Genomic DNA, 128,888 nt, shown 5'->3' on the forward strand with positions numbered 1-128,888 from the left:
GGGGAAGGGATGGGCTTACTGGGGCACAAACCACAACTTGGTTGCGCCTTCGTCCGAAAGCAGTTTAGAAAAATCTCCGTTGAAGGGAGAGGAAGGTCTGGTGCGTATCCAGTCAACTATACTGCCACAAAATTACGATTTCTGAAAGCGCGCAGCTCGGAAGACAACTTTCAATTTGTGGTGCATGTCGACGCTCTGCAACGCATCATTCTGTCGCTGAGGTCGCAAGTGGCGAGCAGAGTTTTGTTTTTCAACATTTGTACCGGATTTGTTTTTGTTTTGGTGTGCGCAATGATGGCCACTTACCAAAACCCAGAGGATGACGCAATGGCCTTGATGGTTCACGACACCAACACGACCAAGGAGAAAGAGCGACCAAAGGAAGAGCCGGTCCAGGACAAAATTTCCGAGAAACCGGACCCGTCCCAGAAGCCACCATACTCCTACGTCGCTCTCATTGCAATGGCTATCCGTGAGAGCACGGAAAAGCGCCTCACTCTGTCCGGTATTTATCAGTACATTATCAGCAAATTCCCCTTTTATGAGAAAAATAAAAAAGGGTGGCAAAACAGCATCAGGCACAACCTGAGTCTCAACGAGTGCTTTATCAAGGTTCCACGGGAGGGTGGCGGAGAGAGGAAAGGGAATTACTGGACCCTCGACCCGGCCTGTGAGGACATGTTCGAGAAGGGGAACTACCGGAGACGTCGCAGGATGAAGCGGCCGTTTAGACCACCGCCGACCCATTTCCAGCCTGGGAAATCCTTGTTCGGAGGTGACGGCTATGGCTACCTGTCCCCTCCCAAGTACCTGCAGTCGAGCTTCATGAACAACTCCTGGTCGCTCGGCCAGCCACCCACTCCGATGTCCTACACGTCCTGTCAGATGGCGAGCGGCAACGTGAGTCCAGTCAACGTGAAAGGGTTGTCAGCCCCCTCCTCTTACAATCCGTACTCCCGGGTGCAGAGCATGGCGCTGCCCAGCATGGTGAACTCTTACAACGGCATGAGCCACCATCACCACCCCGCGCATTCCCACCATCCCCAGCAACTGAGCCCGGCCACCGCAGCACCGCCCCCGGTCTCCTCCGGTAATGGAGCAGGCCTCCAGTTCGCTTGCTCCCGCCAGCCCGCCGAGCTGTCCATGATGCACTGCTCTTATTGGGAACACGAGACCAAACACTCAGCGTTACACACGAGGATTGATATTTAGAGTTTTCCCATAAAAGGGTCTCTATTCAATGAGGCTCTTAAATAATTAAGAGTCGATTCCTGTGATTTCAAAAACAGAACCAAAAGTATTTTGGAGAGATCTTTCTGACGAGCGCTTTGGGCCAAACTGGAGAGATACACGAGAGCTGCTCGTCAAAATGTAAAGTGGAGGTAAAGCAGTCACCGGGACACAAGGTAGCACAACTCTTCAGGGCCATTTCGTGCGTCTGTATTTCACTCGGACTGGTGGCTGTGACTTGATATCGTAGCCAAAGTTGTGTTTACGAGGCACTATTCCTTTTCACAGTGACGGACATTAGCATTTCCATTTGTTTGTTATTGGCATGCGTAATGACTTATTTCACCTTTACGCACGACTCATCCTATGCTATTGCCAACTGAATCGTGAACATGAAATGCCTTAATTAAATCATTACTTTGTAATTAAATCAGGGCTTCTTGGGCCTTCTAGTGACTTATACTGCGCATGGTGAAATGTCCCCTCTTGTCATGGTTGTGATGCCCGACTATAGTGAAAGTCGGGATAGGGTTTCACCAAACTACCAAGAAAATTTGGACTGCAGGGCTAAATGCCTTTTTACACTTATTGATCATATGTATGTATGATATACAGTTTCCAATGTGACACCAGCCAGTGCCAGGTTTGTTTATCTTTTTAATTATTTTTTTATAAACGTGATTAGCTATATTGTCTCATTCATGTTGGGGCCATGTTTAATTTTAATTAGCACTTTTGCTTTTTTTTCTAGGTTTGTGAATTTCTTAATAAACATGTATTTCATTAAGTAATACAGTGGTCATGAAGTAAATCTGTTTTATATTTTAGGATATTTTAACCACTGGTAAACCATCAGCAGTCAGTAAATAACAATGAAGAACATGGTAAAGGCTGAAAGACCACCAAAAATATATTTTTTTTATCTATAGGACGTAAAATAATGCCAACATGCTGCTGTTTTTCCAAAAATAAACAATATCAACGTTCCTTTATAAACTTCACGCAGGCTATCTTAGGTATGGTTTAATGCATCTGAACTGCAGTTCCACTGTGATATGCCTACTGCCCATTTATCCATTTATGCATATTATATGACCACACAGAACCTCGAATATTACCACTACCAAAAATAATGATTAAAATGACAGTAGCATAATCATGTGATGTGCACACGCCTAATGCATTTCTGTGCAGTTCAAAACTATTTTATTACTTAACAAACTCATCGTGCAATTCAAATAATATTTCAGCTTTATTACTTCATGAAACACGATGTGTTCCACTTTGATATGGTTTAATTATTTAGTTGAAAAATGAGAGCCAGTTGCAGCTGAAAAGGCATGGCCGTTTTTTTTAGCTGAAACGCAAGGATGAAAAAATACATATGCAAGTTTTACTGGATTGATCAAAGAAAAGGCCATCACAGATCGTTGATTTGAATATTTTTATAACAGATTATATGATATTACATATCCAATTGTTATATGTTACAGTCTATCATCAGCCATTTCTGTCTTCTACATCAGACCTTTAAATAACCCAAATCAAACCAATACTACTCCTCCTCCTACTGCTAGTATTACTACTACTACTACTAATAATAATAATAACAATAACAATTATAATGATAACAATTTGTTATGCAGCTGAAAGACAATTTGTTGTCGTTTTTAGATTAAAACATATTGTATATCGTCGTTCAAGATCATACAAATTACAAACCGTACCAAAGATAGAATAACCTATTAAGAAATCAAACAAATGCAGGAAGCGTCCTAAATGAAAATCAAAAAAGATAATTGAAAACAGTCTCGTTCGTCCAGTGATAGTAGGATTTGGCACAAGGGGAATCCACTGCTCCCGCTGCTCAATCGTCTGCAGTCTGAAGTGATTTCGTACAGACTAACAGCTCCACTTTATGAGTTATGTTGCTGTGTGACACTGAGGGACTGGATATGTACACACTCTCCTGTGGGCCCCGGTGGACCATCTCGTTCCCCAAGGGACAAGTGAGAGTCCCTAGGAGACACCTTGACGAGTGAAGCGCTTTATACGCTGACTCTCGTCCGGGATTCAAGCTGCTCAGGCCGTAGGCGCTGTACCCAATGTATTGTTTTGACAGCATATCATGGCTAGCGTGAACCTTTGATTGTAATTGTTTTCTAAGTCCATCACCTGACTGTATAGGACTTCTTCAGGTTTAATATTGTAATTCACGACTATTTGGGGTCTGTGCTCATAGCAGGAGCCAGCAGGGATACAAACACGTATCGCCAAGAGCGCCTTAACTTAACGCACTTTCACCTTCCTTCACCCTGCCCTGTGTTTCATTCGTGTCAAACCCAGACACACACACACTTGCGGGTTAATGAAACGGCAGAACATATAAAAGTCAATTAACCTTATCGTGATGATATATAGTGACTAATAACTATCGATCGCTTTTCCACGAGTTTGTTTTATAAGTGCGTGCTACATGTTTGATAATTTAAGTAATTTAAGTCATGATTAGGTCATTAAATGGTTCGATGTGATTAATATATTTATATTTTATTATGTTATATTAGATATTAGATTACATCATAATGCACCGTTTGGACCTGTGGCATTGTATACCGTGTTTCCTGTCTTTTTAAAAATAGCTTCATACATATGCGTCAAATCCACTACAAAATGTGAAAATAAATGCAAGCACAAGGAAGGAAAACTATTAATAAGTGTTTAACAATCTTTCAATAAAAACAAAAGTAAAGCAGAGCAAGTTGGTTGGTTGGGCTATACAATTTTATTTACTGAAAATAACAACAGCATTGTGCATTTAGTCTAAACCGTGTCATTTAACGAAAACATTCCATGTTGTAGTGCGTTGATGATGGACTTCTTTTTTTCTACTAACCACGAGCCTCTGCTTTGAACGCGGTTCCCCTGGTGAAGTCGACCTGCAGGAGCTTCGTGAATGAGGCAGCAGCATGAATCAGTCATGCTCCTTCCTCCCGTGTGCAGGGAGCATCGAAGCAGGGCTGAAATGTAGCTGTGTACATTCTCAGCTTCCTCACATTAATGTTTTGTAAACAATACGGAGATAAGGGCGCGTTTGAAAGGCAAGTGTATTCTAAACACACTTCTAAAAATAACAAATACAAGTGTTTTACAAGAAATTATGTTTCGGCGAGTGTAACCAACCATTACATAAGCGAAATATTACTATGTGAGCACATGCTTTCACGACTAAATTCCATTTAGGAGAATCACGAAGAAAAAGTCTTATTGACAAACATTTATCAGTCAAATATTTCTTCTATTATTGATCAGACAATGAAAACACGCTGTGGACTCGTTATGATTTAATCATTAGCGTTCTTGGTGACAGATCCTGTCTTATTTAGAGTTGAGCATCAGTCGATTTGCTCTTCAGTTTACCTTCCTTGTGTGTCAGCTATACAGCTCACACCGCTCTTCCTCGGGCCGGTTGTGAGCAGGCATGTGGACTGGGAGCACGGCAGGTGTGCGTTTGCTCAGAACGGGTGACAGTTCAGCGGGGCGAGGGGGAACAATGGGCCTGCATACAGGATGTCTCAGCGGCTGAGAGAGATAAGGCCGACCAAACTCCAGGCCTGCACACACACACACACACACACACACACACACACACACACACACAAACACACACACACACACACAACAATTAAGGGGGTTTATTTTAAAGTTGTACGTTGGTAAAAAAAAAAAAAAAAAAAGAAAAGAAAAGAAAAAAGCTTTGCCCAAAGTTTCCAATTTATCTTTACACGCAACCTTCACTGCCAATAAAATGCAATACGAATATATAACACCTTCCCAAAAAGATGATTTCACCTTAAAATCGATTGGAAAATCTGAAAACTGACCCAGGTAGATGATAAGCCTATTTATGTTTCACTGTACCTCTCATGGTGTTCACTATGGAATGAGGCAGTTGACGAATATATGAATAGATGTTATTACTCATTTATTTCTCCCTGAAGTGAAGAGTTGTAGCAATGCGCGCCTTTGTTTTCGTGCGTCTTTTCCGCAGAGCGCGTAGTGAATAAGCATGATTGTATCCTTTGTTGTGCTCTCAGAGATGACAGATATAATCAACAAGACAAATGAGGTCAACTCATTCTGCAGGCAACTTTCTTCTTCTTCTTTGCACCCATACACACACACGCGCGCGCACACGAACCACCAACCACACACCGACTGCTGAGTGTATACCTCCTCGGCTAGTTCCGGGTAGTTAGAGCCTGCATGCACCGCGGGGCACCGGTGATGCGACCCGGCCGGTCAAGTCACACGCAGGTTGCAAGCTTTCCCAAATGTCTGCACACAATTGAATTCCTGACATTCTCTCTGTTTGCGATTGAAAAGCGACGGTTTCCACTCAGAAGCGGCGCGCGTCACCCCAAACCCATTGAAAAGGAGAGTGAGGGTCACCAGTGTTTGGTATACATCTGCTCCAAACAGGAAAATATGCTCAGATTTGATTCGCAGAAAATCCGGCAATTGTTCAAATCAGCATGAGTTTTCTGTCTTTCTCTCTTGTCCCGCACCATAATACTACAAGTCTCATTCTGTGCATTGCAGATCTCTGTGCTATTTCTATTTCCATAAACTGTTTATCTTCTGAACGCATCCTCTGGTGAATCTGCAACTTGTCACGGTGATCTACGTGAAGTTTTCAGTCACAATCCCCTATAGAAACAATAGATTACATGATACAAATAGTCAAAACAATTACAAGACATTACTACATGATGACTTTACGTCGCTACAAGTTTATAAATAGGAAAACTGTGCATTTGTTAACTGGACATCTGACCAAACAGGGGACAGGGGCTCATCAAATGTCCAGAAATACCGCGTCTATAAATATGTATTGACGGATAAAGTGGGCTGTCAACTCTGCAGAGGAAAACCATCACGCACTCACCGGCTCATACCTCCGGTGCTCAAATGTCATATATGCCAGATAACACGTCTTTTAACAAAAAATGTAAGCGACTTCATTTATACACAGTATGCATTTCATACTATGTGTTGCTTGTAATATATTCATCATGCGTTTGTGAAGTTTTAGATGCAATATTGAAGTTGTTGCAGCTGTCTGTAGATTTCTAAATAACCAGAATTCCCTTGATTTTGCCTTTACACCATTCAACGGCTGCTAAATCTCATCAACCTATATGTGTTAAGTATAGGAGAATTAAAGAAGCGACATTCACCCCCCAAAAAGGTCATATCATATACAGTAAGTCATATCTCGTCATTTTACAAAACAGACCAATGTTGCTGATCTTTGGATTTAATTCCCCGCCTTGCAGTGAATAGCGGAACCGGGGAGCTTGTAGAGGGAAATGCGATAGACTGTTTCCGTTCTCTTGATTATGAGCTGTAAATTGCCTTGTCGGGTTTTAAATGGCAGCTCTTTTCCCACAGCGCATTGATAGAGCCTATTTTTAAACCCCTTTCCTTTCTCGGGCCCGGAAAAAACCTCCGCAGGATTGGCAACGCACGGAGCTATTAGGATATCTCTTCTCCTATAACATTCCAATTAATCAAAGATTACATTCAATTCCCCCGGGGGTCATTAAGGACGAGCACCTGTTCTCATACTTTAGGCTTTATAATAAAGTCAAACCTCGTGGTCCGACTTTGGCTAACAAGTAGGGAATGTGTGATAAATAATAATGCTACTACTAATAATAATGATACCACTACTACTAATAATAATGATACCACTACTTCTAATAATAATGATACTCATACTACTAATAATAATGATAATCTCATAGAAATACTTCACCCAACATTAGTAAGAAAAATAATATAATTCTGAGGTGCATGGCAAACAATGAATATTTGGAAATATGAATAAAAATAAATTCCATTTTCTCTCTTCTAGTATCTGTGCAGTGCCTCATTATGGGCGAGAGTGTGAACAAAGACTCCTTGACTCATTCTTCGATGGAATTAAATGCTAATTCAATCTTTTAATAGCCATTACTGTAAATAGCTGGCAGTCACATGTGTATTCAAGTTCATATTCTACTGGTTTGAAATGATAAGCTTTATGAACTCAGTCTCCCTCTATTGGCTAACACACAAAGCAGGAGGTTGGCCCCAGGCCTGACCCTCAGCCCGCCTCTCCACTCAGGCGTCCCAGGTCAGATCTCAGACACTTCAATCCAATGTAACATATTTCTTCCAAGCAATTACATACCTCTTGGCAAGGCCTCACAATTAAACAAATGATTATATTTTGATATCCATAATTATACGCATTCACATGAGGTGCCCTTTCAAGTTAAATATGGTTTTTATTACACGCTTATCATCTGTGATGAGATTATGCACAGTGTGGGTTTGGAGCGAGTTAGGGTACATTTAATCGAATAAGAGGAGAGTAACTCCATAATGGAAGCATGCTGGACCTGGGACTACGCTGTACAAGCTGCTCCCTTTGAGTCCAGCCAATGTTTAGCAAATTTCAGACAATGAGAACATTATGAGGGAAACTCAGCGGAAGTGCTTTTTAACCCCTGCCCGCTACAGGTCATTCACATTGCACACATCTTAACTTTGCTTCAATATCACAGATGATGTGCAACTTTGAATAGAATGTTTTTGTGGCAGAAAAACATCATTTCAGCATACAGCACATATCTATGGGAATTGTGATTGTGATATCAGGGCATTTATCTTCATTTTGGCCAGCTGCGCATGTCAGCAGAACCAGGCGAGTGTCCAAGTCCAACAGTCACTGAATGCCATCATTCAACTTTCATTAAACGCAGTCACATGGGCGACAAATAGTTTTCTGCAGAGATCACACATAAGTTACTCACCCCGTCAGTAAAGTACGCTACTTGTATTTGCTGCCCCCTTGTGGTACACAATTGTAGTGTACACGTACGACGCAGTGGGGTATCAACCAATCCATCTTACCCTTTTTAGTAAAATTAATCTTAATGAGACATATTTTGATTGCGAATGATTTACCACAAAAAGGCAATTTCCACGTTTGAATTGTTTTGATTCTCTGAAGAAAGTGTCACAGTTAGAGTTTCAAATACCACCAATACTTAGTAGTTGACTAGTCTAGAGACTTATGTCCATCCAGCACAAATGCCCAAAACAAAGTAAAATGGCATTGAATTCACATTTCCTTGAACCGCACTTCAATTGTGTGACTTTTATCCTGCCCCGAAAAATAAGAGTTTTAAATGCCAAGTGGTTATTTATAACTTGATGATTTCAGCCTACCTTTTTGCGTCTGGGTCATTGACCAGGCAGAAGTCTTAAAGTTGTTGTGGATTATTTGACTAACTAACACCAAAAGTGTTTTATTGATTAGGTGCAAATATGTGAGTGTAAATATGAGTTTTGATGAGGAATGCAACTTTGAAACACGTATACAGTATATAATAACCCAAAGTAGAATAATTGATAGACATTTTGGCAAAGTTCAGTTGTTTATAATGTTAAGTCTATTTATACATGAAGTGTTTGGTAGATAATGTTAAGACTTTTCCGTTTTGTGTTTGACTCGTAAATTACCTCTAAGTCTGTATAAGGCATGTAAGAGTTCTTAAACCCCCTAAATGTCCCTATGGTAAAAACGCAAATATCTTTTTCATGTACAACACATGTATGCCCTGTTTTTATCGGGTTTAGTATCATATTGTCACAGAGCTGCAGCTGAAAGACAACCGGCTGGCTTACACTGGAACCTCTATAGAGAGGTCATCAATGTGCGGCGTCTTCATCATTATAATGTACTCTCTTTGATCACCAGATGGCAGCAGATCTCCTTATTTACTGACAAATCACGTACTTCATGTCTAATTTATACAATGTGGTGGATTTTGAAGCGTTGCATGGCGGAATATTTGTTTGTGGCCTAGATTTGTTGAAGATCTTAATTAATATGTACTTTTTAATATACGAACATAGGTTATTTATAATTTGATTAAAACATAGATTTTTACAATACCTTATCAACTTACACTACCATACACACGTTTACTTTCAACGTATATGTCATTCTATTCAAAAGTTACGTAATGGTAAAAGATGAGAAGGTTTTCCAAAAAAAATCCAGACTTGGTGCTACATGCATAAGGACAGGTGAGGCAAGCTGGAAGTTCCACCTAGGTAGATTCCAATCAAGCTTGTGATATCGTTTATGAGAGCACGGTTGGATAATATTGTATTTTTTGTTTCCGGGTGAAATCACAGCTGTAAAGTTTTGTGCCAATTGTGTTTGATCCTGAGGAGAAAGCCGGCAAACATATGCCGCACTGCCAACTGCATCAAGTCAGACATGCTTAAGGAAAGCAAGAAGGAACAGGACGGGGTCTTCACAATATGAGCTTCAGTTACAGTGTTTCTCAGTCGCTTTGGTACATTTCTCCAATCACCCTTATCATTTGGAAAACAGTAGGTGCATTTCTCAAAACAATTCCTACAAACAGCACTACACAATGGATTCCCGACAAAAGCTCTCAGATCTAAATATGTCAATAAACTTGTCAGCGCCATCAGAATGACAAGCCACTGTGTCATTGATTACATACAAGATATCAAGATAGTCCTTTCTGATGTAAGCAATGGATAATGTTTAGTGATTGAGGACAAGGTTGTTCTCCTAACATTGGGCTGCAGCCTATGACCAGCCTCGGCCATTGCAAGGTAAGGTAAGGTAATTTATAATAAGGGTCTCAGTGTTTATGTGCTGTGGTATTTCATAATTTCAGTTTATTATCTTGGGGGGGCACTGTTCCGTGCAATTTGTTTTCAAACATATCATCTTAGCATTAGCACCCACCGTTCTGATATCATAAAGGTCAGTTTGCTCATCTCCATAGAATTTCCCTTTTGCATTTGTTTTGGCATGCTGAATATTGTTTCCTGTGACCAACAAACTGATTTCTAATTTGCAAAACAGATTGAGTCCCTGGAGCCCATACAGGAACCACACCGTTTGGCCCTTTGGCACCCCAGCCACAGAGGACAGCATAAAAGTGAATAAAGTGAAACAATGCTTTCACTTTCAACCTTTCCCGCTAGTGCATTTTCCTCTGCTACAAAGTTCTGCACAAAAACACCTGTTAGTTTCACTTTGTCATTGTTCTTATATTCAATTTATGAATGTGATGATTAATTATGATTAAGAAGAACCCCTGAATAAGAATATGACGAGAGGCCATATAGCACTTAAGTCTTTCACAGTAGCCTACATATTTCTCTCACAAATCTCGATTTCAGTGTCGTTTAGAGTGGATTTAGCATTTAATGAATCAGCGTGTGTTTTATTTTGAAGGCAGTGAGCGGAAGTGCCGTTGTTTCCGTTATTTTCTCCGCGACCTGACAGTGCGGGAGACGGAGGGAGGGGAGAGAGCAAAGGGGAGCTTGGCGGAGGAGGAAAAAACGCAGTGGAGAGCTACACCTCGTTGAAACAAACAGGAAGCCAGACCGCCCTCCTGTCCACCTGTGAGGCTTGTCTCTGCTCCGGGATTGACGTCCAGGCTGGAGGTCTCCGGCCGGGCTGAGTTTTGTCCCTATAAACCACTTTCCGGGGAAGGAACAGCTCGCAATATGGTCAACTTTAAACCGCTCGTCCGTTCGGTGCATTCTTCAACAAGCTGAAGCCGGAGAGTGATTAAGGTGAGTTGAACTGCGTCCATTTCTTTTTTTTTTTTGACTCATTCAACCCCGTACACTCAGCACATGACGCCGAATCCAACTCACTTAGGCAGTTTCGTACAGGGAGGAGTGGGACAGAGATTAGAAATGGAAGGAGAAACATAAGAAATCCGCAGTTCTCACTCATTCGTTCTCCGAGAATAAAGCAAGGACGTAGAATAAACTTAACAAGAATTGTTGAAATGAGAATTGCTGTAAGGACCCTTCTGTTCGTAATACCTCTTAAACCGCACAAAAGCAGTGCTGGGAACGATTAGCCGCATTGGGAACAGTTCGCTGGAGTATAAATATGCAGTGTGCCAGAAGACCCCAAAGAGTGGTGACGTGTTTTGCTGTTAAACTAAAATTAGAACTGCAGGATCACCGATGTTTTCTTATTAAGGGGGACGGAGCAAGCGCACGTTACACTGGAGTCATAGCACACTTCTTCTAATTTGGATCGCTATCTGTACGTGTTGTCCTGTACGTGTTGGGGGGAGGTGGGGGTGGGTGGGAGTGTCGGAGAAGAAAACGCGTGTTTCATACGTTTCCCATTTTTTCGCAACAGTTTCATCACAGTTTCGTCCCGGCTTCTGAACTTCAGTACAGGTCTCTATGACTTCTTAGCTCAAATCTATTTAGTTTATGTCATGTGTCAGTCACGTAAACATCCCAAAGCAGCCACACATCCTAATGTTTGTGTGCCACCCCGTAGTGGAAGTGTTGAACATGAACTCTACAATCAGAGAGTGTATACATCCTGATACTTGGGACCTTCACAAACCCATGCCTGGTCGCCACCTATAGGGGAAACTGCTATATGGAAGATTGACCCCATGGGATCATTTGTGACACAAATGTCAGCTGTCCGATTGTTGCTGAGAAATTGACACTGCATGGTCAAGAAAACAGAAACGATACTTTCTGAGGGTTAATATACGGCAGTCAGCTATTTTGACATGACCATATAAACTTTTGAGTCACGTTTGTTTCAGAAGCAGCTGACAAACTGACGTTTAGAAGTTTGGTAGCCCTTTAGCTGTGTCAAAGTGATTCCATACCAGTGTGAGGTGTTTCATAAAATCCTTGTTGTGCATCAGTTTAACCAAGTCTGGCTATAATGTCACCATGAACGTCGGACATTGAGATTTGACAGAGACACCTACATCAGAAATGCCCCTTTAATCTCACCCACCTCTTCCTCTCCCTTCTGCTCTCTCTGTCTCTGTCTTGCTCTGTGAGTAAACTCATTTTGGATCAAAGTATTGCTTCTGCATTGTGTAAAGGTATTTGTAAATGTTTTACATCCTCAAAGCTCTTCTAAATGAACTTCATTCACAATAAGCTAACGGAAACAGCTGATGTTACAACTTGGATCGGGTTCGTCCCTATTATTTATTATAATAGAATTGCTATTATATTAGCTATTAATGCGGGATGTGTTGTGTATGCCTGTGAGTGCCACTGCAGGATTTGTGAATCAGTGCTTGAGTAGTCTAGTCTGAGCTCAAGCAGTGTGCAATACGTCAGTGGAAGTAGAGAGTAAGCCTGTGGCAATGATGTCACAGGGTACACACACAGCGGCAAATACAACTTGGCGCTGACAGCTGTGTGTGTGTGTGTGTGTGTGTGTGTGTGTGTGTGTGTGTGTGTGTGTGTGTGTGTGTGTGTGTGTGTGTGTGTGTGTGTGTGTGTGTGTGTGTGTGTGTGTGTGTGTGTGTGTGTGTGTGTCCCTCCCTCCCTCCCTCCCTCCCTCCCTCCGGAAGGGTGATAATGGAGCAGACGGTGTCATGTCAGACTGTGTGCCTTTTCAGATTTGTTGCTTTATTAGCCTCAAAGCCACATAATCCTGACTAGCAATTAAAACTTAAAAGTAACCTTTTTCATCTGCTAACGTAATCTTCATGTTTACATGCGGTCCATGCAGTAGATGGGAGGAAGGGATGTGTCAGATCGGTCTTGTGTCTGTCTGGGTGCGGCCCCTCTGTGACTTGTTTTTGCTCTATTATTTTGGAATTTACGACAGATTGCTTTACGATGTAAACAAACTATGCCTATAAACAGACACACAAACACACATGAGCCGCTGTCAAGCAGGACTCACTACAGTAGAGACTGTAATAGAGGACACAGCTCTGTAAAAAGCAAAACATGTTTGGGATTAAAACAAAAGTTAAACCAGGAGAAATGCTGATTAAATGGATCAATCACAATAACACAACACTCTTAAAAACGCTTATAAAAGTTACTTAGTGCTGCGTTAAACAGCATAAACAAATAATGTAATTTAATTGGGTGTTCCTCACACTGATTCACTTATTTAAAGGCATCCCACATGTCTGATGTCTGGCATTAGAGCTTTGTACAACAAAGTAAGAGAATGGCCCCGTGTAATCTTCCCATAATTCAGTTTGTTGTTGTACAATCACTTTAGGAGAAGTAGTTGTCCATTCTGGCATTGGAGTCTGGTTTAGTCTTGATTAGGAACTGGCCTTTGCTCTCTCATGCCAGGCGGGGTCTGCTCTCAGGCCCCCTCTGAGGTAAAGTTGGAGAACACTGATAAGGCTTACTGACGTCACTCTACAGACATCAGCCAACAATGCAGCTATTTACTCCAAGCCAGATTTAGTCCCAAAGCAGGCCTCTCCACAGAAAGTGGGTACGACTGAAAGGAGAACTCTAAATAAGTGACAAGCTTCAAAAAAGTTAGCAAAGTTTGACTGAGAGGTGATGTCTGTAACCTGTACTCAAATGTTGAAGAGTTATTTATTTGGGGGTATTCGCTAAGGGAGATAAAAAGGTGGACTGCTACCGGAGAAATGGGCTGTTTCTAGTTCTGTTGAACCAAAAGCAAAGTGAAATGAACAAGAAGGCGTACATCGTACTTGACAAACCCGTGTGTAGTCGCCAATGAAAATACATTTTAATGGAATATCATTTTTCAGAGTGCTCTGATATGAAATCCGACAGTGGAGCACATCAGCATGTAATGCAGAGGAAGGACGAGGCACGTGATCCAGCAAAACCTTATCAATGTCAAATCAAATGAGAAGCTAAAGTCGCACGACAGAATGTCCAAGGTAAACGTAACGCACAAGGGAACGGGAAAAGGAACGTTTGAACATTGTACATCGGCAGTGTTTCTATGTACACTGTGTCAATCAGTCTGTGTACGTGCGTGGGAGCACTGCCTCATGGTTTGTTCACCACTTTTGCGTGTCTCTCATTAATTTCCTGCCCTTTGTCAATACGTATATGACATACGTTTGCAGGCTCTGTGGCGGACCAGTATCAGAGACTGAGCAGTACAGGAGCAGTACAGTAGTACTCGATAAGAAGTGAGTGAGTTGTTGAGCCTATTTATTGGAATCACACATTCACATATGGAACACCTTGCCCATGTTTGCAACCTGGTGTGTTAACTGTATATAATTGTCAGCATTGTTATCAGGTACGTGGTCAGTTATGAGTTCCACCCCTATTTTCTCTCTCTCTCTCTCTCTCTCTCTCTCTCTCTCTCTCTCTCTCTCTCTCTCTCTCTCTCTCCCTCTCTCGTGCTCTCTCGCTGTGTCACTTACACACTTCCTGCTGTTGTACTTTTAAAGTAATCACTCCTCACTACTGAAAGGCTTGCGTAACATCTTTTCAAAGACTGCTGTGAAAGGGAGCTGGTATGTTTTTCCCGAGTGTGAGCACTTTCACATTATGTGTGCCAGCTTGCATGATTTGTCTTTTATACGGCCCACACCGAACTCAAGGTGGAAAGGAAGGATTGCTGTATTTGCTTTTACCGCATGGGTGGATCTGCTTTACATCGCTGCTTATTATAAACGTATACGTGAAGTGGCGATAGCCGAAGCATGCAGTGTGACTCACTCACTATGAAGGCGAGAGCAACATGCTGGAATTCTCCACTTTTGTTGCACAGCAGGCCGGGACCTGCCAAGGAATGCGGGGAAGACTGCAGGAGAGGAGTAGAGGAGAAGTAATGAAGACACAGATAAGGGCGAGGGGAGAGGCAAAATGACATGCAGGACACAGTGTAGTACAAGTAGAAAACGCGAGGTGTTGAATAACATCACCGTATCTAACCTCACTAATTGAGATGCAATCTTCGCAAATACAATCAAGATATACCAAAGCATCCTGCGTATATTGCAAACTTTAAATAGCACAAAGCAACTCGGGGCTTGGCTCTCTCGCCCGCTCACAAATAGTAAGTAAATGTTGCTGCTGGATGAGTGAACGTCCTCTATATTGGTTTGATGTTGCGAAGTAAATGGTCTGTGGTCAGCGGTCAGCAGTGAGCATCCAGTCAGTTAGCAGGTAAATAGCTACACCTGAATCATCTCATTTAATCCACTGTATCAGGCTTGCAGCACTTCTGTCTTACTTACTGTGTTCAGGTGTTTGTTGACGTTGTTAGAGACGTGTTTATGCACCTCTGGTGGTTAGTGTGGGTTTTGATTGCATTCTGTAAGATTGGACTGTTGGAATTGTAAGAGAAAAGATTGCATTTCAGATCTTTTGCTCGAGTCTTGAGGTGTAACAATATGCAGACTGACAAAACATTCTCGTTTTATGATACGGCAACTACATCTTACAATTTCTAATAAATAGTCAAAAGATAAAATGGTGTCTAAGGGGAAATAAGGACTTGTGACTGAGGCTGTCGTGTACACGCACACTTTACTGCCTGTGCTACAATTAAGGCCAAAGTGTTGAGTAAGACGTAGACAGGACGAATGGATTTTCTGTTCTGAATAATCAGCACATGACGCATTGCTTATTCAACTCACAAGAGGAAGTTTACCAGGTGAGGTGGATTTATTAACAAATGTATTGCTTACATGCTTGAACAAGTTGATTTATATTTGCGTAATCCAAGTCTTCCACTTGGATTACACCAGCGGTTCCCAATCCGGGTCCTCGTGTAGGCCTTCACTGCTGTAAACTTGACGCCTGTCGATAAATTTAGTAGTTGTTTTAAAGTCAAATAGACCTTTGCGTGAACCGTGTAGATCCATTTTTGTAGGGGTGGAGTACTACAGCAAGAAATACATGAGTTTCTGTAGCATGTGTGACGTTTCCTTCAGCACAGCAGCCATGCATTTGTTGAGATCATATCTTCAATATCTGCCATGCCAATCGTCCAAAGGCCCATTATTCCAAAACCCCAGTAGTGTGAAAAACATCTTGTTGGGCTGAAAGCCCATAAATGTGTCTAACAAAGGTCCATTGCTCCGAAAATACACACTTTGAGTTGTTGGAGTTCAGTGACGGCTGCTTTAACTGTTTCAAGCCCCTGATTAACTGATATTGTTTTTATCGATGAGCCACCATTACTCTTTCATAGTCTTTCCTTTCCAACGAACTGTGCAATGACTGCGAATATCTGAAAACCCAGCAGCACATTAGTGTTGACATCACATCCCCACTATTGGGGTGATTATGTAAAAACTGTTAAAAAAAAGAAATCTTGCCAGGGAGGAGAGGAGGCCCTGATGTCTGTCTTGGACTTTGTAGCCCTTTTCACTGCTCTTGAGTGAACAGGTCTATATTTTCCCTCTCCCCCTGCTGTGCTCTGATTCGCTAAATCACACGCTTGATTCGGACACAACGAAGGCACACAATGATCAGGATTGGGAACCGACGGAGTGCAGCAACACTGATTTCTGCTGATTTCAATCCGATTATGACGTTCATCTCTTAATCAGGCTTAATCAGTCTCGAATCAAAGTTGGAACACTCCTGTAAAGGCAGTGAATGGTGGCTGATGATGACGCATAAAGAGAACGTGATGAAAAGGACAAGCCCTCCATTCAAATGACAACAAGCATATCAAGTAATAATACATTGAAAACAAAAATGTGAAAACCCAAATGAAGTGGGGCGATCAGGCCACCTGTGCTGATGCTGGGGGGCGGAGGAGGGGCATTAACACCTTCCTCACAACCCCTCTCTCTCTCTCCCTCTCACTGTAACCTGAGAGGGCAAAACCTCTTTTTTCATGTCCCTATGGCAACGCTTCCTCACAGCACTGGCTCCTGTCTGCAACTGCTTATGACATACACTCCAATGTGGGCACACCTTGTGATATCTGATATGCATACAGCCATATGGCTATCCATGCAGATCAGTGACTTAGGTGTGGGTGTGTGTGTCGGGTTAGGGGGGGTTGTATTTTCATGCTGCTGCCTTGTTAACATTCCTCCACTACCTAATGGAGAAGGACTGTTTAATATATTCACACATTTGCACATTTGGATAGGCCAAGGATGAGTCAAGTCATGGAGCTCATCTTGTATGATAATTGAAAACATTTGAAATACTTTTCTCCCAGAAAAGTATATTTTCAAACTGATTTATAAAGGTACAGATGGTGGTGAAATAGTTTATTGTTAATTGGACTTGGCCAGCAAAACATTGTACCTGATAATTGTTTTGATTATCAAGAAAAAATCCCCTTTACAGGCCAATCATCTTTAGTGTGTGAATGAGAGTTTAAAAGGTGGCGTTCATAGCTAAATGTGTGTGATACAGAATGACTGCATGTAAACATTATAGGATACAGCATTGATGGGGTGGGATTCAATTTCCTTGGCCTAAGACGCACCTCTCCACAAAATGTCATGAAGTGATCTTAGTTTTGAGTTATCTGGCAACCCACAATCAAACAGGAGTGGAGTGAAGCCACGCTATCCGATGGTATTGTTGTAAATCCTGAAATAGACAGTTCTTGACAGTGTTGTGGGTTTATCTCGGGTTTTTTCAAGCTCTGCCATGGTTCTGTTTCACCTTCCTCTTGAAAACCTTCTCCTCAACAGCTGATCTCAGCTAACTCCATCCTGTGTTTGTCTCCATTGTAATTACGCAGTGACCGCATCTGTGTTTGTCTTCTGACAGTGACCGGCAGTGCTGTGTCCCTGGCTAAGATGGACCTTTGCTCAGTCAGACGGACTGAAGGTAACTGATTTACAGCATCCTAAGGGCAGTTTTGAGAATACAGACAGACTTCACCCACCCGAGGACAGGCCAGCTGCTATAAATAGAGATCGGAGGAGGCAGATAAAGAATAGGAGAAAGGATAGGTTTAGGCCATGATTAGATAGACACAACACAAAGGGATGGAAGTATCTTGTCCATAACCTAAACCGTCCTCAAATGTGTGTGTTGCTCTGTGTTAGGGGATTGTGCCCTCCTGTATTTGTCTTGTACTTGTCTCTTGGCCCCCAGGGTTGTGTAGGGTGAGAGACAGGGGTGTAAAGTCAGGATGGGGAGCACCCTCTGGACGTTTGTGTTTGTTACAGGATCCCTTGAGCACAAAAACAATTGTTTACAATGGACCACTAGCTGATGGCCTGAATGCTGAATATTCATGAGAATGGTTTGGGGGGCGTTGTGAGGCTGGTGTTGGTGGGTCCCAAATGCCTGACCCGTCATCGGTGGTTAGGAGGGTTTACTTATGGATGTTTCCCAAGGTGAGGGGGAGAGAGAGAGAGAGAGAGAGAAAGACACCATGATGCCCCCAGTCATCCTGCATTCCTCACATTCCTCTCAAAGAGGATGGGTGGAGGAGAGGAAGGGTGTGCAAGTGGAGAGAGAAAGTCATATCAAAGCCAAATTCTCACTGCGGTGTTTATACAATGATAAGAGTGACAACAATTTGGGGGGGGGGTCAGTGAAGATGAGACATTCTTTGTATGTTTCAAGTCAGCCAGTCCTCCCTCGGTCAGAGTGGAGCTACAGAGTGGATCCACTACTTGTGTGTGATAATCTGTGTAAATCTCCACTAGAATGTGCACCGGCCTAATTCCCTTTACGTAAGAAGAAGAAGTTGGCTACACAAAGTACCTGCAGCTAACGTCACTCGCTACTGCTTTGTGCATTGAGCTGCAAAATGTCATGGTAGTACTTCAAGCTTCTAGACTTCACTGGAATTCCTGCAGTGTGTGTGTGTGTGTGTGTGTGTGTGTGTGTGTGTGTGTGTGTGTGTGTGTGTGTGTGTGTGTGTGTGTGTGTGTGTGTGTGTGTGTGTGTGTGTGTGTGTGTGTGTGTGTGTGTGTGTGTGTGTGTGCTACTGCAAGTCATAGGCACTCAGCGCTATCATCGCTTTTTCAGTCAGATCAAAAACTATATTCAAACAATTTCACCATGAAAACTCTCTTTAAAATGTCAAGCAAGCAGATGTTATTGCCCAAGAAGAATTTATATAATGAAGACATACAAGTAATGAATTTAACTTTTCTAAACTCACCGTCAATAATAAGCAGGTTCTTTATTCTTTTTTTTTTACTTTACAGAATAATGACTGATTTCAATATATGACTATATTAAAATCACATACTTACTTAATACCCAGTTTTGAATATCCCTTTTTTATTCTTTTATTTCCCCAAATAAAAGGAAATGTTATGACCTACATTTAGAATTTCTTACCTACTACAGCCAGCTGGTGATGGACAGGAGAACAGCTGGACACCCTTTGTGTTTATTGTATAATACAGCCGTGCTACAAATAAGCACTTGCATCAGTCCTCTTCCTGCTTTAGTTTATTGTTTACTGGATCCCCATTAACTTCCACTAAAGTGGTTGTTAGTCATCCTGGCCAGACAAACAAATAAGTCCACAGGAATCAATAGATACAATGAGATAATTTCTGAATTGGTCAGATTTCCTGCAGTCTCTCCATGCTGTGTGCCGGAAAAGTCATTTGAGAATAGATCACATACTGTATATTTACATTTCTTCAGTGAAATGTTTCCAGTTGGACCCCTAATGCAAAGCATAGACTGAGCTCCAAGGTCCTTCACCTATCTTGTACCAGGTGTTCTTTAGTCACGCTACAGTATATCAAGATTTGAGCTGTGAGGTCAGGCTCCATTAATCTGTGGTTGTGAAACCTAATGCCGTCGTCTCATGTATAAAAAGCTGCCCCCTTTTGAAAATTCTCAGTAAAGCTACAAGTAATCATTTCTCTGATCTAATTTGACTTTTAAATGAAAATCGGCACTGAGCTCCCTCCATGGCTGTCCTGACCCCTGTTGTTTTGAGTCCTCCTATTCAGAGCCGGTGAAGACAAGTTTCAAAACAGTTAAATTCATTCTGCATAGCATGAACCAAATTACATCTCATTCATGGATTTATACGGATAAATTAAGTAGGCAGCAAGGTAGCATTAGCTTTATTCTGATATACTGTATAGGTTCCATTTGTGCGATATAGCATTAATGCACCATTGATATATTAAGATGTTTGAATATAAAAACATGTATGGCCTACTGAAATACATTATGATGGACTTCCTTGAGAGGTACTGGCTCGAAAGCAACTCGGATTATATTGGAACCATTAGTAAAACCACTCCCTTTATTAAGGTCTCCACATTGTGTGAAGGTTGTGTTGGTTAATTTCAACTCTCTCGACCCACCTCAGCTCCAACCGGGATTCAAAAATAATATTTTACACATAATCACACGGAAGACGACAGTACATTACACTCACAGATGCAGAGGGTCATGTGATGCTTTGAGCTGTGTCCAAATAGTTAAATATTGACTGTCCCGTGTCTGAGATTCTATCGTTGTAACCAAAACTCTTCCTGGAATGGGTCATTCCCCTCGTGCTTTTTCTGTAGTTGTGGTGAGGACACATTTTCATAGCCAAATTCTGTGGAAACTCAGTGTCACCTCTTTCGAAGATTTTATATTCCTATCTGAAAGGATATACAGTAAATGTTTCTTTGTTAGTACAAATCTCACATCTCTGACTCACATAACACCCAGGTAAACAAGATGGGAACTCCATTGAAAAGATGTCTGTATCTGTGTGTTATTGCTTATGATTCAGTATTTCCTTTTTATTTATTTGTACCAAACTGCCCTAATTGTATTAGAGTGAGGTAAAGCAATACCACGAAAGAATCCAACACATCAAGCTTCTGCTCATTCAGTTTTGCCGTACAAAACGTACATAAATGGTTTCACTAAGATTTTGAAATATAGAGATTAAAATATGAATAAAATATAAATCAAAATATACAATTTATATTAAAAAAAAATTCAATACTTAGTTTTGCGCACCATTTACTTTATATAATTATGGAGATTATAGTCCATTTAGAAAACTGGGGCCAAACTGGTTCTCGATTTAGCTGATCTAAAAAAATGTGTCATCATGCAAGTGATGCGCAGTGCCATTTAAAAAGGAGCAATCACTTTTGGCAACAATGAGCCAACAAAGAGGCGCATTCCATTTCTATCTACCGATACTTACCTCTTTGCTGCTGGCTGGTGTTTACAGTCACAAGCACTGTGGAAATTTGCATCAGTATGGCATCTGTAGGTATTCGAGCCATGCAAAGTAGGTGGCAGCCCTTTTGCTACTTGGCATTGTACCTGTAACATTTATCGCTATGATAAGTGTTCTGCAGGTTTAGCAACTTGGAAGACTTTCAAAGGTTGTTTGATTCCTGTCAAGGTCTTTAGTGTCTCTGCGAGTGTAACCTTTCATTAGTTGGCGTTCCACCATACTAAAGACAAAGCCTATGTCTTGGGAGGCAGTGGCTCAGTGGGTAGAGCTTCCGGTTTGGGAACCGGAGGGTCGCCGGTTCGAGCCCCTGCGGGGGTGCCCCTGAGCAAGGCACCGAATCCTCAATTGCCCCCCCCTCTGCGAAGGGTGGTAATGTAATGTAAGTCGCTTTGGATAAAAGCGTCTGCCAAATGATCGTAATGTAATGTACTGTAATGTCACATATGTCAATATGTTTTTCTTTATTCCATGGGTGAGCTAATTGAGTTAATAGACTGCAAAGGGAGTCTTTAATAGTTGTAATGTTACACACTTAAATTAGAGATGGACGCCATACACATACATACACAGCTGCAGAGTATTGTATGTGCATATATTGACAAAATATAAGGCTCGCTAACATTTTTCTCTCGAGTGGAAGGAGCATGATTGAGTGTCAGTGTCAGATAAAAAGGAGACTGTGGGAAAATATAGAAAAGAGGATGAGTGAGGCCGGTGGAGGTACAGCAAGGAGATGTCAGAGTGGCTGAGGGGGAGCTGTCCCTTCACTTTGACTTCATTGCACTTCTCTTTTATCTTGACTGATAAAGACTCATGAACAGCGCCGACGCATCAGGTCTCACATATGAAGCGACGATTGTTTACTTTTCTACTCGGTAGACATCTCGACCTCTAACGGTACAAATGTGTCCCTTTGTATTTTTGTCCATTAGATGCGTCGTCCCAGCAGCTATCCTCAGAGCCCCAGCAAGCAGCAGAGGTACAGGAAGTGAGACACTCAAGGAAATAGCAGGTAAAAGTGTGGCAATGATCTTGACCTACTTTACCTGTGTTGCGTGTGTGTGGAGTGCAGGCTTAGTTCTGACAAGCGAGACATCCCAGGAAGGCCTCCCAAATGTTTTACTTCAAGTTATAGATGAAGTTCATACAGCCAGAGTAAACGTTCACTGTAACTCTCCCTACATAGGTTCCATGTATTATTCTTCCCACTAGTCGTCTTTTCATTTTTTGGTGTCACTTCAAGTGCTGGTATGGTCGGAGATCAGCAGGCGCATTCTAGACCAGAGAGCCCTCGAAAGAAAGATAATAAATAAATAATCAATGACCTACTACTTCTCCAGTTTGACAGAAGTGGTAGCCATCACTGGAGTGTATCTGTGTGCACACCACAGCTTGTTCACTAGTTGCCCTTTTCTCTCCCCTTGTCCTTTTTGTCTGCGAACACACACCATACCCTCTCCTGCTCCTTTCTGTCTTAGAGGAACAGTAGGTATAACAGCGAAGGTACTTATACGCTAATTACATACTACATAATCTGGAAGGTTAGTCTCTGATCGACAAATGTATTTCCTCCATTTGTAGTGGCTTGCTAATGGAGACTGGGCAAACATCGTCTCCTTCCTCCTCCTCCTCCCAGAGCCAATGTTTTGACCGAATTCAGTAATACAAGTGCAGGACGATAATCACTTTTCTTCCTGTCAATCATCGACTGTGGCCCAATAACCAGCAATAATTGGTGCAGATGCCTCCCACCTGTGTCCCCCCCCCTTCCCCTCCCCTTCCCTCCCGCCCCCACTCCTACTCGGATGTGGAAAAATAGCCCGATCCAATTATCCATGCTACAGTCTGTCTCCTGTGTGCTGACTCTTACCACAGAAGCTGCCATGATTATGGAAAGAACAGGGAGGGGGGGGGGGGGGTTTAATGCTGTTGCAAGATCTTTGCACACAGCAGCTTCTCAGTACCAAATGAGGAAGGTTTGCACTGACTCCTTATTCCCAGAAATGACCTCTTTATATGTTCTCATTTGTGCGGTTGGTGTTAATTGTGATACGCCGGCTGAGAGGAGGCAGCATGCCATAACAATTTCCCTCACACAATCCTAGGAAGCCCTGCCCATGGCCCATTCTTAAGCAGTGTGTTTGGGTGGCATTATCCTTATGCCACTCTGAACCCAAGTTCATACGGTGGCTTGCTATGATTAGGTCAGCCTGATTTCACAGGGACAATAAGACCTATACAATAGAGTTCACTAAATATAGATGTACAGACGGTTAACTTGTGTACAATAGATACCCACACATTTCCTATTTGCCCAAAAATAGATTTATGAGGGTTTTTTTCTTCTGTGTTAAATGTATTCTTTGCGTGTCACATTGATACATCTGCGCACCCTATTTATAGCTTCTTCAACAAACGGGATGTAGCAAAGCAGACATATGGAGGGATGTGTAAACTGGAAAGGCGAACATCAGCATGTCGTTTAGCAGAGCAACCCCGGTGTTCCTAGCAACCCCGGTCACCTCTAGAACAGGCTTGAGCCGGGTCCGTGTGCGTGTGCGTGTCAGTCGGTGCCGATGTGTGGCCCTTTTGTTTCTGAGGGAGATAAATGGTGATTTGACAAGACGGTGCAGGACCCCTATTTTGTTTGTATGGGAGCCATCCCCGCTTCAGTCAGGGCCGTCCGCTGTTATTTTTGTGTTTTTCTTCCCGTCTTTCTTGGCTTTCCTCTGCCTCACAACAGTCTGCAGCGGCAAACTGTGTGCGACTGGCTGGGATTTTCATTAAATGTATTTTTGAACTTCCCTCTTTTGACTATTTTATTTTTTTGGACATAATCATCCTTTTGACTGCCGCCTCAAAGACCGCTACGTGTTCCCTTACTTGCTGATAGAGCTGATAATGTGCGCAGTATAATATGTCAATGTTGGTAACACCTATTAATAACACAGGGCAAAGATTGTTATGACCTCAATAAAAAGAAAAAAAGACATCCACAATGTGTTGACACGCTGATAATAGTTGTTCATTATTTCCTCCTTCCTTAGTCACTGATTCCAAGTAAAGCTTCCGCTACCCTTTCAAAAGCTGTGGTGTAAGATGGAACAGAGGCTCATTCTCAGGTCATCCTCGCAGAGCCGCCGTCAATACACAACTGTACTCTACATCAAAACAGGAAGAACCACACCGGCAACTTCCTGTCACTGTGCAAAATCCTCTCTGATCATTGGATACTGAAACGAGGAAGGGTAGAGCTCAGAAGCCACAATGTCAATTTGCTCAGTTATTAAGAGAATAATATAGAGGAGAAGCAACACGGAGGAAGCCTGACATATAGACCCAATGCATCAAATCGGCTTTTTCTGAAAATCCTCTTTGGAAGTCTTTGTAAATGAAGACACGGTGCAGATGACAGGTTTGCTCTTAGTGGTCAGGATGTCTGTTTTACTTGCTTATCTCTTGTTGTTATATTTAGAATGGTGTTTCATCTGCAGTGGTTACACTAAATCTGTATGGTGTTTACATGATAGGGTTATGGTTTGAGTGACCCATGCTGACACATGTGTGGCCCTGTGTGAACGTGTGTCCACGGACGCTTCTGAAAGTGTGAGTAAGCCGCATACAGCTACAGGCCGACGTCACACACTGATAAATACAACAAGCATGAGCTGTTTTTGTGGTCGACGGCTGTAGGCTGTGTAAGCCCCGGGACCTTATGACCTTACTGCCCCCTCCATCCCGGGTGTTTTTACTGGACTTCAGTGTGTGTGCTGGTCTTTGTAGCCAAGGCTGGGTGGCTTTGTGTGTGTGTGTTTTTCTGTGTTAGAGAGAAGAAATGAGGTACGGGGGGTGAGGGTTGAAGGAAGCAAGGGCAACACAAGGGCAGTGTTTGTGCAGGGCACGGGACTGTCCTCACTGACACACACACACACACACACACACACACACACACACACACACACACACACACTGCCAAAAACAGAGGCTTATTGTCAACATCCAGCCCGGCTCAACCCACCCACTACAGTCGCACATTGTATCACATTTTGCATTTCCATTTCTCTCACTCTGTTATCTATCTCTCATTATTCACCAGAAGTCACAAACTACTCTTACTTTCTGTTTCCCTCTCTCTCTTCTCACTTTAAAAATATTTTCATCATTGTTTCTCACATTATAAACTTATGTTCATGCTTCAGCTTCATCTCCTCTTCATCATTCCTCTTCAAACTGACTTTCGCATCATCTCGACTCCCTGCTCCCTCGCTGTAATTTCTGAGGGAGTTGTGAAACGTCTGGCACTTTCGGTCACGGAGAGATCCATATTATCACTTCATATTTTTATATCTGCCGTGCATGAAAGTCTGTGTGATTCTCTCTCCTTCTCTTGTGAGTGTGAAGTGAATCAGACTGTGGAATATCACACCATCCACTCCCCCTCAGTGTTTCCCCCACGTAGACACGGGAGGATATAGAAGCGATATGATCACAAAACCCTTCGTCTTCATCAAATGAATATCTATATTATGTCACACTTCCCATGAATTTACTGCTTGTATGCATTTGCAACACAAAATCATGTAATCAATGCAGTATTCTACTATACAGGAATATTCTGTATGTGTTCTGCATCACATTGTTGCTTATATAACTCATTTTCTTCGTCTTGTTATCATCTTAATTGTTGTAAATATGCAATGGTTAATGAATGTTCTCCTAGTGAGTTTTGTTTACGTTGCCTTTTGTATTCTATAGTATGTCAAGTGCCTCTTAACACACATTCACACTAACTCGTCCTGATTCACTCACGTGTTCCCTCCGTTCAATCCCAGCGGGGTTTTTTAAATTTTTTTTACGACACTTTGTTTCCATTAGTGAGCTCAGTAGGATGCTCTAAAAGCATTTTGTTTCCATAGGCGCTGTCCTTCTTCTGCCCTCCTCCCCCTCTCTTTTCCCCGCAAATGAAGAACATCTCTACTTGACCGTCTGACTGGTCAGTCTCAGAAAGGATCTTTTGTCTTTTCTAATTTAGGTTTAATTGTGATGTTCCTCCTCCTCTGGCGTGATGTGAGACAGCATAGCCCTGTCTCACACACCGAGCTCCTCCGACGACCCCATCCTCAGCAGAATGTTCGGGAGGAGTTATCTATGTGCTAATGTCATAAACAATGCCAGTCTGCGTTCTCATAACACGCTGGAGATATGAATCATGATGATGATACTTGATAAGTTTGTGGACTTTAAACACAGCAAACACTGTCCACACATGAGACTGTAAGAACAAAAATAGCAGTTCAAGCTTGTGATTCAGCAACCACCCGCTTTTTATGAATGACTGTGGCAGGGACTTTTGCTCTGTTGCCATTTGTCACTCACTTCCTGTCTGGTGTCATTGCTTCCTCCCGGATCCATGGGCGTGTGCCGCTAGAGATTTTTGGTCTGATGCGAGTGAGTGTTTATCGCGATGTGTTTGTTTACACATGCAACGTGTATATCCACATGCAAACACACACACACTTAGACACATAATTCATTTAAATGACCTCTCTGACATGTATAGAGAGGTTTTGTTTTTAAGAAAGCACAGTCTGAGGAAACTGTCACTTTTAAGCAATACGAAACAACAAAAACCTAAAATCAAATTGTGCAGATTAACATCATGAGAGCAATGTAAAAATGGCAACAGAAGCACCAAGGAAAACAAAAACTAAACGCAATCTTTCCCTCGCCGATGTATTAAAATGAAAAGAAATTGTAGCAGTTAAAGCAGATCTCCTTTCTGTTAACGGTCACATTAGTCATACAAAGACACATCTAGACAGCAACTGAGTCACAGGGTATCAGTTACACCTAAAGCCAGATTTAACACTATAATTACCTTGCGCACAAAGGTACAAACACTGAATCAGAGTTTCTAGATGGAATGCCGTCTTGGTTCAATCATTTCTGTCAGTCTGCGTTTTGCCTGAAGTGGTCTGTGTGCCGTGTTGCTGGTGATCGCTGATGAGGAGAAAGAGTTCATTTAATCAGTGGAAGTGTTGGGATTGAGTCTGACTCAGTCTCGGCTTCTCGTTGTTAAATTTGACAGAATATGTGTAAGCCAGATGCTGTGTTGCATGCTGGCGTCATCATGGAGCTTCTCTGCCTTTGTTGTCATATGTTAGGTATATTAATACAGGTAGGTCCATCATTTCTTTAGAACTGAATATTATAAATAAGAGCATTTGTTTGTACACTATTCAAGATTCTCATTTTGTGTCTTAACTGACAACTAATGCTTGATTGGCCCATAGAGAACCTTGTGTTTTTCATTTTTGTTTCAGCCTCCAACATATCACTTATACAGGCTCACACACCAGTCACTCTGCCTACGAGAAGGTGGGAACGATGACTCAGGCGGTTTGAGTATTGCCTGAGTGTGTGTGTCTGTGTGGTCATTTACACCAGCACAGTGTATCTAGTGGAGGATTGGGGGGGTGGAGGGGGGTGTAGGGAGGGAGGAGGTGTCTTAGATCCTCTTTGTGAACTTTATTTTTACTCCAGTGTGGAAGAAAACATGTCACAGGATTGTTAATCACCATGCGTGACCTCTTATACCCCTACTCACGAGCGCACACACGCACACACACACACAGGCGCGCGCGCGCACACACACACACACACACACACACACACACACACACACACACACACACACACACACACACACACACACACACACACACACACACACACACACACACACACACACACACACACACACACACACACACAGAGGCGCGCACACACCATTTATTTTAGTCCCCTTTTTCTCAATTAGGCACATATACAGACGGGCGGACACACACTCCATTGTCGAGAGTCTGACAGGCCTCTTACTGTCCGACAGAGAGCTTTAGAAACAGAGTGCTGAGTAACACTAGTGTTTAAATAAGGCTTCAATGCATCTGGGCATGAATCTCTTTACAACATGTCACTGTCGTCGGCTCAAAGGCAATACTTCCAATGGCAACCAGTGATGCCTTCATCGTCAAACCCCCTTCATTTCAGCGACGGGGTTGTTTCAGGTATGCGTCTGTGGCTTTGTGGTGCTGTACTGTACATCGCTGTATATTCAGGGCGTGCAAGCAAAGGGTACATTTCAGAAGAGATACAAACAATGACTGTCTTGTTTGTTATTGGTGTTTGGGCCTAATAATGCATTTCCCACATTTATAAACTTATATTCATTCATTTTAGGCATCAATTCTCATTTTATGCTTTGGCTTTCAGTTGTTTTGAAACAGTAATGTAAATGCAAATCTTTTGGGTGAAGCACATGCAATTTGAAACCTATTTTTACGACAAGGTGTAGAAAGGAAGCTACATATTGACGCATCTCTTCATTTGTCCCAATCTCTTCACAAATAGATTGATGACCTCAGGCTCATCTGTTTACTGTCACATGAAACTCTCTGTCTTCTCTCTCTCCCTCTCTGATGTTCCCAAACCGCACGCTCTCCTCTGATCCCTCTGCATGAAACCCAACCTAACAGCAGACCTCTGGCTGTCTGCCACCGTATCCCTGATAACCCTGCTCACCTGTGTGTGTGTGTGTGTGTGTGTGTGTGTGTGTGTGTGTGTGTGTGTGTGTGTGTGTGTGTGTGTGTGTGTGTGTGTGTGTGTGTGTGTGTGTGTGTGTGTGTGTGTGTGTGTGTGTGTGTGTGTGTGTGTGTGTGTGTGTGTGTGAGGGAGTGTGTCACGGCAGGACAAGACGCAGTTTAAGCTCCCGAGCGTTACAAACGGCATTATTGAGACCCGTAATTAGGAGGCGAGTGTTTGTGTGTATGGTATATGTTTGCGCATGCACAGGGACTTGCACTCGTGTTGTGCTTTGATCGCCTAATGTTGTCAATATATCAGGCGGACTTGCTGGGTATCGTATTACTTTTCATGTGTGTAACTGTGCACCACAAGAGGCTTTCCATTGTCTGCCCACTAACTGGTCTGTTGCTTGTTATGCTGTTGTGTTGTTATTCCTATTCCTGTATGTGTGTGTTTGTGTGAGTGACATAATCCATGTTAGTGTCATCGCTCATCGTGTATCCTCATTCCTTTGTAGCGCCGGTGTGTTCGGATCTTGTTTGTAACTCATGCAGTACCTCCTCGGACCTCTAAGAGATGCTGAGTCATCCGGTGCTGAAAAGGCACACACAACACTTACACAGCCGTCTACATTTGCATGGCTGATAATGTTAAGTGGTTGAGATTGTGGCTTCAAATGAGCCACAGATGTAGCTCAGTCTCCAGGCATGTGGAATAACACGAGCCCATCTGAGGGGAGCTCTAGCACTTAACATAGAGGGGAAAGACCATTAGAGTCAATCAGGGCTGTCATCTTTTAATGGCTAGATCGGGCCAAAATGGAGATGGGAACAAGAGTTAATGTACAAGGGCAGTTGAGGACAAGGTAATGAGAAGAAACCAGGTGGAAGTAGGAGCTGTGGGCTGAAACCAGGCTGTGGGCTGTTTGACACCTGCGCTCCTGTCACCGCGCAGCTTAATGGAACTTCCTACAGTTAACAAATCACTGTGCGTGTTTGATTTTCCACCTTCTGCTACCTTTCCTGCCATGTTTGATAGTTACCTTGGCCGTGGCCTCTCTGTTGCGTGGATGCGGAGGGAGGAACGTAGGGTCACATGGACAAGATGTTACGCACCTATTCCACATTTTATATACGCGTGTGAGTAGGAGTGTGTTCTTTACGTGTGTATGTACATGCTTTTGCATGATGTCATGGGGACCAGATTGTCAGATAAGGGGGAGGCAGACCGACCTTTTGTTCTGCTGTTGGTTTAGTGGGCATTCCTCTGAGCACTGGACCTCACCCAAGTTAATGCCACACCACAGGCCTCCCACTGGACACGGCTCAGTGCTGCCACCGCTGGAACACAGTGGCACTGAACATCCACGTCTATCTACTCTTCAAGTCTGTCAATCCTAATGAAACTGGTTATAGAAAGGAGCTTGCATGTGTGTGGTGGCTCCTGAAGAATGCTTGCTTTGGGGTTGCTTGAGTTCAGTGAATGCAAAGAGTATAGATGTTTTTATTCACCTGGTGTTAGTTCTAAACTCTTCTGCTCGCTTATTTCCTCCTCTGTCAGTAGGTTTTAAAGCCTGACTTGTACTTTGCCTTCAGCCCTTACCCCTCCCTAATGACACATGTTCAATCAAAAACGTTTGTCCTGTCTCCCAGGTCCTTATGGTTGAGGTAGCTGCCCCTTGCCATGCCTCCTGCCATGACAGACCTCCTGGATATTTGGGCGGACCACTCGCCCCTGGCCGGCCACGCTCCGGACCAGATCACTGTGGACTTTCTCCTGCCCACGGGTATCTACATCCAGATGGACGTCCCACGAGAGGCCACCATCCAACACATCAAACTGGTGAGTAGCACTGGATGATCGGCAGCAACTAGATATATACAGTTACTAGATCAGTCTAAGAATAATCACCTCATTGAACTACTATATACTAAATCCAAGTAAAATACAACCACCACACCACAGCTGACAGACGTTGCATAATCCTTGTTTTGACAAAGCTGGCTATTAGGACTGGCTGGGTGATTTTGTTTGTGACAGGCTAGCACTTTCAGCACGCAAATAGTTGTATGACATCATGCTTGACTGCAGCGAATGTCGTTGGCAGTCAGTAGAAGTTAATAAGAATATTACTGTCATTCAAAACACTGTGTAACTCACTATCAATATTCTTGTGTTGTTTAAATGTTCAATTAGATTTATTGACGTTGGCTCGGCTGATGTTTAACTCTCTATTTGTTGTTTGACTCGACAAACATGTACAGCACACGGACAAAATTCCAAACGTGTTTTCCCCGGGCAGATAATAATGAGAAATGCCACAAGATGTTGTTCTGAGAATCAAACAAGTTAGTCTGTGTTTGTTTTCTAACCTCTGTCTACCGTCTACTCCAGTCTACTGTTTACTCCAGCGTATCGGCCCTGTAATGTGACTGTGCTGCTCTCTCGCTCAAAGCAATAACAGCCTTTCTTTTTAATGTCAGATTGTTCCTGGAACTAAAGGATTTGAGATTTGCTCCAGTGATCAGGCCACTAAAGTCACATGTAGGTCCTGAGGAAGTACCGCATGTGTACATGGGTACAGAGATGTGTGTTAGCGCATATTTGTGTGCAATCTTTGAATTCATCCCCTGGGGTCAGCAAGGAGCAGTGAGAACTCTGGATTTATAAGTCACCCAAGCAAGAAACAAAGGAATAAGCAGGCAGGGAGAAGATGATTTCAGATTAGTGATGGTAAGTAGGCAAGAAGGGCTGTTAGATCATTTTTTCGACCCAATTCAGGTTGCCCAGCAGCTTAGAAGAGAGACCGTTTCAATGATATCGCAGAATAATAACAGAACAAACCTTTTAAAAATGTACTCTGTGGTTACTTATGGTCTTCTTGACAGTTTTACAAATCTGACTATGAAAATGGAGCACATACCTAGCTGTGTTGAGGCAGGAGGTTTATTCCCATCAAATCATCAAAGTCTCTATGCCATTTAGGTTTGGTGATTGGAGGAAGTGTGATCACTTAGCATAAAAGCTCTTCCTAAAAGCAGTAAATATCTGTTGGAAGGGCAAACGTGTCTTGTTCCAGCACGCTGTAGTCAGTCTATCTCTGTAACCTCAAGGTCCATACACACACACGCAGCCACACACACACACACACACACACACACACACACACACACACACACACACACACACACACACAACCCGCTAACCATTCCTATGACTGTACTAGATACTTAAGACAATTCATGTTTCCCTCCAGCACTCCATGTACTTTTACTGTGAAAAAAGGCCATTCAATGCAAGTTCACGCACAGAAAGTGATTTCATCCCCCTTCCTTTCAGCTCTTATGGAAGCAGGCCCATACGTTTCCGCTCTTTCCCGCCCTGGGCGAGATGGAGAGTCACATGTTCGAGTGTGTCAACCAGGCTGCCGTGCACGAGGAGCTGGAGGACGAAACTCGGCGGTTGTGTGACGTTCGCCCTTTCCTCCCCGTTCTGAAGCTGGTGACGCGCAACTGCGGCCGAGCGGAGCGCCTGTTGGACTCCAAAATTGGCGTGCTCATCGGCAAGGGTGAGGAAGCTTCTCAATTTAATCTATTCCTTCATGTTTTGTATTGTGTCAGTCACAGTGATGTACTGATGTGTCAAAACACGGAAAAACGACCTTTCCATTCATTTGTAGTCGCACCAATGCAAGCTCTCAAACACACATCACTCAGTCTGTGATTGATTCGTTTGCTGTTCCTCTCGGACGTTCCTGATAACGAAGAAAAGCACTTAAAGAGTTGATAAGTGGGACGGTAAATCATCTCCCCCACACACAGGCGCTTAAGCACCATCAGTGTGTACATAGTGCTCTGATTCTACCCGATCAGTCTCGCCATCAGCTCACAGATCCACTCAGCTCAGATATCCTACTTTCATCAGGTCAGCTGTGTGATAGAGAAGCCCGAGGACTGACCGGACACGCTGCATATATCAATTCAATCACCTGTCACTCCAAATTATCTGGAAGGATTTGTTACGATTGAGGAGCGGAGGTGATTGGATCGCCGCTGTAAGAAAAACTCTCCCAGCTGATTGGCCCAGTCAAACTGATCACTGAGACTCTAAATGAGTACATGAAGAATACATTCTGCACCAAAACATTGTGTTAATAACAAATAGAGAGTAATAATCACAGAACTTTGGAAAGTATAGTCAATGCATCAACTGTAAACTTAGTCGTACGTGTAATTAGGTTGTATGTAGTCACACACTGACATACTAAGTCTAGAAACAAAGCAATTACAACGGCCAAAACTAAGTTACACATACATTCAGCTGTTTTTCGTGGTGAGATAGTCATGATCCGTGGAAGACACAGACACAGACACACACACACATACACACACACACACACACACACACCATGTTCAGTGCACGGCAACAAACTGTTACATTCACTTTTACACTTGCACAGTGCAGATAATGCGGCCCAGAGTCCGTCTATGAACGATGAGAGTCAAATGAATGTTAAGTGGCTTTAAATGTCAAAATGTTGACATGCGTTCAGCCATACAGCATCGTGTCCTCCTGACATCTGGCACCAGTGTGAATATTAGAGGCTCTGGTTTAATCCCATAAGAGATTGCCCCTTGTAATCCGTCATACACATTCATCAGTACGAGGTGCTACTGTCTGGCTTCAAGTGTTCCACAGGTGTTTGTGCATTTTACATGAACATTACAGCATGTCCTTCAAATACATGTTACTCTACACTGTGTGCACTTTGTCCTTCCATGTATATATATATTGTGAGAGCTTTTTGAGCTTCTTTAATCATTAAACCATAAGCCATTTGGACACAGGATTTTCTTTTCTATAGAACCCCATCGTACATTGACATTGTAATATTGCAGACAGCGTAGATAACCCTTTTTGTATCAGTTTTGATAACCTCAGACTGTTCTTTCTATAGTTAATTAAAACAATTTATGTTGATGACATCAGATGACTTGAACATACACTACCAGACAAAAGTTTGGACACACCCTCTCATTCTCTTCTCTTCTCTTCTCTTCTCAGTCCAAACTTTTGACTGGTAGTGTACATATCTTTGTTAATTATAATTTAGTTATATTTGGTGCAGAGTGGAGATTTAGTCTCATGGAACACTTTGTATTAGTTGATGATAATGGACATTGCCTCCATGCTACCTATAAGATGGATAGCCTGATGACGTTATGGTTTAATAATGAACTGGTTTTGTGTACTCCTTGGTGCAGAAGTACACAGTTGTACAGTTGTTTTATTCTAATGTTTTGACTTTAATGAGCTGTTATTTCATCCCTCTAGGTCTCCATGAGCTCGATGCTATAAATGACCAGGAGGTTAAGGACTTTCGCAGTAAGATGTTCCGCATCAGTGAGGAGAGGATGCAGCGTGTCCAGATGATGACATGGACCGAATGGCTGCAGGCCTGCTTCTCCCCGCAGCTGGAGGCTGGGGATGGAGCAGCCATCACTGATGGGCTCAATGACCGGCCCATCGACCTGAAGGTCACAATCCACTTCGACCAGTCTCAGGTGAGACTCAGCAGCTCGTTGCTTAAGGTTAAAAGGCTGGAAAGACCATATTGTCTCATCAAACTAACTTCAGTGTTGGTTGACAAGTAAGTCCTTCAAACGTGATTAACTTTAGGGCAGTCACCATGGCAAATCTTATTTACTGAAAGGATTGTTATTTGTTATAACATTTGGCTTGAAATAAATGTGATGTCCACCCCAACAAGTAATGTAACGACAAACACAACAGCAAACTAATGCCTGTAGAATATTATTCATGCATGGTGAATTCATTTCATCAACAGTGTTCTTTACAGCCCCATACAGTAAATGCACACAAAACCACTTTGTTTGAGCAGCAGAATAGCCATGTGACTGCGCTGGTGTGGGCACATGTAGCCAAGCTTCTTTTTTTACCCACAGTTAGCAGCTGCATAATAGTCATGTGATCGAGTCCAAGTAGAATGTCATGTGACACTACTAAGTGGGTCAAAACCATCAGCGAAATGATGCCATCCTGCCAGGCACACACACACACACGCACACACACATATTGGCATGACAGCTCAAGGGACTGAAGCACTGATTTAAATTAATCTCTTTTCAAACTCTCTCTTTGCCCTTCCCATCTGTATTTGTCTGTCTTTTTTCTCCACTTCTGTTCCAGAAATAATGTTATTTAATATTAAAACAGATGGTCACGTCCCGCCAGACCCCCTTGAATATCAGCTTTGATGAACATCACGCATTTGGAACACGCACACGCACACACACGCAAGACAAGCCATCTGTGCCACTGTGCTCAGGTGGACACTGGCAGGAAGTCTTATTTGGGAAGTGGGACACAATAAGGCACATTAAAGACAGGAAGTGTAGTGATGTAGTGTTTAATGTTGTTGTAGGCGACTATAGTTTGGTCTGCACTTCTCTGGGTCGTGTTTTGCAGTCGTCTTAACCTCGGTCTAATTCGCCCCAGTCCTTCATTGAATTAGCATTTTAAATGTAATTTCCAATCCAGTCAGATCCAATTTCATCTTAAAAATCTGGTATGTACGGGTAGAGAGTCGTTTAAGAACTTTCATATCTGTACTTCCACCATGAGTATGTGCAGCAGATTTCCAAGTTATACTAAACATGACTCGGGCCATTTGTTGTTGGTGTTGGGAGATGAGATCCTTCCATTCTAGCTCCATCTCAAATATCAGGTCAGTCAGTACTGTGCTATAAATAGGATGTTACTGTAAGCCTACGAACATATTAGATTGGTTATAGTAATGTGTGCTGGAGTTCAGGCAGTTTGTGTGTTTCAATGCATCTTTTGTGAGCTCATTCAACTCATTCAACCTGAAATTCACACTTGTCCCCTGTGATTATTTGTTTTTGCACCGATTCCTAGCTCTGTGTTGCTCGCACACACAGCTTTTCATTCTATGACTGTAGACACACACTGCTGGACACAGGAACACTTGGCTGCTACGTAGCCAACGGTGTTAACTAACATTTTTATTTCATCTGTTTCTATTTGAGCATTGCATTAATGGACACGCATCGCTCTGTCGCTGCCTCTCCCTCTTCTCTTGCAGGACTCGGCCAGTCTGAAGGTGTCCCCATCCTGCACACCCACTGAGCTCATGGACCAGGCCCTGAGGAAATGGGTGACCACCCACGGGCTTGTGGAGGAGGCGGGGCAGGGGGAATATGTCCTGAGGGTCAGCCAGCGCCTGGAGTTCCTCTGTGGAGACCACCCACTGAGTCAGTACAAGGTCTGTGGCTGCACAACAAACCAGACATTTTACAGTGTAAAGGTACATCAGCTAAGAGTCGTGTACAGCTAATTGATTGAGATGGAGAGGAGAAGTCGTCAATGACCTGTGCTTCACTCTGAGCTAAGGGGTGGGTGTTCATAGACTTGAGGCAAAGCAGCATGTTGGTTGAGAAGCTCTTCCTGACACGTTTGTTTTAATAAAGCTGCTTTTCCACTTTGCATAGCTACAGATGATTTCTTTAAATGTAAAACTATTGTCCCGTTTCTAATTATATCAGCTTCATACTTATACTACAGCAGCTAGGGAAACATTGCTAATGCAGATTGAGTTTCAGTGTTTTTGTTCTGCTTTTTCAAAGTGAAGTTTGAATGAACTGTGGCACTAAAGTTAGCTTCCATATTATTTGGATGAAACCCATGCCCTGTCTCAGGCCTTGTCGGGGCTTGTCATTTCTGTCCTGGAGGCACTGTCACATGCACAATTCTCAAACGCATTTCCATTTCTTCCTTCTAACAGGGAAATTAATTTGCATACTTTCCTGTTAGTTCTTGTCCTCACACTGCAGTGCCCTGTTTGTATCATGAAGCAAGTTCAGCTTTCACATGCAGCACATTTATAACCAAGACATCAAGCTTTTGCTGTCCTAAGAGACATTTTAAAAGTAATGTCACTAATCTAAACCTCCGTTCATGTCCCGTCTTGTGTGCAGTACATCCGTACGTGTACGCAGACTAAAGAGTCGCCACACCTCACCCTGGTGCACACCAGCACCGTCCAGGCCCTGTTTGACAAGGAGATCTCTGCCATCGGAGCTGTCGTTACCCGCAAGTCCTCCAACCCGCCTTTACCTCTCCCCCCCAAGAGAAGGGTTCCCACTGTGAGTCTAAGACGTGCGGATGTTTGAATGAGTGCGTCTGAGTTGTGTTGCGATGTTCAGTCGAAGTGATGTACATTTTTGTTGGCACTCGTTTTTACAAGCTGTTATTAACGTGTTCTTTGTCAAGGTTGCCACATGTGTGTTACCCTCAGATTGTTTGGTGTTGATGCACATGTGACAGTTTTCTCATGTCCCATTTGATATCTAGTGTTAGATCTCTTGTTTCACCCGGTAGTGAAAGCTCCCTACGATTAGATTGATTTCCCCCTCACTGAGCAGGACAGGTGTGGAAAGTTTACCAAGCAAACATACTTGGCAGCTGCAGTGCCACCTGTCTCTCTCTTACGAGGCGGTGCCCTGAGCTCGCCTTCTGACTGAGTCTGCACTGCCCTGACAAAAAAAAGTCTGCCGTCGCCTCACTGTCTGCTGACTTTGCTCGGCGCTCAATCCGCTCCTGCCAACTGACATCACTCTTTAATGTGCAGCCACATTTCAAAGGTCAGGTAGAATTCATTTGTGTTCATTAGCAAGGCTCTAAGAGTTTTCATAGCCTGGCACCGAGCCGATCCACTGACCTGCGGAAATGATACAGGTGTCAATCATCATATGAACTCATTACATTAACCACATGTAATCCTAACAGTGACCTGATCTGCTGTCTTTTCTGTTTGGATGTTTTGACCACCAATACAACCTCACTTCCCCATTTTCTGCTCCACTAGATATTTACGCAGTGGACAGTGTGACACAAGAAGTCACCAAATATTACTGTCGAAACCTACAGTATGTAGGTTAATGGTGTGCATAATAAATCCAGGCACACAATGACAGGACATGTACAAAATCTGGATCTTCACGGTGAGACTGACATGCATATACTGTACTGTACAGATATTGGAAGAGAATGATAGCAGTGAGAGGGAGGATGAGTACACAAAAAGACAGCTTGCTGCGGATAGAGGGTTGAGTGTGCCAGGAAGTTAGATTTATTTCCAGCTAAGGATGCTGTTATTGGATGCCCCTGCTTTGTGTGCCTGACAATCTGACTCATAATCAGCCCAAAAATAAAACGAGCCAAGCCAAGGAGGCTGTGTGTTTTTTCTCTCTCAGATGGAACAGCGCGCTTGTTTCTGCCTTCATTAGCCGAGGTAGACGTAATAATAGCCCTCTTTCAAACAACACATTAAAACACACCCGCACAAACATTTTAACACATCGACATGCTCGTCTACATTCACAGCACCACACAAACACAAACACATCCAAAGCGAGAGGCAGCAGGAAGTGTGCTACTGCAGCCGCCCGTGGCTCTCGGTGTCATGTGATGTGGTGTTTGTCCCCGCTGACTGCTGACAATCGCAAATCCACTTGGCTTGACATCAGAATGACCCGTCTGACCTCACACTTTGTTTGTACGTGGGTGCATCTGTGTATGCGCGAGTGTGCGCAGTGTGAAAGGGTGGGTGTGAAGAGACGGTGTGTCCTAGCAATGCTATGGTCATGCCTACTCACTCATCACATTACTCCTTCATATCTCACTCTTCCCTTTTTCATCCCTTCTGCAGCAAATTCAGACCGGTGTGTGGGACGTTTCTCACCCGTTTAAAATAGTACTGGTAAAAAGCAGCAAGGTGAACGCAGAAGAGACAGCCAAGGTAAATTCTTGCTTTGTCCATGAAGTATCCAATCATGCTCTTTGTCACTGCACATTTAATGTACGTAATGAACCCGCTATCTGCCCACTAGGTCCAGGTAAGGGCGGGTCTCTTCCACGGAACAGAGCTGCTGTGCAAGCCGGCGGTGAGCAGCGAGAGCAGCGGGCGCTCGGATCACACGTGGAAAGACGGCATGTTGGAGTTTGACATCGCCATCTGTGATCTTCCACGTATGACCCGCCTCTGCTTTGCCGTTTACGCCATCATGGATAAGGTCAAGAAGCAGAAATCCACCAAAAATGCTCACCTCAATAAGTACCAGACCATCCGCAAGGCAGGGAAAGTGGTAAGGGACAGGAGACAAGACTATACTTTCTGCACTGGGTCAAATTTAGGCCTAAAATATGGTTAAAGGATTCACAAGTTCATCTGAGTGTACACTGCACTTCCCTTATGTCATTCACTGATATTTCAGTCCTATCCTTTCTCTGTGTGACTCAGCACTACCCTATAGCCTGGGTGAACACCATGGTGTTTGACTACAAAGGCCAGCTGAAGACTGGAGACATCTCCCTGCACTGCTGGTCTTCATTTCCTGGTAAAGACATATACAACACACACACACAAACTCAAACTCGCACCATTGCTTCATGTCACTGCCTAAGGAACTTGTAGAGTGGTTGCTAGTTGAAATACATGACAGTGTGTGCGTATGTGCTGTTTGTCTCGTGCAGATGAACTTGAAGAGATGCTGAATCCCATCGGAACCATCCAGACCAACCCATACACTGAGAACGCTACAGCACTGCACATCAAATTTCCAGAGTACCTGTCACACCCCATAGTCTTTCCCCCCTTTGACAAGGTCAGAGAGCAATGCACCGCTGTAATCTCTTATCCCTATAGGCTTGATGTACTCTGGTCCTGCACACAAAACGTGTCATATACTGCAGACACAACTTCTTCTTCAATAACGCTGCCATGGCTTCTCCAGTCTCAGCCTTTGTCAGCACCTAAGCAGTTGATCGGGGAGCCTTGGCCCTTTTTAAAGACGGAGGATGGATTTGCGGTCACCTTGTGATTAGGATGGAGCTGTGGCTGTTCAGGATGTGCTCAGCATGCTTCCTCTACCTGGCAGTGATGCATCGTTGATAGATTCACTCCTAAAGTTCTCGTGTGCCTTTCAGATACTGGAGAAAGCTGCAGAGATCGCCGGGGCAAGTGACTGCGCACCCATGGTGAGTGGAAACGTGTGTGACGGAGCGTGATTGTGTCGACATATAGTAGTGTAAGAACCTGTTAACATGGACACAAGGTTCATTTTCGAGGAACCACACTTTTGTCACTGTTGCATGGAATTCTAAATTGGACTAATCTGATATATGGATATTTTCTTTGTTTCACCAATCCTCTACTTAAAAGTCACCCATGGGTGTGTCATTACTTTTAGTAAAAGTTTGGCCCATATGTTTTGTTTCTGCAATTTGGGACTCAATTTATATTTAATCATAATTTAAAGCCTTACATCATTCCAAATGTACCTTTTTTTTAATCCAAAAACAAAGTTGGCATTAACAGAATCAATTTTAGTGGATTGTCATTGTGCAAGTGCAGTCAGCCTGGTGATTAGAAACCTGGAGCTATTTTGTTACTCTGCTGCCATCTTGTGGCACTTTCTCTCTATGAAGCTTCATTCGGTCATTTCCTCATTCACCTTCATTATGTCTTCCTCATCTCCATTTGTCATCATCCTTCCCTGCCACCTCAACCTCACCAATCACTGTCTTTCCCATCCTTTCTGTCAGGGCCGTGGTGGGAAGAAGTTCCACATAGAGCTGAAGGAGATAATGGAGCGTGATCCACTCTCTCAGCTGTGTGAGAATGAGAAGGATTTGATCTGGACTCTGCGATACGACTGCATGGAGAATTTTCCACAGTCGCTGCCCAAGCTGCTGCTCTCTGTCAAGTGGAGCAAACATGAGGACATGGCTCAGGTTAGACCGAGTATAAAGCCTTTATGTATTTTAACAGTTTATTTCTATTTATTATCAATTTCCATTTCATTCATTCAAAGTGAAATAAGTAGTTTTTTAGTTTTTGACATTGTTGCGAGCTCTTCAGGTCTTCAAGTCTATTAAATGGTTAAACTTTTAAAAGACAGAGCTGTTCAAATGTTATACTCTCTTTAGATTACAATGTTTCCACTTTTTTGTTGTGTTTTCTCAATTGTAATTGATAATGTAATTCAACATCTATTAAATTCAATGAATACATTATTTTGTCCGTGTGTGTGTGTGTGTGTGTGTGTGTGTGTGTGTGTGTGTATGTGTGTGTGTGTGTGTGTGTGTGTGTGTGTGTGTGTGTGTGTGTGTCTCAGCTCCAGGCTCTGCTCCAGATCTGGCCCAAGCTGAGTCCCAGAGACGCTCTGGAGCTTCTGGACTTCAACTACCCTGACCAGTATGTGAGAGAATATGCTGTACAATGCCTGCGTGACATGAGGTAAGCAAGCGTACCCATAGACATTCATGTAAAACACATAATCATCACAATACATACCGATAATGTCAGTTGATGCCACTAACTCTGATCTGTTTTATTGTGTGTAGTAATTGAAATTTGAATGGAAATGACTTTTTAGAACTTTTTAGGAATGAAAGACCAAAATAAAGAAGTGAAAGACAAAAGAGCCATCCTGAGAAACTCATCTCTCTCCGTCTCTGTTCCACTTGCTCCTTCCTCACCAGTGACGAGGAGCTGTCGCAGTACCTCCTCCAGTTGGTGCAGGTCCTACGCTACGAGCCCTACTATGACTGCGCCCTCACCCTCTTCCTCCTGGAGCGTGCCCAGGGCAACCGCAAAATAGGACACTTTCTCTTCTGGCATCTCCGGTGTGTGCTCTTTGTGTGTGTGTGTGTGTGTGTGTGTGTGTGTGTTTGTGTGTGTAGTTGCACATTAGAAAGGCATTACAAAGAAAGTGAATAGGATACTGTGTTTACAGAATGGGAGGAGTGCACCACTTAACCCAGGGGTAAGCAACCTGGTGCTCCATTACATTCTTAAATTGTGTAAATGTGTAGCTTACACACCAAAATACAGCACGGGAGGTGAATGCACTAAAGAGTCAGACAGTGTTTCTATTCTTAGACAAAAACAAAATAGGTATATTTCAGAAAATGTAAGCCTCACCCTGCAAAGACGGTCAGAGAATTCGAGTGAGCAAACCAAATCGAGTACATCAATTCAGCTGATTTTCTTTCTGACCAGAATGGCCCAAAGTGGCTGTTTGGATAGTAAAGGTTGCTGACCCCTGACCTAAAGTCTTACCAAAGTAAAGTCCACTCAAGTTTCTGGTCTCACCCAACTTTCTCTCTTATGCCTTCTATAGGTCAGAGATGCACATGCCAGCTGTTTCTGTCCAGTTCTCCCTCATCCTGGAGGCGTACTGTCGAGGTAGCATCCCTCATATTGAGGTTCTAAAGAAACAGGTAAGACACACACCGCCTCATCCACACTCTTACTCCAACAAGCAATTTTTCAAACACATATTATTTGGTTATCTTGATTAGCTGTCTGTGTTTCTGCTTCTGGCCTCATTGCATCCACATGCCATCCCAACTTTTACCCTTACTAGTTGCTATTCATGCACCAGAATAGCACCAGTCCATTGTCAGCCCCAGCAGGGCCAGACTGATGGTATTTTTAGTCTGTCACAGCACCAACTGACTTTTTGCCCTCTGCAGTGCTGTTTTCTGACAGTTGCTTCCTCCTATTTCCTCATCAACAGTCATTTTTCTGACCATTTCCTGTTTTGAGAAGCATAAACACAGGGTTGGAATGGCAATGCTGACATCATCTGTTATCTGTAGAGAGAATGAGCTACTCATTTTGTCAGTAAAGGGGAGGCATCATTCCAAGGATTGTGCGGTCAGATAATGGCGAATTGGGAAATCTTTAAACATCACTGGGAATTAGTTAGAATTCTATATTGTATCCAATATAAAATAAGATAAATTATAACTAAACGTTTGAGTCCATTTGTTATCGATTTCAAAATGGTGACAGAATGCTTCTTGAAATGTACTTGTGGCCTAGTTTAATTCCAAAATCCATACCAAAAGAGCATAACACACAGTTCTGTAATTGTTTGTGCATGTATTGCTCTCGTATTACAACTTAGTCCATCTTTTGACCTTTCTAGGTAGAAGCCCTGAGTAAACTCAAGTCTGTGAATGAGCTTATTAAACTGGGAACCATCAAGAACGCTCGCAGTAAGACCAAGGAGGCAATGTTAACCAAGGAGGCCATGATGACGTGTCTGAGACAAAGTGGCTATTCAGAGACGCTGTCAGACCTGCACTCTCCTCTTAACCCCAATGTCCTCCTGTCTGGCATCAAGTAAGGGCTTACGGCTTTATTGGTTACTTGATATAGGAGAGTGTGTAGACATTACTGTTGGAAGTTCATAGAATGTTTGGGTTTATCCATGGGCCTTTGAGGTAGGTTAGCAATACTACATCTCTGTTCTAGATCATCAGACTCGGTGGTCTTTTGTTATGAAGTTTAAACATTACAAGCCTTTGAAGCAAGAGTGTCCAATTTGTAAATTTATTCAGGAGTAGGAGATTTACTTTTGAACTGATGGGGCTCAAGTTTTTCTCCTCTTTTGCTCTTCAGTGTGGAGAAGTGTCGATACATGGACTCTAAAATGAAACCGCTCTGGATCGTCTACAACAACAAGCTGCTGGGAGGAGACAGCCTGGGCATTATCTTCAAGAACGGAGATGGTAGGCGGAAGGAAAGGAGAGGTGGGGGGTTGGTGGGTGGGTTGTGAGGAGGGGGAGAGGGAGATCATCATCACCGCCATCTTTCTCTGTGTGTCTTCCTTTGAATGCTTTTTGAACATGAACATTTTGCAGCTATTGTTGACTTTGGTTTTGATAACATATTTTTTTTTTCCTTTCCTCTGTACATTCCCTCTCTTGCCCCAGATCTAAGGCAAGATATGTTGACGCTTCAGATTTTGAGGTTAATGGATCTGCTCTGGAAGGAGGCTAATCTCGACTTCAGGTGAGTGTTTCATACATGCGTGTGTGCACAGGCAGACAGACAGACAGGCAGACAGACAGAAGTGTCAGGCTTGTTTGTTCCTGCTGCCTGTAGGGGAGAGGAAGCTCTGCTGGAGACACTAACTCACCCCTCGCTAGTTTGACCTCCGAAGTTTCAACACGGCACACGCACACACAAACACTCTCTGCATTACATCCTAACAAGAGCCACACTTTCTCACTTTTACAAACCCTTTTTCTCAGACACTGACATCTGGATTTCGGCAGTGCAGAGCGTTGTTTTGACAGTTGAGCTAAGGACAGTGCATCAGATTACAGGGACAAAGGTTCAGTTTGAACTCAGTGCTGGGGACAGACGATGTAAAAGAACCGTGATGGTTCGTGTCGGCCTGTGTGTTTGTTCTGTGATTTATTGGACTTATATTGTTCACCAAATATCATTCCTTGTCATCAGCTGTCTGTAGGGATTTTTCTACCGAGTGAATATGATAGTTGGACTCAGCGCCCATCACACAGAGAGAGGCTGTGAAAGCATTTGGTCTTCATTAAACCAGGGTTAGCTAAGGTGTCGAGAATAAGATTAGTGGGGTTTTGCGCTCAGTGATTGATCAGTAAGCCACAGATTTTCATCATCCCATCTGTTTTATGAGGAAGATTTGTGCAGATCCTTATTATTCTGGACTGAATTAACATAAAAATACATCATCTTTTGCATGTGTCATGCGTGTCACTTTGTAATCACATTTTGTTTTTTTTAGATATAACTGTACACTGTAAGATCACCCCTTTGCGCTAAGAAAGAGTAGATTGCACATATTTTTCTTCTTCCTTATAGAATACTATATGGCTGATCTTCCAAATAAACTGTTGAACTGTCTATACATGTCAGATTTCATATGATATACAGTATATTCTTATAGTATGCATGAGGGTTATGTTGAGTGGGAGCACGACAACCAGACACAGCTCACTTTTCAAAGTAAATGGGAAAGCTTTTTTCCGCTTAGTTACCCATTCCCCTGAAAAGGTTATCGATTGTATATAATAACATGTGACCAGTTGTGTGCCACAATCTGTTCCAGGATGAATCTGTGCACAGTACCTTCATTGATATCAAATTATTTTCTTCTCTTTACATAACATGCAGAATCGTGCCATATGGTTGCCTAGCAACAGGTGACCGCGCAGGGTTAATTGAGGTGGTGTCGTCGGCCGACACGATCGCAAACATCCAGTTGACCAGCAGCAACGTGGCAGCTGCTGCAGCCTTCAACAAGGACGCCTTGCTCAACTGGCTCAAAGAGAGAAACACGGGGTAAGATGGTGCTCAGTGTTCAGGTGTAGAGAGCATAGTGATTGACTTTGTCTAGTCCAGTGAAAGGTTTCCTAATGGTGTCTGCTTTCTTTTCACAGTGATGCTCTGGATCGGGCCATCGAGGAGTTCACCCTGTCATGTGCAGGCTACTGTGTAGCCACATACGTCCTGGGCATAGGAGACCGCCACAGTGACAACATCATGGTCCGCAGCACTGGACAGGTAAGTCAGACAATAAGTTTAATCAGTTTGATTTATACTGTGGGTAAAGCACAAACGGTTGTGTTATTCCTGTACTGTTAATTATAAGTACTGTTTATGTGCTTATTTATTCACAGTGGATGTTGTTGTTGTGTGTCTGTAACAGTCTTCTATTTAGTTGCTTTGCTTTTGCACAGAGATCATTGCTCATCTCTTGTTTCTCTGTCAGCTCTTCCACATAGACTTTGGCCACATCCTGGGAAACTTTAAGTCCAAGTTTGGCATCAAGAGGGAACGCGTGCCATTCATCCTAACCCACGACTTCATCCACGTCATCCAACAGGGCAAGACGGGATACACCGAAAAATTTGGCAGGTTCGTGCAACATTGTTTCGTCTCGCAAGGAACGAACAATTCGTCACCAGTGAATAGCAGTTAAAGATGATGTTATAAGGCTATTTGGCATAATTTGACTTTAATTCTCATCCTATAATTTTCAGCACCTAATCCCCAATATTGATAATCTGATAGAGTTCAAAGCTGCATGTGTTTCTTAAGGGAGGAGGTTAAAGACGTCTCTGAGCTGTGAGCAAATGGCTCTACATGCGTCTCTGCTGCAGTGTACATTGTGTACGAAACAGATTGGGGGTGGAACAGTTACACAATTCATTTATGACAGGAGGAGGAAATCCCCTGGTGTCTTGTACACGCTGTCATGATGACCTTCATTTCAAACAAGCACAGCCAGAGCCGGCATCTTGCTCGATCCCCTGTGTCATTAGCTCTGTCAATAAATTCTCCTCACTCTCTTTCATCATCACATCGGCGTGTTATGTCAGCATAGCTCAAGCTTGATGAATTTTTTATGAGAAAAGACCAGGCACTGTTGGAAATTAATTCAATTTCAACTGGACACTGTATTTGGTAAATTATCTTATTATTATTATTATTGTGTTTGTGTTTTATTGTCTAGTTTCCGTCAGTACTGTGAGGAGGCCTACCTGATCCTGAGGAAGAACGGCAATCTCTTCATCACACTTTTTGCCCTCATGCTTACTGCTGGACTGCCTGAGCTTACCTCAGTCAAAGATATCCAGTACCTAAAGGTAGCACACACACGCGCACACACACACACACACACACACACACGCGCACGCACACACGCGCGCGCACACACACACACACACACACACACACACACACACACACACACACACACATACAGAATGTCCATGTAAATCAGTATGAAAGAAAACAAATGATATGCAGTGACCCATATCCTGTATTACAGACTACACTGATTATGAGATTGAAGACACCTGTGATACTAATTAAAGGAAATTGCCTGCATGGAATTTCACAACAATCCAATCATTTGTTATCACCTCTGAGTTGGTATCGATACTTTGGTCCAGAACATTTTAATTTGTTTTATTCAAAATCAATAGCAAATTTGTATTTTTATTTATATCAGCCCGAAAAAAAAGTTTTGAATAAAATAATTTAGTTTTTATTCTAAGAGTGCCTACACTTGAAGCCAGTCTGTATGTTCTGTACATACACATACTGATGATGTGGTGTGTAGCTTTACTGCCTGGGATGAGTTTGCCTATAGAAGTATTTTGGATTGATTTTGATTGATTGAATGATTTCCACTAATGCTGTTCCTCCTCTCCTTGCCCCCTTTAGGATTCTCTGGCACTGGGTAAGACCGACGATGAGGCCCTGAAGCAGTTCCGCCAGAAGTTCGACGAGGCCCTCAGAGAGAGCTGGACGACCAAAGTCAACTGGATGGCACACAATGTGGCCAAAGACAACCGCTCCTAGAGTAGCCATGACCCCCCCCCCCCTCAAGGCCAAGGGGTCAATTGTCAGGAGGACGCAGTGAAGGAGTGTGTGGGAGGGGGGCCAAGGTGTGCAAAGAAGACAGGGTGTGACAGCCACCCAAATCTGAAGAAGGGAAACTGGCAGAATATCTCAAACAGGAGCCGATTCAGGCCCAGATACTGAATGTGCTGACAGTGTGAATCCACTGCCCTCAACATTTCCCTGCTTGCCTTGCACCGTTCTGGCACAGTGCCTCTGGAAAAATCCAAACTTACAAGTTTCGTGACATTTCTGTGGATGGTGACTTGGAAGGTTGTCGCAAGTTTTGCACAAGCACAATATTCGATTGAGTACACAGACAAAGGAAGAGAACGGAAGCAACCAATCTGTCCACTGTAAGATCAGAAAGTGTCACCAGTTGACAAAAATGGGATTTCAAAGTGGCTCATTTTGTCAGACGGACCTGTGTTTAAATGACACCAACCACAATGCCCAGACGAAGTGCATCTTAAAAACGCCCGCAATGCCTCCTGCTTATCATCAAAGTGTGCCTCATAACTGCGGGAAGATTGTATTTGTCTTTCTTTTGCCATTTTAGAATTTAATCCCAAGACTTCTACGTGCCAGACTACTTTAAGTGTGAGGGAATGACTGATGGAAGAGGATTCATTGGAGAAAGAGACACCCTGAGCCTTTAGTTTGAATCTCACAGTCCTATGGACGGTGAACACTGGAATGTTTTAAGAGCGACATGAGAAATATGAAATATGAAATATGTTTCAAAATGAACTAAACACTTTATTTTTGGTTTCTTTTAATTTTTTGAAATGACACCTTGCTTCTTTTCTCTCTACATCATCAAATCAAGACCGTTTGTCGGACGACGTTGTTGGAAACATAAGTGAGTAATCTCCATCACAAGTTGTGGACTTCAATAAAATGGACGTCAGCTTTTCGGAGCGTCATCCCGCTCACGCTAACAGCCACGGCAGTTAAACTCACTGAGAAATAACTGAAGCGTTTAACAAGCCTGGTAGGACCAAAACATAAAGCAAAATGATCAGTTATTTTCTTGTCCATACTGTGTTTTTAATTTTATGGTTCACTATTGAATGTGCAAATCTGTTCCGCTCCCTCCTTTTTAAGTGTAATCTGTTTTTATATGAGCAGTCGTGGGAGGGATTTATCAGTGGGGACGTTACACTGCGATACAAAGCTACTTTTTTTTGTTTTGACATATGGTGCTCATCCAGCATCTGCATCTGTGTTTGATTGTTGTGCAATATCCATAAAGATGATTATATGAACCATATATATGAGTATATACGACCTTGGGCCCAGGCCTAAGCCTATAACAGTTTTATCTCTGTTGATTTATGTGTGATGCTGCTGTTTTTCGCACCACTAGCCTTCAACGGTCTCAGACACTGGATATTGTCAAATGTACAGGCTTTTATTGTTTGCCGGTTTGTGTTTTCATAGGAGTTTTATTAAAGTTATTTTCCACCATGCTCCATTTTCCTCTGTGATGTGATTCCAGTTGTGGGTGGCGTGACTGCCTACCCGCTTAGGGAAGCACCTTAGATGATCTATGTGTTTTTTGAGCCCTGTGATGCTTCTTTATCGACAGCCGGCCATAAATACAATAGCTTTTTGCATGAGAAGGAAACAGCAGCAGTCTTGACTCAACTCCAACCTGACCAGCGAGAACCAGAATATTCTGAACAATGTAGCGGCGACTTTCCCCTCAGCAGACTGATCAAGGTGAGATGTTGGAGTACTGAATCCGGTTCTGGTCCTTCCTGTTTGGAGCATGATCTAACCGTGACCCCATGATTTCATACATGTGCGTGGAATTCTCACATTTCACCATAATGATTCTTCCCTATTTGTAATTTTGATCATTTTACAAGCCTGAGTTGTTGTGATCAGTTTAGTTTATGGGAACTGTAACCATAGATTGTGTGAGTGTGTGTGTGTGTGTGTGTGTTCTCACACATTTGTAGCTGCATCGCCTCTGCTAACCTCCCACCCCAAGCTGTGATTGAATGACAGTAAACTTGAAAAAAAAAAAGGGAATCTGAAAATGTGGTTTGTCATCTCTGCGCTGCTTTTTTTCCAATTCTTGTTTTTCTGCCTGCATCTGGAAAATGATTTGCTGTCATTCAATGTGGAACTTTGATTTAACAGCATTGTGCAGTCCTCTATTGTCGATTCATTATTACACTGACCTGCAATGTAGCTCAGAGTGAATCATCAAGTGGATGTGTGTTGCTCACTGGTTACATAACATGATAACCAAGGTCTGAGGATGCAAACGCAGTATCGCAGGTCTACACAAACAGAGAATTACTTTGAGGTAACCATATGTACAAAATGGAATAATCTATACAGTGTGTAATGTTTTCTATAGGACAAACTTGGCCTTGGGTTTATATTTGTATTCAAGGACAGTGAAAAAAGATATAGATGCATCTTCAGGAACGACTTCACTTTCCTCTGATTTCATCAACTGAATCATTTTAATCTCTTGGTATAAAGCTGGTGATTCTGTCTCTGCTGCTCTCTCCAGACCTCCTCCTCCTTCGTCCTCTCCCATCACTGAATGAAGCAGGCGCCTGATGGTCCCTGACGGTGGCATTCACAAAAAATAATGACTGCATCCATGCACGTCCATGCGTTTGATGGCTAATCGGTAAACCAGGTTGGTGAGTTTTCCAATTATATGAATGATGAATGATGTTTTTCCCCCTCCTTTCCACTTGCTTTGCAGATTACAGTACATTCTGGTTTCTACACAGACATGATAGTAAATGATTATAATGTAGCCAATCTTTTAAGATGGAAAATTGTCCAAACCAGGCTTCTTTTATTTTTCACCATTTAGCTAATATCACCTGTTATCCAACAGATGGCGCCATTTCAGATTCTTTGGCAAATGAACCCCGTGAACCTTTAATTATTTGCTCAATTTATTTATTGATTCATTCATTTGATGAAAGGAGTCCACAGTTGTCCAAGTTACATATGATATTGTTCATTTAAATCATTAATTTGTACAGCTGAGTGCAGAAGTGAAAGAAAACACTGAGGTTAAAGTGTGTAAAAATACTAAAATACTAATATTAATTGAAATAACACAAAGACAATTGTTCTTGTCACATTTATCTGCAAAACTATCCAAAAGTTACTATTCATTTATTATGATATCACACTGAAAGTACTTAAAGAGTAATATTGTGTTTTAATATGCAATGTCATTTTGATAGGTTGTTAGATTTGGAGGTTAAACTGTTGTCATCCAAGCACTGAAGAGTCCACATGCATACAAACACTTGCAGCTTGAAGTTGACCTGAACATTCCAACCTCGAAATGCAATCCAACCTACAGCAGGACAACAAAGCACTGTATCATATGGCTTCCCTGCAGCCCCCATGTGACTCCATCACATTATAGAGCTCCATTAGGCACAATGGCAAAACACAACGGAAATCCTCTTAATACATACAGCGTAATATTAAGTAGTGATATATACACTTAAACTATAGAGGATGTCTGGTTAGGTTAACACGATAATCATAACTAGGATACCAGGGAAGTATCTTTAAATCCACCCACATACTGACTCACTTGCTCCACCCACCCAGGGACTCCTGATCTCCTGCCACCTACAACAAATGAGGTTTGTGTGTGTCTTTATGTGTGCTTGCAGCATGTGAGTGTGGATGTGGCTTGTGGGATTGCAGGGAAGTAATTCGAAGTTTGATTTGACAGGTATGAAAACAGTGATGATGTCAGCTGTGAACATGAAGAGTGTGAGGAAAAGCCAACTGGCAGCAACTGGCAAGGTTTGTACTCTTTCAACAATTGTAAGAAAAATGACTTGACTACTGCACACAGACACAATAAATTGAGGTAAGAGACAGAACAGAGACTCATTTTTCTTCATCATGGCGCCTTTATTACTGCAAATGAGTGGGTGTCGATCTGTTTGAACCAAGCAGCACCTCTTAGCATAACAACAACAAAGCCTGAGAAACCTAAAGTTTACAGTGGGAGCATGCAAAGTTATTGAAATCCACATTGTATGAGTTGGGTTACTCACAACAAACAAACCAGAAATACTTGATTGAAAGCCCAGGGGTCCTGGAACCAAAATTTTCTGATCTTATATAATGTTTAAGTGCATTTAAAAGGTTAAATACAATGGAAAAGGTCCACGGATCATCCTTATTTTTAACTCTTAAGTCAAATCTTCCACTTCAGAGACTAAGTTGCCTGCACTCATCACTGGTACCTGAATGCAACATGTACCAGTTGTTGCATTTAGCTACCATCCTCATACCTCTTCCCCAGTATGGGGATGTGCCCAGTCCTGGCAGAGAGAGATGGAGGCTGAGCCCTCACATGTTCTCTCAAGTAATCATTGAGCTAACAGATCTCACACTGTGTTGTTGATAAGCATGCCACCTCAGCAGGTGGGTGGCAGCCAGTTGCGAAGGAACTGACATTTATATGGAGAGAGGAATACAGGCTTATTTTTCCACAGTACACAACGGTGCCTGTTGGCTAGAGGATGGAAAATCTGATGTTGTGACAACCAGGCCAACATGTGACAATATAACATTTGTGAGCCACCGATGACGCACAGAGCTGTGAAGGCTGCAGGGCAAAGATGAGCAAACAGCAGACCTCCTTTCACTTGATATGAAATTATTTCAATTTCATCCGACAAACAAAATAAGTGAAGGTCGTAATGATTCTGTCCTGCTGCTGCCCGGCCTCGTGGGTCGTTGGATTTATGAGTGATAAATGCACCGATACACAAACTAACCTTGTTTATTTATCTATTCCATCTTCCCTTGAAGTAGTTCGCATGATGATATATTTCCGGCGGAAGCTATAGCTGAAAACGTGCATCTCTCCACATATACTCTTCACGAGAGTGGGAACCATTTAATCCTGCAGATGTAACTTACTTTATTATTATTAAAAACAGACATCTTTGGCAACCAGCTGTTTTTAGTTTTTGTTGCATTCTATTGAAGCAGTGAGAGACACAGACATTTGCTCCATCCCCACAATGCATTTAGTTTTTTCCCAAAGCAGCTGCCTTAAACAGTTAATACGTCATCAAACTCACCTAAATTTGCAATTTTTATATTTAAATCAATTTATTAGCGTCTAAGGAGATACTTGTTTGTGAATGTCTTGTTAGTCTTAGTTTTTACGTAATTTCAGTAACGGGTGCGTAGTTAGAGACGTCGCTTCGCCGCAACTCCCCGCCCCCCCATACACATACACTCACACTACACGACACAAACAACATTGGATTCCACGTGCAGAGGATGACTTGTTTATGTAAAGCGATTGACAGCAGTTTAGACCAATGAAAACCCGTTGCAGTAATTCCGTTATCTTTTCCATGGAAACCTGTATTTTTAGGCCAATTAGAAGAGGCCGTGGGTGGAGCCTAAAATGAGGTCGCGGATCGAGCTCGCTGATTGGCTGACACTCCAGCGCCGGCTAAAGCCAGGGAGAAACCGCTCTGCTGTGTTGACCGATCGGATCCGCGCAGTCTCCCATTGAGGAATACTGGGTGAACAAACGTGAAGGTTTTTATCCACTGAACGACTTTACTGCGAAACGACACGCAGGACAACCGAAGCGCCATTCACAGCTCGACTGAACAGGTTTGTTTTTTCATCTTGTTGTTTTTCTTGAACTTGTAAATCTGAGCTCAAAATTAAGTTGCATAACGTTGTCCGAACTGCGCACGCGCTAACATTCCCATTGCTCTACTTACTATGTTTTTCTATTGAAAAAACGCCGGTTTGACGTTAACATTTGAAAGGAAAGGTCTCCTTTGATGAGATGGATCATTTGTGGCCGCCTGGCTGTTTAATTAATCGCGCGTTGTCAACGTTATTGGTACTTTTACATAACTGTGTCAGTGTACCGTGCAGTGGATTGCAGGTCAACGTGTGTATGGAATAGCAGGTCAATGGCAGCTGGATGGGGGAAGGGATAGTTCTTGTGTACAATATTCCTAATGTGTAATGGTGATTTTAACTTAATAAGCTTGTTACTGTATGTGATATCATAGTTATGGAAATACATTGTCTGACTTAAAATGTACCTGTCACCCAGGTTCAACTCTTTCATACAAGCAGAGAATAAGCATGCGTCAAGTTAATTACTTTTGTATTGGTTTATTTGCTACACTTGTTTCATATTCATTGTTAAATGTTTGTCCAGAGATTTGATAAACTGTGTGTCTTGATATTTCAAGGCCCAAGGGCCTGCTGGAACCCCTCCACCCCACACACACACACTGACACACAGACAAGTTGTATCCATGTCCTAGTACATACTGACCTGTTTTTACTTCCGTGTTTACCTTAGTAATTAGGCTGATGTGTCATCGCAACACACTGGTCATAGATCCCCGGTGGTAACTATATATGTTACATGGTTAATAATGGTATATTGGCAGGATCACAGGTGTAATTTAGAGGTATTCCTGCTGAAAATGATATAGATATGTATATAGCTGGTAGATTACCTTACAGATCTTCTTCATGTGAGTTTGTGAAATAACTCTTAAACGACAAGGCTGATTTGCAGTTATCTTAACTTCCTCGATATATGTTGGTCTTGCCCTGTGTGTAAGTGAATAGTGCACTAGTCCAGATATTGCATTCATTTCTCACTTTTCCTTATGTAATCCTTATTGTGGAGCAGAGTTGTATAATGCCTGAGATCTGTGCTAGTCTGTTGGGTGTCTGCAGCTCAGCTGGATGCTGACAGAGTTCAGTTTTATTAAGTCACTAGGCTGCTGGAGTTTGAAGGTTACATTTTTGTGCGTACTACTACAGAGTATTTGGTTGTTGTTTTTTAATTTAATTTTAAGGATAACTTTACTATCTGATCATTAAGTTGTGTTCCGTCTGTAAAGGCTGTCTGGTAAGTTAATATATTGCATGATTATATGATATATTGTTAAATGGTTTCTAACATGAAAAGGTGGTGATAAGCCCTTTTTGACGATATATTCATGTGTTTAAAACAAGTGTTATTGTGTTTACCTGCTGCCTTTATAATGCTTTATATGGTTTTATTGTTGGCTGTTCTGGCTCTTCATCGCTTATAGTTCTACACACATCTTCCATTAATTACAGTGATTGATTTATTGCACTAAGCCCTCTTGATTAATTCTGATATTTCTAACCTGTAATTTCTCAACAAAATAATTTTAAAAATATCTATATTATTAGATATATAAACTATATATAATAATGTAACATATTAGATGAAATCGGACATAGCAAAATGCCTTTCTGTCATGGTTTTCCTCTGCTGACATCATTCTAAGCTGTGGCTGCTGCCGATGCCTCCCTGACTCGCTGACATAATTTCAACCTGTTGTCAGTCCTTACTCTCTCCTGATTGGTTATCGGCAACAGCGAATAAGAAGCGTCTTATTCAGCTACCACCCTCTGCTCAACTTCCACTCTGGGTCATTTCCTCCTGTGGCTGTCGACGTGAGGGCGGATTAGAAGTTTTTGCACATCTTTAATGATAAATCTTTCCTTCAGCTTTGTGAAGTTATATAATTACTTACACAGACAGTGAACTACTATAATGACACGGTTTGAGGAAATTCATTTGGTTTGATTTCTATAGTTGTTGCCTGTATTTCCTGGCATGTGAGCAGGAGGAAGCTGCAGGTGTGTGTTACATTTAAATTCTATCATACATCATCATGAAGCTGTATGAGTTCATAAATATGTACAGTATATCTAAATGTGTTGTTTGTGTCATCGGAGTTGTTTTCATCTCAGTTGGCTCATCTTTCATCTGAAAGGCTCTTTTGAAAAACTGAACTGGATCACATTGGTTTGAGGCTTAGTCTAGCTGGAAAGGGCATAGCATGGCCTATTTAATGTCTAGACCTTTTAGGGGATAGATGGCTGCAGCCTTGGTCTTTGCGTGTGTGTGTGTGTGTGCAGCAACAAGTAGACTTAACCCTGAGCTGCTGTAACCTTTCCTTCATCATTTGTGTTTAAAAAGCCCCTAGGCCTCATCAAAAGCTGTATCGAGCGCGACACTGAGCAGATTTTAAAATGTCTTCTCTATGTTTGATGGATGATTGCTGTCAATCCCCATTGATTGTTTCCAGTGTGAGACTTGTCTGTCTTTACTGCTGAGTTTCTACCTTTTGTTGTGCACTTTACTTTAAAGGAACGGTGCTTTCAACTATGTTTTATTTTTTCCCCTAGGCCACACCCCCCTCCGAGGAGTCCATACTGTGTTTGTCCCAGTGCCTTGCACCCCATGGCGTTCTGATGTGGAAGGTCACTTAAGCTCCCGTGGAAGATCACTCAAACTCCTGTCTTTTCACTTTGACCCATTCCATGTCTGAAGACAGCGATCCAAAGCGTTACCTCTACTCCAGCCGCGAACGGGAAAGGGTTTGCTTCCAGGGGGAGGAAGAGGAGGACTCGCTCTGCGGCTCCATTAACCAGCTGCGCTGCATGGCTAGCAGTTACGATGAGGGTTGTGGCGGTCAGGAGGGGGGCGAACTGGACCCTGAACTGGGACTGGCCTCTGAGGGAAGCGACAGCAGCCACGAGCACCCGGCCTCCCTGGGGTCCCCACACGAAGACCGGAAGCGGCCGCGGGCACCAATGCACGAGGACGTAGAGATGGGCGCCAGCGGCTCCAGCGGCAGCGGGACGGAATCTCACGGCAACGAGTCGCACGGAAATGAGTCCCACGGCAATGAATCGGTGGGCAGCTCCAACGGCAACGGCAAGGACTCGGCTCTCATGGAATCATCAGAGAGCAACAAGAGGTGAGGAAAATGTCAATATCAATCAGAAAGAGTGCGTCACGCTTAATGGCCTTTCCTCACTATGAAGGACACAGAAATAGGATCATTAAACGTAATAAACGTTTTTTTCCTCCACTGTGAGCGTGTGTGATTGTGAAGTGGAGACTGAATCAGACTGAGAAAAACAAGGGATTATAACTTTGTTCTTCTATAAATTAGATTATTAGCTCATTAGCCCATATAATGTCTCAAAGGTCTTTACACAACTCAGGACAAAGAAAAGGATAAAGGAGGGAACAAAAAAAAACAACGGTAGCTGCACAGTTTTCTTATTAATTACTAATTGCTGATTGGTCATCTACTGCCCAGAGATGCGAGTTGAAGTGACACACCCTCAATCCCACAGCCGGCACCCCAGCATCTCCCAATGTCTGCGTTTTCATGGAAGTCTGATGAAAGTGCACCCAGTGAAGGTTGTGCTGTTACATAAGCGTCACTCTGACTCATCTACCAAAGCTTCCAGCACCTGTATCTGTCACAGCCATGTTGGTGTAACCTCATCAGGAAACATCTGGAGGTGGAACACAATCATGACATAACATCGTTCTCCCCCGGTGAGGAGAAAAGATAAATTGCACGGTTAACAGCGGTTAATGACAATAGACGACCCTCATTCCAGCCTGATGTGTTGTGTTGAGTTTGTGGAAGTTATGGGCAAAATCCCTGTGATTTGCTTGTTATAGTTATGTTTCAATATAATCCTGAGTTTGATAATGAAGTGGAAATGTGGGAGACAGCATCTGAAATCCACTTTCTTTTCATCTCCAGCACCACAATGAAACCTTTGTGACCTTCCAGCTCTGTTGCATCACTCCACACTGTTCCTGCAAAATCACACCGTTAATGAATCCTCTCTTCTCCTGTGAAACTACTTTTGTCAATTCATAAGGATCCATAGCAACCTATTAAAGGTTAATGATAAAGAATGCCCACTATTCTTAATTGTAATTCAGTCGGTGCCATTTCAGTCTACTGGTCCGAAATCCGGAAATCTGGAAATTTAGCACTAATTAATCAGGAGGTGAGGTCACCGGTTCTCACCTCTTAGGGTCTGAAGGTGAGGCAGTTCAGGATCCAGTTACAAAGGGAGGTGTTAAGACCCAGGAGCCGGAGCATGGGAAAGAGCTTAGTGGTCACAATTTTGTTGAATGCTGAGCTGTGGCGTGTTAACAGCATTCTCAAGTATCCCTGCAGTGTGATCTGGCAGGGAGATGCCGTTGTCCGTAGATCCGTTGAAGTCGGCAACAACAATAGAAGCCGATTGAAGTGTGTATGCTCTCCAGTCCATCATTCAGATACGACACATCTGCATATGTGCGAGTTATGTCATGACTGTGTCTGTCCTTGTCTTGGTGCAAGGTGATTTCGATCTGTGCATCCCTGAATGTAACATTACTGCTCTTCTGTTGTTCTGCTGTTCTGTTCAGTGACATTAAGTGTTTGTTGTTACAGCTCCAACTCACACAGCCCCTCACCGCCAAGCAGCTCCAATGCCTTTAGTCTGGTGAGCTCTGAGCAGGACAACCCGTCAACCAGTGGCTGCAGGTTAGTACACCTCCTGTCGTGACTAACACAGTATTACCTTTGCACGATATGGAACTTATGAATCAGAATATTGTCAGCTGCAGCACATGGCACACATGTTAATGCACGGCAGCGTCCTCCCTTCCCTTCTGCTCTCCGTGCTGACAAAGCTGTGTGACAGCATCGGTGAGAACCTGAAATTTTGACACATGTGTATCTGTCTCATGCTCGCCCCTGCAGCAGCGAACAGTCCGCCAAAGCCAAGACACAGAAGGAGCTCTTCAAGACCCTCAAGGAGCTGAAGATGTATCTACCGTCGGAAAAGAGGAACAAGAGCAAATCCAGCACTCTGAACACACTCCGCCATGCTCTGCGATGTGTCAAACAGGTCAAAGGTAAGACTCCCTTTTGGCGTCGTGGTTTTATACTTGAGGTTGATAGCGGTTACCTGGAGTGAGGAGATTACATTGACATCTTTGAATCTTAGGTTGAAAGACATTATGAATCATGTTTCTGTGGTTTTGAGTGTTGAGGTTTGGATGAAGCCATTATGATGAGATTTGAACTCATGTCATGTTTCATAGAAAAGTACCATAACGATGTCTGATTGACTTTGCAGCCAATGAGGAGTACTACCAGATGCTGATGATCAATGACAGCCAGCCGCCGGGTTTTGACGTGTCATCCTACACTATTGAGGAAATCAACAGCATCACCTCTGAGTACACGCTCAAAAACAATGTAAGTACCTCAGGAACTGCTGAAACACAGAAAAGCATCCAAAGCAAAGCATTAGGGTTGAATCACAAACCCCCTACAGCCTTGAAACGGTGTTAAAATAGCTAATTAACTTTATAAATGCCTTGAGATTTAACTTAGCAACATAAATAACATTGTAGACTTGCATTATCCATCAAAAACAGTTGCTTTGCTGACCACTGAGTGATATTTCATCAGCTTTTCTCTTTTGTCCTCGCAGGATATATTCGCCGTGGCCGTCTCGCTCATCACAGGGAAGATTGTTTACATTTCGGACCAGGCGGCGTCCATCTTGAACTGCAAGCCCGAAGTTTTTCACAACGCCAAGTTTGTGGAGTTCCTGACGCCCCAGGACGTGAGCGTGTTCTACAGCTTCACCACACCGTACCGCCTCCCCTCATGGAGCATGTGCACCGGCGCAGGTACCCAGCCATGCCTCTCACTCTCTCTCTCTCTCTCTCCCTGTCACATGGTTTGAAACGCTTATTCTGACCTGACCTAGATGTTCCGATGTCAGTCACCTTTTTCACCACGTTTCACACTCGAGGCATGTGGAAAAAAAACGTACAACGCATGATCAACACTTACACAAGCGTTTATTTCCTTCCCACCCACACACACATGCTCACGCACGCATAACACATATTTCATTTACATGCTCAATCGAACATTAGGAGATGCTCGCCTACGCAGACGCACCTGCCTGATTATGCTGCATTCGCCACACTCACAGGATCATACTGCAGCTCTGCCATATGTCTCAGAAATGTGTGGACAAGCTCACATTTCCTCTTTTACCAATGAATTACCTGCTTCTTTTCGTTTCATCGGAAGAGAGTAACATTCATTCTACCCCCTGATTCCTCTTCCTCAAAAGAACATCAGAAGCAGAGTTTCACATTTAGTATAAGACACTGCAAACAGTTTAAAGTGTCTGCATCAGTTTCATTGACATTTGCTTCAACCAGTTGGAGGCACGATCATAATGATTACAGCCAATCAAATATGTTTCTTTTTTCAGTATTGTATTTGGTTTTGTTGTTTGTTAAATCCAGAAATTAAATTTTTTAATCGAAACTAATGCCTTTCTTCTTAATCGGAACAAACCATACAAAATGGCAATAAATTCTCCGTTGTCGGTCTCGCCAACGTCACCCACACCTTTCCGCTTTCTGTCTGTGTCGATTAGAGATGACTAACAGATGGGACCTTTGGAAATGGTCACTGGAGTTCAAATGCTGATTTATTCTTCCTGTCCTCTTTTTCCTCCACCTCCTCACTCTCTCTCTCTCTCGCTCTCTCTCACTCTCTCTCTCTCTCCCCCCCGTCCGTTATTCAGATTCGTCTCCCACCGAGTGCATGCAGGAGAAATCCTTCTTTTGCCGCATTAGGTGAGTGACAGGACGCGGGCGCCGTCTCTGATTCATAGTTTCCTGCTCAAATAAACCTGAGTCAGCAAAGGCTAATTGAGGAAGAGAGAGTCAAAAGAAAGGAAGGAAATCTGGCACCTGTGACCTTTATCACCATTTACTGACCCTATGTTGTGTTAAAACTGCAATTTACAATAGACATGCTGTAGTGTCACACGAGTCTGAACCTTTATAACCCTTAGAACTTGGATAGAGATGAAAAAAAAATGGGATAAGGATGTTTTGGGAAATAATTATAGCCTGTTAGTGTTTGCAAGAATAGAAATCAACAACCCTTTGTAAGACTCATTGATAAAGGAGATCTATTTGAGAGTAATGTAACAAATTGAGATGCTATTATTTGTTCCTTCTGTGAAGTAGTTACTAAAAGGAGAATGTTACAGAGTCAGGCAGTCGCTCATTCATGCTCGCTCATTAACCCGTGGCTCATTGTGTGTGTGTGTGTGTGTTTGTGCTTTAGCGGAGGTAAGGAGCGACAGGGCGATCTCCAGTACTATCCGTTCCGCATGACTCCTTACCTGATGAAAGTGCAGGATGCAGAGCTGGCTGAGGAACAGTTCTGCTGCCTCTTGCTGGCTGAGAGAGTGCATTCAGGCTATGAAGGTGAGAGCTCATTGTCCCGTACTTTGGTTCTCAAATTTAGTTTCCAATCACAAGAGACAAATAGACAAATGCTGTCAATTTTTAAAACATTAAAACTCTCTCAACTTTTTATTCTTCATAGCACCCAGGATTCCTCCTGACAAACGTATATTCACCACCACACACACCCCTAACTGTGTGTTCCAGGACGTGGATGAGAGGTGAGCAGCAACAAACATACAGTATTGATTAATACTGGTTTGATTCCTGTACAGTGAGATATCAACTTGATGTAAAATCTGTCAAAAGTATGTGTCATGTTCTCCAAACGCTGATTAAATATGGACCACATCATCGGTTAAAAGTAACAATTGACACAGAGGGCTGATGGGAAATCGGACTAATCAATTGGTGTGTTGGGCTCACTGCTCATTACTTATATTGCTTATACACTGTATGATTTTTTGTAACATGTTATTCTTGTTTCTCTGTCAGGGCTGTTCCTCTGTTGGGTTACCTCCCCCAGGACCTGATCGGGACCCCTCTGCTGCTCAATCTGCACCCAAGCGACCGACCCTTGATGCTGGCCGTTCACCGGAAGAGTAAGAACACTTTCAGTCAGCTGAAAAGTTTTCTATTTTTTGACCACAGTCAATACTGGAACTTAATGTTTCTGTATCTCACTCACACAAACAAACCTTCTTCTTCTGCAGTTCTACAGTATGCCAGCCAGCCATTTGACCACTCCTCCATACGATTCTGTGCAAGAAATGGCGAGTACATCACCATTGACACCAGCTGGTCCAGCTTCGTCAACCCCTGGAGCCGCAAGGTCTCCTTCGTCATTGGCAGGCACAAAGTCCGAATGTAAGCTTCAGGCATAAACTTACAGTGTTTATGTTTTGTAATATTTGCAGAAAGGGAGTTAATGTAGCTCTGTTGTAGGATTAAACTCTCTAAAATTCTGAGCGGAGTAGTTTGCTGTCATTTGAAGCGTGAAACTAAACAACAGTGGTGTGTGTGTGTGTGTTTCAGGGGTCCTGTGAATGAAGATGTGTTTGCAGTCCCAGCTTTCCATGGCGGGAAAATCATGGACTCAGATATCCAGGAAATCAGTGAACAGATCCATAGGCTGCTGCTTCAAGTATGCATACATCCCACCCACCCACCCACCCACCCACACACACACACACAAACACACACACACATACATATTGCCTAACACACCCTTTACACACACTTGCATTTTTCCTTTTTTGTACCTTTTTTTGCTATAACAACCTGTCTCCCTCCAGCCAATCCACAATATGGGCTCTAGCGGTTACGGTAGCCATGGCAGCAATGGTTCTCATGAGCAACTGGTGAGCATCGGTTCATCTAGCGAGAGCAATGGCAACGTCCCTGCCGGGAACACGGCAGAGGAGACAGGGAAGGCCAAACCTCCCAGGACATTCCAGGAGATCTGTAAGGGGGTCCACATGCTGAAGAACCAGGACTCTCAAGTCTGCCTGCGCTCCCCTTCACCCTCACGCTCTCCATCAAAGCCCGAGCAAAAGAAGACCAATGACAGTGAGTTCAAATTAATAAAACCCAACCCTGTGTGTGTGTGTGTGTGTGTGTGTGTGTGTGTGTGTGTGTGTGTGTGTGTGTGTGTGTGTGTGTGTGTGTGTGTGTGTGTGTGTGTGTTCTATACTAACGTCCAGCTTTGTGTGTTTACCTGCCTGTGTATTTCTGTGCATTAACTGACATTTCACATGCCTGACTCCCATCAACAGCCACACATAAGCGTTTGAAGGAATCAGCGCTTCCCCTACAGGTTAAAGACAGTACTGCAAGTGTGGAGGACTTGACCTACAAAGAACAGACCATGTACTCTTACCAGCAGATCAGCTGCCTCGACAGTGTCATTAGGTAAGAGGCCTTTCTGTGTGTTGTGTGTATGCATGCTCAGGTGGGCGCGTGCGTGTGTGTGTGTGTGTGTGTGTGACTTTTGACCTTTTTTAGTACTGTTTACAGTCATTCAACCTTTCTCCCTCTCTTTCTCAGGTACCTAGAGAGTTGTAACACCCCTATCACAGTGAAGAGGAAGTACCAGTTCTCCTCCAACACCACCTCCTCTAAGTCAGATGATGACAAGAATGGTTCAGAGGACGCAATGCAATTGCTTCAGGATTCAAACTCGGGTATGAGGACATCACACATTACACGTGTGCACAAAATGTCTCTTTGTGTGGTAGAAATGTATAGATTAAACCATAAAGCACAGGGTTAAACTCTTTGTAGCGTCTTTACTATTCTATTCTATTAGATTACACATTAAATTCTTGTTGTTGCTTCTATTTCTCTCGCATACAAACCTGAAATGTGATGATCTTGTGTTGTTTTTTGACATAATGTTACCATAGTTACATATTTCAGACTGCAACTTCTTTTCTATGCCAGAAAGCAAGCCTCAGTAATTGCGTTGTTGTGTCCACGCGGGTGTTCTGACTGGAAAGATCAGTAATTTCTCATAGCTAATGGAGCCTCTCTCCTCATCCAGACCCTTTGATGCTCGACACTCAGCCAGGACTGACAAACATGAAAGCACCAAAGAAGCCTCCATCTGGGGCCGCGCCTGTAGTTGGTGGCCCCCTGGCTCCCCTCACCCTGCCCAGCAAGGCTGAGAGCGTAGTGTCCATCACCTCACAGTGTAGTTACAGCAGCACTATAGTCCATGTTGGAGACAAGAAACCTCTGCCAGAGTCTGGTGAGTCCAATGGTTTTTCAACCTAGTCAGTCAGATAAACATGGATCCCTTCTTTTCTTTTCTGACATATCTTGAATGTGAATGTTTTTATTTCTCGTTCCTACTTGTAAGTTGGCTCCGCTACGTCTGTGCTCATTCGTTCGTTCCATCTCAGCCCCAACATCCATCAATCCTAAATCCCCCCCCCAAAAAAGTGTGTGATTGACATGCTGTACTCTCCTGCCTCTCTCAGAGATCATAGAGGACATGGCAGAGAGCCCGGCACCTCCTGCACTTCCTGTCAGTGTGGTGTCTCCGCCCAGTCAGGAGAAGGAGGCCTATAAGAGGCTGGGTCTCACCAAACAGGTGCTGGCTGCACATACACAGAAGGAAGAGCAGGCCTTCCTCAAATGCTGCAGAGAGCTGGGGAATGCCAGGACCTTCCAGAAGGATTGTTCCACATATCTGCACAAACAGAGAGGTCCAGCCAATGCTGAAGGTACAGATCATTTCACTGAGCATGCTTTTGACGTCTTACATCAACCAAGATCATTGATCAGGTTGTGGAATCATGAAGTCATTTCTAACTATAACTATGTGATGAATCGTCTAAAGGTCTGATTCTGCTTTGTGGAGGGTTCACCAGTTAAACAATGAAGAAGAACAATCGTCAAACCTGTGTGTCATCTCTCCGCAGAATCATCTGGACCACGAGGAGCCGCCAAACACGGTGCCACCAAACCTGAAACAACCACCAAAAAGGGAAACCGTAACAGGAAATCTAAGAAACCTCGCATGAAGCACCCCGACTCGTCAGACAGCGCCGTGTGTAACCGCAGACCCCGGCCTCCGCTCCAGGGTCTCAACCAAACTTCATGGTCTCCCTCAGAAACATCCCAATCAGCTTTTAACGTCTCCTACCCAACAATGGTGCCTGGCTATCAGCTCTACCCCCCAGCCGCCGCCGCCGCCGCCCCGGCTCAGGCCCCCCGGCCCGACCCGTCTCTGTCCACGTGTTTTGGGGAGGGACAGAGTAGCCAAGCCCCCCCTACTGCCGCTCCATACCCTACCCCTATTGTTACACCTGTGGTTGCCTTGGTGCTGCCCGACTACCTCTTCCCCCAGTTAGGCCAGATCAGTCAGCTAGGCGGCGCTCCTAGACCAACATTTTTCCCCGAGCAGACCCAAACGCTACCCGCCTACCCCACCCAGCAGCCGTTTCAACCCCCACAGACAGCCTACACCATGCAAACACAACCCCCCTACACTAGCAGACAACCTTTCAATGTGCAGCCTGCCTTTGCCTCCCAGCAGCCATTCCAAGCCCCTCAGACCGTCTACACCACCCAGCAGCCTTTCCCTGCCCCACAACCTGCCTACCCCACCCAGCAGCCCTTCACTGCCCAGCCTTCTTTCCCAGTTCAGACACAGTTTGTGGCTCAGCCCGCCTATCCAGCTCAGCCATTCCCGTACAGCCTGGCCCACCAAGAGCCCCCCAAAGTACCGGCTGCGGAGTCTCGAGAGGGGTTGCCGTCTCGATCCTCCACCCCAGCTTCTGGAGCACGGGGGCCTGCGACATCACCACCGCTGTTTGAGTCACGGTGCAGCTCACCCCTGCAGCTCAATCTCCTGAGCATGGAGGAAGGACAGCGCTCGCTGGAGCGTCAGGACAGCACAGCCGCCCCTGCAGCAGCACAGAGCATCAGCACAGCCGCAGGAGAGAAGAACAGGGCTTCAGTCATGCCTGCAAGTCACATACAGGTGAGAGGCACATGAAGCATCTTTGGTTTGACATCCAGTCCAACATCTTGTTAACTCTTAGATGACTTCACCAACTGCTCTCAATTCGATTGCGTTACGCCTGAAGCGCATGGCAGTGGATCAGCTCACTGTGTTGGCGTGTCTCTGATGGTTGCTGCCTGTATTGCAGATGGATTCTCCAGAAGACGAGGCCCACAGTGACGGTAACTTCTCATCCAGTGATCTGCTGGACATTCTGCTGCAGGAGCAGGAGGACTCTCACTCGGGGACCGGCTCTGCCACATCTGGCTCCATGGGTTCGGGATCAGGCTCTGGCTCCGGTTCTGGATCAGGATCAGGGTCTGGCTGCATCGGCTGTGGGACATCAGGTAGCGGTGCCTCAGGCAGCAGAACAGGTCAGTCAGGGAACATCCAGGCATGGATGGAACACATACTTATTGATTTCTGTTAGATCATATCCACTACCTCATGATGCCCATAGTTTCTAATTTGTTAGTTCTATAACTCACAATAGATCAAGCTGAGTGTGTAAACATATACAAACTGTCACCTATTCTCTCTTACATGTTGTATAGGGAGTAGCAACACCAGCAAGTACTTTGGCAGCATCGACTCCCTGGAGCACGATACGAAAGTAAAGGGCAAAGCCAAGATGAGAGGTGATGGAGGCTCTGACCAATCAGAAGCTAAGGTTTCCACTCAAGGAGAGGGAGAGCAGTTCATCAAATGCGTCCTCCAGGAGCCCCTCTGGCTGCTCATGGCCAACGCTGATAACAAAGTCATGATGACATATCAAATGCCATCTAGGTGAGTCACTGTGTGTGCTGAAGTGTTCTTATCTGGAGGGGAAGTGAACTGTCTGACTGCTTAAACGCTCTCTCTCTCTCAGCCCTCCATGTTTAAGGCTTTTTGCTAAATGATTTGTTTCCGGACCCTGCAGAGACATTCAGAAGGTTCTCCGGGAAGACAAGGAGAGGCTGAGGAAGATGCAGAAGAGTCAACCTCGCTTCACCTCAGACCAGCGGCGAGAGCTTGTGGAGGAGCATCCCTGGATGAGGAGGGGAGGCCTACCTGCAGCTATCAATGTGAAGGTAGAACTCTTCCTCCCCCTGCAATCCCACAATATCACTGTCAACCTTTAAAGGCAGAGCATGGGATTAACCTTATCATTAACCGTGTGTGTGTGTGTGTGTCCTTCAGGAGTGTGTATACTGTGAAGACCCAGTGGCCTCTATTGAGGACGACATGCGAGACATAAACATGGGCGACCGGCGAGTGGAGCAGAACTCTAAGCAGCAAAACCCTCAGAGCCAATCAGAGAAGCCTCAGCCCCAACAAGAGTCTGGCTCGTGAACACACACACACCACAACCAGCAGAGGGAGACAATTGACCAAACCCTTGGCCTCTCGGGATGCACAAGCAGAACAGACCCATCATTTCACACAAACACTTACCTAATCACACACACACACACACATCAGCATTAACTCAAGCTGAACTGTTGTGTGTGGGATAGGAGAACGTGTGCTGTGTGTGTGTGTGTCAGGCTGCTGATGTGTACGCAACCAACCAGGGAGGACCTCCAATATGTGCGACCCACAGTCAGCTCACACCAGAAGAACACACAACATCACTGAGAAGACTTAAGGCCCAGGGTGTTTGAAATGACCTTTGACCCTAGGATGTCTTTTATTTAAACGATTCCCTGACTTTAACACAAACTTGAACAATTATTAGTCGGCAAGGAAAGATTCAACTCAAGTAGTCAGTCAGCTCAGAAGGACAACATGATATTTCACAGGATAATATTTTGTCTAAATCGTGTTACAAATGTTTGTATTTGTCTACAAGCAACTCCATATGTCGGTGTTGTCGAGACATGTTTGGGTTGTGTCAACATGTCACAGTCGAGCCCTTAAGACCCGGAGCTCACTTTGATCTCCCTTTACAACTTTTATAGAATATGTGCTGGCCGGAGAGCGTAGAGTCTATTTATAAAGAGCTTTTAAGGTTTTTGTATCACAGATTAATATTTATGTCACTTCATGAGACTACTAGGAATTTCAAACTAGCAAGCCTAACGTGATGCAACAGCCAGCAGAAGTTCATTTGACTGTTTCTCATATTGAAGTTCAGACATTCAACACAGCACTGGCCATCATTCTAACCAAATATATTTATTTTTTATCTGCAACAATACAGTAGTTGCATAAGAACAGTTTACAAGTGTTGACAAGAGCCTTTACATGAGATGTGAAGTCACTTTATTGTAACTGGAAGCTCCCTCCAGTTCACGTTATGACCTCCAGGTGTTATTTAAACAGCACAGGTGCTATAGGAGATTGGAAATCATAAGAAAGCAGCTGCTGGAGTGTTTCAGTTCCACGATGGAGGTATTTATATATTCACAGCCCGCTCAGATGTTATTGCGACGGTGTTTGTCTCAGTCGAGCATTTCTGAAAGCCTTTTTCAACTCAGCTTAGAAGGAAACCTGCCTTAAAGAATTTCACTTCATTTTCAATCCCTGAAATGGGAAAGGTCTTACATTATAGTGGGTTGTGCTTCAGGCACCACCAAAGTAACCCACATGCTGAAGGTGTGTGTCAAAGCTGTGTATCACCCTCCATGAGCATCTGCACTGATAATCCTGTACCAAATATAGGGACTAAGGGGACCATGTTGCCTCAGGTAGTAAACAGGGTTACTGTGGAAACGCAGACACGTTATACATATGAGGCACAAAATGGCATCCGTCTGCCATTCAACATGAAAGTATTACAGAAACCTGGAAGAGTTGAACGGTATAAGAACACGGAAACAACTGTGCTCAGGCAGAAACTGTGTCTGTGTGTGTGTGTGTGAGGTGACACAGACTGGACCAAGAGCAGCTCACTGGCTTTGTTTATGTTTTTCTCGTTCACGTGTCAGAACTATTATTTTTTCATTGCTCTTTTTTTCTTCTTCTCCTGTGTGTTCTGTTTGATTTCTTAAAGAGGTTTAGAGCATTATGGGCCTACCGCTCATAAAATCCCAGGTCATGTTACTGTAAGCAGCGAGAAAGCAGCATTGCATGTATGTGCGTGTGGGCAAAGCACAATGGACAGAGCTGTTAAGACACTTCATGTAATTCCAGTGAGAGATACACTTGTACCGAGTCTCTGCCTTTGACTCGCGGGGACTTATTGTTGAGCAACTACAGTCCGTCTCTTGTCTTTTGTCTCATTTCTGTGCAAAGAACATTGAAGGGGCATCCTCACTCACCTGTGTGTAAAGCATCAAGAATGCACAAATGTCTTTTCTTTTTTTCCATTTTTAAACTGATATTGACATCAGCTGTTACAAATACTGAAAGTAAGAGAATGATGTTGCACTCAGGATTCAAGCCTTCTGTTTCAGCTAAGGTACTCACAAAGAGGGAATACATTTGACATGAAATACATCCTGTTGTGCTGCTGGAAGTGCATACACACGGTGCCTGCACCTTATGTTGTGTATGCTCATATACATTTGTTTCATTGCCACTGTATGAGTCTGTGGAAATTAAACCATTTTGCACAGTTGGTGCATTTTTGTAATTGAATTGTTTCGTTTGAGACAGATGATGATGTTGTGACTGGTGTGACTCCATTATCAAATGATTAAGTTTCTTGTCCAAAGTTGAAACTGTTGAAACAAAGTTGATTACACTTTGGATCTCTGCAGTCTGAGCCGCATTTATTCCATTTGGTTTGCACGGCACTCATCCAAACAAAACAACTGACATTCCATTTGACACCAATGAGGATTTACATATTGATACTAGTAATACGTTCTGGAGCTTCTTATTGTTTTATTTTCAAGGCAATAATCTGACCAGAAGACCATTTTCATCATTCTTCCAGTACACAAAAATTTTACGTGAATGTTGTGCGTTACTCTTTAAAAGGTTTGGACCTGTTAACTATAAAACAGTGTGAATACAGCGATGAGTAAACTATGCAGTCACCTAAGGAGACCACAAGATGGCAGGCTCGTTCAACATGCTGTTTGTGTTTACAGCCATATTCCATCAGGCGGTCCAAAAGTATGAAGCTAAAACAGAAGAATCGCGTCACTTAATGCGGGAAGTTAAGAATTAATATTTTCAGTTTATCTTTTGCACATTAAAGTGATGTGCAGCCTAAAAGTAAAATTAAAAAACACGCGCATACTCAGTTTCAGCTTTAAATAGGGGTGATCATCTCGGACATATAGGCGAATATGACCGTTATTATAATTACAATTGATGATATAAACGCAACTGCAAAGAAATCAAGTCACAGAGCCCCAATTAAACTGACGTAACCTTTCCAGCAGTACAATTAAAGAGCAAAGGCCCCTTGGTAGTTGAGAGGGGTAGTAAGAGACACAACCAGCAGCACAGACACCATACTGTCGCTATATTACTGTTATATCTCAGCCTCCTCCATCTCCTCCTCCGACACAGTAACGTTACAAGGAGCTTTGTTCAGCCTGTGATCTGACAAAGGGCCTATTAGCGTTCTGCCGCGAAACTGGGATTTCGGGGAGGTGCGCGAACGCATCACGGGCGTCAAAGCGGAGTTATCAGACCTGCAGCTGTAATGACGCGCTACCGTGCTGTGCTGTGAAAGGATGGCGAGACTTTGACTTTCACACGTTTACCTTCATTATACATACCGGCCCCGCTGAAGAATGAGACACCAGTTTAAGACAATCCGTTTGCGGGGAAAAAAATCTACTATGGTCCATTTTGTTTAAAAAAATCTACGAAAATGAATCAATATTGTATTCATTTGTCTCATTCCCTCGACAAACAATATCTTAGTAAGTTAGTTATTGGCTGCCATGATTAACATTATTACTATTTTGTATGATATTGGTATCCTGTGAGTCATGGCAAGTGAACGCCGCATATCTCCTGAGTGCTACGGTTTACACAAAACAACAGCAACAAACAAATAAAAAAAACAATCCGTCAGTGGCTCGATGTGAATTTCCCCCAAAAACCGGTGATAGAGGAGCCATATGGCGCTGGTGGTTCAGTCCAGACAGGATGTAACAGTCCGCTGTTAATGGTCATAGTGAGGTGAGAGTGAAGACACGGGGAAGAGGTGCGACTCTTTCATGTAAGGCACCAGGCGGGGGGGGGGGAGGCGTGGCCACTCTGATAGGGGTCCAGACAGACAGGGATCAGTCTATTCTGGTAAATGTATAATATGTGAATTGTGTTTAATATTCAGCTTGGTCACAATACAAGAATAAAATATACACAACACTAACTCTAAATTTATAACATTTGTCTTCATTTGGACAATATCTCAGGCGCAGCCCTAACACAAGCTATCTAACGACTATCAATGACCTCATGTCAAAGATTGGGACTATAAAACCGTTAATTGAATGGACTTTGGTTCCAAACTAATATGTTTTAATACCAGCACACAAACTGCCTAATTGGCCTTTTATTTATATTTTTTTCAATACTTAAGTAACTCCAATATAATACTTTTGCCTTCGTCATCTTTTTTGTTTCCTGTTCCTTAAACTCATAAACAAACAGACTTTCCAATACATTATTTTATTTATCAAAACCAGACATTTGAATGGGAAGGACGCATGTCTTTAACGTCTGTGTAACATAAACTGGTCATCCTAAAGGAAGTCAAATAACCCACAGACATGTAGAACGTTTCAGAATACAATAGAAATATTTATATTAATTGGAGGCATTGCAGAACATCTCGGTTTCTAAAAGAGCTTTCTCCTCGTACAGTACAAATCCTTTATACACAAACGTATTGACACAAATGCTGAACATCCTGAATGTTCCTCTTCTGTCCTTTGTTGGGTGAATTGTGAATGTTCTCCAGGGAAAAGACATCATTCTACATCAGTTGGTACATTCCAATGTTACCCATAATGCTATGAGTGTGAACTTGCTGCGCTCCTTTGTCAGTGAGCCTAAATACGAGGATGATGGTTTAGGTTGTATTGGACATTTGTTTCCTTTTCTTTGATAAGATTCTACCTCCGGGCGACGTCATCATCCTGAATGTGATCGTCCCTCCACAGAAAGGTTTTGTGTCTCCGTGTCCCGGTCTTACCAGGGCCTCCACATAGACTGGTGGTAGGTCATGGAGGGCACGCTCAGAGCTTCCCTGTTCTCCAGTCCCTCCACGGAGCTTTGGTTGTGCTCGCTGTCTGTCTCCTCCAGGTCGGAGCACAGGTCCTCGCTAGACGTGGTGGAGGGGGCCGGGGAGAGAGCGGAGGATAAGCTGTCAGACGGCGTCCTCCCGGGTGAAGCCGGGCTCGTGCAGAACGTCTCTCCACCTATGTGCCAAGTGCTGCTGTTAATGTTCCCAGAAGTGTCTGTGATTAGATCCATAAGTGCGTCCTGGAGGTGGTCTTCGTTCAGGGGCATACACTCCAGAAGGTGGTTGAGGAGCTCTGCCGCCACTGTAGAATCGATCCCGGGGCAGTTGGAGACAAACATGTGGACCTCATGCATGCATTGGATGTAGCCGGCTGCAAACCTTTCACTTGCTTCTTGGTTCAGTGCATCTGTTTCTGTGGGAGAAGAGAGAGAGAGAGAGAGATGAGTAAACCATCCCTATATCTATGATGTATGTCAATCATAAATATTAACAACAACTGTGATACACTATCAGCAACACAACTACACTCATAGCATTGACTAGAGTCCCATAACTTCCCATAACATTCATTTCACGTTTCCTCAGGTCACACTTGACATGGATAATTAATAACATATGATATAGCTTAAATATTTCATCATTATTAAGTGCAACAGTCATCCATAAAATATCAATATGGTCATTTTGTAAGTATAAGGTGGAAAGTATTGTGATACATAACAGCAAATGTGCAGGTTTGCATGTAAAAGAGGATACATGTGTGTATGTTAATGTCAAGAAATCAGCGCTGGTGTCACACATGCAAAACTTGTATCATCATACAGAAGATGGCCATGGAGGTGATCTGACCTTGGGTTCGGTTCTTCAGGATGTCCTCCACCTTCTTCACTGTAATCTCCAGCACCTCTGCGTTCTCCATCTTGGAGTGAAACTGTTGGGAGGGGAAGAGGAGAAAGGTGAGCTCCATCAACAATGTAGCAGGACAGGTGAAGTATGTGAGTGTGTATGTGTGTGTGTATGTGTGTGTGTGTACTCACGTCTGTGTCTGCCAGCAGAGTGCGCAGCTCCTGCAGGCTCTCATTGATGCGCGCCCTCCTCTTCTTCTCCACTAAAGGTTTTCGCGTCTGCACAAACACAAAAACATCACAGTGAATGAGCGGATAGCGTTTGTCATCAGATTACACTACAATAAACATTTCTGCTTAAGCTTCATTCAAGTGATTAAGTGATAGGCAGAAGGCACATGCGTCATAGTCTTTGTTTACGTTTATGAACTGTTCTTTGGAGTCATGGAAAGTATCGATCATCTTCAATTAATAACTATTGCGACATTCCACAAGGTAGGAGTCTTATGTGCAAAACCGGTGTGACAAGTGCGTCAGTGTCAAGTGCGGAACCCTGCTCTCCCTCCAGGTACCTTTCTGTCCCCTTTCTGGATCCCATAGTAGGAGTCATCCTCATCCACGCCAAGTCCGATGTTGCTGGGCCGAGCCGAGGGGGCCATTTTGCTTGGATCGCCGCTTCTATGAGGCTATTCCCAATTTCTGCTTCTCCTCCCGGTTCGTCAGCAGCGGAGGCAGCTGGCAAACGGAACCTGTTATAGTACAAACAATCTTTAAACCCACAGAGGAGGCGCGCTGTGTTTGTTATCAATCCTACCGAGACGCGCTGCTGGCGCTGACTGGCTGCCGTTAGTATTTATAGGGGCTGATTAGCATGTGAATGGGGGCTGAGTCGCTCTGGCGGGGGGACAACAGAGCGCACAGGGCCGGAGCCAATGAGCGCCTCCGCTCTTTGTCTGCGGTCAGACCCGGTCTGAGCCCCGAGGAGCTGCAAGGGCTTTAATGAATAATCTTTATGTGTGAAGGGACCGCCGGCTCTGTTTTCAGTCTGTTTAGATTGTTAGAGTGTGAGCTGTAATAACTTTCTGCGCACTGTCATGTCAAATGTTTTATTCAATGTAAAATATGCAACAGAAGAAAAAAGAACATAGTGTGAAGTCCAGTGTGTTCTTAATAGATACACTTAATAGTTAGTTAGTAAACACATTCACGAACTACAATACAACGGAGTGAATGCATATATATTAAAGTAGTTAGCTACAATATATTATCATTCCTTGGTGACTGCAATATGAAGGGGGGAAAAAGCATGTTTTAGCTTGATATTCTTCACAATTGAGAATTTATCATAGAATGTCTTCACGTCACTGTGCTTTGCTATCTGTTTCCTGCCCGACTCACTCACTGCCCTGCCGCTTCGTGTCCGACATCCAGCAGATTTAACCGGCTGTTTGGCGGATGTAACACGATGCCTTCAGTTGGCAGCTGCTGCCTCGCGGCCCCTCGGCCCAAACTGAATCAGTCGAGGGAATTAAGGGCCCTTCTCCAAAGAAAGCGACAGGTGTTAGCCTGCGCCTCGTTTGTCCTCCCCGTTGTTCAGGGCCTATAACTGCATTCTAACGCTGCCTTCTCTTCACTATGAGACTTTAGCAGGTCTAGAAAATATGTGTTTTGTTTTCATTTGCTTAACTGGAGAGTACGTGGCCTATATTGTGATTGTAGTGGTGCTAGTAGCTTACGTGTAACATCAATATGGCGTCTTTTGTTTTGGGTTGCGCTCGTGCCTTTACCCACAATGCCTGTTTGTTTATGTCTGATAATGGCGCTCAGCCCTCTGTCCTCGTTATTAGACACGTTTTGCGCCGCTCATTCTCATGCAAATGCGGTTCTGTCTGCGGCAGAACGACACTACCGAGCCGTCTGTGCCACCTTCCAGGTAAGTACAGTCTTTTTAGGGGCCCTTTGGTTTCCGCACCGGCACCAGTAAAGTCTAGTGCCCCAAATCAAAGCAGAGATCCAGACCTTTGAAGTGGAAGGTTTTGGCACCTCGCCACCCCCTGTTCCTTGTTCCAGGTCTTTAATGGTGTGTGTGTATGTGTGTGTGTGTGTGTGTGTGTGTGTGTGTGTGTGTGTGTGTGTGTACTGTAGAGAGAGCAGCTGTCTCGGCTCGCTTTTGTTGGTGAACTCGCAGAGGGACCAGCGTGCCCCTCTGTCCGCCTCAGCTCCATGTGGTGACCGCTCATAAAGGTAATAATAGAGGGAGAAAAGTGACATGTGCAACGTTTTTTGTCTTCAAAAATAAATGATGTATTGCTTTTTTTAAATTATTATTATGCGGATTGGAGTGATGCTTTAAAGTGTGGACATTTAAGTAAAATAAAATTGAACTTCAACGATCAACAGAGCAATAATCTCATTTTTGACTTTGATTTGAGTTTGAACTGCCATGAGCCACAGAGGAAATCCAAGTTTCAGATATTATGTGCTCACCATCAGAAGTCTGACTTCTGATGACTTTTGGGAAATTTGGACTGAAATTCAGCAAATAGATCATTCATCCTCCATGTCATTATTAACGTAGCTAATTGAGATTCTAATTACGGATTTATTTTATGGCATTAGTGAATCATACAAATCTTAATCACCTAAACATTCTTTGGCCTGATTGCTATCTGCCTATATTGTTCAGGTAAAGAGAATTGTGTGTCTGATTTGATATCTTAATGCCAACATATCAATCAATCAATCAATTTATTATTGGACTACAATGGATATTTAAATTATTTGCCAATTCTTTCCCTATTTGGCAACTTATTACTATGATGTGTTGTCTTGTAATAGAAAAGGGAAACAGGTTGGGTGTGACTGTGAAACCAAGGGGAGCTGATCATAACCATAGCAACAACATGAGTTAGTATAACGACCAATTTGTCAAATCCCATGTGTGGACAAATTAAATTTTTTATTATTATTAAGTTTGGGTTAATCATACAGAAAAGATTGAAGACATTGAAAAGCCAAGCATGCTGTCTAAGAAGCAAAGTCACATTTTATAATATCAAATAAATAATGTTAATACAATAAATACAAGAAAAGAGATTAATAAGAGCCTTCTATAATTCAGGCTACAGAAAGTTAACTTCTTAAGAGAAGTACTGAAAAAGGTCTGTATAGAATTCTTATAGCACACCTACAATAATAATCATTGGAACAAAACCGCCCCACGTGTTTGTCTTCTGAGCAGCATATCTATAAGATACATAACAGAGGATCGCCGAACAAAAATGGAGAAACAAGAGTGTTCATCCAGCAGTTCACCAGGGCCTCCACATCTCCAGCATGCCCAGGTGGGGGCTGTTGAGCGCGCCTCTCTCCTGACGTCCTATCGCACGGAAGGGGGCGCCCTCTCTCCGGGTCTGGGGGTCTCCTCTGAGAGGCGTGCCGGGGAGTCCTGCACCTTGGCTGGCCGGACGAAGGGCGTCACTCCCGGCCGCCACCTGCAGGGGGCTCTCGTCTGTGGATTTGGGCAGAGACTTGAGCAGGTGGTTGAGCAAGCGGGAGCCGAGAGTTTTATCCATCCAGTCGCAGGTGAGCAGCATGTTGTGGACCTCGTGCATGCACTGGATGTAACCCGTGCTGTACTTCTGCTGGGCCTCTAGACCTGAAGTAGGATCTGCAGGGAGGAAAGGAGGCGGCGTGAGGTTTACATGTGTTATAGCACCCCCTAGTGTCCACAATAAAACATGCATCCAAGAAACTACATTCTTGTATTTTTTGTAAAAATTTGTAAAGGGAAAAAAAATCCGCCAAATTAAATGAAATAATGTGACTTTGATCTCTCTTGGTCTCTTTACTCTATACTGCATCCCACTCTTCTAACAGTAGTTTACACACTTCAAATGAACAGCGTCTAAAACTACCATTTATATGTGTCGCTGCTGCCCCCTGGTGGCGAATTACTTGTCTGTTTTGATCTCAGTATTCTCTCAATCTACCTCAGGGCCACATTGGTGCAGAGATTTTTGCACCAGAGAGGGAAAACACATTACAAACTTTAAAATAGCACATTACTGTTATTGTTACACACTTATAGACTATTTATTTAGCTTTGGACCCTCAGGTCAGTCCCATAAATCCCTCCTGGAGGTCCTGCATGGCAACACACGTGTCTATGACACCACAACAGACTGATGGCTATGAGGTTTCTTACCGTTGACTTTATTATTCTGGATGTTTTGCAGATGTTTCACTGTCATTTCTAGAATATCTGCTTTCTCCAGTTTGGATTGCTATTGGAAAATGAACAGGAATAAAGTTACTATTCACTGTGCTAATCGTTGAATTGTATCTGAGAGAGTATCTAGAGATGGAACATGTGAGGAAATACTCACATCAAGTCTAAAAGCTCCGATCACAGTGTCTTTCAGCTGATCCAAACAGTTATTTATCCTCTCCCGTCGTTTCCTTTCAATAAGCGGCTTTCTCAACTATAGGTGTAAAGAAAAACAGGTGGTTGAACACATTGAATATTTGAGTTCAATAAGTTCCACAGTCTCAAAGAAAAAGTTGATCGGTTGCTGTAGTAGGTAAATACCTTTCTCTCCTCCTTGGCACTGGGATGTTTCCCCACGTTGTGCGCCACAGATGAAGCGGTCATGTTCACTGTGTGAGTGCCTGTGTGCTCCTCTCCGGCCTCAGCTGAATCTCAGTGAGTCTCTAGGGCCCTCGGCGCGGCGCAGCCCTCTTATTTATAGGCCGCAATTAGCATGTGAATACTCCAACTCTTTGGCTGCAGGATTTTCCCACACACGGGATCCCATCAGTCAAGACTGACAGGTCACTGGTCCCATTCAATATCTGAGAGACCCTGAGAAAAAAACCCTCACAAGCAACAGATGTCCAGCCTGAAACCATGCACCACCCCCCTCCACCCTCCGTCCCTCCAAAACTGCAGTTTCCTCTCCTCTCAGGGTAAAAAACAAGAGTGTGCAGTTACGCTGCTTTACTCCGGGGAGCTCCTGGATCATTGTTACCTGCTAGGAGCAACGTTACACTACCTCCAAAAGGACAGACCTAGTCCATCACAGGAAACACACACAATAGGCTGTCCATGTGACAAAGCACCTGAGCACACACCTGCCTAACTTTAAAAGCAAGTGGGAGCTCGAAAATGATTTGCATACATTTACGCAAAAAAATTGTTATTTTAATATCAAATCAAACACAGATTTCTATACATAAATATTATATATAAATGGTTGGTTGTACTAATAAAAGCATATACCTATATATTTTACACTTTTAATTTATTAAAATCCGATTTTCATTTATATATATATGGCTTTAATCATGTTTTATTTACAGATATCAAACATCTGCTGTAAAAACTGTTAGTTAGCAGATGTCAGAGTGAGCAGATGTCTTCCACCTTGGGGCCCTTAAAAGCGGGTGCCCTGTTTAGAGCCACGCGACTGGCAGGCGAATGCCGGGTCGTGGGAACCGGAGCCAAACAAAGGCTCCTATTCAGCCAGAGCCATTCACCGTGAAGAGAGTAATAACCTCCAGAGAGGGTAGCCAGTCCTGCAGGGAGGAGGTGGACACTTGGTAGTATTAAATGTGGTCATACTGGCAGGTGACCATACTGACCAGAGCTGCAGCCAACCAGACAACTGACCAACATCAAGACTGCCTTAATTATGATAATAACTCTAGGAGACCAGTGAGCAATGCTTGGATTTGGAGTTTGTTTTGTCCATGAACATCCTTTTGATAAACATGCATGTCTCAAAATCTATGGTGTCATCTGATCTTTCATCATAAGGAAACGAGAAAAAAGAATAATTTTCCTTTAAGTGTCATATATTAGTGCATGGCATCTAATTGTAAACCCCTCCACACCCTCACTGTTCATTATTATTATTATTTATAATCTGCGTGCGATTTAAAAATGTAAGTTCGGGAGGGTGAGGTGAAGGGTTACATCTGAACACGCGACTAGCACGCGGTCAGACCCACTGCTGTGAACAACACACTCACAGACCACACAGAGAGAGAGAGAGAGAGAGCGAGAGAGAGAGAATGAGAAAGAGAGAGAGAATGAGAGCATTAGAGAATGAGAGAGAGAGAGCGAGTTTAACATATTGGAGCTGTTGTTGGACACATACAATGGTGTCTCTTCTCCAGTGCGTCATGTTACGACCAGCTCATAGGCCACAACAAAGGAGGGGGGAAGCAAACTGAAATTTGTGCGTGTTGTCAGTGTAAAACAAGAGACATCAATGAAACATGAAAGCATGGCTGGAGGAGGGGACCGGTGGCTGCTCTGCAACAACAGCAACCGCGGCCACTGGTAAACATGGGAACACTGGCCAGGTGTTATATACCTTAGATACCTTAGTGCTGATATATATATACACATAAAGATGGATATCAACAATCACATTACATCATATCCTCTGATAAATCATCATTTAACCCCTGATAAAAAGGGATGATAATCAGATTACTTTGTATGTATGTAAATCAACTTTAAATTCAAATAAAAAATAAAATTCAGAATAGTTAAACAATCCCAGACGTTTGTGTCACATAAGCAACATCATGCAACATCATTTGTAGACTCATGTCACCCAGGAAAATGTGTGAAAAGCTTGTGTGTGTGTCTCAGTGAAAACTAAAATAAAACCACCTTATCACTCTGGCAACGACCTGATTTGAGTATGAAATGGATGGCTGCGTCATTGTAAATTCCTCCATACGTGTAAAAAAAGTGTTTCTGTATTAACCTGTAGGGGGCGTTACAGCCAGGCAGGCAGCTACATTCCTTCATTCTGTGGGATTCAATACATTAGTCACAGGCCTGCAGGGGTAACAATGTCATCAGTCAGGCTGGACCTGTCTGTCCATGGAGTGAACGCGCCCCCTGGTGGAAAGTCTCCGCCCTCACTGGACCAAGCCAACATTGTTGCAGTAACACCATGCAGCCAGAGGAGGCGCTGAAACCGAACGCAGTGACAGTCTTGTGTGCTAACGTTAGCAGTCGGACTCAGAGAAAGGAGCTCTATGAACTAGACTACAAACAGGGGGAGGCGACCGACAAGGAAAACAAAAGTACTTTCGTTCGAAGGAGCACCCGAGCTACCAATTCCTGTCCTGGCAAATCGGAGAAGACACTCGAGAACGCCATTTACAAGGTTTGATATTGTATTTATTTATACAAGCAGTGTACTTCAGCTAACACAACGATAGCCCCAAAGTTAGCTACATTTGCTAACGTTAGCTCGCTGCAGGAACGTCAGTAACTTAGCCTCGCTGCTGGAGCTCTGCTGGAATCAGGCATGGGGCATGTTGGCCGCTGCACGGAACGACTACCGGGGGTCTGCTCCGTCAAATTAATAGTTAAATAGATAACGATATTGTAATGTGTCACTAACACGGCGATACTTTCGGCGCTATTATCTATTTTCGTTCAAGTTGAGGCAGCTAGCGACGGGGTGCGATCATCAGGCCCGCCCAGGCCTTCTGCATGTCGACCACACACGCACACACACACACACACACACTCACTCACTGGCAGTAGCTCTGATTGAAATGCGAGAGGCCACGTTAGCTCACCAACAAACAAACAGCGGCCAAGAGAACAGGAAACAGTTCGATCTCATATTTTACTGACACGTAAGTAACGCGTATTTTGTTAGCATTGCGCAAAGTTGGCAGGCTTCACACCATCACAAACCAGGCATGGTGAACAGAGGGGCGGTGCTCAGCAACTTTATGCTGGTGACGTTGTCGTAACTTTTCCAAATAAAGCTGTTTATGACATTACCAACAGCGCATCTAGTTAGTTTCAACATGTACTTCAGCCTTTATTAACTTTTTGATCTGGTAGTGGTAGGTGAAGTTTGCCCAGGGTGTCTTAACGTTGCCATGGTTTCACGGTTTGAGATTGTCCACGCTTGAAAGCCAAACCTAGGACATCGATGTCGGTTCCTGCTGACGTCACTGATGCCTTTGCTGTCTGCTTGCTACATGAATGAGTACGAGTCTGTGCCAAAGACGATCTGGCCACCTGGCGAACACGAAAGCTATACCTAGTTCTAGATAGAGACGTATCAAGCCCTCGTCCTCAGCTGGGGGTCAAAGGTGAAACTGGAGACTGCGGGTTTCATCACACATGACACATCAAATTCAGGTACATCTCAATAAATCAGAATATCGTGGCAAAGTCAATTCATCTCAGTAATTCAATACAAAAAGTGAAACTCATTAATTATAGATTCATTACATTCAAAGTGAAATATTTCGAGCCTTTAATTGTTTTCATTTGGATGATTATGGCTTCCAGCTCTTGAAACCCCCCAATTTCAATATCTCAGAAAATAAGAATATTCTGGAAAAAGTTCAATATTGTAGATTCATGGTGTCAATCAGCTCATTAACTCAAATCACCTGCTGAGGTTTCCTGAGCCTCCCAAATGTGTCTGTCTGGTTTAGCAGGCGACACAATCATTGGGTGTGTGTGTGTGTGTGTGTGTGTGTGTGTGTGTGTGTGTGTGTGTGTGTGTGTGTGTGTGTGTGTGTGTGTGTGTGTGTGTGTGTGTGTGTGTGTGTGTGTGTGTGTGTGTGTGTGTGTGTGTGTGTGTGTGTCTCCCCCTCCCTCCTACTCAGGTGCTGCTGGGGTTTTATTCCTGACTGCTGTTGAATGGAGGATTGTGTTTGAAGGGTTAACCTATCCCAGCAGAAGGGTTTGGTGTCACTGTGTGTTTGGATTTGGGGTGTGTGGTTATATTGATAAGCAGCTTGAATTACGTTGAAAGATTATTATTTCCGAGGTGATACCTGGTAAGCAGACTGGACTGAAGTGATCTTGTTTTTGCTCCGACTATTGTTCTTAGAATAGTAGCCGTCTCACGTGACCTCGCTATCTGAGCACAGAAGACTCATTTAGGTTACTACGTTGCTGATTAGATTCTGATGAGTAGAGATAGTTTCACTGGTGTGGTCCCGCCCTCGGTTACCACTTAACCACTCTGGACACTTTGCCTTTTTTACTCTGTAGTAGTGGGCTGAAGATGGATGGGTGGGTCAAGCAATGGTGTCGATAAGGGTCTGTGTCAAGTAACCTGGTGCATTGTGGTTATTATCTTGCGGTCACATTGTGATATGGTCTTATAGTACGGCCAAGTTTATCAGCGATAAGACGCTTGTGTTGACTCAAAGGTTTTGTTAATTGACCTAAATAAGTTGAGAAAGTAGAAAGTATGTGTGGTAACGTAAAGCCTTTGTTTACGCCGATAGTCCAGTCCACATTTAAGGTGTGGGTCAGAGAATGTTTGTTATAATGAATATTCTATGGTTAATCATTTATTGATTGTGTGGGTCATGTTGCAATGTTGTTCTGTGGCTTCTTAGTGATGTGATCATCATCAGCTATAGATATGAAGGCCACATGTTATAAAAAAACACTTACTGGACCTGTCATATACATTTACAATACAAATATCCTGTAACATTCATATTGCAGTTCTTCTAATAAAGCTCTTCAATGTATTGTTGAGCTGGTTTTGAATATCTGCTTTGTTTGCTGGTGTTAAGACTTTGATGCTGTCATCGTTAAGTTTACACGAATGACTTCTGACTCATCTGTGAGTCATGGGTTCTATCACCTGTCTGCATATCTGCTCTCTCGTTTGACAACTGTTCCTAGTTAATTCGAGCAGAGTGTGTGGTAGGAACAGTCTGAGAAGATTGCCTCTTTGTTGCTGATATGTCATTGTTTTATTGAGTATAACATTTGATTTTTGGATGATCGTTTTCTATTTTCTTTGTTTTTTTTCCTGTGCTTATACAGGTTCTCCATCTTTAAGGGGCTCTGAACCACATTTCCTCAGGTGGACTGTCCGCTGCCTGGTTGCTCGTGGTAACTTTCCGCCATGCCTTTCCCCTTTGGCAAGTCCCACAAGTCACCTGCGGACATCGTCAAGAACCTGAAGGATAGCATGACAGTGCTTGAGAAGCATGACATCTCTGACAAGAAGGCTGAAAAGGTATGGGGTCATTTGCATACATTCTGTCTCTAAAAAGATCAGTTAAGCGAGAATCTGAGGAATGTTGTTCAGTATGTGGTAATACTCTGTAAGATGACAATAGTCTGTATTTCCTTGCACGCGTACTCTAACACTTCCATGTGCATCTGTCTAGGCCACAGAGGAGGTGTCAAAGAGCCTAGTGGCCATGAAGGAGATCCTGTATGGCACCAATGAGAAGGAACCCCAGACAGAGGCCGTGGCCCAACTGGCTCAGGAGCTCTACAACAGCGGCCTGCTCAGCACCCTGATAGCAGACCTGCAGCTCATCGATTTTGAGGTGCATACTTATGTTTCTTTGGTAGGAGCGATGGAGAAATGGATTGAATGAGTGAGACGTAGAGAAGAGGCAATAGTGACAAAGCATGCAGCCAGGCAATGCAACATTATCTGAGGTGTGTGTACACCCAGGAAGAACAGGTCTGAACATTAAACCAAATGTTTGTCTTGTCGGCGTGCATGCAGGTGGTTAGGTGCTCGTGACCAACCTGCCTCATGCCTCCCCTGCATTATGTCAGACCGGCAGTGTGTGGTATAGCTGCTGCCTCAAGCTGATGAGTCTCTGTATCACAGGATGACTCTTTGTTTTGTGCCATCTCTAACTTCCTCTTTTATCACCGGAGCACAGCATAGAAATATAAAAGTCATTCATGCAGTTTTCTGAATGCTCAGTATGGGCTAAATGAATGTTTGTCTGTTTTTGTTTTTGTGGCCTTTTATGCATACATGTTTCTGGAGAGTATGTCTGTATTTCTTCTCCCTTCTGCTAAAGCACTCAAAATGAAAATTCACCTTTCATTGTTACAGTTATTAAACAAAAAGCTGCCATTTGGTAGTGTTATTTAGTGGCCGTCTTGAAAATGCAGCTACGTTTATGTGTGTAGCCACACTTTGACTTAATATGTGGATCTGTGAATGCCCCTGCTCGGTCTGTCAGCCCTGTGTCTTATTATAGAAACATAAAACTGATTTATCGACATTTTGAATAAATTATCATTTATCTTTTGCCACCAGGGTAAGAAAGATGTAGCTCAGATCTTCAACAACATCCTGAGGCGCCAGATCGGCACTCGAACACCTACGGTGGAATATCTCTGCACCCAGCAGAATATACTGTTCATGCTGCTTAAAGGGTGAGGATGTGTATTTGCACACACACACACACGCGCACAAGTCTTTTCATGGCTAATCTTTAATTGAATCCTTTTTAAATGAGCCTTGACTTTACTAAAAAAAAAAAAAAAAAAGGCTTTTGTATTAAGGTTTGAACTATTCATTTTCTGAAGATTCTTCTGGTCAAACAGAACTATATTTAAATTCAGCATTTGTGAAATAGCAAAAGTTAATATGAGAGGAGGAATATTACTCCGCATTTTCCTATAATCTTGTCCCCTGCCCTTCTGATATTATTAGAGGCTGATTATTGATTCCAGTCTGATCTGTTTTCTATATTTCCTTGCATATGCTTGCATTAAAATGTAATCATGTTTGAAAGCCGAGTAGTTTGCTCTCACAACAGTACAGCTGTTATCGTGTTCTGCTTACTAGCGCAAACTATCTTAACCGTGTGTCTCTAGAGGCGACTTGAGGCTGTCTGCAAATGTTTATGCGTGTATAACAATGTATTACAAGCACTTTCTCTGTGTTGCTGCTGTGTTCAGGTATGAATCTCCAGAGATCGCCCTTAACTGTGGTATCATGCTGAGGGAGTGCATCAGACATGAACCACTGGCCAAAATCACACTGTCGTCAGAGCAGTTCTACGACTTCTTCAGATATGTGGAGATGTCTACATTTGACATCGCCTCAGACGCATTTGCCACTTTCAAAGTGAGTCGGCCCGGTTGAGCCGCTGTTTTACCCCATGAAGTTTTGGCTGGATTGGTACTCTGAATACTGTCACTCTTCACACGTTAAAACCAGTTCACATAGTACACAGTGAGGTGTGCCAGGACTTGTGACTACCATGATATACAATTCTCAAATGTCGAGATGTAGAGATGCTTTGTTTACCGTTTAGTGACAATGCATGCCTCCAATGTGCCAGTTCCTACTTCCTGCTTCTTCTGTTTTTAGAGTTTTTGGGATATTTCATGGTTTGAAACATAGATTATTATTAGATGTGGTGACAGAAAGTACCCATTAGTGCTGTTATCTCCAGTCTTTGAATGGATTTTACAAGCCTGCAAATCTGGTGCCATCCATGGGTGTTTATAATGAGAAAGACAGGGTTCATATACTTAATGCTGTGAAACAGGGACAGGGGTCGTACCATCCTTCATTTACCACATCTGTTCTGTAGAGCACATTACTGGATTTTACACAGAAATAACACGAAAACTAGACACTCATCTAATGTGAGCCTATATAAGAAATATGAAACATTCTGTCTTCAGGGTCATACATTCACACCATGCCAGTGATGTGTTGGAGTTTGTGGTGTCTGACTAGATTGTATATTTGTATAATTCTGTTGTATTTAGTGTTTTGTCCGCCCCCTTGGTGGTTTATAAGTCATGTTATTGTCCTGCCATTGAAAGTACACTTCCATTTAGGACAATGCTGTTTTTATTCAGCCTCCCATTGTGGCTGGAATTCAAGGCTGTTTGTCTTTGAAACAGACAATGTTCACCAAAATCACTTGTGTCCTTGATTCCTTTCTTTCTGTCTTAACTACTTATTACAGAACCATTTAATATGGCCCAAACAAATATGTATTTAGTTGATTTAACATCTCTGACACAGAGTCAACAGAAACTGAACATTATTAGCTTCACAAAGGTGACATTCATAGCGAGGGTGTTTTATGAAGTGCTCACTGAGTTTATTGAAGATATTCTGTGTTGTCTGATTTCAGGACCTCCTCACAAGACACAAGCTACTGAGTGCAGAGTTTCTGGAGCAACATTACGACAGAGTGAGTCTACACAAAACAACACAACATGGAGACATGTTAGGACAGTAAGAAGCACTGGGCTCATATTCTGCATATCTCTGTTGGATGTGGTTTGTTGGTACAGTGGATTTTCAATGTGTAGAACATTGGGCTTTGTTGCCTTTACAAGTAGTTTTAATCCTTACAATTCTTGTTGTAATTCCACAAATGTTTGTGATATTAACTCTTTTCATAGTGTGCCCGCAAACTTCAGATCGACTTTTGTGTTTACCAGCAATTACCAACAAATTAAACCGTTGTCAACTTGTGTGTGTGGGGTGCAGAATGAAACCACACTCTTCTTGTCTGTGTACACAAAGTAGCTGTCAGTCTGTGAGGGGAAATTGCTTATTTTCTTGTCACTGTGTTGTGATACATGACACAGATGTGGCTGCAAACCACTGCTTGGCACATTGCAATGACTGTCTTTTGCCCTCAACCCTATCATTTCCTCCCTCTTTTTTTTCTCTAGTTCTTCAGTGAATATGAGAAGTTACTCCACTCAGAGAACTATGTGACTAAAAGGCAATCCCTCAAGGTAAGACGCTGGGCCCGTGCCATAGTAAACAACTCTGTCGTGGTACAGGAGCTATTTAAAGATGGGGCTCTGTTTAGAGTGTTGGATTTCTATGAGCTTTCCATTTCCTTCCCTATGGCATAAACACCATCTTGTGGTGGGAGAAAAATGTGTATGTTTGTGCGTTCATGTAAACTTAAATATTTACTTACAAAAATGGATTTTTTTTCACATGGTTCATATTTTTACAAAACATTTTCTTTGCCCTTATTCTTAGTAGGCTTGATCTACATCTCATCTGCTCTGTCATGACAAATATTACCATTATTTGAATTAATATTATACTGTCTTTCCTTCCCTGTGATATAGTTACTGGGGGAGTTGCTTCTTGACCGGCACAATTTCACCATAATGACAAAATACATCAGCAAGCCAGAGAATCTCAAACTAATGATGAATCTGCTACGGGACAAGAGTCGCAACATCCAGTTTGAGGCTTTCCATGTTTTCAAGGTAAAAATGAAAGTGAAATTTAGGAGTGTGTGTAACCAGACGGACTCCCAGACAAACTCCCCAGACAAAATTTGATGTATCTCCTGGCATTTGGTTGCTGCATTATATACAGGGAAATCGTAAACATACATTATTATACCTGCATTTTTCACAAGAGAGGCCAAGTCAGTACTAAAAATTGAAAACAGGAGTGGTCCAAGACATTTTCCTTGAGGTATACCACGTGCTAAATGACTACAATTCGATAGACTTCCATTGTAAAAGACCTTCTGTGTTCTAGAGGAAAGATAACCTTTCATCAAGGCAGCCAGCAGCAGATGGGCTCAAACCGTAACATTTGACCTTATCAGTTGCAGCCTAACTGCTGCCTCCAATTTTGAGTCATCTCTCTGCCTCAAGCGATCATCATCGTCATTTGTATAAGTCGAGTAACCCTTTCTGTATGCACATTGACATTTGGTGGTCAAGCTGTTAGTAGTAGTAGTTATTGTAGTCTTGGATCTGAACATGAATAATCGTTTCCATAACCCTGCTAAGCACAGGGAGAATACTTATAGGTCTACTATTAGGCCCACTGAAGGGTCAATCATTATCCTTAAGCAATGGAATGATGTTTCAGACAAACTCTTAGCTCGCCATTTGAGAGTGATGCAGGCGAGCAGGGCAATCCACAAGAGCAAATCTAAACCTGGCACATCACAATTCACACTTTGGGCAGTTTGATAAGTGTAGTGGGAGTTATGCTCCTCCAATGCCATTCTGAACCCAGATCACAATCCGATATGTAACAGGACTGACAGTGAAGAGCTTAATGCAGATATTACAACGCAGGAAATTATGGAAGCTCTCCAATCTTTTTCCCAAAGGCAAAGCAGCCTGGCCTGACGGAATCCAATTTGATGAAAAATACTGGGCAAAGATAGGGCCTTTTATGCTGCGTATGTAAAATGATTCTATCAATCACCAAGCATTGCCCCGATCTCTATTTTGTAACATCTCACTTATCCTGAAAAAGCACAAGGACTCGACAAAGCCCTCATCCTACCACTCTGTCTCCCCTTTAAATCAGAGTCTGAAGCTTTTTACTAAAGTACTTGGTGACTCTACAGATTTTATTAAAATCTTTTCCAAAGCCTGCTGTTTTTCCTTCCTAAGGCATATTTTAAGACACTGGATTCAATCAAGAATCACAAATTTATATGGGTACCCCCCAGTCTTTATCACGTGCAGTTTTCCAGGCATGGAGTAGGAGAGGTCTGGTACCTCTACATGGATAATCACTTCTCCAACATTTCCATGGCTCAAAGTGAGATACCATCCTTCCCCTTCTCACTTCTTCAGTTACGTCAGAGCTTATGTTCGTCTCAATGTTCCCTGATTTGAGAAAGGAGGGATTCAAGATTTCTTGCAAGCCCCTTTGTAACACTCCAAAATTGATTTCTGTCGCTGCTGCTTTGTCTTCGACTCAGTTCAGTGTTTCCTCTGATCATCTGAAGGATTCATGGGGAAAGGATCGAGGCATCCTGATCCCTGATGATTCATGGGAAGAATGGCGAAAAACTTTTCACATGCTCCACTAATAGTAGCCACCAGCTGATCCAATATAAGTTGGTCCACAGACCTCATTACTCCAGAATCAAACTACATCAGTTTTACCCATCCGTTCCTGCTATTTGTATTCAATGCAATGGGACTGTCAGGGAGAGTTTCCTAAGTGTGCCCCTATAATTTTTTTTTAAAATTTATTTATAGTTACACATTAGTGCTTTGGATCATGAAATTTTCCCCGATAGCTTAGCAATTGATTAGTCAATTCTAGCCTGTGAATTGCAGTAACACCCTTTTGCTTGCAGATGGTGCTCTAAGACCGTTTAGTGAAACACACTTTGGCACAGTGAGGCAGTAGAGAGTTTCAGAAAAAGCGATGGGGGAAGTCAAACCTCAAAATGGCAGTGCTGAAGGAAAGAAGCTAATACATTTCGTAATGTCTTCAGAAATAGTTTGGACTAAATAGTGACATATGGCTGTTTTCAGAGCCTTACTGACTCTCTTGCACCATTATTTTGTCCACTATTTCAATACGCCCTTTTAAACCGACAGTGATAAGGGACTTGCACTCTGTATTGGGTCCGTGAGGCTTTTAGTGTTAATGGAAAGAAAAGCTCAGAGAAGCTATGGAAACAGGTTTCTGGAGAATAGAGAGGTTAGGAAGGAACCTGTGATTTTTCTCTCCTTAATCGGCTCTGCTTTGTTGTGTCTGGGGACCTGTACACACTGCTTAGTGTAGGCTGCTGAGTCTTACTCCAAGGAAAAAAATAGACTTATGTGTTAATATTACTCACTGGTTACAGTACAAACACACAATGCTTTATTCTTTTTTACTTTGTATTTTTAAGAACCTGGCCTAGAATGTTTAATAACCCAATATGAGGAAAAGTCAAGGACTTGCATAATAAAAGAGTGTAGGTTTGACGTATATGTGTTCTAGTGTTAAACCCATTGCACTGTATGTACACACATCTAACGCTCTTGTCTCCTCCTCCTTCGACTTCCAGGTGTTTGTGGCCAACCCCAACAAGACACAGCCCATCTTGGACATTCTGCTGAAGAACCAGACCAAACTCATTGAGTTTCTCAGCAAGTTCCAGAACGACAGGACGGAGGACGAACAATTCAATGATGAAAAGACATACCTGGTCAAACAGATCAGGGACCTCAAGAGGCCCACCCCCCAGGAGGCCTGAGGGGTGAAGCAGAGGTGGGGGCGAGGAGCCACTAGGACCATGTCTGAACAACATCCAGACAACGTGTCTGCTTAACGGACCCATCAGCAGCTGCTGTCCTGGTTTCTGAACTTAAAAAAAAAAAATGAACAAACGAAAAACCAACAAAAACCAAACTTACCCATATCAGCTCACCAAGAAGTTGTCAGCTCCTCTGCTCAGTGGACATTTGATTATTATTGTTTTTTCCTTTTAAAAAAAAAAAAAATCTCAGAAATACGAGAAAATAATAGATGCTGCTGCTTTCTTGCACATTGGGACATAATAGTAATGTAATGTATACTATGACACCACCAGTCTGTTAAACAGTGACTGAAAATGGCCATACTTCCTGGCATACACACACACACATACAGGAAAAAACTTACACATGCGTACACACATAAATAAAATCATGCATACACTCACACGTACTGCAAGAATATCAGCTCCTAATGTGATGGAAAAGGTACTAGCAAGTCGAGCAGTGGGGCGTTTGTTGCATGCCTTGAAATGTGACAGACCCACGGCTGTATCCAGCATCTGTGGCCGCCCCGCCTGGTTACGCTGCCATGTTCATTGCCACAGACTCAGAAATGCACGTGCGTTAACAGTAAACCGCTACAGTTCTTATCTAAGCCTTCATCCAGTAAAGCAACGGTGGTTCATTTTCCCTGATTTTTGGCGTTTTGGGACAAGCTCTCTGATGCTGCGAGACACGGAAGCGTTGACCTCCTGAGGAAAGGAGGGAAAGGGGTGCGACATGATTTTGGTAAAGCCCAGGAGTTGGGTCTCTTTATTGTTTTATGGGACAGGGTGAACATGTACATATGCCTTTTTTTTCGTTTCTTTTTTTTTTTTTTGCTTTGTAGATTTATGTTTAACCTTGACATATGAATATATATATTATATATTACCTAAAACGTCATGTTTTTGGTTAATTGTAATCAAATTACGTTCGAAATGAAACAAAAAACTTAAGTGACATTGTTTTTGCATTTTCATTTTTACTGCTGAAATGGTTGCCGGTGGGTTTACTTTGTACATAACTTAAAGGGCCAGCTCACATTTAGCTAACCTTATAGGACATTAACAATTTGTACAGCAGAGGAATGTCATGGTATTAAATCTGGATGTGCTTATCCTCTTTTTATTCTCCATCTACATTTTGAGTATCTCAGACTGCTAAATCGTGCAGGGGTGGTGTTAGCAGTGCAGAAGGGGGGAGGGGGGGGGGGGATTTTCATGAGCACTAACTGAACCATTAAAACCAGTGTGTTTGTGCACTTTGTGGGGTGCTGAGACATCAGGAGAGGAGTCGGGGGGGCGGTGGTGTTTTCCCCCCCCTCTTCCTCCTCTTAATTGCATTAACTTGTTTGTTCTTCTTGCCACAGAACCAGTGGCCCAGCAGTGTTGTGTACCCCCACAGTGAGTGTTGGGGTGAGCTGATCAAAAAAAAAGTTTGAAACTCAGCACATTGTTTTAATTCTCCTCACATTTGAGCCTTTCTCTCCAGAGGGTTTATAATTCCAGTACAATTAATGAGTGTAAAGCATTGTGAGAGGCAGAGGACTTAGGGCATGTTGGATTGTCCTCATGGTACTAACCAAAACTGATGTGCAACCACAGACGCTGATGTGTTACGATCCATTTGACGCGAATTCAAACGTCCATATATCCAAACATAAATATTCAATCATCTCAGTGCAGGTTACGGCTCCAAACTTAATTGCCCAGAATTCCACCCATGCACATTGACTTTGCATGTTCCTCCACTGGCTGTGCATGATGCTGTACTAAAGATGTTGTACTGGAATTGTTAATTTTGTTTTATCAAAAGTATTTAACAACATTGAAATGTCAAATTGAACTCTATAGCGCTGTGTGCTGACATTGACTCCAGGTTCGGCATAGAGCGTGTGGGTGCTTTCAGAAGTGTCAAAGGCCTGGGCCCTACAATCCAAACAACTGAAATAAAGAAAAAAACATTTGGAATACAATAAATGTGTGGGTTGTTTGTTTCTTGTCCTTTTGGAATGGAAAAAGAAAGATAAAGGAAAAATGGCAAGGCCTTACCTTAACAGATAAGGGGCACCTTCTCCATCTACGAGCCCATGATGCTACAAAGGGCTCAACAATCAATTCTGTCGTCCTAGAGTTCTAATGTCCCCTATTTTCCAGCTTTTCTGTGGCTTTAGCTGAAATTCACATCTTCCTCTATGTTGGAAGTCTTGGTTGGATGGGTCACTCTACTCTCCTCCATGATTGGAGTTCTGATGCTTTGAAAACTAATAATAATGTTCAGATGTCCCCAGACTTGAGTGTGCATGTCCTCAAAAGCATCATCTTACAGTCATTCAGCCACAAAGTCTGTTTGTAAGAGCTACAGACCAAATTGGTGTAGTAATGTGTACGTATGACATCAGTGTTGTAACTTTGCCAGCTTGGGTGACATCAATGTTGTAACTTTGCTGGTGTGATGACATTGTATTGTTTATTTAAGTAGGCTTTCAGTCTGGTGAGAGTGCTTCAAGCAACACAGGAAGGAACAGTTTTTGACGGTATGTTTGACTTTATGATTTCGTGTTTCCTGATTGAACATTTAAAGGGAAGGTATTTAGACTTGTGTGCGGGACAAACACGACACTCTTTACCAGGCTTGACTCCGAGAAGAAGTAGTATGTCTGTGCTGAAGAGGATGCAAGATGAAGCGCTATTACAGAGCTATTTCATCTGTGTTGTGAACTGATTTGGATTTGGTGGAATATCGCCAAAAACCTGTCACATCACGTGCTAAATTGGATCTGAATCCATTCGGACACTCAAAATTCTTTCAAAGTAACAATCCCAATGACAAAAAGCCTGTCGTATTCATCTCAGCGGCCACTGAAAAGGTGAAATCTGGTAGAGAACGTGACAAACTAAAGTGCAGATAAAGATTCTGATTCAGCAGCATGCAAATTGTTTTGATATATCTTGAATTATTAAAGACAGATCCAGAAAACCGCACGTTTACTACAGCCATGTCTTTTCTTTAGGTCTGTAAAATAGAACAAGACTCATTTTCTCCAGACTTGTTTAGCCTTGGTGGAGGGTTGTAATCGTGCTAGTTTAGTTTAGCCTTTTCCTAATCGAAGTTTAACCCTCGTAATGTCCTCGGGGTCAAATTGACCCCAAGGACCATACAATACTAAAAAGTTGATAAAAATTGAAGTAATTTGATTGAATTTTGGGTGTTTTATTGAATTTTTAACTCCTTTGCTCCTGGGGTCAAAATGGTGCCGAAGCACAAAATGATGTAATGGGGCAAAAAGTCACACCCTACTGCTCTCCAACACATTTTTTATCTTGTATGTTTGATGTGTGTGGTCAAGCAATGATTATTTAATAATGGCACAACAACAGGAGGTATGGACAGCATACAATGCCAGGTCAAAAAACTTGCATTTTTTGGGTGCTGCAGAAGCCAAAATCCCTGCCTTAATTTACCTACTTTTATGTAAACAAGCGCTATTGGCCCTAAATTCTAAAATTAAGGGAGATTTTTGTGGTAATGGGTTGGACTGGAGTTAGACTAAAGGTGTAACACAAAATTAATTGAAATTTTATACTTTATGCTTCAAATAACAGTCAAACCATTTTGGGGTCATTTTGACCCCAGAGGACAATAGGTGTCAGTATTTGCTCTCATTCAAAAAATTAAAAAAATTAAAAAATGGCACCCTCACTAAACGTTGACATATTCCACTCAGGTTCATGTCAAATAGTCAAGATCATATCAAGTATTTAAAAAAAAATGTTTTCCCATTTTTTAAACTCAAAAATGGGGGTATATCGAATGTAAACAAGGCCTTTTGGCCCTAAATTCCAAAATAAATGGAAACATTTGTGGTGATGCGTTGGACTGGAGTCAGACTTAAGCTGTGACACAAAAATAATTGAAAATTTTAACTTTATGGTTGAGATAACAGTCAAGTAATTTGGGGTCAATTTGACCCCAGAGGGCCTTAGGTGTATGTAACACGGGAGGACATTACGAGGGTTAAAAAATAAAAGTAGTCGCCTACGCACTGACGTCATGTGACGGCAGGATATAGTCGGGGACGACAATTGTACAGGCACAAAAACGCGGAGTGAGCCTTTACAGGGAGGGGAAAAAAAGTGAGCGCTCCAGCTTCCGGTAGATAAGGACAAAAACAAGAGTTCGAGCCCAGCAGCAGGAGAAAAAGGGCGGCCTGTGGTCGAGCTGAGGACATTTCTCTCAAATACACTTTTATCCTCAAGACAGACCGACGGAAGAGAGACGAGCTGACAGTCAGACACCATGGTGAAGATAAGCTTCCAGTCTGTGGCGGGACAGAAAGTGGAGAAGGAGAATGATGGCGACAAGACCGAGATCCTCATTCCCCATCCGACGGTGAGCAGCGCGAGAGCGTCCATGATTGTTCCTCTTCTTCTTCTTCGCTGCTTTATTCAGCATTTGTGTGTCATTGTTGTCTCGCGGTGTGAAGTGTTTACGTAATGTGTCGCGTTCAATGTCGTCTGTTTGCGTCTATGGATGCTGTACACCTGCAGGGGCGCAGCAGGGTGTGTGTGGGTGCGTGCGCGAGTTGTCTGCCTGTGTGTGTGTGTGTGTGTGTGTGTGTGTGTGTGTGTGTGTGTCGCCATTTGGGAAACACACCGAGTCACCGCTGCTGTTTCCTCACCGCAGTCTTAAATGTAACTTATTACCGTGTTAAAATGCCTCTTCCGCCTTTAAGCCCGAATAAGAGACAACAAACAAAACAAAATGTAATCACAATATGGATTTTAGCTTTATAGCTCCATTACTATATCCCACAAACCATTTCGTTCATCTTTGAACAACAACAACAACCCAGCTCAGCTTTAAAAAAGGGAACAATGCTAAACTGCACAAGCTTTGGCTCACAAAATGGCAGATGGGTTGCTGTTGCAGTGCATGCAAGATTATCTTTCACAGCTCTGAAGAGGCAAAACTTTGCAGTACAGCAGCAGGATCCCAGCGGGCCTGGAATCTTATCAAAGATACGTGATTGAGACCCAAAACCATAATGGAATAGATAAGACTCTTCTTCCTTTTGTCAAATGTACACAGTTAGAGTTTCTGTCTGACTTTCCTAAGTGTGATCCAAACGTGTTGTAGTCTAGAGGAGATGGACCTCATGTTGTGTCACGCTCTCAGCTGGTGTGATGGAGCTTCTGTCTCACGCAGCAAGCCACTGACACACACACACACACACACACACACACACACACACACACCGCTGTCTCCTTATCTCTGCGTCTTCTGTCTCCTGCCTTCACTGACGACGTTAAGATAAACAGGAAAGCTACTGTCTAAAGATTAACGCGTCATTGTTAGTGATCACAGAAAGCGTGCAGCCACTTTGAGGCTTTGTCTTCTGAGCGCTTTGAAGAACTTCCCATGTTCACACAGGATTGTCGTCATCTCTCCCTTTGAGGCGTCTTTCTCGTCTGTGAGCCGTTTCCCCGATGAACCCAATCGTGCCTCGCTTCTCCTTTTATTCCCCCCCCCCCATTTTAGTTCCAGCTAAGAAAAGAGGCCTTTTGTTTCTTTACAGCGCCTTCTTTTTTTGCTCAAGCAGCCACTTTTCTCTGGCTAATTATTTCATAATGGAGGCCCACGCTGAGTGGCTACTATCTGTGTGTGCTGCCACCCTGCCAGCACAGGCTGGGCCGGCGTGGCACTGGCAGATGGGCTGCTAGACTGGAGGCGGCTCAAAAGATTACACACACCATCTCGGTGGAGTTCTCCTTACCGAACGCACCGTCATCCTTCAATGGCCGAGCGCCGGCTCATACTCAATGTTTATGCAAGCTTGTATTTCAGCAGCTTGTTCATTTGTGTCATTTTCTGCTGCTTATTACAGCGTTGATGAGGAAGCTATAGTGTGTTAAAGCTGCGTGTGTGTGTGTGTGTCTCGTCCTCTTTTAGATTGTAACGTATGCCTTATTGATATTTGTGTGTTTGCCAGGATGAGGAGGAGCTGGTTCTGCCGCTGCGGCCCAAGAAGTCTCCCCTCAACGGCCTGTGCTGTCTGACCTTTGGCCTGGTGGTCTTCATGGCCGGTCTGGTCCTGGCTTCCATCTATGTGTACCGCTACTACTTCATACCTCATGTAAGAGGAGACAACAGCTCCATTTAAGTGTCTCAGATGGTCTCAGGTGTTATAACGCAGTGAAAGATGGTGTCTGATACTTCCTCGTGTGTGTGTGTGTGTGTGTGTGTGTGTGTGTGTGTGTGTGTGTGTGTGTGTGTGTGTGTGTGTGTGTGTGTGTGTGTGTGTGTGTGTGTGTGTGTGTGTGTGTGTGTGTGTGTGTGTGTGTGTGTGTCTCTGTGTCTCTGTGTCTCTGTGTCTCTGTGTCTCTCTGTCTCTGTCTCTGTCTGTCTCTGTAGATCCCAGAGGAGAACCTGTTCCACTGCAGGGTCCTGTACGAGGACTCTGCCTACGCCCCCCTGCGTGGGCGCCAGGAGCTGGAGGAGAACGTCGGCATCTACCTGAACGACAACTATGAGAAGATCACCGTGCCTGTGCCTCACTTTGGAGGCAGCGACCCTGCTGACATCATCCACGACTTCCACAGGGTGAACACACACACACACACACACACACACACACACCTGAACATAAATCTGCTGATTGTTTACATTAGCTACTACTTAATAAACGTAATTGCCATCACAGACATATTCTCATCTGAAGCTGCCGTCAGATGTAAATATCTAAAGCTTATAAAGACACTGAACACTTCTTTGACCTTCCAGGGACTGACCGCCTACCATGACATCGCCCTGGACAAGTGCTACGTCATCGAGCTCAACACCACCATCGTCATGCCTCCACGCAACCTCTGGGAGCTTCTCATCAACGTCCAGGTAAGAAACCTCCTCTGTGCTGGATGCTCATGTTTGTTTCTGCCCAAATCTGGCTGAACTTCTCTTTTCTTTTCCTCCCCTCTTGCAGAAGGGAACTTACCTGCCTCAGACCTACATCATCCACGAAGAGATGGTGGTGACGGGCAAAGTGCACAACATGAGGCAGCTGGGCCCGTTCATCTATCGCCTGTGCAACGGCAAGGACACGTACCGCCTCAAGCGCCGCGTGTCCCGCAGACGTAAGTTTGAGGGGGGGGGGTTACAGACCGGAGGGGGTAAACACACCGTTAGGCCCTGATGTGCGGCCCTGCAGCTGTCTCACCTCTTTTTCTCTCTCTCACAGGCATCCACAAGCGCGAGGCCAAGGACTGCCACCACATCCGCCACTTTGAGAACACCTTCGTGGTGGAGACAGTGATTTGCGACGAGGCGTAAACGCGACGGATTTCGGCGGCGTCACACACACACACACACACACACACACACACACACACACACACACACACACACACACACACACACACACACACACACACACACACACAGGCACATCTCCAGTCACCTCCTCCGGCCTCTGTAGCACCCTGTGGATCCGTTCATGTCTGAGTTGCACTTTACTCGTGGCTTGGGTTTCAGTGTCCTTCTGTAAAAGATGACTTTGTTGTTTTCATGATGGCCTGCTTGTTCTTTTCCTCTCCCCCCATAGGTAATATTTACCCTGACGTGTGTGTGTGTGTGTGTTAATACTACTAAGCTGTTGGTTCTGGATTTTCCATGTAGCAAAGTCCTTCAGCCAATAATGAATTATTACCCTGCCACTCTTTGGGGATTGATATGATAGTTACTGTTGTTAGGGGAGATGAGTGTCTCCATGTGTGCTCTTGTTTTTCCACCTGCCCTATGGAGATTACTTTGTCTCTCTTCATCCTCCTAAGAGTCCAAACTGTGCAAAGCATGAAATCCTGCTCTCCTCAGTCCACATCCATAGATTTTTACCTCTATCTCTTTTGCGATGTTCTGTGCAAACGTGTGTGTGTGTGTGTGTAAGTGCTTTCCTCTCCTGGCTTGTCGCTTCTTATCCTCTTGCCTGTCTGCTGCTTCCTCACTCGTCCCTCTTGCTTTTATGTTCCTTTCCCAGAAGGCTTTGTCACAGACTCGAGCTTAGAGAAGAAGTCAAACTAAACCAAGGCTTTAGACTGCATTCACTTTATTTATTTGATAATAGTCCCATCATCTCCACGACGAGCCGTAAAATTCAGTTCTGATGCCTTTTGTTCTTTGTCATCTGCTTTTTGCTCTTTTCAGCTTTTCACACTTGTAGCATTTGTGAATAATCAAGACGTTCTTTGTTTTCCCTTGCATGTGTTTATCTATGAGAGAAAACAGCGCTGTTAGAATGTTTTGTAAAACAAGGTAAGAAGCCTTAGTTCAGGGGTCGGACACTGGACTAAAGTCAATACTACTGAAAGGGAGCCTATTATATCACCTGTTAGCTGAACAAAACATTTGATCTGTATATTTGATGAAATATGTCTGTGATTAAAGTAGTGAAAATAAAAGCTGCTCTCTCTCCCTCTGTACTTCATTCTTTGACAAATCTGTCTCAGAATCACAGATGTTATCTTTGCAAACATTCAGTCATTGTCACACTTTGGTTATCATTCTGTTTGAGACAGCGATGCCTCGTCTGAAATGTAAATAGAGTGAAGAGATGCATGTTTGCACAATCACACTGCTGTTGATGATTCACAGCCTCACATTTGAGTCCCAGCAGCGCCATCAACTGGACATTTGTGTTAAGGATATGTGGCCGCAACACTTTGTTTGACTGTGAGGTGACATTTCCATCATAGCAACATGGAACAAATCACAAGTCACAGTTAATTCTTATATTTGTTTGCTCCTGTATAAAGAATAGTGTATAGATGCCGCACAAATACATAGATTTAAAAATTGCGTACATTTTTTAAATCTTGTCAAATTTCAGATAAAACAGTTCTTCTGTCTGGAAACATCCTGTGCTTTTATCTTAAAATAAAGCCATGCTAAAAACCTTAACAGGATAAACTAATCAAACTGAATTACATCGAACTTGCATAATTAATATTTTACCTTCAATGTCAAAATCCCTCTCTAAATCTAACAATCACAAATGAATTTATTTTGTATTTTTGTATACTGAATTATTTATGGCTTTATTTTGTTTTGAGACTTGTGTGAGCCTTTCACCAGCAGATCTTGACATTGTGTATTTACAGTATATCCATTACATATGTTCCCCTGTTCCCCTGATTATCTCATCTAGTGCCTCACACTACATCTTCATATCCTCAGTCTCTTTATCTATTGCACCACTGGCATTACAGACTGACATGTCATGATGCTACTCAGCTTGTAACTGCAAAGATTCTGGATCAATTAAAAATCTGTGGATGGATATCTGTTGATCCTGACAGTCTGCTGTAGGCTTATGTCCTCAATCTGGGACGGTTTAGGAGTCCAAAGCTGCTGGTTCCAGATTTGAAACGCTCAAAAAAGCCTTAGATTTACAATGCAATGATCACACACAGCCATTTTATATAGTCAATCAGAAAACAAGATGAAATAAGGGCATTCTGAAATGGAAATAATTACCTTTTCTTGGTAAAATGTTGATGCGGCTTTGAGTGTTAACATTTGCAAACAGCTGCAATATCAAATTTTTCAGAATAAACAAATGAAGTGGTTCCGGATGGTTCAAAAACAGGAACCAGTTGGAACCACTTCATTTGTTTATTCTGAATCAGGGACTAAATTGTTGCAGTGCTGGATTTCCCTGTTGGCACCACAAAATCAGGTTAAACTTAAATATACCAACAAAAACAATGTGAGAATGGTCGCTCTGCTCATTGATCAGAAAAAAACCTGCGGCGGGAGAAATCTAATTTAGCAAAAAATATATAAATATGAACCTATACATATAGATGCATGATCAAAGTCTACAACTGAGACACATGAGGTCATATCCTGCTCACAGTGAATGACTCATGCCCTTATTTATTACATTTTTTTTACTAATATTTGACAGTCACAGTTGTTGTTACTGGAATGTGATATTCTGCTTACAAGACACACACTCCTCCCTTGATTATGAAGTCTGATGCTGCAGAAAAGGGCTTCAATTGATCACACAGTCCAGATCTTATTACATCACCAAACTGATGCTGTTTTTTGCTGAGTTGCTCATTCACACACACACACACACATACACACACACACACACACACACACACACACACACACACACACACACACACGGTCATAATCAACCTTAGACACAAAATGTATGTCATAATAATGCTCATTTATCAGCGCTCCTGTCTCTTCCTGGAGCCGGTGAGTATATAGAGGGAGGAAGAGCTCGACTTCCTCCTGCACTCTGCACACACACAGTGACCTGTGACACTGACCTGCTGGTAAAGATGCTTTGTTCTCTGACCCACTGTCTCCTCCTTCTGCTCCTCCTGCACTTTGCTGACTGTGGTGAGTTTATAAAAGCAAAACAGAAAAGAGTGTTTTTATGCCCAGAATTATATTTGATTGTATCCATCGTCCTATAGTTGATACATGGTAGAAGCAGGTTGGTCTAGATTTCATTTATCTTCTATTTCATATTCAGCAGAACAATTTACTTTGGTATGATTATATACATTAATAATTATAGTAGAAAATGGAACTCAGGTTGGTTACTTTACGTTAAAATTATAGGATTATAGTCTTTCCAGGACAGGTTGGATCTTCTCAACTCTCAGGTGAACACAAACGATGCTTTCAATTCTGACTGGAGTCTCTTTTCCCCCGTTCACTTGGACACTCTGTTTGGCAGGGCGGATCCTGAGGAAGATCAAGGATCGAGCATACACACTCCAGCTGGAGAGAGCCAAACAGCATCTCCTAACACACACAGTCAGTGGTCATCAGCCTGCTCAACATGTGACAGAGGGCAAGATTCATCAGCCGCTGGACCACTTTGACCGCCAGAACCCTGGTACCTTCCCCCAGGTAGAAAAGAATCAAACTGTACTATAAACTGCTCTGTTTACAAACGTTTAAAATTAGAAAATGGCAAAAACTAATATGTATATGACAGTCAGAGCTCGGAAATCTCTCCTTCAAGATCTGAAACAAGCAAAATCCGCTAGTATCTGAGTGAGGATGCCATCAATTGGAATTTAAACTTAAATTGACCCTTAAAGGCTTGATTTCTTGTCTTCTTCCTCTCTGTTTCCTTCTCTCTTGCTTCTTGTCTCTCCTTCCTCCAGCGGTTCTTCGTGAATGAGGCCTACTGGCAGCGTCCTGATGGCCCTGTGTTCCTCTATATTGGAGGGGAAGGGCCCATCTCAGAATTTGTCACGCTAGCAGGTAAGATATGGTGGAGTATCATTATGCACACATCACTACAAGCTCTTAACGTGGCTCACACACTCTCAAAGGCGTGAAAAAGAAGCTCAATGGAGCATCAACCCTGAATGCTTGTAAGGTGATCTATGTTTGCAAGTTGATCTATCTTACATTCCGCTTTCGAAGGCTTCAGGTTTAATTCAGGTTAACTTTAAGGTTTTCTCTGGAGTTTTTCCTCGTCCTCCTCCAGAGCTTTGGTCAGGAATGTTCCGGATGTTGTGGGTCTGTAAAGCCCTTGGAGACATTGTATGTGATATTGGGCTATAATAGAAATAAAGTTGACTTGCCTTGTATCCTGGAGATGTGAGGCCTCGCTCCGTTTTGTTCTCTCAGGTCATCATGTTGACATGGCTGAAGAGCACAGGGCTCTGATATTGGCTCTGGAACATCGTTTCTATGGTGACAGCGTCAACCCTGATGGCCTGGAAACAGACAACCTGGCAGACCTGAGCAGCCAGCAAGCGTGAGTGCTGGCTCTCTACCAGTGTGTGAGTGATTGTGTGTCTGACGTCCTTATTGTAGCCTTGTTTGACTTACAAAAACCTATTCAATGTAATACAGTAAGGAAATGAACTATATACATTTTGAAAAAAAATCTAACTGGGACGTTTTGTGTCTAAGGGTTATAGATTTTCCACAGGCATTCAAGGGTAAACCAGGATGGCTGCTGCCCCACTGAGTGTGTGAATCTGCCTCTCACTGATTCTCCCCCTGCTGCTTGTGTGTAACTGTTCAGCATTCAGCACCTTCTTCTTATCCCTCCATTCATATCTGTGTGCCAGTGTGGGTGTTTATTTGTCTGCAGACTAGCACATTCACTTTGTTTAAAAGGTTAAATTGAGTCTGATGTGTGCTTTCCTCCTCGGTGCAGCCTGGCTGACTTGGCTGCTTTCCACCAGTACATCAGCCAACGCTTCCATCTGAGCCACAGGAATACCTGGATCAGTTTCGGAGGCTCCTATGCCGGAGCACTGTCGGCCTGGTTCAGAGGAAAGGTACACAACTGAGCCCAGATATGAACCTATACAACCACCCAGATATGAACCTATACAACCACCCAGATATGAACCTATACAACCACCCATGGCTTTAATGTGCATAAACACATGTTGTATGTACATCTCCTCTCCTTTGCAGCAGCTTTTTGGGTTGGTTTACTTTAACCTTGAACACATTCATGTCTTCATTTTCGCTGCTCTGTGTCATTCCTGTGTCCTCCTGCAGTTTCCTCACCTGGTGTACGGAGCTGTGGCCTCCTCTGCTCCTGTCAGGGCCAAACTGGACTTCTCCTCCTACAACAAGGTAACACAGTGGTTCTCAAAGTGGGGGGCGCGACCTCCAGGGGGGGCGCAGAGCTGGGGGGGGGGGAGGAATCCTGCTGCCCGTGATTTTCACCCGCAAGTGTGCTGGCTGGCTCACTTACAGGGGGATCCGGCGTGCAAAACCGAGAAACGGGAACGTCCGTTGCCAGCACACTTGCCAACACGGTTTACCAGGGGGGTAACGTGTTGTCCGTGATTTTCACCGGCAAGTGTGCCGGCAATGGACGTTCCTGGTACCCGTTTTGCGCGCCGGGAGCCGGGAATGTCACGGACAACACGTTTTTGCTTTTAGATTATTTCCGGCCACCTGGACCACTGTCCGAAACCGCCAGTGGGTCTGGCACACTCTGTAACTCCCCCTGAAACCTCTGGTCACAGGTGGGTTACAGGGGGGACGCACCAGTTTTGCCTGGCAGACGCCGGGAAGGTCACGGACTACACGTTTTTGCTTTTTCTATACTGTTGTCCTTTGACCTTAACACTAAGCTGATGATACCTGATTAAATCATCATGTTCTCACTCATAGATCTATGTTTTCCTCTGTTTCAGATTGTTGGTTTGAGCCTGAATAATGAAGTTGTTGGTGGCTCAGGAAAGGTGTGATGACATCCCCTCACCTGTTGTGTTGTAAGTGTGTCATCAAGTGTAGTATTCACCCTACATGTTCTATGCAGTGTGTGGCTGGTGTTGGTGAAGCCTTTGCTGCTGTGGGAGCAGCACTTATGGCTGGTAATGCCTCTCAGGTGGCCATGGACTTCAGTTGCTGTCAGATTCCCATTGATCCTAATGATCAGGTGACATGATTATGTTTGTTTACTGATTCAATGGTATTCTATTCATAGTCATTGCTTTGGATTGGGAAAATAACCCTCTTCCCTTCAATTTCAGATTGAATTGATGCAAAACCTTGCTGACATCTTCATGGGATCGGTGCAGTACAATGAAGAGGGAGTGCTCATGTCTATTAAAGAGCTATGTGGCATGATGACCGATCAGGACAACAAGGAGCCGCTGGATCCTTACAGTCGCTTGGTTAAAGTGATGCAGGTATGGAAAACAAGGCTCACCACTCTCTCTGCGTCTGTCTTCTCTGGTCATGCACATTTTTGACCACAGGGTGGCAGCATTGAGCTATACTGTCCCTCATAAGTGACAGGCTTGTGGTCCTAGACTAGAGCTAAAGATGAGGAAAGGATGTGAACATTGGGATTCACTTGAAGCGTGCGTGCGTGCGTGCGTGCGTGCGTGCGTGCGTGTGTGCGTGTGTGTGTGTGTGTGTAGCTCTACCGTTCAACCACCAAGGAGCCCTGTCTGGACGTCTCCCACGAGTGGGCAGTGAAGAGTCTAATGGACACGTCCCTCCACTCAGCCAGGAAAGCAGAGAGACAGTGGCTCTACCAGACATGCACTGAGTTTGGCTTCTGTAGGACACACACACAGAGATCTACACACAGATGCACGCACAACAACACATCATGAACTTCCCTCCTTTCTATGGCCTAAATCCATTTTGTGTGTCTACGTAGACGAGACTTGTGAGGACGCCAGCTGTCCATTCTATAAGACGGTGACCCTGCAGACCCAGACGAAGCTCTGCGCCTTGCTGTTCGGCATTTCCCAGCACTCCCTGCTTGAACGCATTGCCTTCACTAACACATACTACGGAGCAGACCACCCACACACACACAGGGTGCTCTACATCAACGGTGAGACCAAGTTTATCAGAGGTGCAAACGCTAAAATGACAAAAAAATGTGACTTCAGGGTCAAGTCTTTCCATTTTGGTGAGAGATGTCGGCCTGTAGGTGCCGGGAAAGTAACAGACACCACATCTGCTCCCAGACTGGAGAGGAAAATACAATTGCAGGATTTTATTGACACACTGAAAAATCTATTTCATGGCGACTGTGACTCCTCCAGGTGGAATTGACCCCTGGAAGGAGCTGTCAGTGGTCTGCAACGAGTTGGAGGAGGGAGAGGAGGAGCAGGTCATCTTCATCAGAGACACCGCTCACTGTGCTGATATGATGACTGGAGGAGTCGCTGACCGCTCTTCACTCAGGGAGGCTAGACGGGTAAGAACACTTTACTGAGGGCGTAGATCATAATGTCATCATGTGTTAGAAAGCAGCCAGGCAGAAGTCAAAGTCTGAATCTTTTAATCTGAACACGTGGATAGAAAATCATATTTGGGTAAAACTTTGATTACTCGAATTCCGATGCTGTTTTCTGTCTTTTCTGTCTCTTAGGAAATTGAGACTCGCGTGTCCAAGTGGTTAAAGACGGCAGCCATGATGGTGAGGTCGTGATCGGCGGGGAAGAAATACCTGATCGAAAGTATCACAATATTACCTGATCAGCTCATATCGCCTCTCCTCCTCTTCTACTCCATTTCTCACATCCATTCTCTTCTCCCTCCTTCCTCTCCATCCATTACCATGTTGTGGTACAAGCTGTCAATTTGTGTCAATTGTCTTTGATCCACTCAAATTATTGCTGTGTGTTTACTGGCTTATCTTAAGTAATATTTATATGCCACTATTCTCTACAATAATAGTTTTATTAACTTGTATCATATTTCATACTTAAATGTTCTGATCAATGACTCACATATAGAAGTTTTGATATGCTTGTAAAATCACAATAATTGATCATCTGTAATCCATCTTTGAGCTCTTTTTATGCTTTTTACGTCATTCATTTTTGCAGTAACCGTGGGCGCCACTAGGGGGTGGTGTTGCAACATGTGTGTCAAGTCAATCTCTCGCTCCTCTTGCCTCTCCACACCACATCAAAGCTCAGAATGGTTCACACACACTGATACATAATATTCATATATTTAGCTAAAGCAAAAGAAAGAAAAGAAAAAAAAGTACGAATATGCGTATTTATACATAATGTCTGGACAATTTTAATAATAAAATTTCCCTCAAAGCCTATGAGAGTCACTACAGGTGTGTGAATGTGCGTGTGTGTGTTAAACTTGTGTTGTGTGTGTGTGTGTGTGACAGTGAGAGAGATCATGAGGAGATCCAGAGCACTTGTGAGAAAAGGAACCACCAGTTGTCCTGAGGCCATCTGTTTCCTTATTGGCAGAATAGAGAGAGAGAGAGAGAGAATGCGTGTGTGTGTGTGTGTGCGTGTGTGTGTGTGTGTGTGTGTGTGACCCTCTCAGTAGGGGGGTCAAAAGTAGGAGGTCACGACCCCTCTGACCCCATGGGAGTGGAGATCATCAATCAACTAGAGGCTGGACAGAGCAGCAGGGGGACACACACACACGCACACACACACACGCACACACTCACACACTCATTAGATTTAGATACTGTAATTGTAACTGTAAATGACCTGTAAATGTCAAACTTTAAATTTATGAGATGAAAGAAGAGCAAATAAGAAATCGATAGAACTGTGCTGATATTGATATAGTTGATACCTGAGGTCCTGGTGTGTGTTTAGCTCATCTCACACTCACACACACTCATTCACACTTCAAACACACACACACATTTAAATAAAGACCTCTTAGACACGTTTTCAGCCATTTGTGTGAAAATGTTTTGTTTGATAACATACATGCTTTCTTATTCATGAGAAGATCACAGATGCTATCACACACATCACACAAACACACACACACACACACAGACAGAGAGAGAGAAAGAGAGAGCGAGAGAGAGAGAGAGAGAGCAGGAGATGAAAAGTAAGTGAGTAAATCTGAGGCATTGCTTGGATATCATCCTGCTTCCAACGTTCGTTCATCGCGTTGTAAACAAGCACACACACACACACACACACACACACACACACACACACACACACACACACACACACACTCCAGGAGCCACTATCAGGGTTATCAGCCAGCACTTGCAGAGCGACAGGGCATGCTTTTTCTCTCTCTCCCTCCCTGCTGCACCCCCACCCTCCCCCTCCTCCTCCTCCTCCTTGCCTCCTCCTCCTCCAGCCTGTCCTGTTGATCAATGAGGAAGTTCTAGGGCCTCAACTATTAATCAGAGCCTATCGGCTATCTGTCTGCTGAGCTAACCAATCACGGCCCTCCGACAGCTGGGCCATGAAAAATGGGCGGACGGGCAGAGGGGGCAGAGGGGGCGGTGGGGGCGGTGGGGGTGGTGGGGGCGGGGGAGGGGGTCAAGCAGGAGAACAGGGAGGTGACCGGGCACTCTATCTGATGCAGCTGCACTTATGCACTTACTGTTGATTCTTAACATGGTGATTGGAAACGTATACACACACACACACACATGCTTATTACCGATGCACATGTATGAATGGAGAAAGGATCAGTTGGTCTACAATTATATCTGTGTGAGTCATCCGCACACACTTAGCGTGCGTCGCCTCACACTGCACCGTCACATCATCAACCCCTACACACACTTAAGTGACAAGTCTGTTATCAGCTGCAACGCCTCAATTTTGTGATATTGTGGAGGAACCAGAGGCACCAAATGCCCGTTGTTATGGAATTGGAACATTCTATAGCAGAAAATGCATCTTCCCTCTGAGAGTAGATCTTGTTGATCTGTCGTCCAATAACAAGGCCTGTCCTCACACTTGAAAGCTTCATCAGCGCGCCGCTATCCCTCCTCTGCATAATCACCATGCTCACACTCATCCATTCACATCTTATTGCCGTGATTAGATTACATCTAATGCCATTACAGAGCTCCCATCTCTCTCCTCTTCACTCCACCGTTCCTCTCTGACTCTGCCTCTCCCTCATCATGGATTTCTTGCAGATCTTATTAGTATGTGATGCGGACCAGGTCTCTCTCCCTTTGGATTTATGAACCCTCAGACTTCTCTCCTTTAATCTCTCTCTTTCTCTCCTCCTCCGCTCCCTTCCTGCATCTGTCCATCTATCATTCCCAGGGTTGGCTGGCGGAAGAGTATTAATCCCTCCGTCCCATCTCTCCCTCCTTTCGACAGATGAGGAGGTGGAGGAGGTAGATGGGGATGGGAGGAGGAGGAGGAGGAGGAGGAGGGAGAGAGCGAGATGGCGGGAGACCTTAGATTACTTTTCTAAATATTTCTGTTGGATTGTGGGGGGAAATGGAGAGACATTACAGGGAATATATGCAGATCTGCTGAATCAAAGGTGGCTGCTGGCTACGGCTTTGATAGTTTCAACAGGTATGAGATGAAGTGTGTGATGTTTATGTGTGTGTGGGTGGATGTGTGTGTGTGTGTGGACTGCAGGGGCAATATGCACAGATGGGATGATAATCAAATGAAGTGTTTGTGTGGGAGGATGTGCGTTCGTCAGTTGTGTGCATGTTTCTGTGGCGTGTCTGTATGTTGCTTGCATACGCAGAAGTCTGTGTGTACGTGTGTGTGTGTGTGACAATGCAGCACTGTTGTTTACCTGTTGATGCCTGTCACACACACAAACCCATACACACATGTTAACTACAATCTAACGAGTGCAGGCCAATCAATAGATACCTAATTCTCCCAAAAAATAAATTCACTGAACGTCGGCCCAGCAGGCGGAATAAAGTCGACTCCTCTCCTCTCCTCCATCTAACACCCCTTCACCCCTCCACCCCTCCACCCCCCCTCACCTTCCAAGCCCGTGCAGTGACAGGTAGATTAAGGGGTGTGATAGATGCCCCTCTCTGTATCTCCCTCTCTCCATCTACCTCCCCCCACCGCCTCCCCCCCCCCTCTCCATCCATCATGGCGGCTAGTGTAATTGCGGCTGCGTAGGGCTGGCAGAGGGAGCCTCCATCCATCTCCTTAACAACAAACAGTCATGAGGACGGATGGCGCTGTGCTCCCCAGTTAATCTCCATCTATAAGGGGACCGGGAGAGGGGAGGCAGTGAGGGAGAGGGGGTAGGGGGGGAGGAAAGGAGGAGGAGGAGAAAATAACATAAGGGAGAAAGGTGGGTTTTGGGCTTACTATAAACAAAAAGGAGATGTGGAGAGAGGGGAGGCAAAGTGTTGGAAAGATGGAGAGAGGAGAGAGAGAGAGAGCAGCAAAATAGTGTGGAAATAAAGGAAGAGGGATGGTTGTAGGGTGGGAGAGAAGGAAAGAGAGAGAGAAAGAAAGAGAGACAGGAGGGAAAGTTTGCAAACAGGCTGCCTGAGCAGGTCGATAAGGGTGGATTTGCTTGGCGAGCATGCTGGAGAGAACTCTGGAGAGATGGAGGGAAGGAGGGAAGGAGGGAGGGAGGGATGGAGGGAGGGAGGGATGGAGGAACGGAGGGAGTGGGAGAAAATTTATGTCTATGCGGCCAGACGACCCAGAAACTGGAGAGGCACAGGCTCATAAAAATGCACTCTGCACCCCTGCCCCAGACAATCCCCCCACTTTTACCCTTCTCTCTTTCTTTCGCCTCATTCTCCGCACTCCTCTCTCCTTCCTCCCTCACTCGCTCCCCGGTGGTGTATAGGGTCACGGCTCTCTGATGTTTTGGGGGGCTGCTGTGTGAGGTTCCCTCAGAGGTCACAGCACCCATATTCCCTTAATGGCTGAGTCACTGAAGTCAACAAGGCCCGGGTGGCCTACCAGTTGGCCTCCATCTCTCTTTCTCCCTCCTTCCCTCAAGTCGCTTTGAAGCAAGGCGACCAAAGTCAGAGCAGCAGCAGCATCTGAGGGTCTGTAAATGTTGTTTTTCACTGTCCGGGTGATGGATTAACCCATTACATGGGGCCAACAGTGTCAACAGCTAACAATGTCATATTTCTGTTTACACCCATGGCATCATGTTGGGAAATGAATGTGTGGAGGACAGGAACAGCTTGTAGAGGAGAAACGTCTGCCATGTTCTATTTGCAACTTCATTCGATTACGCTGACCAACTCCATTTCTCATTTCATACCCAAAGTCCAGCCCTGCTCACCAAGATGTACATGCAGTCTTGCAGAAAGACACAAATGTACACGCGTGCAAAAATACACACTCACTGTTTCCAGTTTCCCCCTCCTCTTGTTGTTTCCTGTTTTCTTGCCCTGGGCATTGCCTGCAGTGAGCCCTGACTTTGAACACCGGCACCTTGACGCTGACCCTCCAGCACACAAGCAAACAAGTAAGCGGGCACACAAAGTCTTGGACACGGAAACACACACACACACACACACCCACCCACACACACACACACACACACACACACACACACACACACACACACACACACACACACACACACACACTGCTGTATTCACTGTCATAAACACACTTGCATGAATGCTAGTGAGGACACTCACACCCACACCCACACCCACCCACACATATACACAAACACACACATGCACACACACTGCTGTATTCACTGTCATACACACACTTGCATGAATGCTAGTGAGCACACCCACACACAAACACACATTGAGTAGACCTTGGTGGCTGCAGAGGAACAAGCACTTGAGCCTTGACAGCGAGTGACAAATAACTGCAGCAGCCTTGACATGCAGTATGGTCCTACACAGCCAAAGCTCCATGACTTATAGTGCAGGAAGAGAGCCGGTACAGTCCAGCCCCCACTCTGATCCCCTCTCTGCCCCCCACCCCCCACACCACCACACCAGGGAAACATAGATGAACGTGTTGTGGATAGTGTCAAAGTTTGATTCTGCCTGAAATCACAAAACTATAATACAGTATAAATGCCGATACAGAGATACAGATAAAGATCAGCTAAACTCCTTATTAAATCATGAAAAAGATGATCCCTTAAAGTGCCAAATTGAAATTTATGATACAATAAAACCATTTTTACTTAAAAAGGAAAAAGGAAAGGAAAAATATAATGAAGTAAGTATTTTTCACAACATACAAAAACCTCTGGTACAACAAAAGACAAGAGTGCAAAGGTGTATTTTCTTATTGATCAATCACTTTCTCATTGTCTTATACCATTATTAATTAATGAACGAAAGCAAAATCTGTAAAACTAATTATTATTATAATTATTTAAATAGTAGTCATTGATAACAACAGCAGTTATCTCATCTGCATGTCTTCCCTAGGGCAACATACAGTACATTTGGGTTAACCTACAACTGCGTGAGTTAACAACAAATGTTGAGCTAAAATGCTGTTATTTACATAGACTGTATTAAGGTTATGTTGTCCCAAAGAAAACACATGGTGATGTGATGTAAATGACACATGTAAATTAAGTTGTTATGTGTGTGTGATGAGAAGAGATTAAAGAAGTTTAGATAAATAGGTGTTTCAAATTATTGAAGAAAAATAGGGACATTTCTCTAAAGGAAACTAAAGATAGAGCAAACATTACCTAAAAAAACTAACTGAGGCATAAGATGTTTTAGAAATCTGTATTATTATTTTTTAGCTTCTTTCAAATCAGAGAATTAAATGAAAAAGGAAATAATGAAAAAAGAATGTGACTTCCTTTAGATGCACACACACTTTTTTAATGTTAAGCCTTTTTCATTCAGCCTGTTAACAAAGTGAAAAGCCTTGGATGTGCCTTTAAAGCCCATTGACACAGTGTCATGGCCGCGTTAAGCTCCAGTGTAGGAGGGGGCAGAGCGCTGTGATCACCCCGGCGGGAGAGCAGCGCCCCGCGGAGTTGAAAGCCCCCTGGCTGCATGGAGGCTGAAGGCCCCTAGCAGGCGGCCCCACGGTCAAACTCCATGCCGCCCACAGCGACGCCTGCCCCGGCCTACTGTTCCCTCCCAGGCCGCTAGTGATTGAAGTGCAGCCGCCTGTTGGCCCCTCGCAGCAGGACCGGGGGAAGAGGAGCATTTGGAATAATTATTATGTTACTGAGGTGTCATTTACAACACAAGACCCAAGAGTTGAGGTATTCTACAAACATGTGAGAGCTTCTTTTCTCTCCTTTCTCTCCCTTCTAAGTTAAAATGAAACTTTCTCACGGGCTTTGTTTTGTTTCGTCACCTCTCAAAACCAGCAATCAACAATAACAAAAAAAAGACGACGACCAGAGGCAAAATGGCGGCGTTTTCGCTGAGTTACAATACATGTCGACCAAAACAATAAAACACTTTAAAGCTGTTATCAGCCGCTAAATGTCTTGTCATCGCACACGCTTCAAACTTATTTATGACTCAGCTTGAAGGACACAAACTACACTCAAGCATGTATGTTCTGTTGACAAACTAACATTTCAGTCATACCGAGTGTTAATTCGGTTTCGAGTAATTTTCATTAATTTTTACATTATCTCTTCGTATATGACTTTTGTGTAATTGTAAAGTTTAATTTTCCTCATTGTTTTCTTACTCTTCCGACTTTAATTAATTGTTCCGAGTTTGTGTGTGTGTGTGTGTGTGTGTGTATGTGTGTGTGTTGCGCAGCTGCAGTGGGGACGCGAAAGGATGGAAGGATGGATGGTTGATGGAGGAGTGATAACCGCCAAGAGACCCGAGCCTGTCGAGATAAAAACCATCGAGGGGGTCTTCTCCTCTGGCGTTTGTGTGTGATAAGGAGGAGGAGGAGGAGGAAGAGGCGGAGGGGAGTGGGAGTATAGGAGGGAGGGGGGCAAGAGACCCCGTCGCGTTTTGACCCCTCGAAACCTCCCTGCACACAGCCACCATCACCACTCCTTCTCCTCCTCCTCCTCCTCCTCTCCCTCCTCCGCCTCCTTCTCCTCCTCCTCCTCTTCTTCTCCACTCCTCTTGAGACTGAAAACACCATTGCTCATTCACAGCCGTGTCATTATCTAGCGTGTCGCCGTATGCTGCGCGGACAGCGAGCGAGAGGAGCCAAAAAGGAGCGACACCACCACCGCCGTCTTGTCTTCCACCACACGGCACTGACCGAGCGAGCATCCCGACGACCGCGAGACGGAGCCAAGGGGCGCGCCAGGCGGAGTCCAGTCGCTGCAGGAACCCGCTGCTCCAACCGGTTTGTGGACTTACCCGGGACACGGCCCCGACGGGACCAGACACGGAGAGCGTTAAGCGTTTCGGTGGGACATTTTTATGCCAATTAGCGGAGCCTTCTCTATTAGCTTAGATTGTGTTTTTAGCAAAAACGCGCTTTATTATTGCGTTTATTAGGACTAATTTATATGTTATGTAGTAGAGCGCTAGGCTTTTATTACCTGGAAATATGTGAGGATATCTACGGTCCATAAAATTATAATGCTGTGGTGTAAAGCGCGATAGGCTAGGAGTAAATAACAGCAGGTCCTGACTGTTTACAACCATTACCCTGCTTTATTCCTCATCAATAACACGCTCACATTTACTGTACATCATCATTACAACTTAAGTGCCTGCCTTCTTTTTTTTTTACAAAGAATATTGACTTCCATTTCCAGGAGATCAAGGATAAAGAAGGGGAGCAAAGCTCTCAGGACTGGCCGGACAGCGCATCATCCTCTCCGGTGTAGGACTGGCTGTCGAGTCGCATGGAGAAAAGGGTATGTCTGCTGGATTTAGGCTCTGTTTTAGACAAACACCTGCCTGGTATAAGACATAACACAGTATTAAGGTCGAGAAGAAGGTTCGTAAGAAGTAAAACAACCCAGTGGAGGATTTTGTGAGGGATTCCATGCATACTAGTCCTGTTTTGGTAGGAAACACAAGGCCTGATGAAGTAAATAGAGACAAGTGGACCTCCTGTTTCTGAAGGAGAACATCAATAATGCATGATGACCAAAAAAAACAATCTGGTTGAATCTATTATACGTAGGTGCTTCATATCGCTGTAGAGACACATTGAGTCTGTCTATATCCAAACCTGTTGTTAACAAGTCACACACACGCTTTAATAAGGTGCAGTTAATATTTGAGGCTGTAATAATGTGCAACTCCTGCTCCCAGCAGTCATATAGGCTCAAAACAATATTATACTATCATCAGCTGATTCAGATTCATTTCATCCTCTAATGAAAATAATTGGGATTTATTGTTGTGTAATGACTAATGAGAGCTGGTGGGAGAGGAGAGGAGAGGAGCTGCAGCGCTGAAACTCTGTAAGTAGGTCAGTGTGTTTGATTCACAAACATGTTGGAGGAGAAACAGGCTGAAGCTGATGGGCAGCATGCAGGCAACAGTGTGGAATATCAACTATAGGCACAGAGAGAGGAAATCAGTACACAAACACACGCACACACCAACAACAACTACAGCCAGGGGCACTGCAATTAATATTCAGTTTTATTGAAACTTGAACAAAATGTCGATTAGCAGCAGTTCCCCAAAGTGTGTGTGCGAATATTGGAGTGTATAGAGAGGAACACTACATGCAGCAGCCACAAGCATCATGGGTTCTCAAAGGGAGTGTATTGGTTTGGCATGTGTGTGTGTGTCTCAGTCGTATGTTGTCACTGTGGGCTGCACTGGACTGTGCAAGTCATTATTTATATTTTTGTTTGCTCTGAATGTGCCAGTGTAACTCTTTTTCAAAAGTTGTACTGTCATTTTAATTTAACACTTTATAAAATACGCCAAAACTCACTCCTGTTGTAGCGATGTGAGGGGTCATAATAATAACAACTAACTTCCATTTTTATTTATATATTATAGTCTTGTTTACTTAAGGCAACGCATGATTTAAATGACTTTCCATTTTAGAAATCAAATTGAAATTTTGCTGATTTACTAGTAGATTGTTCCAATTTCAGGAAAGTGTCAACGTCTCTGTTTCCACCTTTAAAGTGCAACGTTACCAACATCAAATAATCCCTGAGATATGAGCCATTGCTCCAGAATGTTCTCTTAATGATATGTGAGTTGTTGTTTAGGGCCAGAATATAAATGTAAATGTTTTCATAAATCTGAAGATAGCAGCGTCTCAGGGAACTCAGGTACCCTGCAGAAGCATCTTGGCTGTTAGGTTTCTATTAACTTAAAGGCGTGTGTGCTGCAATAACACTATTAAAAGCTGTTACGTAAATGCAGAGCTGCCAAGTGACGCCTCTCTCTCAGGCCCCCGTGACTTACAAAAAGGGGGAAATTCGTGGAATTTGTCATCTTGACTTGTGCGCTTTGATCCGTGGGACGCACGGTAACCTGATCGGGGGCCGCACGCAAAGAGAAACGCGCAATCCGATAGCGGTGATTGTGTTAATAGCCATCAGCCATAAAACTGAAAGGTGTCCCGGAGCAGGGCCTCAGAGCGAGCAGGTGCTCTCCCTGATCCAGGCCGGGACATATGGGACTCACAACACGGGCGGCAGAACAACCTGATAAGCCCTTTAGGACAGTAGTGCCCAAAGTGGGGACCTCCAGGGGTCCGGCAGAGGGGGGACAGACACAGCAAGACACGAGGCGTTTGATTTTATTCATGTTATTTAATTTGCAGAGGTCAGCACAGTGAGAGTTGTGTTTCTCTTTCACACCAACAATCATCTTCCTTTTTTAGGTTTGAGGGTTTTAGTGCTTAGGAAAAGGAAACACTGCACCCTGTTCCCCCTCCCAACATACTCAGGAAAGAGTCTCTCTAAATTTGCTCATGATCTTAGGTGGTAATCTTTACGACAAAGCTCTTCAAAATCTGCCATAACTTTTACGGCTTGAGACGGCCACTTTGTGATCCGGCTGCTCCGGTGGGACCGTGACAGGAATCCCTTTAATCCAGCAGAGAGAGAAACAGAGGCAGATCTGCTGACCTGAGCAACGCCACCTCAGAGACACAAGCTGCAGCGTGGCACAAATTAGCTCTGTAACACACACACACACACACTTACACACACGCAGGGCGAGAGAGAAACAAGGGAGTCAAACATGTTTATTCATGATGCTGATGCTATTCATGATGGCACAGTCTTCCTACAGTGTGTCCTGTGTTGCACAATGCAGAGTACGTGTGTCTCTGATCCACACGTCTTGTAGTTGTGTGTGTGTGTGTGTGTGTAAGCCCCAGTGAGGATGTCACAGCAGGCTGTGAGGGACATCTCAGCACGGCTTCTGTCTAGTCAGAGTATAGGAGGGAGGAGAGAATATTAGCTGTTACAGACTCACCATGTTCCTCTCAGGGAGCTCATCTTCCTCTGCTCTTCCTCCAAGCACCGGTGCGCAAGCGGGCACACAAACACACACTCGGCTTTTCAGGAATGTAGAATAACTGCCCTTGTTTTTAGTTTGACTGCAGTTATCCTACTGGTTTGCCACAAAGTGTGACAGGGAAACAGACACAACAAGACACAAAATAGACACAAAAATCACAGCTGCACATACATGTACTTTAAGACACACACTTCATAGTCCCAAACCCTGCACACACTGTTCAATAGTCCAGTAAGCAATATCACAGAGGCCCACTGACAGCTCGGCCAACTAATAACGTCTAAATCAGATTTGATGCCGGGCGGCACAGATGTGGAACGTGTGTCATGTGTGTAATGTGTGTTTCTGTCTTAATTGTGTTTCAGTATGAAGAGCTGGTGCACTATGCAGGGTCGGAGGCCATGTCGATGGGGGGGTACGGGGACGACGTGAGGCCTCTTCCTCCCCCACAATACGGGCCCACCATCCCCGACTCCCTCAAGCACCACAAAGACCAGATCTACGGGTAAGCCTCTGTGTGTGTGTGTGTGTGTGTGTGTGTGTGTGTGAGCTATTTATCTATCTTAAAGGATTTATGGTGTGTTATAATATTGTGTTAGACATGTGTGTGTGTGTAGTGTGTATATAGTACGTGTGTGTGTACAGTGGTATGAAGTTTCTTGTGGCACACGTGTGAATGTATCTTCTGTACACTATGTCAACTGTTACTGTGTTTATGTAAAGTATGTTAACTTGTGTGTGTGTGTGTGTGTGTGCAGTCACCCACTCTTCCCACTGCTGGCCTTAGTGTTTGAGAAGTGCGAGTTGGCCACCTGCTCTCCCCGAGACTCCGCCTCCCTCAATGTCCCCGCCCACCTCATGACCGGCATGACCAATCACAGCGACGTCTGCTCCTCCGAATCCTTCAATGACGACATCGCCGCATTTGCCAAACAGGTGAGCGAGGCACAGCCGGTGTCAGTCGGCCCCGGGGACGGAAACAGAAGCCCTGCCTGTTTTCTCAAATGTGTTAGAATTTGTTTATGTTTGTGTTTTAGATCCGCTCAGAGAAACCCATATTCTCCTCCAATCCTGAGCTGGACAACCTGGTACGAAGCACACACACACACGCACACACATACACACACACACCAGTACAAATAAAGATCTTTACTGTGGATGATATATTGATTTCTCAATGAATTCCCTGCACAGATGATCCAGGCAATACAAGTGCTTCGCTTTCACTTACTGGAGCTGGAGAAGGTTGGTAGAGTGCTGCATGTTTTACCGTCACATTAATATGGGGATGTCCTCACATTTAGGCCTTTGGTGTCAATTAGAAAACGCTTACCGACACAAGATGATTTTGAGAGCGTGTTTGGGGAACTGTGAGGTGATGGCTGCGTCCTGGAAGTCTGGGAAGGAGGAAAAATTAACCCAATGAGGCGTTTATGGTTCACAGCACTGCTTCGCCCCTTATTCAGGTATCGATCGCTCTGTGTTGTTAATGGTGTGTTGTGCTGACGGTCGTAAATCTGTCGCCCCCCCCCCCCCCAAGGTGCACGACCTGTGTGATAACTTCTGCCATCGTTACATCACCTGCCTGAAGGGCAAAATGCCCACTGACCTGGTGCTGGACGAGCGGGAAGGCGGATCCAAGTCGGACATGGAGGATTTCACCGGATCCTGCACCAGTCTGTCAGAACAGGTGAGACAAGGAGGCCAGAGAGGCTAGGAGACACAAGAAACACACCCGTCAGCAAGTTACACGCCTCCTTATCCTCTCTCTCTCCCTCGTGGTGCAGAATGCGTCGTGGTTACGGGAGCCTGATGAATGTGCCACTACTCCTCTGGGAACACCTGGCACCTGTGGCCTGCCCTCACACAGCACAGCAGACAACTGCAGCGATATAGGTACACACACACACTCTCTCTCTCTCACACACACACACACATAGACAGAGTCACACATTTCTATTGTCACATGGCCAATAACTATAATTATAATAACTTGTGAAATTGATCAATATTGTCTATGAGATGTTTCTTTACCTTCTACATCAGATTTATTATAATACTTCTTTACTGAGTTTGTAATGCGACTGACTAAGTTGAAATACTGTGTGGTCTGTGTTCAGGTGACGGTCTGGACGGAGGCGTGTCCCCGAGCACAGGAGAGGAGGACGAGACGGACAGAGACAGGAGGAACAACAAGAAGAGAGGGATCTTCCCCAAAGTGGCCACCAACATCATGAGAGCGTGGCTCTTCCAGCACCTATCAGTGAGGCTCCTATCCCTCTTTTGTCACGTGTTCAAAGTTCATCACCGCACTTGATAATAGCGATTTTAGACAATAATAGAGCCGTCACAGGGAGCAGCAGCCAAACAGAGAGAGACTTATGAGCAGAAGAGAAGATAGAACGAGAACACAGAGAGGGTAAAGACTATAACAAAGGTCAATTGAATTAAATGGGGGGATTAAGTGATTATGTGAATATGCTCTGTGTTAAAGAAGTGTAGAAGCGATGGGAATCCAGTGAGTAATTGTCGGCCAGGTGCTTAAATTGGTAATTAGCTACTAAATGAAGCAGGTCAAATGTTGCTTCAGTCCAATTATTACAGTGAGGGAGAGACACAGGAGGGGGGAGGGGCGGGGCTACCGAGTGTGTAAATGTGTGTTAAGATGGATCATGAATTCCGTTGTGCGGTCGTTGGTCAGGATTCACTCGCTCCTGGCTATTCTCACATAAATCCCTGCGTTCCATTTATCAGGAGTGGAACCTGAAGTCGTATTAGGTCACCAGAAGATGATGATGCTGCAATTTTGATGACAAATAACTCCAATGTCCCTCCAGCTGAGAGCCTGCTGTGTGCGTGTGTGTTCTGCTTTCATCAGCATTACCCGTGTGTCTCTCCGCAGCACCCGTACCCGTCTGAGGAGCAGAAGAAGCAGCTGTCTCAGGACACGGGCCTGACCATCCTGCAGGTCAACAACTGGTCAGTGCTCCTCCAGATCAATACACTAATTCTGTCTCGCAACCCGTCGATAATCAGTTAAACTGTCGTGTTTAAATGTGAAGCTTCGACTTCCCAAATGAAGCACACAGCTCGTGCCAAGTCAATAGAGAATATTGGTGCGGTCGCCCGGCGCACAAATGAACAGCGTCTTCATTCATGTCGCCTTTTATTGAATTTACAGACTTTAATATGAATATTAGGATTAAAAACAGGCAATAATATAAAACGTAAAGTCTGTAATCTACTTTACAAGAGTGAAGCGTGTAACTGAGGATGCAATCTTCTGCAGGTGCATCTTGTTACATTAACTCTTTTTATTTATTACTGAAAACTTAAGTAAACAACAAGAGCATTACACTCAATCTGAGCTGGATATATTCTAATCTGATCATTTGCACATTACTGTACACACACACACACACACACACACACACACACACACACACACACAGCGTGACCCGATGGATTCAGATCAATCAATTATTACAGAGCGATCAATACATGCTACGGCCTGAGTTTGATTTACTCTGCCCTCTGCAAGGGTTAAGTGGTTGTAAAATGGAAAAGGTTAATAGTCTTCTGGTCAGCCTTTTTTCTCCATTAACGGCTGGACTCCGTCTCTCTCTCTCTCTCTCTCTCCCTCTCTCGCTCTCTGCAGGTTCATTAATGCCAGGAGGAGAATAGTTCAGCCTATGATTGACCAGTCAAATCGCTCAGGTCAGTGCTTACACTTCAGTCGACCATTCTCCTCGTCAATGACTGTGAGTGTGTGTTTAGGTGTGTGACAGTGTGTTTGTGTGTCTGTGTGTGTTGCAGGTCAAGGTGGTCCCTACAGCCCAGAGGGAGCCGCTCTCGGGGGCTACGGGCTTGATGGACAGGCTCACCTCGGCCTCCGGACAGCAGGTACACACACCTGTAAACTCTGTGTATTGTTGTTTTTACTCGACATAATAGAACGCAAAATCAAGAAACTGTAAATTGATTCGCTTTTTCAAACTTTTTTTTATACATTTCTAAAGACACATCTCCCTTTCCCAGATATTTAAAATGATAGAATTACAAAAAAGGACAATTCGCAGGTTTGGTTGTCAAAATTCGTTGTGTGTCGTAAAGTTTCTTTCATTTTTGTTTTACAGTGCAGATTTTATAAAGCTTTAATTAGACTTTAGTCTCCGGGGTGTTGAGGTAAATTAAGAACTAAAGTCGTTTGCGGAAAGAGAATGAATGTAGGCTGGAATTAAACTGGAAATCATAAAATGAATCACAAGATGATAAAAGATTTAAGTAAAGTGAAGCAACAACGGTATAAAGCCATTAATGCTTCTCCATTAAGGGTTTTTAATTAATAAGGTCATTATTCATCTCTGTGGTTGAGCTGTAAAAGGAGCAGAGGATCAAAGTGCTACACCCAACAGAGACAAAGATTAAATATACGGCATCAAAACTTGAAAGCTAAGACTCTAAGACGCTCTTCCTCTCTCTATAATGGTCGGCATGGTGTTTCAACATAAAGTCAACTCTTCTTAGTAAGTGTGTGTTTGAGATGTGATGTGAACAGACAGTGTTGACATCTCAAACTCCAGGCCAAGTACTGTAGGTGATAGGTGATGTGTGTGTGTGTGTGTGTGTGTGTGTGTGTGTGTGTGTGTGTGTGTGTGTGTGTGTGTGTGTGTGTGTGTGTGTGTGTGTGTGTGTGTGTGTGTGTGTGTGTGTGTGTGTGTGTGTGTGTGTGTGTGTGTGTTTTCCACCTCTGGACCAGGAAAAGTTTGTGTGTGTGTGTGTGTGTGTGTGTGTGTGGATCTAAATACAGAAATGGAACTATAAATTAAAAAGAAATATTATTATTCTATTTATGCGTCTTAACTTCTATAGACCCTTGACAGTCTGATAGTTTAAAGATGCTGTATTTGTCCTAAAGTCTCACTGAAGTCAAATCCTTCACTTGGACAAAAACTATACTTAACCCCTCTTCCCGTCCTCTGTCCTCTCCCCCAGGTCTCCAGGGAATGTCCTCCCTCCCAGGCGACTACCCCGGCTCTCTCCTGTCCCAGCAGGGCTACCCCCCCCACCCCGGACCCTCTCTGCACCCCTACCCCGGCCCCCACCCGCACCCGGCCATGCTGCTGCACCCCCCGCCACACACACACCCCGCAGAGTCGCTCCTAGCGCAGGGACTGGATATACATGCACACTAGCTGCAAAGGGAGGGAATGTGTGTGGCAAATGACTGTATGAATGTGTGTGAGAGAGTGTGTGTTGGATATATATGTGAGGGATGTATTTTTGTGTGTGTGTGCCTGCGTATGTGTAATGACGCATACAGTACACTATTTAGAAGAAAAAGACATATTGCTTTCAAAGTTTACATTCCCCCTGAAAGACACTGACCTTGATGTCAAACTCTCACACACACACACACACACACGCACACACGCACGCACACACACAGTCTGAACCCATAGGTTTAAGCCATACCTCTCTCAGAGTAGAAGTGCTTCCTCTTTCCAAATCCTTCACTTTGTCCTGTGGGTGAGACGCATTAAGACGCTTTAAGAGACATTTCCCATCATGCCTCATGTCTGAAGAAGATCAGAGAGACAAACTCATATTTATGACCCCCCGTCGACAATGGTGGACAAAACCCAACCCTCTGACCAGCGTCTTCTTCACTGCTCCCTGTCTTCCTGCACATGTGACAGAAACACACTCACACACACACTTACACACACATACACACACACACACTGTATTTAAAGCTGATTTGTTTTATTTCTTAATCTATTTTTATATTTATGAGTGCCACTCCAGGCAGATGCAGCTTCACTTGAGCTTGTTGAATCTTCGTGTTCTTCCTCAGCATGAATGACTTCCAGTCTGCCTCGCTTTCCTACCGCCGACCTCTTTAAGATCCTTCACACACGTAGAACACACGCGTCAACCCGCACTGGATACGGAAAGCCATTTCTACACACACACACACACACGAGAACACTTACACACGCGTACTCCTGTAAGCGTCTCCAGTAGGTTTGTCTGGTCTGTCACAGGAGTGTGAGAGGAGCTGCAGCCAAAGGACTCTCAACATTCTGCTCCGACGTCTCTGAATGATGATGGGAAATACAGTTATGTTGACTGATGTTATGATTATAGTATTAAAAGGTTTTTTCTAAGACTTGTCACTAGTTGTGTCTATTTGTGTGTGTGTGTGTTTGTTGTGGTTCTTGCTGCTTTTAAGACTGAAATATGGCAAACGTTGCTTTCTGTCAGAGAGACTTTGGGCCCTCAGTGAGCCTCTTATTATTATGTTTAATTATACAGGCTCACCAATATGAATATGGATATGCTGTACAAACCATAAAACAAGTTTCAATAACCACCCAAACAATATTTACCTTTGAATATTGTAGATTGCAGAAGCTCAGGTGTGATCTGTAGACTCAACAAACCAATATATATAAATACAATCAGGCCGCCATATTCAAATCCACCTGCACAGATCTGCTGGTCGCCCTCCATTAGGGTGTGGAGCTCATACTTGCATTGTTATTGTTGTTGCGTGTCATCTTCAAAGCTTTGTCACACGTGTTTTTCACAGCGGGGGGTGGAATTGAAGTAGAAGGAGGAAACGTACACAACCACAGGAAAGGACATGGAATCTCCACGGAAACCCTTTGAACCCACGAGGCGCCTTGTCAACGGGGCAAAAACACTCTGAGGAAGAAACAACAACAACTAAAGGGGAGCTCATTAGTGTACATACCTCCACCAAGGCCCAACTGTCCTCCAAGTATGTCCCTGTGTCTAAATTTAAATTGTTACATTTAACAGGTGAGAGATTAGACAAAAACCAATGGCAACAAGCAATTTTTGATTAATCCTGCTATAACACACAGGACAATAAGCTCTTTGGCATAGGAAATACAAATGAATCCTCTTATGTATTTATAAAATATACAGTTTAATAAAGCATCACTATAGTTGAACATCTGAGAAACAACCTAACAAGCTCACACGCAAAATGATGAAAGCTATTTACTCCTCTGTTAAACCCAGAGTTGTTTCCCTCCTTTCTCTTCTATTAACACTCGACTCTGTTTCATTCCTCAGGCCTGAGTCGCCGTGATCCATCACCGGTCACCCATCTGTGATCTATCTGGATTATTACAGGACCAAAATGTTAGATTTCTTTAGAGAACTCATCCCATCCCGTCTGAAGTGGGCAAAAAAAGAAAACATTCTCTCCTCGTCTAGACAGCAACGTCGATCCCTGCCTGAGAAATGGACTTCTGATCTATTGTGGTCTGTCATCAGCCGGTAATGTGTGCAGTGCTGCGAGCAGGTCAACCAGAAAGCAGAAAGATGGATCACAGGGCTTTTGTTTTTCCATGTCATCCACAGGCCCATAATCTGTGAATCCTGTGAAATACTGCTGTACCACGTGTTTGTTCTTGGTGTCTTGGTTAAATACTTCTAGGTAAAAAGTGAAAATTTATAACTTTTACATTTCCATTCCATTCCTCCACCTCTTCTTCTCTCCACTTTCTTCACCTCTAGATGAAGAAGTTTTCCAACCCTTGAAGCACACAAGCGCTCCCGAGATTCATTGCTAATGTCTCTTGGTCTCATCTGTAACCTTCACCTCTTCTCCATTCCACATCCTTCTGCCTTAAGCCATCTAACATCCATTCACCACCGCCCCTCCCTGGCATCCAGCATCCACCCTGCTGCACCCTAAACACACAACAAACCCTGAATACCCTCCAACCCTGCCCCCCCATCAGGCCTGAAGCAGGGGGGGAGGGGGAAAGGGGGAGGGTCAGGGGCCATAGTTCAGCGGGAGGTCAACAGGAAATGGCTTTTCTCCCTCACACTCAGGTCCTGACCTCAGCAACCCTCCACTTTTCATTTCTCTTTGTCCCTTCACACAGTTTTAGGCTTGTTGATCAGGATGAGCCCCCTCACTTAAACTCTCTCACTTTGTCACAGTAATGTTTTTGCCTTGCTTGTAATTTCCCGTAAACACGCCCATGTCTGAAAGTGTCGTTTCCACATCGGGAAGAACCTCTGAGCACAGCGAAGAGTCTAATCTGACCCCCGAGAATCAGATTTTAGGGCCTTTTGTTGGGAAAGATTTGTGAGTTTGACATTAATTTCAATGACTCAAGTCAGGTTGAGTCACATTTAAAGAGCCCAGTCACACACACAGTGAGTCTCAAAGGGCCCAAACTCCCATTCCAGTGCTGACAATACCTCAGCAGGGCTACTCGTGGTCTCAGATGGCTTCATGCACCATTGACTCTACACTTACACTGCCGGTAGTTTCAGATGAGGATCTCAGTGAGGTTTTGTGAATCTCATATCTGCGTTCTGGTCACGTTTGTGGTCGTAGTGGAGTTTTTATTTCACACACACACTGTGGGATTCTTATGCTTTTTCAACCAGAGCTCCTATCTGAAGTGCAAATTTACCGCAGCTAATAGCGGCTGAAGAGAGGAAGAGTGGAAGTGATTGACATTCATCAGGTTTTATAGATATGAATGCTCCACTTTGGTCTGAGGAGAGATTCGTTCATACGTTCATACAAGTTCTGATGTTCACCAAATATATATTAGAGATTGTGTGAGGAAATTCATCATTATCTATATGTAGACAAGAAAAAGAAAGGTTCTCCTACTGTACATCCACTTGTGCACCTGCAGTATAATAACAAATTACACATGCACTTTGTAAGAACACACTACTTTCTCTCCAACTGTTTGAGTTCAATCCCAAAAAACGTACAATCCTGCAACGTCACATCCCGAGCCGTCTCCCAAACAAAAACCTCAAGAAATCACCAGCACAGAAATCTATTCATACATCAGAGCGCCGTCATCATTCATACGGTCATTCATATCCATATGTTCATGTTATGATTGGTGCAGATAGAACGACCGCTGGCAGCTCTTTCATTCACGGCACAGAATCCATTAGACGGTGGGAATTACACTGCATAAAATCTGCCCGCGTATTGACGAATGGAGTCGAGAGGAGCAGGGGAGAAAGTGCTTGAATATATTTTGTGTATCGTGTGTAGTGTGTGTGTGTGTGGCATCTGTAGCAGATTGCTTCGCCTTACGGTCTGATCAATCAGACGGTGTTCGGTTTTGGCTTAATTCAGACAAACAACACATTTCTGAGGAAGGAGATATTTTAGAGAATCTGTATAGAATTCACACAAATCAGATGTTTTGGTAAAATGTCTGCGGTACAGAGGTCACACACACACCCACCTCACACTCACTGTATTACTATATTCACTTTAATGTCCACATCATTTTATGACTCCTACGGGTTTTGAATTCACCTTTGAGTGTTTCGGCTATTGAAGCAAAATGAATGCATGTGTGTAATGTAAAAACCCACAACGACGCCTGTGTGTGTGTGTGTCTGTGTGTGTGTGAATAAATATCTGCAATTCCATTTTAACATAAAGTGTGCATATGTGTGTGTGTGTGTGTGTGTGTGTGTGTGTGTGTGTGTGTGTGTGTGTGTGTGTGTGTGTGTGTGTGTGTGTGTGTGTGTGTGTGTGTGTGTGTGTAGGGGGGTCATTCTGTCGGTCATTAATCATTCAATTACACACCTGTCAGAGTTCAGACAAGTGGGAGAGAGTGAGGGGAGGGCGAGAGGGATGGAGGATGGAAAAGGGAGGGAGGGAGGAGAAAGAGAAAGGAATGGAGGAATGCGGCAAGGAGAGGTGGAGGAGAAGGAGGACCTGAAAAGACAGAGAGAGGGAATGAAGAAGCGCGGTGAAAGAGTGAAAGAGAAGAGAATGTTTTATGGAGGGTGTGTGAAGGAGCCGTGACAGAGGCAAGCTGTCGCACGGTGACGGGCAGCAGCTGAAAGGCCACAATAAGGACAAAAGACACTTACATGTATTATAGAGGGCGAGGACAAGATGAGGACAGATGAGGACAGGGCGGTAAAGACACAGTCAAACTCACTCACTGCACATCACACTTAGGGTTTATCAGTCGTACGCTTGGGTCGGCCCTCATGCGGCACAGAGAGACATCGGGGGAGCGTGGAATGAAATATGACAACGTTTACTAGCTAATATGACGTTTTTAAAGGTAAACTGATTTTGTGATTTGTGTCTGATGTTGTTTGTGTGGATTTATTATCAGAATCATGAAATTTGTAACAACTCTGACATGTTGCGGTGTGTCACAGTGCACTTTGAGAAACGTATGGATGGAGTCTGAGGCACATAAATAAACTTTACACGGACGCCAAGCCGCTTATAAAGATGATGCTTCTCACCTGCTGGTTTGTTTATAAAGACATATGAAGTGATTTTAATAAAATGTTGGTAACGGCCCAGGAAAGAGCCGGTGACATTCTGATCAATGACATTTATATCCCACAATAAATGATCAGTAAGTGCAGTTTGCTTGCGGTATCTTTCTCTCACACTCACACACTCCTCCTGGACAGTGTGTTTGAGTGTCTGCATTTGTATATGCAAGTATGCCCCCCCTCCTCCCCATCACCCACTTCTTCTGTATATGTGTGTGTGTGAGTGTGTTTAGCTGCAGTACCTCAACTGCCTGAGGCAACAGCCATATGTGCCCCCCCTCCCTCCCTCCCTCCCTCCCTCCCCACACACACACACACACACACACACACACACACACACACACACACACACACACACACACACACACACACACACACACACACACACACACACACACACACACACACACACACACACACACACACACACACACACACACACACACACACTTCTTCTCTGTACCCCAACCCCCATCGCCGCCACTACCACCGCCATATATCTAATTTATGGCTGTGGTGAGTACGTTACACACACCCATGTATGCATAATATATCACGTATGAAAGAAGTGTGTATGAGAGTGAACATGCGCGTGTGTGGTAAACATTAGTGACAGTGTGTCTTAGCCAGCATAGACTTATAAACAACACTATTCCTTCCTTAGTAGCCCCCAAAATGTTTTCTCAGAGAATGAGTGTGTGTGTGTGTGTGTGTGTGTGTGTGTGTGTGTGTGACTGAGTATCTATTGAACATTCATCACTCACTCTTCTACCAGATCTGACACTGCTGATAAAGTGTGGCAGAAAAAAATGTGCGTGTGTGTGTGTGTGTGCATGTAAGCCCAGCTGTTTCTAGGCTTGACATCTACATGCAGACAGAATGCCAGATGTCTCATTAGGCAAATTTGATTGGCTCGGTCATTTAGAATGCAGCAATGAGACGGTTCCATATGTAGGGGTGTGTGTGTACATGAATGTGTGTATGCACATTTACATTTGAGGCCCCTGTATAACTATTTACATGTGTACACAGCCAATGTATATGCATTCATTAAGTGTTTTTGTGGATCTGTGTGTTTGCCTGTGAGCGAGTGAGCGTGTATGTGTGTGTGTGTGTCTAGAACTCATCTATGAGGAGATTCTCCAAGTTTCCCGAGATACGGTAAATTTGTAAATAACATAAACCAAATAAAGTATATATTATCTCCATGGTTAACACAACGCTATAGATTTATTCCATTAATTAAAAATGTGACCTATGTTCTATATTCAGTTTACTGTAAATAAGCACGCGCCGCATAGGAGGGGGGACACTGCCCTCTGGTGGTCTACATGGAAAACACACCTGGTATTATTCCTGACCAACAGCGCCAAACAAAAGTAAGTTTGAAGCTGTTTAAGTGTAAACAAATCGAACACAAGGAGGGTAAAGACACTTGTGTGAAAGCTTTTAGAGTTGACTTTTAATAGTCACGGACAGAAAAGGGACATTAATGCGAAAAACACTAACATGATAGTCTTATTTATTATTTTTAAGTGATTCACATGTGGATTTTTGTGATTTATTCATTTTTACATTACTCCTTTTAGTTCGTATGGACATTGTTGCTATCTTAGACAATATATTTATAAATAAAAATCAATCAGTGCATAAATTAATGGTGTCAGTGAATCAATGGGCTTTGTAACTTGATCATCACTACGATCATTTGGATCTGAGGAAATGTCTTAATTACTCCTCCAAGCTGTGTTAAAGCTTCTAAGGGCTTATGACTGACGAGATATTGCTATTAACTGATCAATGTGATCAATAGTGACATAATCAAGTGAGAAGACACATTGATCAGATGAGGTTTTTAGATGTGGCTTCTCTGATTCATAGGAAGTTTTGTTTGTTATTCTTGTTTATAATGACGAGACGTTTTAGTTTCAGCTCGGGCTTATTTAGAATTAACCGGCACAAAAATGGCGAAAGACACTGAGCAATAGCTTTCTGAATAGTTTTGGTTGAGAGGAAGAACCTGCAGTATGTGACAGAGCCCAGGTGTTTATGTTTCTCAGTGGTTGATTTCCTGTCTCAGCTCCTTTCTTCCTCTCTTTCTTGCACTCCTCCTCCTCCTCCTCCCTGTTCTTCTGTACATAACCTCTGTGTATTCTCCTCTCTGTCCTGCCTGACCTCTTGTTGGATCAGAGGATCAGACATTTGTTGCGGCTCCTCAGCTCGTCCCTCCACTGTCTCTTCCCTCACCGACTCCAAAGCGTTTGTCCCGTCATCTGTCTCCACTGCTTCAACAGAGCTATCTTCATCTTCCTTCCCGCTCTCCTCGTGTCCCTTTTTTCCTCTCGTCTTCTCCTCAGAGTTCTTTGCGCTCTGATCCCGGCACGTCTGCCTGCGAATGGTTTGTCGGTGTTTGTTGCGGCGTGATTGGTTGCAGTGTAGGGTGCGTCGGCGATGCCATTGGTTGATGGACTGTTGCGCTTCGGCACTGACCTGACGGACGACCAATCGCGGCCGGAAGCTGCTGATGTAGTAGAGTGAGGCGTAAAGAGACGTTAAGTAGTAGCCCCCTGTTGATGGGGAATGGGGAGAAGAGTTTCCATAATGATCTACAGGTTCACCACCACATAATGAACGGAATGGGAGTCGATCCCATTTGGAGGTTTATGCTGTGTGTGTGTTTGTGTGTATCTGCTTTACCTTCGCCCTGTAGCTGCATGGGATCCAGCAGCTCCATCATGTAGTCTGTGTCCAGCTGTAAGGTGGCGACATCGCTACGGAGCAGGACCCACGTCAGACACGGCAGGAAGTCATCTGCTCCAAAAACCTTATCTGCAGCGGGACGGAAGGGGACAAGTGAGGAGAGACGTCCATCGTGACAAAATGGACGCACTAGGACGCGTATGGAACATGGTGGAGGCGCAGCTTGGTTACCTGGGCTGGCGTTGGCGCTCATGCTGTGATAGACACTCTTGCAGACCTTCAGCAGGATCTGGACCTTCTTGTTTGGCGAGTAGGAGTCGTGCATGCTGCTCCACCTCTGCTGCATGCGCTCCAGGGTGACGAGGTCGGGCACTCCGACGCCCTCTGACCCGCCCAGCTCCTCCACCCCGTGACCTTCCAGGGCACGCTGGCTTCTCTGGAGGTGTGGGAGGCTGCCATCGTTGGTACGAGTGGTCTGAATGCAGGAGTAGAGTTGGGAGGAGACGGGTTTCAGAGCCACTTTGTGGAGGGAAAGCTCTACCAGGGAGTCTGCAGGAGGAAAGAGAAGAAGTTAGAGAGGATAAAAGGAGAGTAACAAAGGAAATAGGACTCGTGATGGGTGGAGCAGCTCACTCACCTATCTCAGAGTCCTTGAAGTCAGTCATGCTGTCCAACGCTGTCTGGATTTCTGGATAGTCAAACAGTGTCTCCCTCAGCAATGTGAGGGATGATCTCACTTCCTGTAACAACTCGGTAACCGTGACTTCGCCAGGTGTGGCACACGTCCTCAACGTCGTCTCCACAAATCCTCTCACGGCCTCGGCGAAGGCCAGGCCTCTCCGCTCGCTCAGCTCCTGCACCCGATTGATCAACTTCTTCTTTTGACACACCAGTCCGCCCAGCACCTGACCCATCGCAGAGAGGCGATTTATCACCTTGCCGGCCAACTTGTGCGTGGATGCGTGATGGGGGGCGGGGCTCGGCGCCGGGGAATCCGGCTCCTCCTCTATGCTGCTGATGGACAGAGAGTCAAGCTCCAGTGATGACCGGGGGAGCAAAGAGGACGGTCTAGGCGGAGGACACCACACTCCATCCTCGATCCAGGACACCCTGTGAGGAGACTGAGGCACGGGGCTGCTGTGACGCTGCGGATCTGAGGAGGCGCTGCGGAAACTTCCAGGGGCGGAGGGCGATGATGAAGGAAGGATGCCCTGACTCACTGGTCTGCTCGGGGACATGGAGGTGAACTCTCTGCTGGGTCTCCTGAGGACCACGTCCCCTGAGACAGGAGATGCTGAAGGAGCTGGGGGACTCCGTGATGAGTCAGCGGAGTGAACTCTGTTTAAACCTGGACAAGATCAACAGGGACCAATGCTGAACAATATGAAGCAATACTCTTGTGTGTGTGTGTGTGTGTGTGTGTGTGTGTAATGTGTGTGTGTAATGTGATGTGATGAATGAATGAATATTACACATTCATTCCTAATAGTAACACATTCTGACCTGAGACATCACTCGTGGCAGCAGGTGGTTCCTGGTCCAATGAGATGGTTCGTTTGGTCTGTAGCCCCGCCCCTGTCCATGACCTGGTGGAGCCGAGGCGTCCTTCTCGTCTGTAATTGCTC

The 128,888-nt window shown here is 43.8% G+C and overlaps 10 protein-coding genes across 19 annotated transcripts in view; 7 read left to right on the forward strand and 3 right to left on the reverse strand.

Annotated features, from left to right (window-relative positions):
- Window positions 1-12: 12 nt before the first annotated feature.
- Window positions 13-2,021, forward strand: foxl2a (forkhead box L2a). Its single transcript, XM_076144407.1, has one exon. The coding sequence runs from the start codon at window positions 292-294 to the stop codon at window positions 1,210-1,212; it is 921 nt and encodes a 306-aa protein (XP_076000522.1). The 5' UTR covers window positions 13-291; the 3' UTR covers window positions 1,213-2,021.
- Window positions 2,022-10,644: 8,623 nt separating this feature from the next.
- pik3cb (phosphatidylinositol-4,5-bisphosphate 3-kinase, catalytic subunit beta) lies at window positions 10,645-48,589 on the forward strand. 5 transcript variants are annotated; one of them, XM_076143648.1, is made up of 25 exons: window positions 10,645-10,914; window positions 17,839-17,898; window positions 22,177-22,256; window positions 30,481-30,670; window positions 32,168-32,396; window positions 34,163-34,392; window positions 35,955-36,134; window positions 36,847-37,014; window positions 38,580-38,669; window positions 38,761-39,015; window positions 39,171-39,267; window positions 39,404-39,534; window positions 39,857-39,907; window positions 40,475-40,663; window positions 41,047-41,168; window positions 41,414-41,557; window positions 42,055-42,154; window positions 42,868-43,064; window positions 43,344-43,453; window positions 43,658-43,736; window positions 44,883-45,050; window positions 45,149-45,272; window positions 45,481-45,626; window positions 46,225-46,357; window positions 46,941-48,589. In XM_076143648.1, exons 4-25 carry the CDS (start codon window positions 30,512-30,514, stop codon window positions 47,076-47,078), a joined length of 3,240 nt encoding a protein of 1,079 aa, XP_075999763.1. In that variant the 5' UTR covers window positions 10,645-10,914; window positions 17,839-17,898; window positions 22,177-22,256; window positions 30,481-30,511; the 3' UTR covers window positions 47,079-48,589. The 5 variants fall into 5 exon arrangements, with proteins under 5 accessions (XP_075999763.1, XP_075999755.1, XP_075999770.1 ...); XM_076143640.1 differs by lacking the exon at window positions 17,839-17,898; XM_076143655.1 differs by lacking the exons at window positions 17,839-17,898; window positions 22,177-22,256.
- A 4,025-nt stretch (window positions 48,590-52,614) lies between these two features.
- On the forward strand, window positions 52,615-68,336 carry LOC142993065 (period circadian protein homolog 2-like). 2 transcript variants are annotated; one of them, XM_076143684.1, is made up of 22 exons: window positions 52,615-52,772; window positions 55,362-55,936; window positions 57,428-57,520; window positions 57,740-57,894; window positions 58,119-58,240; window positions 58,479-58,680; window positions 59,598-59,649; window positions 60,149-60,291; window positions 60,413-60,491; window positions 60,766-60,872; window positions 60,984-61,137; window positions 61,306-61,414; window positions 61,566-61,839; window positions 62,046-62,181; window positions 62,317-62,453; window positions 62,813-63,019; window positions 63,252-63,497; window positions 63,696-64,759; window positions 64,929-65,154; window positions 65,335-65,566; window positions 65,700-65,850; window positions 65,960-68,336. In XM_076143684.1, exons 2-22 carry the CDS (start codon window positions 55,497-55,499, stop codon window positions 66,110-66,112), a joined length of 4,482 nt encoding a protein of 1,493 aa, XP_075999799.1. In that variant the 5' UTR covers window positions 52,615-52,772; window positions 55,362-55,496; the 3' UTR covers window positions 66,113-68,336. The 2 variants fall into 2 exon arrangements, with proteins under 2 accessions (XP_075999799.1, XP_075999808.1); XM_076143693.1 differs by lacking the exon at window positions 62,813-63,019.
- Window positions 68,337-70,192: 1,856 nt separating this feature from the next.
- On the reverse strand, window positions 70,193-72,564 carry her13 (hairy-related 13). Its single transcript, XM_076143279.1, has 4 exons — window positions 72,334-72,564; window positions 71,954-72,040; window positions 71,766-71,847; window positions 70,193-71,328 (listed from the first exon to the last, which is right to left on the reverse strand). The coding sequence occupies exons 1-4, from the start codon at window positions 72,418-72,420 to the stop codon at window positions 70,862-70,864; spliced, it is 723 nt and encodes a 240-aa protein (XP_075999394.1). The 5' UTR covers window positions 72,421-72,564; the 3' UTR covers window positions 70,193-70,861.
- A 2,508-nt stretch (window positions 72,565-75,072) lies between these two features.
- her8.2 (hairy-related 8.2) lies at window positions 75,073-76,519 on the reverse strand. The gene is made up of 4 exons (XM_076144086.1): window positions 76,353-76,519; window positions 76,150-76,245; window positions 75,969-76,047; window positions 75,073-75,431 (listed from the first exon to the last, which is right to left on the reverse strand). The coding sequence occupies exons 1-4, from the start codon at window positions 76,413-76,415 to the stop codon at window positions 75,073-75,075; spliced, it is 597 nt and encodes a 198-aa protein (XP_076000201.1). The 5' UTR covers window positions 76,416-76,519.
- Window positions 76,520-78,764: 2,245 nt separating this feature from the next.
- Window positions 78,765-90,558, forward strand: cab39 (calcium binding protein 39). Of its 2 annotated transcripts, none has more exons than XM_076143706.1 (9): window positions 78,765-78,951; window positions 81,609-81,804; window positions 81,959-82,123; window positions 82,858-82,976; window positions 83,505-83,673; window positions 84,701-84,760; window positions 85,251-85,316; window positions 85,665-85,808; window positions 88,364-90,558. In XM_076143706.1, the coding sequence occupies exons 2-9, from the start codon at window positions 81,691-81,693 to the stop codon at window positions 88,550-88,552; spliced, it is 1,026 nt and encodes a 341-aa protein (XP_075999821.1). In that variant the 5' UTR covers window positions 78,765-78,951; window positions 81,609-81,690; the 3' UTR covers window positions 88,553-90,558. The 2 variants fall into 2 exon arrangements, with proteins under 2 accessions (XP_075999821.1, XP_075999830.1); XM_076143715.1 differs by having other exon boundaries at window positions 81,649-81,804.
- Window positions 90,559-92,675: 2,117 nt separating this feature from the next.
- itm2ca (integral membrane protein 2Ca) lies at window positions 92,676-97,069 on the forward strand. The gene is made up of 6 exons (XM_076143725.1): window positions 92,676-92,987; window positions 94,588-94,731; window positions 95,010-95,198; window positions 95,379-95,489; window positions 95,578-95,728; window positions 95,833-97,069. The coding sequence occupies exons 1-6, from the start codon at window positions 92,895-92,897 to the stop codon at window positions 95,922-95,924; spliced, it is 780 nt and encodes a 259-aa protein (XP_075999840.1). The 5' UTR covers window positions 92,676-92,894; the 3' UTR covers window positions 95,925-97,069.
- Window positions 97,070-98,950: 1,881 nt separating this feature from the next.
- prss16 (serine protease 16) lies at window positions 98,951-103,560 on the forward strand. The gene is made up of 13 exons (XM_076142312.1): window positions 98,951-99,011; window positions 99,355-99,530; window positions 99,791-99,890; window positions 100,263-100,392; window positions 100,801-100,924; window positions 101,154-101,231; window positions 101,801-101,848; window positions 101,926-102,045; window positions 102,140-102,298; window positions 102,533-102,674; window positions 102,778-102,957; window positions 103,172-103,326; window positions 103,501-103,560. Exons 1-13 carry the CDS (start codon window positions 98,951-98,953, stop codon window positions 103,558-103,560), a joined length of 1,533 nt encoding a protein of 510 aa, XP_075998427.1.
- An 8,063-nt stretch (window positions 103,561-111,623) lies between these two features.
- meis3 (myeloid ecotropic viral integration site 3) lies at window positions 111,624-119,420 on the forward strand. The gene is made up of 12 exons (XM_076143257.1): window positions 111,624-111,635; window positions 114,591-114,730; window positions 114,984-115,161; window positions 115,263-115,313; window positions 115,420-115,470; window positions 115,766-115,915; window positions 116,013-116,121; window positions 116,346-116,488; window positions 117,128-117,204; window positions 117,884-117,942; window positions 118,042-118,128; window positions 119,221-119,420. The coding sequence occupies exons 1-12, from the start codon at window positions 111,624-111,626 to the stop codon at window positions 119,418-119,420; spliced, it is 1,257 nt and encodes a 418-aa protein (XP_075999372.1).
- A 5,999-nt stretch (window positions 119,421-125,419) lies between these two features.
- The window catches only part of rinl (Ras and Rab interactor-like), a 9,274-nt gene continuing 5,805 nt past the window's right edge, over window positions 125,420-128,888 (reverse strand). For 2 of the 4 annotated variants that reach the window (XM_076143734.1, XM_076143743.1), the window contains 5 exons: window positions 128,767-128,888; window positions 127,901-128,611; window positions 127,495-127,812; window positions 127,261-127,392; window positions 125,420-127,130 (listed from right to left, as the gene is read on the reverse strand). The exon at window positions 128,767-128,888 is cut by the window's right edge and continues 110 nt beyond it. In XM_076143734.1, the coding sequence (XP_075999849.1) occupies window positions 126,640-127,130; window positions 127,261-127,392; window positions 127,495-127,812; window positions 127,901-128,611; window positions 128,767-128,888 (1,774 nt within the window). In that variant the 3' untranslated portion in view covers window positions 125,420-126,639. The remainder of the gene's footprint in view (window positions 127,131-127,260; window positions 127,393-127,494; window positions 127,813-127,900; window positions 128,612-128,766) is intronic. The other 2 variants (XM_076143761.1, XM_076143752.1) reach the window with 2 other exon arrangements.

This window comes from Genypterus blacodes, unplaced genomic scaffold, assembly GCF_046128005.1.
Source record: "Genypterus blacodes isolate CSIRO-AG114 ecotype Tasmania unplaced genomic scaffold, CSIRO-AGI_Gbla_v1 ptg000003l_1, whole genome shotgun sequence".
Taxonomy (NCBI): Eukaryota; Metazoa; Chordata; class Actinopteri; order Ophidiiformes; family Ophidiidae; genus Genypterus; species Genypterus blacodes.

Coding starts and splice junctions, on each gene's coding strand:
- foxl2a (XM_076144407.1), top strand. CDS start 292: ATGATGGCCACTTACCAAAACCCAGAGGATGACGCAATGGCCTTGATG.
- meis3 (XM_076143257.1), top strand. Junction 115,916..116,012: donor GCACCAGTCTGTCAGAACAG/GTGAGACAAGGA, acceptor CTCGTGGTGCAG/AATGCGTCGTGGTTACGGGA. Junction 116,489..117,127: donor GGCTCTTCCAGCACCTATCA/GTGAGGCTCCTA, acceptor GTCTCTCCGCAG/CACCCGTACCCGTCTGAGGA.
- her13 (XM_076143279.1), bottom strand. CDS start 72,420: ATGGCCCCCTCGGCTCGGCCCAGCAACATCGGACTTGGCGTGGATGAG. Junction 72,041..72,333: donor TCCAGAAAGGGGACAGAAAG/GTACCTGGAGGG, acceptor GTGTTTGTGCAG/ACGCGAAAACCTTTAGTGGA. Junction 71,329..71,765: donor CCTGAAGAACCGAACCCAAG/GTCAGATCACCT, acceptor CTTCTCCCACAG/AAACAGATGCACTGAACCAA.
- prss16 (XM_076142312.1), top strand. CDS start 98,951: ATGCTTTGTTCTCTGACCCACTGTCTCCTCCTTCTGCTCCTCCTGCAC. Junction 99,012..99,354: donor CCTGCACTTTGCTGACTGTG/GTGAGTTTATAA, acceptor TCTGTTTGGCAG/GGCGGATCCTGAGGAAGATC. Junction 100,393..100,800: donor GACCTGAGCAGCCAGCAAGC/GTGAGTGCTGGC, acceptor TCCTCGGTGCAG/CCTGGCTGACTTGGCTGCTT.
- her8.2 (XM_076144086.1), bottom strand. CDS start 76,415: ATGACCGCTTCATCTGTGGCGCACAACGTGGGGAAACATCCCAGTGCC. Junction 76,246..76,352: donor GTGCCAAGGAGGAGAGAAAG/GTATTTACCTAC, acceptor TTACACCTATAG/TTGAGAAAGCCGCTTATTGA. Junction 75,432..75,968: donor CCAGAATAATAAAGTCAACG/GTAAGAAACCTC, acceptor TCCTCCCTGCAG/ATCCTACTTCAGGTCTAGAG.
- itm2ca (XM_076143725.1), top strand. CDS start 92,895: ATGGTGAAGATAAGCTTCCAGTCTGTGGCGGGACAGAAAGTGGAGAAG. Junction 94,732..95,009: donor GCTACTACTTCATACCTCAT/GTAAGAGGAGAC, acceptor CTGTCTCTGTAG/ATCCCAGAGGAGAACCTGTT. Junction 95,199..95,378: donor TCATCCACGACTTCCACAGG/GTGAACACACAC, acceptor TTGACCTTCCAG/GGACTGACCGCCTACCATGA.
- cab39 (XM_076143706.1), top strand. CDS start 81,691: ATGCCTTTCCCCTTTGGCAAGTCCCACAAGTCACCTGCGGACATCGTC. Junction 82,124..82,857: donor TGCAGCTCATCGATTTTGAG/GTGCATACTTAT, acceptor TTTTGCCACCAG/GGTAAGAAAGATGTAGCTCA. Junction 84,761..85,250: donor TGGAGCAACATTACGACAGA/GTGAGTCTACAC, acceptor TTTTTTCTCTAG/TTCTTCAGTGAATATGAGAA.
- pik3cb (XM_076143648.1), top strand. CDS start 30,512: ATGCCTCCTGCCATGACAGACCTCCTGGATATTTGGGCGGACCACTCG. Junction 30,671..32,167: donor CCATCCAACACATCAAACTG/GTGAGTAGCACT, acceptor CCTTCCTTTCAG/CTCTTATGGAAGCAGGCCCA. Junction 36,135..36,846: donor ACCCACTGAGTCAGTACAAG/GTCTGTGGCTGC, acceptor TCTTGTGTGCAG/TACATCCGTACGTGTACGCA.
- LOC142993065 (XM_076143684.1), top strand. CDS start 55,497: ATGTCTGAAGACAGCGATCCAAAGCGTTACCTCTACTCCAGCCGCGAA. Junction 62,182..62,316: donor TGCCTCGACAGTGTCATTAG/GTAAGAGGCCTT, acceptor TCTCTTTCTCAG/GTACCTAGAGAGTTGTAACA. Junction 65,567..65,699: donor ACATATCAAATGCCATCTAG/GTGAGTCACTGT, acceptor CGGACCCTGCAG/AGACATTCAGAAGGTTCTCC.